Source organism: Cyprinus carpio, chromosome A6 (assembly GCF_018340385.1).
Source record: "Cyprinus carpio isolate SPL01 chromosome A6, ASM1834038v1, whole genome shotgun sequence".
Taxonomy (NCBI): domain Eukaryota; kingdom Metazoa; phylum Chordata; class Actinopteri; order Cypriniformes; family Cyprinidae; genus Cyprinus; species Cyprinus carpio.
In genome coordinates, this window is record NC_056577.1 from 20,959,734 (window position 1) to 21,081,629 (window position 121,896).

The following is a 121,896-nucleotide window of genomic DNA, read 5'->3' on the forward strand; positions in this document are numbered from 1 at the left end:
GGAGGCACTGCCTCCCCACACTCAACTTTCTACAGGTATCTGGCCACAGTTCTCACAGTCTACATGTTTCATCAATTAAGCATAAGAAGGGAAAAGCTAAAATGTTCAAATCTGTACATTCCTTTTTGATTTTGGCCTGATGTGATGTTTAGGTTTCATTCATGAATCAGTTAAAGGCATTTAACACTCATCTCTGGTGCAAAGCCAGCCTACTGTAACCTCTCCATTTGTCATCTCATAGGCAAACAAATATTATTCAGTACTGTACGAAATCTCCTCAGAAACTGTGTCTGGATTGAGGTCAGTGGTAACACACACACACACACACACACACAAACTATTCATTTATCGGATCCTGAGGTCAGCATATTTGATCATCCTTAAAGTGCATGGGTTCACTCAGCCCTATATATATGCAAATCCATCTCATTCTTCTGCTGCAGCTGTAAGCAACAATCTATGAGAGCTATTGATTAACAGTGTGCCTATTCAGAACACATGTGTTTGCTCATGTGCATGTTTGTTTTTACAAGTACTAAAATAGAATTAATACATATATAATTAATCCAGATCATATCCAACTTTGAAATGGATAGTGCAATGTATGTGTGCATATGAATGCATGCAGTGAGGCAGTTGTGGCCTAATGGTTAGTCAAACTGATAACCCAAAGGTTGTGGGTTTGGATCTCAGGTCCAGCAGGAATTGTCGGTGGGGGGGACTGAATAACCAACGCTCTCTTCCACCCTCAATACCACGACTGAGGTGAGACACTTGAGCAAGGCACCAAACCCCCAACTGCTCTCTGGGCAACGCTGCATTTTTTATTTTATATGTTCCTTGTGTGTGTTCACGGTGTGTGTGTTCACTACTCTGTGCACTTGGATAGGTAAAATACAGAGCACAAATTCTGCAAAAAATGGGTCACCATACTTGGCCACAAGTCACTTCACTTTTCACTCACTTAAGGTTTAGATGTATTAATGGCCATGCTGATGCTTGGTGCCCTAGGTATATATAAACATATACATATACATATACATATACATACATATACATATACATATACATATACATATACATATACATATACATATACATATATTCAAAATCCATTTGTCCCATCAGATTGAATGGTTTACAAAAGTCTAGACTACATTTACCAGTGAGGAAGCTTAGAACAATCTAGAAAAAAAGCTGTTGAGGTGATTAAAAACTCTAGGACGAGGGCCAAATTGCTTTTGAATGATTTCAAAACTCTACAAGGATTCCTTTCTTCTCCTGCGTAGATGCACTGTGGATGATATGATTTATTTCTTTGTCCTTTTAATCTGCAGAGATAGAAGAAGTGTGTGGCTTTTGCCAGCTTGCCTCTGCTTGTTTAAGTGTGACCTCCACATAGCGTGACAATAGCCTTGTTATATTTCTCAAGTAAGGGGCCCTCCAGAGGTGTGCCCTCAAGCCTCAGTGTGTGTTTGTGTACATGCATTTGTGCAAGTGTGTGTCTCTGTGTGTGGAGACATGCTTTCTCAGCACTGGAAATTTTATCATGCAGAACCACAAGAAAACAAAGAAACATGCATAAATAAACTCTGTTTCACACACTCCACTGCCACACACATTCATGATGATCGTCTTTTACATCATATGTTGGTTTATGGAGTAAAATTCAAAAAGACATTGTGACTATTATGTCACAGGACAAATTCACCCTTTTTGAGAACTCTAAACTGGAGATCCCTGAGAAAAAAAAGTACTGCAGATATAATATAGGCAACCTAAAGGTGACAGTATGTGAATTATACAGTAAAAGTTCAGGGAGGTTAAAATCGCCCTGCCTCAATCTTTTGAAGTTCATCTTGTGGCAACCAAAGTGTTTTGTTTTGTTTACACTAAATTTTTCCATTCTAGCACAATTAGCCAAGCAACAACTACTTTGAAGACTTTTGAAACAGCAAAGGATTTTTCTAATATATTTGCCATACACTACCAAAAGTAGTTCAAAAGTTTGGGGTCAGACAGAAATACAGTAAAATCAGTAATATTGTGAAATATTATTACAAATAAAATAACTGTCTTGTATTTGAATATATTTTAAACATTATTTACTTCTGTCAACCTTTTCAGCAGCAATTACTCCAGTCTTCAGTGTCACATGATCTTTCAGACTTCACATAGCTCATGAATTTATGACCACAGTGATTGACATGACTGCCCTAAAATAATAATAATAATAATAATAATAATAATAATAATAATACATAAATAAGTACCGTTTGTGCAAATGGTTGTACTTACTGACCTAAACTTTTTAATGGTATAGTGAATGTACATTTATAATGAAGTAATAACAAATTATGCTTTTTATGCAAATAATTTGGTCAAATGTATTGATTTTACAGATGTTTGTTTGTTTGATTGTTTAATAGTGGGCTGAGATAATTAACAAGAAAAATCATAAATGCAATCAACATTTTTATAACCTCCAGCCTGCATGGTCATAGTATAAAGGGGTAAGACATGTGCAGACAGACTAAAATAACCCTACAGCTCCTTTACCTGACTAAGATTGGACATTAGTAACTTTACTGTAATAATAAACAAAGCAAGAGAAGAGTTTGTGTCTGTGTGTGTTGGGGTCAAAGTGCTACTGTAATTAAAATAAAAACACCTAAATAAATAGCACACTTTCACAACAGTGGAGGATCTGATAGATGGAGGAAAGACAGGGGGAGGTGGTTGTTTATGACCAGCTTGTCACATCCCCTTTCTCGGGGACGATCATGAAATTAAGTGGTGAGGAGCGGTGAAGAAGCAGAGGGGCCGTCAGATAACATCACTCACTCCCTGCATCACAATTAGTGCAAATGGTGCATTACAGGGAAATTATCATCAATACGATATTAGCAGATGCTCCCTAAACGAATCAGAGGGAAAACTGCTTATTCCTCTGTCTACCCGGATAACAAGAAGAACAAATGAAGACTTGGAAGAGAGAGAGAGAGGACTGGCACATTCTGAAAGGGAGAGAGGATTCATTTGTTCAGTGCATGGGAATGTTGTACATACAGATTTCTCTGTGTACACTCTCTGTCAATGTCTGCTGCATTAATAGACTTGTGTACCTTTATTACTTTTACTAATGTTGTATACATACAGCATCATTTGTTGTTGTTTTAAAGCTAATGTGTGTAATTTCCGCCCTACTAGTATCACCAATTGAAATTTCTAAAACAATTATTTTCAGATTGTTTTCCCTAAAACTCTTCCCATCTGCCACTGGTCAAGAAGTAAAGTAGCTCAGCCCCAACAAAATCACCCAACTGATTGTCAGGCTTTTTGGTGAAATTAACCATGAATGGCTTAAAGTTGTCTCTGCATAGTAAGCTGGTAAAAGTATGCATTTTATAAAAAAGAATTTGTATGAAAATAATGTATGCGCTTCAGCTTTAAAGGGATAGTTCACCCAAAAAAAAATTAAAATCCTATATACTGTTTTTTTGACCATATAATGGAAATCAGTGATCACCAAAACTGTTTGGTTACCAACATTCTTTAAAATATTTTCTATTCTATTCCACAGAAAGAAGTAAGTCATACCAATCTGACGCGACATAAGGGTGAGTAAATTATGAAAGATATTTCTTATTATTTTTGGACCAGCTGTCCCTTTAAATGCTGTGAGTATGTTACCGTTGCTATAATGTTTATATAAAGCATGATCTTAAACACTTGTAATTATAACTCAGGTTTCTATATTATCATGAAACAGCAGTTATATAAGATGAAGCTTCGGACTCCCCCAAGCAAACACAAGTATCAGTGTGTTTTTCCTCTTAATTGCTTTAACTGCTTGTAATGTTTAAACCGTGGAAAATTAAATCTCCCATATGACAAAGCAAGCACTATTATACAAAGGAAGGGGCCCATTTTGTTAATGGTTCCATGCAAGAATTGGCCATCTTGCCCAATAATGTTCGCCGTACATCTCAGTTCATTTGTTTACCGCCGAGTCAGCAGAATAAAGATGGCAAATAATAACGTGTGGGTCTCTAAATATGGAAAAGAGAGTGAGCGAGAGAGAGTGGGGGAGACAGAAAGGGGGAGGGGATGTGTTTTGACAAAATAAAAGGTATGGTGCAGAAACTTGAAGTCGTCTTGTATTATGGTTTTCAGCCTTTAGTATCAGGCCAATGAACAGAATTACTCTCATTTCGAACCTCCATTTTCTGGTACACAAAACTCTTTTTGAAAGTACTGGAGGCGTGACTCTTGAAAACTTGTAAATATGCAGGCTGAATTTGACTTATACTGCTTTTGGCAAAGAAGTGTGGATTATCTATTTACTGTGTTTATCGTAGCCTTTCAAATAGCTGACTCATCAGTTTTGCTATTGCTGCATATTACATGTCCAGGGATATATATACACGATCTGTATTTTTGCCGGCCCAAATGTCACTAAGCTGATTGGTGGTAATGGAGGGAGTTTATGACAGCTATGTTAATGTATGCTTTTAGTGTATTCCCACGTGGGACACACATTTTTTACATAAAGAAATAAAAATAAAAAGAAATGATTGATAAGGAGATGGGATGTTGTGTGTTGTAGTTTGCTGGATATATAACCTTACCATCAGTGTAGAAGGGAAGGTAATAGCAGGTAGGTGGTGGTCCCGTGGGTGCTGTAGAGTGGTAGCTTTAGACCAGGGATATCAGTTTGTGAGCGTGTATGTGTGTGTGAGTGCGCTCTGAGGCAGGTTGAGGTCTGGCTGGCCGGGAGAGGCCTGTTCATTTCACAGCTGTAGTGGGATTATGTGGAGTCAGGGTGGAGGGGGTAAGCCTGGCCCTTTTATCTCATTCAAACATGCTGCTAATTCAGCAGCACGCGGCTGGCACCGCGACTAGCACGCTAATCACCGCATCACTTTCCCCGCAGTGAATAAACCTCCATTCTAATCCCCAATCAACCACACTGACACCCGTTTACACACCCCCGACACACCAGGAAATGGACAGAGAGAGAGAGAGAGGGGAGCAGAGGAGCAAAGTAGGAAGCAGGATGGGGGTTGTGACCAAAAAAATAAATAAAATAATAATAATAAAAATTTAAGAAGAGAAATAGTTATTCATCCTTTTTTGTACATTTAGGATTAAAAAGAAAATTGTTAAATGTAATCTAAAATCTAATTCTACATCTTAAAATTGTGTTGAAATTTGAAATTTAGATGTTAAAATTAGTTTATAACATTAACATAAGGTCAAGTTGATGTGCCATATTAGATTTTGGTAACACTTTACCAATTTGTTAACATTAGTCACATTAGTTAACATGAATAACAATGAAAAATATGCTACTCATACATTATTAAAATCAAAAGTTGTATCTGCTAATATTAGTATGGACCTGAGCTGACATAAATTAACAATGAATGAACAGTTATGTTTTTATTAACTAACCTTAAGAAAGACTAATAAACTGTAACAAAAATATACAGTAGCTCTTTGTTAGTTAATGCATTAACTAATGTTAACTAATGGAATCTTTTTGTGAAGCTTTTTTATTATTATTTTATATAATAAAAGCTATCATATTTTATTTCCATTTTAGTTATTTATTAATTTTATTTTATTTTTTCTTATTTTATATCTTATTGTGTCATCACTTTCGGGTGTTGTTTATCTCTCATCTGTGCTTTCTTTATGTTTGTCCAGTTATTGAGTCCTTTCATAGCCAGGTAACCACACAGAAATACACGCTGTAATGGAGAAGCAAAGACACAGGAAAAAGTGAAAAGCGGTACAAATATACCACCCACAATTCCCAATGGGTTAGAGAAGATGAGGATGAGGATGCTTTGGTGTTTGTGTGCACTGTACTGTGTAGTGTAATGCTTGAGATTGGTTGGAACCGAATGCAAATGTTTACTGTTTTTAGCAATAGCGGACGTGAGTAAAAAGTAGTCACATTTAGGTTTTTTTTTTGTTGTTGTTGTTTTTTTGGCATCATAATTCAAAGAAAAACAAAGAGGGGCATTACCGCCAACCATGAAGAATGTCATGGTAATATATTAACATCTTAACTAGATAGAAATGTTCTAAAACGAGCCATGGTCGTTTTAAATTATGTGTCTGCAGGGCAGATACAGACGCAGTGTTTTGTCAATGATATGAAAAAGTGATGAGATATTGATATAGCTATCAAAGCTACATTTCAAAACTTGCCATCTCATCAAATGCACATCTATGACATTAAACATAAGCCTCTTAGGAGTGAATATAGAATTACACAGAGAGGGAGGGGAATAGAGAAAGCATCCGTTTCCTACACACACACATCAGCTCAACGAGGAAGAAATTAATTTGACTCTCACAGTTGATTACACAAACAGGTTCAATGGATGATAAGGACAACTATTATTATTAATATTATTATGCTGGTAAACAGAATTTAAGGTAACATGCATCTAAAAAAAATCTACAGTATTGTAAATGATTGAAAATCCATGAAAGCAATGCATGAAAACCAAATAGGTGTAACATGCTTGCCTTTTGCGTACTGTTTACATACTCTACATTACAGTTTACGAGTTCTGTTGTACGAGTGAAGGATGATGTAAAGTCAGCATGAATGATCATAAAGTACAGTCATCCCTGGCAAATAAACCCCCAACAGGGTGATCAAGACCCAAACACGAGGGGTCTTGTTTCACTCTAAAGGGGGATTATATTATGTGGCTTCTCACCATATATGTAAACAAATGGAAATTAAATATTAATTTGAGTTGAAATATTACTTATTCATTAATTGAAAAGCTATTTTTTAATTAATAAGTGATGAGAGACATGAAACTAGATATGTGGGAAATTGGTTGCAACAGGCAATAGAGACAATTATATAGTTTAGCGGTCATATTGGAGTGCTGCAGTATTCCTGACAGCTGTACAATAATAAACAATAATAAGTCATTATAAAGACTTTACATAGCTTTTTGTTGACTCAGTATATGATATATTACCCAAATGTTGATATTTATGAGTTGATGAAATTAAACTTAATTGAATTATTTATTAACTTAATTGGTAAATGACTGATAATAATGTTTTCTACCCCTTCATCTAAAAATCTTTTTTTTTTTTTTTTTTTACATTATGTGATATGATGATGCAATTTCATTCTGGGGACCAATGGCTTTTCTTCATATTGTAATTGATTTAGTCTCCACAATGTAGGCAAAACTTGATTCTCACATACATGCTCACTACTGTGAGGGCTTTTGTGGAATAGGTGACTGGGAATGAAAATAATTGCCATTCCCCTTTGGTTTGTGTATTACAGAACTGAATAATACACCCATATTTCCGAATTTCATCTTTAATTACCCTTGGGGCAGATGCAATACAGGAGAGACACTGGGAAGAAAAAAGAAAGAGAAGAAGGGAGAGAAAATGAGAAACAGAGTGTTTATGCATTTATTGTGATCATATGTGTGTAGAGGATTCAGCTTGTCCCACAGAAGGTTTGGATCTGTCCCATAGGTCCTATTAAGTATTCAGAGACTCTAAGTGTACTTGTGCAAACGTGGATGTGTACGTACTTGTTGATGCAGGTGCATGTCATTTGTTTTTTACACATATATCCATCTATGACAAACACTAATCATAACAATTTTGTCTCATACATTTAAACATTAAAATACATAATTTCTCAGAGTGCTGCTGCAGGGATTCATTTTCATTAACATTGCAAATTAACACACACTAGTTGGAATAGAATCAATGTGACAACAACTCTCTGTGTTAAGTGTGGGCCCTTGGGAGAAAAATTTAAAACAGCGCTATGATTTTATTCTGGCATGAAATCTTCAGTAAAAAAGGGGTTTATGCATAAAAAAGTTGAAAGTATATTGTGAAATACAATGGCTTTATTTTATACACAAAAAGCTGAATGGTAAGGATGTGTAAAGATCTTAATGGAGAACATTATGTTACTCTTTATTATGAACCCACTTTAAAACATTCAGCAGTTTATGAGACACATTACAATTGATTGATAGAGTAATTGATTAAAGTGACATGACATACAGCCAAGTATGGTGACCCATACTCAGAATTTGTGCTCTGCATTTAACCCATCCAAAGTGCACACACACGGCAGTGAACACACACCCGGGGCAGTGGGCAGCCATTTATGCTGCGGTGCCCGGGGAGCAGTTGGGGGTTCGGTGTTTAACCACTAGGCCACGACTTCCCCACTGCAATAACATAATATTCTCAATTTTTTTTGCAGGGAGTGCAGACATCTGCACATGGAAATCTATAGGATTTTTTGTTTGTATACCAGTAAGAACTGTATTAAATTTTGTTTTGTTTTGTTTTGTTTTGCAAGAGCACGTTAATACCAATGCTAGCTCACAGCCAATACGCACATATTTTATGAAGCAGCTAATTTGTACGAATTCATATGACCTCACTCGTACAATTTTGTACAATTTTATACAATTTCTGTGATTTCAAATATATATGAATTGCCATGAGATTGGGTTGGATTATACACACATCTACACTGTGAAAGCAGACTAGCGAGTAGATCAGTTTCCTTATTTTAGACATTTAACTAAAAACCCATAAAAAAAAAAAAAATGATTTCAAGACAATGGAACTGGTAGTGCTAAAATCGTATTTGGGTTTTGGCCTACACAAATGCATAATCCCTGCTGTGCTCCATTGTCAGTCAAATTTTATGCCTTTCAAATCACACACACAAAAAAACTGATTCAGTTAAAGATTCAATTATTATTTTCTTTCATTTTATGTGGTCTGTCTCCTCCTTCTTATATTGTCTCTGTATATTAAGCTAGAATAAAAGAAAAGGTATTTTAAACATGACACACATCACCTTTAATCAGAAATGTATCTATTTTTATGCACTTGTCACCTTTTAAACTTACTCTTACCCGTTCTTTGGGGCACCTGAGGGCTCCAGCTGAACTCCAGGGCAGAGCTGAACATCAGATGACGGAGTCTGTACATTAAAGCATCCGTGAACATCTTCCACAATTCTTTAAACTCAACCTCTTTTTACATCTCCTCCGCTGATCCCAGTGAAACGGTATCATCTCTCCCCTCTCCTCATCCATGCATCTCACAGCTCTCTATCCCTCTTAGCAAAGCTTTCTCAATCTCTCCTCAACTTTTTTGAAGCTCACCTGCCCTACATCTTGTTACTATGAGAAGTGAGAGTGTGATTGTGTACGTAGGTCCCCACGCTCACAGAGTCTTTGCGAATGATCTCGCCGTAAATACAGTCTGAACTTTGAGATGACTGTGGAAATGCAGGAAACCCACGCCTAGGAGAGTTAAAGAGACACAGGAGGAACAAACAAAAAAAAGGGAGGGAGAGAGGAAAGCAAAGAGGGAAAACAGTAGGGTAAGAGTTAAAGTTTGTGGTCAGCAGGACCACGGGCATCATAAATCAGATTTCCCACAATCCCTGTGGAGGAGCCCTGTGCTCGGCCTGCCGCAGACACGCTCAGTGGGGCGCGGCACATCGATTGGCGTCGCCACTGTGATGATGTGTGCTGCGAGGTCTGGGGGTGAGGGGGGATAGCTTGTGTATGTGTGTGTGGAGGTGAGGTCTACTTGCTCATGAAGAAGTCTACCTCAGCACCTGTCCCGAAAAACAGCGAGTTGGACCTGAGCGAATGTGCAGACTCTGGGCCTATTTCCTCTCAGATCAGCATTCACCTTCTGTCTCTCTCACACACACACACACACACATTCTGGAAAAACAAACAATAGCATGCTGACACACACACACACACACACACACACACACACACACACACACACACACACACACACACACACACACACACACTCACACACACAGAGAGAGAGCTATATTTACATATTCATCACAAGCACAGCTGAATAACTGGACAGTTGCTCTTAACTCAAAAAAATGCTTTCTGTCCACTAACAAGCATTGCATGCTCAGATTTTTATTGTCATCTCATGGTTGCTTTCAATGTAAGTTATGAATTGAAAGAATTTTGAAGGTGACTCTTTGTAAACCGTTTGAAGTTACTGAAAGAAACACACAAATCCACATGTTTGGACATGTTTGGGTGTGTACTACAAAAGTTACAGAGCAACAGTTGTTTAAATTTACAACAAATAACAGTTCTAACTTCACGGAATATTTATAGTTAAAACAGAATGAAATTGAAACCCAATCATTCACAAAGTTCTGTCTCTTGCCCTAAATTGATTTTCCACTCCACTCTAAATTAACCATGGTTTTACTACAAATTGTGATATATACAACATGATTTGTAATAATAAAAAAAGTCACAATGTGATTTGTAAGATATAAATTCAGAACTGAGAGAAATAGTCACAATTATATTGAATAAAGTAACAATAATCATTTGAAAGAAGGTTGCAATTGTGAGATATAAAGTAAAAAATTTGAGAAATTAATGTGCAGTTATGCTAAAGATGCAATTATGAAGAATTAAGTCGCAAAAATGTCAATTTTGAGAAATCAAGCTGAATTTGTTAAATGTTGCTTTTCATGATATAAAATCACAGTTGTGAGATAAAGTGCAGATCTAGGCTTTTTTTTTTTCAATCATTGTATATCACAAACTTTTCCACAAAAACTGTAAAATTACCAGACACACAAAAGTAGCTGTATCCAAAACCTTTCACAACATGTCTTCCTCTCTAAAAGTTAAGATTTTACTATGAGTATGGCAATGATTTCCAGCTTGAACTTCTTGTGTGCTGTGGAAAGTTTTGTAACTCTTCCCTTATTGGCAGGCTGCACAGTAAAATGCCTCTCGACACACCTCTCCCTTCTCCCTTTCATAAATTTCATTAAGAGAGAAATCACATTACACTATTTCTCTGGACCTGCTTCCAGGGGTTAACCACTTTGCTTAGCCATGTAAATTCTCAGCTTAGTCAGGGCCATTCTCCACAGCCTGGCTGCTTCGATGCATCCCGTGCCGAATTAAGCGCTATCTATGTAAATTTGTGTGTGAGAGAGTGTATGTGTGTGTGTCCTGGAGATGGACATGGGGTGTGTGGTGTGTGTAAACCTATTCTCCTGGATTACTGAATTTGTGTGCATGTGTGTGTTGGGCTCTTCTCACTATATGCACATAGGATGAACACGTTGTGTTAACCCTATCTGCTGGATTATCCAGATGGTGTGAGTGTGTGAGAGTGAGACAGACTCAAGCACTTGAGAATAGAGAAAAGGAGGTTAAAGGGGAACTTATCGTCTTTGTGCAGAAGATAGACTTCCACAGGCTGGTCTCTCCTTCTGCCCCACCAGTGAAGAACTTGACACTTCCTCTATGAGCAGGTAAACACCAGCCTGAACCTGTAGTCAACAGGCCTCCACAGTAACAAATACACTATAATCACAAGGGAGTCTTTGAGAGTCATTGTCATTGATAAATTCCCATGAAATAATGAAATAAAAGACAGGAAAGCTATAATGTATATTTTCACAACAGCGAGACATGTTTTTATGTTGTCTTCTCAATTATTTCTAACCATAATAAAGAAACAAATATTTATGTTTCTTTATAATTAAGTAAATGTATATAAATATACTATACATATATAATAAATATAAATAATTACATAAAAATATATATTTATATAAATACATTTCTAAATGAATAAATGTTAAAAAAAATAATAATTAGATTTATTTATTTAAAAGATAATTGAATTGCACTTACTATTTTGCATGTCAGGTTAACTGTAAAGCATAAAATAAAAATAAAAGAATGAAATAAAATTCAATATGATTTCTACCTTGCAATTCTTGTAGCCTCAGAGTGATGAAGAGCCCATTGGTTATTTAATGCATTAACTAAAATTAACTAACAATGAGAAAATTATTTCTTACAGTATTTAGTAATCTTTGTTAATGTTAGATAATATAAAATACAGCTGTTCATTGTTCCATAATGTAGTTAACTAATGTAAAAAAATAAAATAAAATGGAGCGTAATTGTAAAGTCTTACCAAATAAAATGCACCCCAAACTATATAAATAAAATGCACACATTTGCCTGTCCAGCAGGAACAACAACTTCAATGGACTTTTAATTGCTGTAATTTCTTCCTATAGTTCAAAGGTCAAAATGACGATCCATGGCAGTGCATAAGCACCTCATGGAGTTCACCATCACTTCATTTATCATAATTTATCTTCCTACTGAAGCGAATAGTCCCGAGGCATCCAGAGTCTAACTGCTACACTCTCTATCTGTACATCCATCCATTTGTTTGCATTGACACTGGTGATTGATAGTTTGCTTGTTTTGTCAATGGCACAGTTTGCTGTAAAACTGGAAGGTCAACCAAAGGTGATTGGGTCAAGAAAGAAGGCAACTTTAGCTAGTTAAAAAGAGCCCTGTCTATTTTAAACTATTGAGTGGACAGGGAGCTGCTCATATCTCAGATCATTTTCCTTCAGCCGTTATGTAGATGTGGAACTGGACCTGTTAGGGGACTGATGGACCAGGGTAAAGTGTGCAAGGCTTCCCTTGTTCTACCAGTAATCCATTTCTGAACCGGTCTGTCCTCTGCACTTGTTCAATCATTTCCTGATTGATTCTGATCTTGATCAATCCTTGGAAAGACAGATGGGCCCTGCTCCACTCTTTAGTCTATACTCTGCCACCACACACACAGACAAACACACACTGCAGCCCTTGTCCCAAACCCTGATCTATACTGTCGCTTCCTCTATGGCTGAAGGCAAATGAGGCAAAGGGTCAAGACATGAGGCATTTATTGATGTAGCACTCCTGTTGTTCACACGCACACGCACGCACACACACACACACACACACACACACACACACACACACACACACACACACACACACACACACACACACACACACACACACACACACACACACACACACACACAAACACACGTTTCACTCTCTTATGGTCACTTCCGGCCAATGTTCTGTCATTAAAGGCAGAATAGGAGGGACCAGAATTTAAGTACAGTGTGAGAGATAACAAAATGTTTTTTTAGTGTATTAACAGTGCAACTTTCAAAAAACACATTTGTCTTTTCAGAAATTAAGCCGCAAAATTATTGCAATTACTGCATAATTATTAATATAGTAATAAATATTCAAAATTCAATAAAATATAATTCACACACTTTTTTTCCATTGTAATACAAAATGTTTTGGTAATACTTTACATTAAGGTCCCATTAGTTAATGTTGCACTATTGCAGTAAGTAACAATGAGCAGCACATTTGCTCTAGTGTTTATGAATCTTTGTCAACACTAGTTAATAAACATACAATTATTGATTGTTAGTTTATGTGTGTGATATATAGCTCAGATTATTCATATAATACAATCAATACAAATTATTAAATAATACAAATAATACTACTTTTTTAACTTTAACTTTTTCTTTAGTTTTTTTATTGCTACCACACACACACACACACACACACACACACACACACACACACACACACACACAAAAGCATGAAGCCTGTGGGTTGTTCTAAACAATGCTAAAATTTAGTGCTGTATTGGCAGCAATGTCTGTGGGTGAGCAGCATAAGTCCTTATAATGCAGGTTTATAATTGTAATAATCATTTAGAATCAAACCTGAGACAAGCCATTTGGTCAACAAAGATAAGAGAGCAAAAACCAAATAAATTACATGAATCACGTATAAATGTTTCTTGATTAATTACTTATCCCCATATTGTCCATTAAGGTACGGTGTGAAAGAGCATGCATGCTGAAATATATAGTCAACTTTAAACTATTCTCAGCTCTTGCTTTTCATCCAGTAGTTTTATAATGCGAAAACGAAAATGCCTAAATATAACAAACCAGCAGCTTGTGTCATGGAAGATGGTTTCCAAACTCTTGCATTTGTGAAGGTGGAAGGGTGACTACAGATGTGTGATTTTATGTCTGGAACAGGTGTGATCCAGCAACAGCTTTCTGTATCCTTTCAGAGGCTGTAAATCCCTTGGTAGGAAAGAGCGGGAGAGAGAGACAGAAAGACTCTTTCCAGACACTCCATGGATGACAAAAGCAGTGGAAATCCCTTCCACTCAAACTAAGAACCGGATGAGAACCAGATCAGGAAGGACCACTGAAGACCAAAGCCTTGGGATTTAAACCAGCAAACCCCCAGACCCAGAAAAAACACCTGTCAATCACGCCCACAGCACTAAAGAGACGATGGATGTGTGCTTGTGTGCATTGATAGGGAAGCCTACAGATGGCACTGGAGAAGGCGTGTTAAGAAATAGTGCGAGTAGTGGATGGGTAACCCCAAAAGAGCTTCTAAAAAGATCCATCAGACTTTTCTCACCAGCTTAAATAAAGAGATACACAGTGTAAGGGGGAGAGAGGGATTTGTATGAAAGAGGAAAAGTCGAAAGTTTTGTTTGTCGATCAAAATTCTGACAACAATTCTGACAACAATTCTGAAAACAAACCAAAAAGCATTGAACAAGATGACAATCAATCAATAAATCAATCAATGTTGTGAGAGGTTCTTTGAGGTCTATAATGCTGGAGTGCTGTACATATCAGACCAGTATTTTGACTCCTTTTATTAGATTTCTGCTTTCCCAGAATTACTTTAAATGTAGTTGGTGTGGGTAGGTGTGTTAGGATAGGACTAATATGACATCATCCTCAAGGTTTTGAGTCAAAAGATCAAAAAGCTAACTTTTTGTAATCGCTTGAATAAGCAAGTGCTAAATGAATAAATAGATGTAAATGCAAGTAAACATAACATGACAAATGAAAATGAAATTGGAAAAAGAAGTAGCCAATGAACTTTGACCTTAAAAAATGGGGTTACCACACCAGTAAACATCCCCTTAAATCAGGAAGTTGAGAATAAAGAGAGAGAGAAAAGAAGGAAGGGTATGAAAGAGGAAATGAACAATTATCTTTTTTAGAAAGAACCTCTTCAAGGACATTGCAAGAAGTAATTTCCTGTAGGTCAGTGTTTTTGTGCTCATACACGTCACTCTATCTTTGTGTTTTCTCTTTATAATGACACTTATTAACATACAGTGAATTAAAGACATTTAATTATGAATGTAATTTCATTGTAAAATTGGTTTTGGTAAATGACAAAATAAGTGTATGTGACTATATGCACTAATACAAAAACAAAATGAACAAACACTCTTACAGTTAGTAAACTAAACTGTAAGAAAATTATTATTATTAGAAAAATATTTTTCTTTCTTTCTTTTTCTATCTCTTTCCATTCCCTAGGTGGCAGTTAGTGCATTTCTCATGTGTTGACATGCAATAGCCAGAGGCTTTAGAAAGCTCTAAAATGCCACTAGTGGGTTCCCACTTACCACTATGAAAAATTAATCTCTCAAGCAAGTCACTTTTGTATGTATGTGTTTTTGGCTTTTTTTTATTTATTTTTTTTTTTTTTCTATAAAATGTTTCCTGTAAGATTTGTTTCTCTAGGAGGATATGGGTCATGAGCTATGTTCTAATCTGTAGTTTACTTGAGTATTGTAATAAGAGCTGTTAAAGCATCTGCGATTTAGGTAACTCATTTTTAATGTCCTGGCCTGCATCAACATGAAATCTCAGTAACAGCTAGTGAGTTAAATGGCGGTACCTGTCAAAAATCAACTCAACTGTCCTCCACTTCTGACAGGTTGTAAATGTCTAGGATGACCACTTTGGGCCATTAAACTCCTATCACAGGCGCTGGGGTGGGGAGGTCCTGGAAGAATGTTCTGGATTTTTTCACATTTATGCAGGTTACTTTGGGGAGAAATCAAAAGGGTGGATTTTCAAGGACAAGGAGCAGAGGGTCTGAAGTATAGCTTCAGGATTTTTATGACACAGTCCTGTCTGCACATTAAAATACACACTTTCACAACTTGTTCACATGCACCTTATACCGACATATATTATGTACCGACATTGTGCTCACATTTTTCCTCTCATTTGCTCATACATAAATGCACATCTACATTCCACGACCCAAACCCATCCCCCCAAACGGCACTGAGGTCCCACTTGACTGGCACTTCTTTCATCAGAAAAGACGGATGCAGCCTATTGAAATACTTACTATCAATTATTTAACCTCACTCTCTCACTCTCTTCAATAACCAGGTTGGCTTTAAGTTTGATGGCCACTGCGTCCACGCTGAGGGCGACCTCGCTTAACGTCATCCCCCCACTTGCCCTCGCTCTTCCACATTTTCATTCATCCATCTCGCTGCCACTCTCTCTCTCTCTCTCTAAAAAAAAGGCCAGGCTGTCAAATGCTTAAAACATGGCAAGTGGTCAAAGTTCAGAACATCTTACTTTACTTCATGTCCTCATCTACACTCATAACATTCACTAACACATCAATAAATTTTTGTGACTTTACTATTTACTACTGTATATAAACCATTTGAAATAAATAGTATAGCAAATAAATTCAATTAAATAATAATTATAAAATATAATATATTTATTACATTTTATAATTAAAAAATAAATAAATTTTAGTTTCTGATATATCATAAAAATTTTAAACCACCTGCATCTGTAACTATTTGCACTTAAATGAAAAAGCCACACGACACACACACACACACGTTTGTTACTTGAAAAAAAAAATTAATTTATTTGATTGATTTTATTTTTTTGTGTGTGTGTGTGTGTGTGTGTGTGTGTGTGTGTGTGTGTGTGTGTGTGTATTTCAGCTTAATCTATTTTCTCATTTACATTTAGCTTTACTTGAGGTATATAAACTTCAAGCTATATAAACAACAAAATTACTAAAACTTTAACAAAAATTTAGATGAAAATTGAACATACAAATATATATATTTGTATGTAAAATATACAAACTGAAGTCGGCGCTATACACTTGCTAGGAACTGTTCTTGGTGGAAGCTTTGCTTTTGTCTGGCTAATAAAAGATTAAAACTCTATTCAAAATTGTGTACAAAAAAAAAAAAAACTAGAACTAGACTTAAAATAAGAGTGGTAAATAATAATAATAATAATAATAATAAAAACTAAACTAAACTGAAACAAACAAATACAATCGAAAAGACACGCTGAATAAATAAGGGTAAATAAAATGGAAATAAAAACTACTTTTAAAATGATAATAAACTGTTTGCAAAAGTGCTGCAACTGTTTAGTTAATATGCCGCTATGGTTGAGACGTCTTGCACTATTCATACACACAAATGCAAAGGCATCAACACACACACACACACACACACACACACAGAGAGAGAGATATTTATGCAGTATTACATGTTGATTCCCACATCTGAATGCATTATGGACTTTAAAATAAGGTTTTTCTGAGGTTTTAAGCACACCCGAATAAATCTTTTTAGATGTCCTGAAATTCAAATTTCACATGATTTCTCCGTCGGCGCTCATGGGCTTGAAAACCTTCAGGAGGAAATATGTATATCACAGGATTAAGCTTTGAGGTCTTCCCCTCCATCATGCTTCTAAACACACACAACCATGCCTGTTGAAGCAGAAGATTATATCCAAATAACAAGAGCATGCTGTCTTGGCTTGCTAAAAGGATTTCAAGCATGTCTGGGATAGTGGTAAAGCTGTGCGGAGTCAGTGACAAGAATTTCTTTTGGAAATTCCCTCTAATAAATGCCATTGTTTTGCCTTTTTTATTGATTAAATTTGATCTGTTTTGTTTCTCAGTCTGGTTCTCACATCACGTCCCATATTGCCTCTCGAATTTACTGTTCAAATAATGAAGTGCTAGACTAATCATGGTACACACACACACACACACACACACACACACACACACACACACACAGATTTGAGCTAGACTATAGTGGACACAGGACAGGATCAGCTGGTGACATTATTAACCAGTAGGGGCTATCAACACTGCTGCTCCCCAGGATTTCTATAAGCCAGAGCATCAGAGCTTGTGTGTCAGGAGGGGCTGTTTGGGAGACATTCTTATGGGTCTTTTAGCTGTGTGGGAGGAATGGCTATTTGCACAATAACTTGATTTGAGTCAATATGACCAGATTTTCTTTATGTGATACGAAGGTCACTTTTAAACATGCCTTTTCATGCCTTCATTATTCGTTCTTGCTGCTTTTCTGTTTATTTTAAACCCACACTTTTTAATCTTAAACTATGAAAATCTACCTTTAAATGTTTGAAACTATATGACTGTTTAAAAAAGAGTGAAATAAACAGTCTACTTCAATATTTATTTCCCCCCCTTTTTTTTTCTCAGATGTGCCAACAACACCACTACAAGGAAAAATTGTGATAAATATATTACCATTTAAAAGTTCTTCAAGAGACAGTGTGTGAGATTATACCAGATAGTAATTTCGGACCATGTGCATTGACTAGTTCTCTTCCCCTCTCCTTCAGTTTGAGTGTGTGAGTGGCATAAGGGTTAGAGGGGGCTAATGTAGAGGGACAGCAATGGCATTCCGAGTCTGCCTGGTGTCACGGAGAATTAGCCCACAGTCACACAAACACTCAGACATGAGCTCTCTCTCACACACACACACACACACACACACACACACACACACACACACACACACACACACACACACACACACACACACACAGAGAGAGAGCCAATGCACACTCACAAGACCAGGTGCAAATGTACCTCTGCACAGGTCAAAGGTCAAGAGGGATTCTCTATCCTTTCCCCTGCAGTTGGATTTCTTGCTGTTTATCACACTATGCTTCAATGCACCATCATTAAACATGTTTTTAACTCCCTGAGGTAACATTATGAGTGTACTCTTAATTCTCACGGATTTCCATTGTGATTGTTTATATACATGTTCTTTGTGCATGCCTGTTATTTTCATAATCACCTGCACCCATTTAATCCATCATAAACAGCTGACCTAAATTGTTGTTGAATTCAGTCAGCTAGGTCTCATAGTGCCTACTGGGCGACTTGAAGTGAACAAAGAGTTTGATGAAGAGGATGTGGAGTCAGATCTCCAAGTTAGTTTATCTCAGGCCTCATTGGACATCTCAGCGTTTTGTTTCTCTTGTCAGCAGGTCTGAGTTGATGGGTTGAGTTTGTAGAGCTGTTGTTTTTAATTTTGCCTTCGTTAGGCCTTGTGTTAATTACCAATCTCATGGTCCACAGCCATGCACTTGGTCTCCGCTCTCTAATGAGACGGAAATGAGACAAACAGCTGGGATTTATGGCTCGCTGGATGCTCACGCCATGAGAAAACTTGAATGTGCAGGACAGAAAAACAAACAATCACACATACGAATCGCACATTGTGATTAATTATGCACAAATAGACGTTAACATGATATGACTGTCCATATGCAAATTAAAAAATGCACAATCCAAAATATTTGTATGAAAGAAACCTAAGCAGATTAATACACAGCTGCGCAAAGAAACACAATAGTGCTTACAGAGCAAAACCCACCCTTATTAATCTTAAACTATGACTATTTAAATACAAAAAGGGGTGAAATAAACAAACCTCTTCAAAAATGTTTTTTTTTTATGATTTATATAACCCCCCCCCCCCCGCCCTTTTTTTTTTTCCTCAGTTGTGCCATCATTTCCACCACCCAAAAAATTTAGATATAAATAAATAAATAAATAAATGTGATATATACACTGCTGTTGAAATTTTAGGGTTCAGTAAATTTTTATTTAATTATTTACTGCAAATAATAATCATAATAATAACGTTTAATTAATGTTCATGTTTCTGCCTGATCTTAAATTTAAAATTAAAGCTAAAATTAATACAATTAAATATTGTCACACTGTTTGCTTAATTTGCTAAATAACAGCATTAATGGAAATGAAACAATTAAAATATATAAAAAAATGATATGATATGATGTGCCCTTAATGTGATTAAAATAATAATAATAATAATAATAATAATAAAATAATAAAAATAATTTTCTTTTATCTGTTTCTTTTCTTTTTCTGTCATATTATATTGTTTGTTTTGGATTGGTTAAATTGATCTGATGTAAAGTTAAAGACATTTATAACGTTAACAAATGCTGTTCTTTTGAACTTTATATTAATCAAAGCATCTTTGGAAAAACAAAATTTATGGCTCTCTGAATGTTCACACAATGAGGGAAGTCTACAGGACAGAAAAACAAACAATAGCACATACAAATCACACATTGTTATTAACATGATATGACTGTCCATATTCAAATAAAAAAAAATGCACAATCTAAAATATTTGTATGAAAGAAACCTAAGCAGATTAATACACAGCTGCACGAAGACACACAAGAGTGCTTACAGACCAAAACCTACTCGATGGCCTGGCATCGAACAGGACTTCTCCTCTCATTTCAGCCTCCTCCCTCACTCATTCTTTCCATCAGCCTCAGGGGAACTCCACAATTAATGACCATGCTGATGACCGCCTCAGCGGGTGTGTGTGTGAAGGGGGTTGGGGTGCGGTCAAAAGGTGTGTGTGTGTGTGTGTATGCGAGTGTGAATCGCTGAGGGAGGCAGCTCATGGCTCAGGTGATTGGGAGGCATGTCTCGGTGGGCTGTGGGTAAAGACCCGACACAGCGCTTTCAGGTTTGTGCTTCAGCACAAAGGGAGCGGTGTTGGCCTTCACCATCAGCAGCTTTAACTGCAGCTCCAGACTCACAGTCCTGCCCTGGTACCGTGGACCTCTCCTGCAGCCTGTTCAGTGCACCAGAGTCCAGCAAACCACACGGCAGCACCGTAGACCCTGTACACACCTGTTATTATGATAGTGTTATTATGATTGTGATCTGATCACAAGTGGTCACCCTCTGACACATTGTTGTTTAAACCTGGTAGTAGCATCTCAGATGTGTCTCATGTGGCTATTTGTGATTATATTTTGAAGGAAGGAGCTTAGATTTCATGATGCATCACCAATAATACCAGTATGTTATTGAGTGTTATAAAAGAGCAAAACATAAATAAAAAAAAAAAAAATAATAAATAAATAAATAAATAAATGTTAATCTTACAGCAAATTATCCTTTGATCAGTATATTAACATGTGTTTGTTTTGTTTTGTTGATTCAGTAGCAGATGACTTTTTAAAAAAATTATCCTGTTATAAATACATAACTGGAAATGTCCTGGAAAAGTCTTTAACATTTATTGGTGAAAAAAAAGTTTTGTTTTGTTTTGTTTTGTTTTGTTGAGATTGATTGATTGATTTTTTATTATTAGTTTGTTTTTATTAAGTACTCTTTAAAAATATTCATACTTAAAATACTCTAAACATACTTTTCACACTCTCACCAATTAATTTAATTTGAAAGAGAGTCAGAAATAACTAATTGCTGTATTCTGGGGTGGATTACAATCTGAAATAAAATCTCACACACTCAAAAAGGAATTTTACAGGTGTTTCTTCAACTATGAGCACTTTATGAATTTTCAGAATTTAAACACTCCCACAAGGTTATTTATTGTGTCTACCAAAAATGTCCACAATTACACTGTACATGCACAATTCTTATAATTTTTTCTTCATTTTTTTTTTTTTTTTGCTTCTACCTCATCTCAAACTGTGTACTGTGTTTAATGGTATAGTAGTCTGTGATGGAAATGGCATTTTAAACATTTTTGATGTAAATGGCATTTTAAACAGTTATTTTGCCTCAAAAAAAAAAAAAAAATACATAAAAAAGCTAAAGCCAAAATTAATACAATTGATATATATTTTCACTGCATAATTAGCAGAATTATAGATTGTGTTTTACACAAAATGGCCAGAAGTCATGTTGATGATCTGTGAATATGTCTGAAGTGAACAAATTTAAAGATGTTGTCCAATGTTAAAATATCATCAGATTACAAACATGTCATCCAAAACAAATGTTAATCTCAATTATAAATGGAGTCACAGGCTGCACCAATAACACAAACCACCAGCCGACCAGATGTGCTTGCAGCAGCACCACAAAGAGCACCTGTATCCTGTCCATCCGTAACTTCTGCTTAAAATCATAAACTGCACTGCGTCTGTCTGCAATCATTGACCTGTCCATCAGTCACTCTGCAGTGGTGTTGCACCTCTGAAGCAGGAATCTGCATCTTTTACTCCTAGGGGGTTTGTTGATTGTATGATGAAGGGAAGAAAGACCGTCAACATAGTTCAAACAAACTGCTTGCGTCTAATTGGCCTGAGGCCTTCTGGTTTGTCTTTGCCTTTACTGTCCTATCTTAAGACAAGGCAAAGAGATCTCTTCACTTTTATCAGGTGCTATCAAAGAAATCATGGACTTCAGCACTTTACACCTTTGATTACATGAGTGTATGTGTGTGCGCTTGTTTGTTTCCCTCCTACAGTGTGATGAGTGGATGTGTATTCAGCTAAATAACCTTGCTGACACAAGGTCTGTCCAGTGAGAGTGAGATGCATTCAGAAGTGGCTACCACAGACCAAAGTTAATGAGACAGGTGTACTCAGAGGATTGATCGAGTTTAAAATATTACCACATCCTGATCCATACCCTTCCATTCTAACCCAGTCTACACAATTGCTGCTCTTCTTACCAGTTTCTTGCCAAATGGAATATGTTAGAGAACCAACATGAAAATACCTGGCCTCTACATTAATTCTTGCAAATGTAGGTTTCTTACATACTCAGATTTCTTCATAATGTTAATAATGCTCATTGATGTCACTCCGGCAGTCGTACAGACAGACACACAGAGTTAATTTTTTAGTGATTCTCCAAGGCGCTCCAGGGCTTCTTGTCCTCTGGCTGTTTCTACAAAGATGACAAGAAATGACAACCAGACAAAGAGAGAGGGGTGATGAGAGAGAAACAGAAGACAACTAGACACAAGGGCATTTAAATATGTTCCATATTTTGTCAGGGAATTTACTCATCACTGACTGAGTAGGTTAAACATATAGCACACATTTACAGCACATAAAGGATACCATGGGGTTAATAGCCCTGTTAAATAAAATGACTGATGATGACACTTTGATGTTATCATTGATATTATCATTACAAAAAATAACAATAATAACAAAATAATAATACATAAATAATAATAATATAAAAAAATCATAAAAGATACTAGTAGATTTCTAATTTTAAGGACATTTCTTTTAACCCTAAAACAAAATGCATTGCATAATTCAAACTATGGGCAGATCCCATGTGGAAAATCAGTCCAGAAATTCCCACACAGTATTTTGTAATCTATCTTTAATTACTTTTCTTAGAGTGTTGTCTCACTCTTTAACACATTAAAAGCAAATGATAAAAAAGAGAAAGTATGTAATACAGTGACTTGCAAAAAAGCACTTTATATTACACCAAGCGCTTTCAAAAGATACTAAGTAGTCAGACTGACTGCCTTCAGGAGTTTAAAGCAAAAATATCTGACATTTTTTAAATTATTCACATCTATGTATCACAAGTGACTTAATCAAATACCATGTTCTGATTATGTTAATAATAGATCAGAAAAACAATCATTATTAGCTGATAGTGATTGTTTTCTCTGTCATCCAGAGTTAAAAGGATTGCGACCTTCCTGTCAGGGCTAATTATAGCTTATAAGCATAATGAATTCATACGGATTGTTCAAAGTGTAACTATTAATATTAATGGATGGCCATTCTTGCTGACAGGCACTTTTCTATCAAATGTTTTATGATGGGTTAAATATGTTTACATATGCTCGCCTCAGGGGCATCATCTGACTGAGCAAATGGATTTTTGAGGACAAAGGTTGAAGTGCTGCATCAGCATATGAAAAACTCAGCAAAAGTATTTGTTTCCGCATTAATTATTCATAAAAAATGCAACAAAAAAAAAATTATGAAATCAATAATATATAATAATTTTCTAGAAGTACGTAAATAACTCCAGAAAAATACTGAACATCTGACACAGTGACCACTTAAGGCTACATCATCTGTCCACTGGTGTAACCTTTGACCCTGTGACACAGATTCCTCTGACCGTTCCTTCACCTCATAACACTGAGCACAAGACAGTTATGTCACTGTACCGGAGAACACGGCCAAGGTTTCAATACACACAAAACCCACTTTACACATGTCAATTCAAGTTTATTATAAAAAGAGAAAGAACCAGGCAGAAAAAAAAGATAGAAATGAAGGACAGGAACAGAAAAGGAAGGAATAAATAATTCACTAAACGACCACTGTGATTCAGTCTCTTTCCATTTCTTTCTCTGGGCAGAGAGTGAGATAGAGAGAGAGAGAGAGAGAGAGAGAGAGGGGGTTGTTAATGAATTGTACTCACAAGTGCATTTGGGAGATGTTGTTGTGCTCATTATTGGAGGCAGAAAAGAAGTTAATTGTTCAGTGGCTTTTGGTGAGTTAATACTCCAGTGTCTGATAATTGAAAATGAACAATGCATTATCATCTACTCTGTCATACAAAAAAAAGTTCTTATAATAAGTTCTTATCCCTACAAAATCTTTTAAAAATGGATTTACAATTGATTTCCTTATAAATACTACTACTACTAATAATAATAATAATAATTTATTTATTATTATTATTGTTGTTGTTATATGTAATATTTTATAATTTTATCTTTATGTAACTCAATGTAAAAAAAAATACATTTTTTACATTTTAATTCCATTTTAAATGTATGTAATGTCTCTATATCATGATAAATGGTCAGACAAGCATACATTTTATACTGTAGAAATACAAGATACAAGTCAAGAAAAATTGCAAATATCAATCAAGCTAAAGGCATCCTCTTTTCTTCTCACATCAAGTTTACACCTTTTTGAAATGTCCCAATCCACACCACAAGGTTTACATTAGACTCCAGAGGGGTGTGAAACACTGCCACGGTAACCGCACACCATCCCTGAATCTCTCGACCCCTGACTGGGTGTTCAAACGGAGTCCCACAACAAGGTCACACCTGTCGTCACACTTGAGCAGGAGTATGTGCATGTACACACAGCAGCTAATGGATTCTTAAACTTACTCAGTGAATATTTCACGCTGTTTGTTGTGTGACTTGCTCAATGACTGCAGAAGGACTTTATATATTTAAAAAGAAAAACAACAACAACAAAAAAAACCTTCCTCATCATATCACTTATTACTGCTTAATCCTGAGTAAATGCAAAAATCTGGAAAACAGGCTGAATTACAAGATAATTAGTGTTATATAAATAATATTACACCAAATATCACTACTACTACTACTACTAATAATAATATTGTTAATATTATTATTACAAACAATAGCAATATAATTAATGGTCACTTTATTTTAAGGTCCAATTCTTGCTATTAACAAACCAATTAACTACAACATATGCCTCAATAAAGTCCTTATTTGCTGTCTATTAATAGTTAGTAATGTAGTTGTTGAGTAGGGGATGTAGAATATGGTGATGCAGATTATGTGCTTTATAAGTACTAATAAACAGCTAATATATTAATAACAGTCATGCTAATAAGCAACTAGTTAATAGTGAGAACTGGTCCCTATACTTAAGTGTTACCAAATTAATTGTATTATTGTTTATATATTTAATATAACAGTTATTGATGTAATAATTACTACTTCTTTTACATAAATAAATTAACCAGTGTTAATTAATCTATGCAAGTGATTCTTCAAAAACTAATGATTTTAAGATTACTGTAAAACTAAACTGTTACTGAATTATAACTGTTTGTTTTGTTTGCCTAAATATGAGGGTATATTCTACATCTCCATCAAGGTTAACTTTAATGCTTTTGTCATAAATCCATCATAACTATATTAATGTCGAGTCCAGCTGTTTTTTGTGTTTGTTTGTTTTTTTCCAGCACCAGAAACATGATCGTCAGATTTTAATAGACCTGATGCTTTTGTTTTGGGGATCTGCCTCACGAAGCAAATCATGTCATATTCCTTTGGTTCACAAACAAAGCTCCTACTTAAAGATCATACACAGTTTCCTCTGACGTGGTCTGTGTGTCTCACTTACCTCCCTTTGTCTCTTTCTTTTTCTCCTTGCAACAAACTTGCTTCTGCTGGACTGCTTGCTCCCACTACTAAGTGTGTGGACATTGATTAAATATTTAAAATTCCAGAGTGGAAGAATGGTCCCTCCCACACGTATACATGGACACACATTAAAATGCTTGTCAGAGGAAACATGAGGTTGTAAAGGGTCCTTCTTTTACACCGCAGCAATTGACAATGTAAGAAAAAAACTTTTTAGCAAAATGTCATGATACAAATGAGCCAGATTAAATGATATCCTCCTGAGAGCCTTTTTTTGTTGTTGTTTTTTTTGTTTTTTGTTTTTTGCTGAAAGAAATTAACACTTTATTTGGAAAGTACACATTAAATTGCTAAAAAAGAAAGCAAAGACATTTAAGATGTTGACATTTATAATTTATAACTCTCTATTCATCAAGGAATCCTGAAAAAAGTATTACATTTTCCATAAAAATTTAACAGCACAATGTTTTCAACATTGATAATAAGATATATTTGTTGAGCACCAAATCAGCACATTAGAATGATTTCTGAAGGATCATGTAACACTAAGGTATGGAGTTATGGCTTCTGAAAATTCAGCTTTGTAATCACAAGAATAAATTACATTTTAGAACATATTTAAATAGAAAATGGTTATTTTAAATTGTCAGAATATTTCACAATATTACTGTTTTTAGGTTAAATAAATGGAGCATTTGCGAGCCTAAGGGGCTTCTTGCAATCTTGCCAATGCAACTTGTGGTAGCAACAGCTAAATCAATGCAAAAAATGAACAAGTGTACGACAACAGCATAACTTGTTGATATTTGTTGTTGCCATGCAGCATGTGAGAGAAACTGTGTCCATCTGTATTGACTTCAGTGGCACAGCTGGTCTTCCAGCCCTCTCACTTTCTCACAGTGACAAGTGAGTACTCACTCCCTGGCGACTGTGGCACGCATGCCTCACTGAAACACAACAGGTCTCACTTGCCACCACCGTACCAGCAAGCTTACACAATCACGCAGTGCTACGTGTAAGTTTAAAATTATACTTTCTTATCCTGTTGAATGAATGAATGCTAAACAGTGCATAAGCAATGCACAGTGGGAATCACCTCTGCAGCCTCTGAATCTCAGCTCATTCATTGTATGGCACAGGTGCCATCGCAGAGAAAGGACAATATTGGTCCACTGTGTGGTGGGCATCTGTTATCCAGACCACCATTCTACTCTGTATTTATCTACCCATCATTTCCTCCCTTCCAGCCATCAATCATCCTTAGCATAAAGCATTTAGATATGTTGTTGTTTTCCACTGATCTATCAATCTGATTACTTGCTTATCTTTAAACCACTCCTTTAAATATTCATGATTTAGATCACAACACCTTTGCAGTCTGATTTTTGGGGAATAATATCTGTCAAAGCTACACTAAAAATCAACATTTTTTATTACTATCTAGCATTGTTCTGTCACGCCAAAGTCTCAGTGTTCCAGAGGGACAGTGAAGATTTATCTGACTCATCAGAGCCACCCAGTTCCCCATCTTCAGGCATGGATACATCGGGTCCAGGGGAATTTTCCCAGACAGGTTTGATGAATATCTGTACTCCAACTCAAACTGTAGACTGGGAGTTTCTCCAAAGTGTGTCTCTTTGGGTGGAAATACAACCATGTATTTAAAGGTGTACAGCCGTGGCCAAAAGTTTTGAGAATGACACAAATATTAATTTTCACAAAGTTTGCTGCCTCAGTTTTTATAATGGCAATTTGCTTATACTCCAGAATGTTATGAAGAGTGAACAGATGAATTGCAATATATTGCAAAGTCCCTCTTCATCATGAAAATGAACTTAATCCCAAAAACATTTGCACTGTATTACAGCCTTGCCACAAAAGGACCAGCTGACATCAGAGTGTTGATGAGGACAAGGCTAGAGATCACTCTGTCATGCTGAGTTAAAATAACAGACTGGAAGCTTTAAAAGGAGAATGGTGCTTGAAATCATTGTTCTTCCTCTGCTAACTGTGGTTACCTGCAAGGAAACATGCAGTTATCATTGCTTCGCACAAAAAGGGATTCACAGGCAAGGATAATGCTGCTAGTATGATTGCACCTAAATCAATCATTTATCGGATCATCAAGAACTTCGAGGAGAGAGTGTGAATAAAGCTTCAGGGCACCCAAGAAAGTCCAGCGAGCGCCAGGACCATCTTCTAAAGTTTATTCAGCTGCTGGATCAGGGCAGCTTGATCAGGAATGGCAGCAGGCAGGTGTGAGTGCATCTGCACGCACAGTGAGGCCATGACTTTTGGAGGATGGACTGGTGTCAAGAAGGGCAGCAAAGAACCCACTTTTCTCCAGGAAAAACATCAGGGACAGACTGATATTCTCCAAAAGGTACAGGGATTGGACTGCTGAGGACTGGGGTAAAGTCATTTTCTCTGATGAATCCCCTTTCTGATTGTTTGGTGCATCCAGAATAAAGCTTGTCCGGAGAAGAAAAGGTGAGCGCTTCAATCAGTCCTGTTTTATGCCAGAAGTAAAGCATCCTGAGACCATTCATGTGTGGGGTTGCTTCTCAGCCAAGGGAGTGGGCTCACTCAAAATTTTGCCTAAGAACACAGCCATAAATAAAGAATGGTACAAAAACATCCTCCGAGAGCAACTTCTCACAACCATCCAAGAACAGTTTGGTGATGAACAATGTCTTTTCCAGCATGCTGGAGCACTTTTCCATAAGGCAAAAGTGATAACTAAGTGGCTCGGGGGACAAAACATTGAAATTTTGGGTCCATAGCCAGGAAACACCCCAGACCTTAATCCCATTGAGAACTTGAGGTCAATCCTCAAGAGGCGGGTGGACAAATTCTGACAAACTCCAAGCATTGATTATGCAAGAATTGGCTGCCATCAGTCAGGATGTGGCCCAGAAGTTGATTGACAGCATGCCAGGGCGAATTGCAGAGTTCTTGAAAAAGAAGGGTCAACACTGCAAATACTGAGTCTTTGCATAACCTTATTGTAATTGTCAATAAAAGCCTTTGACACTTTTGAAATTGTTGTAATTATACTTCAGTATATCATAGTAACATCTGACAAAAAGATCTAAAAACACTGCAGCAGCAGACTTTGTGAAAATTAATATTTGTGTCATTCTCAAAACTTTTGGCCTTTTGGCCCTTCACATTTGGCTTGGCTAATGTCTTCCCCTTGCTTCTGTAATGGAGACTAGTGGGTAGGTGCTGTGCAGGTAAACCTCACTCAATCATTTAGCCTCATTGTTAGTGTGTCCGCCTCCCATGCCGGAGACTTGGGTTCGAAACCCACTCGGAGCAAGAACGAGGTGTGGCAGTGAGGACCCGGGAGAGAGGGGTTACATTGGTGCCTTGACCTTGATGATAGTGAGGTTTAGGGGGTGAGTATAAATCAGGCTAGCGGGTAGGTGCTGTGCAGGTAAACCTCACTCACCTGAGTAACCAGTGCAAGCATCATGGTTATGTTTAGAAAAGAATAAGAATAAGAATAAGAATAAGAATAAGAATAAGAATCAAATGGAAGTAAAATATATATTTAAATATGTCATGACCAATTGGTATTATCTTGCAAAACTTTTGCGTTCCCCAGAGAAACGTGTTTGCTCTCAAAACTTGGTTCCACTTTATTTTGAAGGTCCCTTTAACACATTTTGTGTTGCACCTATATGTCTAATAACTCTAATTAGAGTGTTAGTAAGGTATGCGTAGACTGGTAGAGTTAGGGATAGAATAGTCAGTAGAATGTCTGTTGGGAGACCATCACAATAAAAAGTTAGCAATTATTAAGCAGACAGTCTACTACTTATTGTCAACAGAATGATCAGAAGGGACTATCAAAATAAATTGTTACCCAAAACTTTTGTGATGGAAATAATATGAGGAAACGGAGGAAAAACCATATTTCATTGTTTTTGCGAGCAAGGTTCTCAGAGGAGCACAATAATTATTTATTTTTCCTGGCACCATGTCCCTCCATAGTGCATGGCCTGTTGTGAAAATTACATTTCCTACTGAGTGTCATTTTTTGAAAGAAAATATATATTTTTAATGTTTTGTTTCATGTGAACGTTAATCTATTCTCTAGATCTATTCTCTGTTCTAGATAAGCATTATTAGATAAAGACTGATTATGAACATTTCTTTAAATAACATAAGAAAATAGAGAAAACTGAAAAAAATTTAAGAATATTTAAAACACTATAATGTTATAACTATTAACAAAAGGGATGTACCTGTGACAAAAGGTGAAGACTTGGATGAATTAAGCACTTTCAAGTGATTCCCAGTGTTATAAAATTAAGTCATTAATATTAAGTATAACATTAATATTAATAAAATCTTTATGGATAGCACAACATCACTAATTGATAATACAGTACAAATGATGGTGCAAGGATTAGCTAATATTTGACCTGGTGTGTGAGAGCACCTGCAATTGCTTGTCATCCACCCATAAATGTTAATAAAGGTGATATGCATATTTCAGTAATGTAAACAGAAGCAGGTGAGGCTGGGCTGAAGAGTGATTTATTTATAAGGGTCTGTCTTGTAAGGTGGGGTTTACAGTGGGCCATCCTGTTTGTATATATGCACATGTGCGTGTTCATGCCAGCTTGGGTGCAAGTGTCAGTGTGTTGCTGTCTGAGCGGAGTCTATGTCTTACTTGAGTTGGCTCCCGGGGGCATGCTAAGGGCGATCAACGCTCACAGCTCCACAGTTTACTCAAACACAATCACGCTATGTAAACAGTAAACAAATTCTCTGGGAATGTGTGATTTGATAAGGAAATAGGCAATTTTCTCTTTTCAGAAGAGGCAACAAAATACTTCTTTTCATTGAAAACAGTCCCACAGGACCAGCATACCCTTCTGAATCGTACACAAGGGAACTGTGCAATAATAGTTTGCATGCTTTACATGCTCTATCATGTTGTCATTAATATATTCACCCTTTTAAATTGGCTTCAGACAAGACAGGTAGGTAAATTGTCTGCCCAGATGGATAAGAAATCAATTGTGAAATGAAAAGACAAGTTTGTGTACCTGACAGCTTCCTAAATGCTTGACTTTCAGATGTAGGAGAGAGAATGAAAGGGGAGAGTGAACAAAAAGACAGAAAACAAGCAGAAAAACTAGGATTTGTGAAAAAATAAAAGGATGGATGAGCACGGAGGAGTTCTTGGGGGGAGATACAATGTTAACGGCTTAAATTAGGGTCACCGCAACAGAGCAGGCACCTTTGAATTTTATTTTATTTTTTTATTTTTTTCACCCCCAAAATTTTAATTTTGTAATCATTTGATGGTAACAGTTTGCTGGTAGCCACTGACTTCCATAGTATTCCATAGTATTCCATAGTATTCCATAGTATTTTTCCACACTATGGAAGTCAATGGCCACTGGCTATTCTGTCAAATGGTTACCATCATTTTCAAAAACTTTTGTGTTCAGTAGAAGAAAGAAGCTCGTAACTGTTTAGAACGACTTCATTTTTGGGTGAACTATCCTTTTAATTATTATTATTATTATTTTTTTTTAAGAATTGCAATAATCAGCACAATAATTTGTCACATGCACACAATGACCACTCTTTGTCATAAATTCCTGCAGCTGGTTCAGAGTTGCTGTAGGTCTCTTAACAGCCTCTCTGACCAGTTTCCTCCTGGCTCTTTCATCGTTTGGAGTGACGTCCTGATCCAGGGAGAGTCTATGTTGTACCAAATACCTTTCACTTCTTAATAATAGACTTCACTGTGCTTCTAGGCATTGATAAAGCCTTTGAATTTTTTTATTGTGTCCATTTCCTGACTTGTGCCTGTCCACAACTTTATCCCAGAGATATTTTGACAGTGCCTTGCTACCCATAGTTGATTGTTTGTTTCAGTTGCACAACCAAGGACTTAAAATGCCCCAGGAAGCTAATCAAAATGATCACAGCTGATCATATTTGAAAGTCAAAAAGCTTTTTTTCTGACATGTTATATCATTCACTTGGACATTATAAGTTAAACTGGCTTGTAGACTGTCTACTTAATGTCTGCTAAAACTTTATTTTGATGGTCCCCCAACAGACTTTCTACTGACTATAAGTAACTTTACAACATCTCAGCTTATTCTACTAACACTAAACATAAACCTAAACCAACAATCCACTAATACTCCAATGAGAGTAAGCTATGTAGTTGCAAAGTTACTTATAGTTAAAATGTCTAAAGAGGACTATTGTTATTAAGCATAACCAAAATAATTAAAAGTTTCATGTTGCCATGACTATATTCACCCTTTTAAAATGACCTCAAGACAGGTAAATTCTCTTCCCCAATGGAACAAGAGGGAAAATTAGGATTTATGAAAGAAATAAGGATGGATAAGCATAAAGGAGTTCTTGGGTGGGAGTTCCAAATGTTAATGACTTAAATTAGGGTCACCACAACAGGAAATCGCAGACGACCGGGGTGCCATAATTCATCATAGTAATGATGAGTAGGAATAGGTCGCTCAGTAATGCTGTGTAGGAATAGGATATGCAGGAAAGTCAGCCTTTCTTTCACCATGACCTCATACTGCCAATGTGTCTCACCACAAGACATACTCTCCGCCATTTAGACGAGAGAGATGATTTGTCAGTCTCTCTTGCTCACATGTGCCCGCACGTTACCCAGCAGCTGGTGCTAATACACCTCCTTCTGTCACTATGTGCCAGTTTCTTGTCATTTGTGCGACTATTCATTTCTTACCACAATTCCTGTTTTCTTTCTCCCTCCATCTACAACCGTTCGGTGGGAGTCAAGCTGAGTGTGCAGTCTTTAGCGGAAAACTTTCTGCCCTGTTTTGCTCTCTTCTGTATTATTAGGACTTATAAAGTGGAACAAGGGTAAACTAAGACATGAACTGGAGGACTTTCAAATGAGAGGAGAAACTATACATTTTTTATACTAAACATTGTAATTGATTTGGAGTTTCTTCCATTATATGCATATTTTTTAGCTTGTTAGAGGCACATTCTGTGCTGTATTATGGAGCATTTGGCCATGATATCCTATAAATATGTACGTTCTTAAAAATAGATTGAAGGAGAGAACTTTTCTTTGTTCATTGACAAGACTACTGAAACAAAAACAATTGTGGGTCTTAAAGGTACATAAACACAGACGAATAATGCAGAGCATAACGTGTGGCAGTTTGTCAGGGTGTGTTAGAGAGGACCCTCAGGGCTGCAGTATACAACAGAGACTGCAAACACTGAGACAGGATATCAATCCAAGAGCCTGGATATTGGAGTATTGTCTGTCAGCAGATATCAAGTACACTTAATCAAAGATTAACAAATTAAGAGGAGGCACTTAAGTGAGGTATGTATCAGACACACACACACACACACACACACACACACACACACACACACACACACACACACATAAATTGAATCCAAAAATCGGAGAGAACCAATAAAAATGCTTATAAACATTTGAATTGTTAATGCATTTTTAGGATGGCAATAATCAGCATAACAATTTTTTTTTTAATTAACCAATTATTTTAAAGAATTTAATCATTTCTTATATATATATATTTATTTATTTAGTAAGTTAGAATAAAAGGGATATATATATATATATATATCCCTTTTATTCTAACTTACTAAATAAAGTAAATTGTCTCTATTTTTAGTGATCAGTGACATTACATTAAGTTAAATATAAGGTTTTTGTGTCTATTTGTTGATGAGGGATTTATGGACACTGTAATATTTTTAGATTTGTGGATGGATTTATTTATTTATTTTTGATTAGCACTGAACTATTTCACTATTAAAACTATTAAGATCATTCAATTTGATTTCATAGTGCTGCTATTAAGAGATATCTTCAACTGAAATGTGGGCAATTAAATATTAAGATATTCATGTACCTTTATATAAGTCATAGAATGAATGTACCTTTAGACAAATCTTGGTTCTCTGTCATCAGTTCCTCTCATCTCCTGAATAGGTACAGTTATCTGTTCAGGAAGGGTTAGGAAAAGCACAAAGACTTGCTCAGACTTCACTTCACTTCACTTTTTATCAGGCTGTCGGGTTGAGTCTGCTTGGCAGCGTGTTTTTGTCACACAAAATATGTGGCAAAATTATTTGTGAAAACAGAGCACTGGGTCTCATTACTGTTCATTCAAACTCATTCCAGAACATTATTACACTGTAATGCAACTGGATGTAAGAAAAATAAAAGCTGTGTTACCATGTACCGGTCACTTCCTGGTGTTCTGGACACATTAAGAATTAATGAGCTCCTTGTCGTGTCCTTTCTTTAAAGTGCAGATCCTATGCATGCATTCATACACACCTTATAACCATAAGAAATTATTTATTTATTTATTTATTAACATTTTGAAATTAATTAAAAGATAACTGCATGGATGGCAGAGCTTTTTTCTTCTCTCTGCTGAAGTGCACCACCCAATGGAGAGGCTCATCATCCAAGTGTGGATGGAGAGTATTATATGCGCATCCTTGGTTTAAAGGCAGAGAGAGAGGGAGACTCTTACAGCAGATGAGCGGTGATCCTGGTCCTTGACTCTGTGTGTGCTCATTCAGGGAAAGCGCTCTTGGCTCACTTACTGACGTACACAAGTAATGATAGTGTGAGTGGATTCGGCTGGTCGCTGGCTTCATTCTATCGCTCCCTATTCACATATACATCTCTCCCTTGCTCTCTTTCTAACTAAACTCATTTCACACCTCTTCATTTCATGGTGTTTTTACACTGTGAAACAAAATTCAGATTCTAATTGTTTAAAACATTTTGGTAAATCTTTGTGAGTACTTATTGTACACTTCTAATATAGTCCAAAAATTGGGTTGATTATTGCGAGAAGTGTGAATTTGAACTGAACTGGTCAGGCAACACAGGAAGCTGAACTGGTATTTAATTCAGAATGAAGTGTTGTTTTGCATAGGTCCGTATATATGCTGCTTAATTTTCATTGATGAACAGAAAGTTCATAAAAACAGAATATATTTTAAATATAATTTTTTGGTATGTTTTTAGAGACACTTTGGATCAATTGACCCTAAAACCTTGAACAGTAATGTTTATGAACTTATTGTATATATACATTTTATATTATTAGCCATTATTAAAAGAAACACTCAATGTATCCAGAAATCACTTGCAAATCACACACCAAAAATGCTGTCAGTGTGAAAAAACGCAAATCTGTTGTTGCAGCTGTGCTGATGTTTCTCTTATGTATGTACCACAAAACAAACCTCAGGGTATAAGAAACAGGGAAGATTTTGTGGATGAGGAATCCAAAGTGTGTGTATGTTGGTATGTGGGTTTGATGGTTTTTGGCCAGGCCCAGTAGAGTAATGGAGCAATTGATTGCTGATTGACCCCAACGTCACTAAGGACACTTCTTTCTGTTCAGCCACTGCATTACTTTTATTTACATTATGGCCACACAAACCCAGATCTCCAACCACCACCCACACTATGACATGTAAAAGGAGTACAATGAGAGAATGAGACTAAAGAGTTAGCTTATCATACTCTTTAGCCTGTAGTCGTGACGGCAAGAGTGGCCAAGTAAATTGACCTTTTCTGAGGAACTACAGCTGAGACAGTGAGTGGGGAGAACTGAAAAACACGTGATCAAGGGTGCAAACACAGCAGAGTTGTGTGGAGAACCAAACGGATAGATCTGAGTGAATCAGCAAAAACACAACTTCTTTCTGAAGGTCATCGGAGGTCAATTAGCGCCTGTAAAACAAAGAACAAGGAGTGCAGGACAGGCTGACAGATAAAGGAATCTCAGTCATTTCATAATTCTACTATAATGTGATGACCACACTCTCTCTCCAAAGATGAAGATAAAATAATATAGGCACATTTTTTATATTTTGAAAAGAAACCAGTACCTACAGTTTCCTACTTGATATTACAGTGGCTTTGAGACGTAAGTCAACATTTGAAGTGGACCAAAAAAAAAAAGATATTCAAAGTTGTTCTAAGACAAGAACGGGTATTGTTTTGGTTTTAGGACAAATTTGATGAAAGGTTTTGACCCACTTCAGATGTTGACTACTGTATTACCAACAGTTTATTTGCTTTTTTGCCACTTTTTATTTACAGAGTCCATTGAGAGCATGGTAAATCAAGAGGATAGATAAACAGAGGGGTCTTTATTCAGAGTAGATGCCATATTTATGAATAAAAACAAGACAGGATGTATAGTTCAATATATGATACTGCTGCGTCAATCATTCAGCGGATGCAAATATGTATTCATAAAATATTCCCTTGTAACATTCAAAGAAATGTGTTGTGTAAAATATTTGACAGTGCTATCTATACGTCTATCTCTCACGGTTTCAGTTTACATCCATGCATTAAATATGGTGTCTAATGGTGTCTATCCTGACTAAGGTCTATGGGATTTGAACCCACAATTATCTGAATGAGCACCACCGTTACTTCTCAAACCATTTTTTATTTTATTTTTATTATTATTATTATGGCAACCCCTCAATTTTTCAGCATCCAGACCCCCAGAATATCCAGATTATTGTCATTCAACACCTACACAGAAATATAATTCCCCCCAGGTGAAAGCTTTTATGAAATGACACATTCAGAGCCATGAAATTTCCTTGTGCCTCACAAGAGTAAAAATAATAAAACACTGCCTTTAAAAATGTTTTTTTTTATTTTCTTGCAGGGTTCCAGGACCAATGTTCACTCCAACCCAAAGCCCGAGGGAGTTCCACTAGTACACTGTTTAGCTGTAGGCTGTCAAGGTGGGACGTGACTGACAGGAGCTCTTTCCACACACTAATTGGCAGAGTGGGAAAGTCTGAAAATGCAAATCTTCATAATCAGGCACGGTTCAACATTAGGAGCCATTTGTTTGTCTGTTTGTTTATTTATTTTGTTTATTTTCGGGTGCACGGGAAAAAAAATCGCTTGAGTTGCAGATTTTCTCCCTGTGATAGCATGTTTTTCGCTTTGTCTATTCAGCACACCGCGTGTCAGCGCGAGTGTGCGTGCAGTCGCGCGCGTTTGTGTGTGTGACAGCCGGTTGTGCAGCGGCGAAGGGTCGCTCACTCACCATCTGCAAATTGCTTTTTTTCAGCGGGTCGGTGCTGCGCTGAGCCGCGGCTCCGCTCGCTGTTTGGAGGGAGCCGTTCCGCAGTAATGAGTTTGTCGGCGTTTGGGGATCGCGCACAAGTGTGCGCCCTGGGTCACTAATTCAATCCTGAGAGCGTTCTAAATAATTGTTAATACCTGCTAAGCGTTAATAGAGCTTCATAGGCGATTCATCAAGCTGTCGATTTGTTTTAGGGGTTGTGACATTTTGTGTCTTTGATTTCAAACACGTCCAATAAACGTGGCCAGCGTACAGACCTCTAGGGGGGACTTTTTATTGCAACATATCGAAAATGGCCATTATGAATTCAATTGTTAATTTAGCTTTCCATTTGACAACCAATATAATGCGTGATGACATAGGCCTACAGATTGCTTTTGATTCTTGCTATATTCTTTCAAATAATTTCAGCATATGTGGGCCCACATCTAAAATGAGGTCTATGCATGTGCACACACTATGTACACATTTCCAGAGTGCCCTCCTGAGTGTGTGAAGTGCATTGTGTGTGAGAATGTGCTTCTGCCTCTCTTGTAAACTGAGCCATAGAGACGCTGACTACAGGGGAATCTCATCGGCAATGCAGCCTAGACGCCAAAGAACACACTACCTCTTCCTCTCACTCTCTCTTCCTACTTGCCTCTGTCTCTTCCCCCCTCTTTCATTAAATACACCTTGGCATAGGGCTGCCACCATGCAAGATCAAACTTGTGCCTTTTGGTACCATACATCATTCTTGAACGTAGTGTCACAGAAAAGCATATATTATGGAGACACAAAGCAGGCATTGTCCTTATTCAGACTATTCAAATTCACTTGTACATTAACAGATGTTAATAAATAAATTCAAATAAATATGCACCTGTCATTAAGAAAAAAAAACAGTGTGTGTGTCATTCTGGTACATGGTCGGGATGAAGTGATGGCTGTCACACACATTGTCTCCTCTGACACAGCAGAAATGAGAGGAAGTCAGGAAGAAGAGTGGGGGATGGGTTTGAGGGCACGCTGAGATTCAGCTTCAGTCTGGGACTCTGCCTAAGCTGAACAAGGACAGACAGCATCTCAGTGGCTACCTCATGCTCTAACCAAACATGGCCTGTTGTGTGCATAACACAGAAACATGACAAATGTCATGTTTAGCTACTCAGTGTGTCAACCAGGCTGAATTTCTGTTTGAAAAAGATACATGCAGGGCCTCCCTGTCTTTTACTCTTAGAATTAAAAAAAACAAAAAAAACAAAACAACAACAACAAAAAAAAAACCTTTGTACAGTACCGATGCCTGCACAAAAAGACAGCAGCAAATAAAAATGCTCCCCTGGACTGGTCAAAAAAAGAATGATATAAAAAATATTAAAGTATTAAACCACTTTATATAGAACAACATCCTTTTGTATTTACACATTTCAGAAAAAAAAGTGATTTGAAAAAACAAATCTTTTTAATCAATAACTTAACATTTTAAGAGAGACACATTCATGTATGATTTGTGCAAATATTCTAGACACCGCTTGTCAGAGAACCTTTTTACTTTCTTTAACTTGCCCAATAGATCCACTACACTTTGTCTGTTTATTACCAGGCAAACAAAATGCACAATAAAAAAGCACAATTGGGATGATGAACCCCAGTGTTTCCCCCTTGGTTTACTTTAAATTAGCTAAACTGCATAAAACACACTAGACCAACCAAGTCACACATACAAGAATACAGGTCTCGTTATTTCCAACAAAACCTTCACCTGATGGATTATTCAAATTGTATTAAAAAGGACAAATTATTATAAAAATTTCAAAAGGCACTGCACAGAGAACACGAAAAGGGCATTACTGGTCAAAGTAACTCTGACAGAGAGTTATACTGACATTTTGGTTAAAGGACTGTGTAAAAAAAATGAGAACATTTGGGATTTAATCTTATTAATCTTCATATGCTGGGCAAATTAGCTCATAAGTGGCAGGTATGATGGAGAACAAGTAATGTAACATTACGCCCCCTGAAACATAATGAATGAACTTCAAGTCATGCCAATGAAAATGTTGGACTTTAATATTCAGATTTTTAAAAAATCTCTCACACATTTTAAAGCACTTTCCTTGCTCTTTTCATCAGTGTGAATTAATGGTGGTTCTTTAAGGGAGAGCAGACAGCATATACATGTGTGATGGGTGTTTTGTAGATTTGCATGCAAGTGATGTAAGAGAAAAGAACCTGTATCTCGCCCATACATACATGTATTAAATCTGATATCATCTGAGCCTTTGAAACTTGGTTCTCTCTGACATTCAAAACAGTAATAATAAAAAAAAAAAAAAAAAAAAAAAAAAAAAAAAAAAAATGCCAGAAGCAAAAAAGGATAAGGTGAAACACTAAGGGACTAACCATCCAGTTTAGCCTTTAATACAACAACAAGTGCAGAGGCCGGAACACTTCAACAAAAACTAAAGTTCAGCCACCAACAGGCTGTTGTCATCTTCACACAGAGTACGCGTACCTGCGAGAGGCTGAAACTGCTTGAAAAAAAACCCCGAAATTAGAAGATGAGGACTCACGTTGCATCACCTCAAACTAATCTTGTACAGCCTTGTTCATAGTATTTAGTATTAGAAAGCCGTTCATTCTGATATAATAATAATACACATTGAGGAACATTTGGTGTAATGTAACTGGGAGTAAGGGGAAATTAATAGGAAGTTAGTCAGTGATCATAATACTGTCGCGAAATCTGGATAACCTTAAACAGTCAACTGCGGTTCAAACTATTACAATAAATCAGTTTAATGTTTGCCATTGTGAAAACAATTTACCATAGCCTACTTTTAAGTTTCATTTTATTACTCGGGTAAACTAAACAGTGATCGCGACCTTTTAATTATTATCGATTAAAAGACAAACATATAGTGTCACTCAAAATCATTTTCTTCTAACCGGTCAAAATATGAGACGTTTGCGAGCAATAATAGGAATAATAAGAAAAAGAATACGAGGAATATAAGAATAAAAATCACTCTTTTTTTTCTTGTTTGTGTACCCCACATATCTTTCAACTTTCCTCTAATAAATAATTTCCTTTTAAATGTGTAAACAAAAACGTTTTCATGTGGTAAACGAATGTCACATTGTACCAAGCAATTATGAACTTGTTCATTTTACGATTAAAAATAAAAATCACTATGCCACATTAGTATTAAACCTCAAAATAAATAATTTTTGAAATTAATTTTTACAAATGTAAACAAATATAACAGATTGATCTTTTGAAATACCCGTGTGCCATATGCGCAATGAGGCATTGTTTTTTTTTTTTTTTATATATATATATAATACAAATCGTTAGGCTATTCTTGCCTTATTTTTATTATTTTAATTTCATCTGTCATTTAAGCCTAATAGATGTCATTGTAAAAAAATTAATTTTGTTTTTTGTATAACAATAATAATATAATAATTGTATAATAAATTTTAGCCATGAAAAGTGATTGGAAAACAGGCTGATGCATTTGACAGGAGTTTTTATTAAACATTATGAAAACAAGATTCTGAACAACATTCCATTTCGAAACATTTTGGTTTGGATTTAATGACACGTAAGGACATTTATCATTTCGATAAATATATAGAAATTATAGGCTATGTACAGTTTTGTTTTCTTCCCCCGCCCCCCGTTCTACTTATTTATTTTGTACATAAGACAGCACATATGGTTATGTAACCTTAATCCGCTGTGCCTCAAATTAGACCAATAGACAGAGAGATTGCTTCATAACGAACTGTATCATAATTCATAATTTAACCGAAAAAAACAAACAATGTTAACAGTGGTTTTCAGGTGAGATATCAAGCAGATACTAACCCAGGTAAAGGAACATACTTGGACATCTTAATTTAGAAGTCTGGACAATATCTGTTAGGAAACTAAGCATACAAAGGTAGGGAAAAATTTGAAAACTGACATATGACATTTCACGTGCATTAGATAATCCACTTTGGCAACTTCTTCATTTAGCCTGAACAAGATGGGCTATATTTCAACCTCAAATGCGCATGATTACTTATAGCGAAGTTTGCACACAAGCCCTCTATTAATGTTGAATTATATCCGCATTTAATCTCTTGACATCTACCTGTAGTGTAATTCAGTATGGTCGGAAGCCTATTATCATGACAATGTTTTAATGCAAAACAATAGGCAACTGCTTTATACAGAGTATGCTACAGTTTTATTATGTCACAATAAAAAGTTAAAACAACCATTCTTGCCCTATTAACGACGCTTGTCATATATTTGAAGTTAACAGTTTTATGTCGTTCATCATCCCGGCCATTAAGACATATATAACTTTCTTCAATAGATGATCTTCGTTATTTATATCTAACCAGTTTTCAACATACCTTAATTTCTTTTGATGTACAAAATTCACATAATCAGAGCTTCTGTTAATGAATTCTTTTGAATTTGGTGCATAGAATATTAGCAGCAATTAAAGACATTGTGTTTATATGCACTTTAGATCGACTATGTCCACCGTAACAGCAATTCGATTAAAACAGAGGAAAAGAAATGTTATTTAAATCCCAATTCTTCGAATCGTAGTGCAGTAGGCTTCCTTTGAAAACGTACATATTCAATAGGATGAGAATATCTTTGTTATTTGCATGCTACTACATACAAACATCGTATTAAGACGTTTTAAATAATCAAGCAAAAAGGACTATAAAAAAGAAAGTTAAATTAACACACCATTTTACCTCTACATATGTACAAGTGGGAATAAATAACTCTTGACGTAGTTCAGTTTTTTCCCCTTTGTTCTTATCCTGTACTTTTAAACAATAGAAAATAAACGCAAGGACGGATTTTATGTGATTTCGCAGGTACGCATGAGTTCCTTCACATACACGGTTTGTGTCGAGCAGAAGAAACGAAAAAAGAGAGAGAGAGAGAGAGAAGAGAGAGTGGTTAAGGGCCATGCTTTTCATCCAAGTGCTGTATGAGTAAGAGAGAGAAAGGATCTGGCGCGTTTGGAGTACCGTACATGTCCCGCATGCAGGATTTTGGGGTAATGCAGACTTGATCAATGCTTGAGGGCCCTCAAAGTTCATAAGTCCCCTCAACCTCAGTTCTTGACTGAGAAATGTCAAGAATGTATTGCTATCTCCCTTTCTTGCTTATGTTTTAATATGATTATTGTTCCTTACAAAGTCCCTTCACAGGCTGAAGTTCCGTTTCCAGCATGTTCTCATCGCCATTAAGACTCGTAAATCCTCGTAAAAAACAAAAATAAAAAAAAAAAACTGTAAAGACTGTATGTCTTTAAACACGTCGGACTTTGCAGTTAGCCTATAAAAAATAAAAATTACAGAATCCAAAACTGATAGGTCTTTGAAAGTTATGCGTGATCCCATATTTAGATCGGAGGTCCTATGAAGTAGAAGGGTCCGTGAAGTAGGCCTATCTGTGGAAGATAATCCTAACAGTACACTAACTTTAAGACTTTTATGGTACAGTACTATATGTACACAAATAATGAGCGAAGATTTTAAATATGTCGCTGTTAGGTTAGACTCTACACTCTTAAAAATAAAGGTTCTTAAAAGTTTCTTTTCAGCACTTTAAGTTCAGCAAAGGACTTGACTTGCTTGTCAATAATAATTGTGGCGGTAAAAGTGGGTAGTTCTTTGGAAAAGAAGTGCTGGATGTTATGGGTTCTCGATTTGCACATTGGGTTTTGGGTTCTTTAAAACACCACATAGATGTTTCTCTAGAGTCCTTGAGATTAAAATATTAATTTGTAAAACTTAAAAAGGTTCTCCTATGGCATCAGACCTTTATTTTTAAGAGTGTATTCTCTTAAGTGGACATTGTATTTAAGATAAGAACTGCAAATAAAATTCACTCTGAAAATCATACAAATTAAGGTTTAAAAAAACGAAAACGTCGGTGCGGAAAAAGTCTTTAACAAGAATCACTCTCACATGAAGAATTCCGTGGAAGTGGTTTTTCCATGAGTGCCGTTGGACGGGTCCCGTGTGTTGCCGCCGCCGTTAAAGGTTCGGCTCGCGAGCTTTTCGTACTTCTCCTTGTACAGGTCCCGCTCTTTGATCAGACGCGCCACGTCTTGCTTGAGTTGCTCCACCTGGCTCTGAAGCGTGCACTTTTCGCTCTCGAGTATGTGGCGCTGCTGCACGCGCTTGTAGCGGCACGACTGCGCGTAGCCACGGTTCTTCAGGGTTCGCCGTTTCTGCTTGAGACGGATCACCTCTTCTTTGCTGAAGCCTCTCAGTTGCCGATTGAGCTCGCGCACTGTCATGCTCACCAGCTGCTCGTCTGAGAAGCGGTCCTCGAGGCGCGCGTGCGCGTGGTGGCCGTGGTGATGATGGTGGTGGTGGTGCACCGGATGGTGGTGACCGTTCGTGGCCGTCGAGAGGTCTTCTCCGACGTATTGCTGACCGCGAAATCCTTCGTAGGGTTGGTGGTGATGGTGGTGGTGGTGCGCGTTACCGATAAGCGCTTCCACCGCGTCCTCGGGCGTCAGGTTGAGGGCCTCTGGACTGATGTGATGCTGGTAGTTGGGAATCCAGTAGAGATCTTCCAGCTGCTGCTTGCCCGAGGAGACTTGGTTGTTGTTGTTGTTGCCACCGTTGTTATTGTTGCCACCATTTCCGAGGTTCTGCCCAGCCTGCGATCCGGGACTGGGGGCACAGAAACTGGGCGAGGAAGGCACCGAGGAGCAGGGTGTGCTGATTGGGGTGGAGGATAGCGAGCCCGGGGGCAGGCGGTGGCAATAGCGGTCGGCCTCCGGGGGCTCTTTCTTGACTTCAAACTTCATGAGGTCGAAGTCGTTGACATATTCAATAGCCAGGGGGCTGTTGGGCAAATCTGCGCTCATGGCGAGATCGGTGGCCATGTCAGTCCATGCGACGACACCTGCCCTAACAGCCAAAGCGACACGCGTGGGTTTCACTGGGATTATAATGAATATGACTGATGAAGATGAGTGGCCAGGGTTTAATACATTAGCACGAGCTTCTATTTATAGTGCAGCGAGATATACATATGCCCATGCATGTAAATGTACTTATACACCTGCCAGTTTGCCTCTTGTTGACAACTTATCCCAGGTCAGATTCACGCGTTAATATCATTGGCCAGGGCGGCAGAAACTTGAGATTCGTGAACTCAAAACCACCAACCTGACTTGTCCTCGCTTCACCGTGTTAAAGCTTACATGGAGTTTCAGAGAAATCGTCCTTTGAGTATCAGAGACTTCAAATATCCTTCTTCACCTCCGTGTTTTAAGTTCCGTTTAACTGGAGGCTATAAAGTTTAAGCTTAGGCTACATGGGAAGAAAGCGAGAACTTTCTCAGATGCCGCAGAAAAGTCCGCCACACAGCAAATGCGCGCGCGTCAAGTTGAGAAAACGTCAGACTTTACCTCGAAGTCCAAAGGAATGATGCTGCTGCTTTTTTTTTTTTTTTTTACAGTTACCAGCAAACGCGGACCGCAACAATTTGCGTGACAAATCTCAGTATAAGTTCCTTTGGTGGGACGCTCCGACGCAGCTCGACGATGGATGCGGAATTCTGGCTACTAAATTCACCTCCCTCCGCCGTCACTTTTAAAGTTATATGGACTGCTGTCACCGTTGCTTTTCGTTTACGGCTAGAGCTTCTTTTTGCACTGTTGTCCACCGCTGACACGCAGTATCACTGAGGCACTGAAAGGGACAATGTACCACTTTATAGACATGGAGCGTCCCACCCAGAGAACGGAAAGGACCAATGAGGGGAGGCGTAGCAACGCATCTGTGTGGCGGCTGAGCCGAACGCGCTCAACCGCCCCCTAGCGACGCCCCCAATCCCCCGGCAACCGCACGTGGAAGGTGAGCGCGAGGAAAGGCAATAGCCCTGCTCGTCTTACTTAGAAAATGTTTATTTAGAACAGAGCAAACATTTCTTAAACGTTATATGCATATGCTTCAGGGATAATTTAAAAACACATTTATAAAACGGATTGTACACGTTTGAATTTTCATGTCCAATTTAATTCTATATTTCATAGACATACATTAATTTATTTGTGAATTATCATATAATTAGATTGATTTAAACAGCTACATTTTTACTTCAGAACTAGAAGTCAATCGTATGAGAAATTGCAATAGGCATGCAACGAGAGCAAAATGAATACACAATTAGAGGACAATTATGACACAATAACACAATGTTTGCACTTTTAACACTTTGCTAAGTTATTTTCTCATTTAAAAATGTAAATATGCTTCACTAATCTCAGTGCAACGACAATAAAGAGCAATATTAAACTAACTATGCGTATTTCACGCAGCATCACATTTAATTTCACAACAATCATTTATTAACAATTAATTATTTGTTAAGTTAGTATTTATTAATTAATTTATAAAAGCGTGCTACCGTTTAGAATGATTTAGGAGATATGACATAGGAGAATTATTCTAAAAAATCCCTAGTGTGTTGATTAGATAATTATGTATTAAACTGCATATTTCCTCAATGTGTTGTAACCCCGTGAACAGTCATTCAGTGTATTGATCTAATAGGATAACACACATTCCTCCCCGCTTATGACCTATAGGCAGTGATGAACTCAATAACGCGTGATCCAGCAATAAAATCAATCCACATTTCCGCCGGATAAGGAAAAGTGCGCAATTTGTGCGGGTGAGTTAATTATGATCCGCCTCGCCAGTGCCAGCCACGCTCCGGATTTCTTTAGCAATTAACCTCTAATTGCATCTCGACTCATCTGCGCGGATCGACAAATAATTAAGCCCCACGCAGCGCGCGCCTTCATCACCACAGCATATGTCTTATTCAGAGGAGCCAGTCTCGCGCTGAAGGAAGTACCCAAAGATGAGGGTCAGTCTAACACATGCGAGGCCAGGTCCTTATTGCAGTGTAAGGATACCGAGTAATGAAGATCAGTATAAAAATGTTTGAAATATATCATAGTGCTTTGTTAAAAAATAAAAAAGAAAGAAAGACATGAGGAGGAGAGACACTTAAAGGAATAGTTCACCCAAAAATTACATTTGTTGACATTGTACTCTTTGTACCCTCAGGCCATCCGAGATGTACATGAGTTTTTCTTCATCGGAACAGACTTGAGTAATTTAGCACAACATCTCTTGCTCACTAATGGATCCTCTCCAGTGAATGGGTGCCGTCAGAATGAGAGTCCATACGGCTGATAAATGCACAACACCAGTCCATCAAATAATGTGTTGGGAAGAAAAAGCTGTGAGTTTGTAATAAACAAGTTTTTAACTTCAAACTGTTGCTTTTGGCTAAAATAAGAGTTGTCCATCTATAATATTGCTTTCTCCAGTGAAAAAAGCGGTCTCATCTGAATCAGGAGATTCAGGAGGATATGCAGAGATCAAGCACTGTTTACAAGCCAAAACAGTTTTAAACAAATATGACTAATTTTGATGTGAGAGAACAACAGGGGATGGACTTTCACTGGATTTCGAAGAAGATTTTGGTCAAAAGTGACGGTTTAAATATCAAATGGATTTGTTTTACAAATACGCAGCTTTTCACTTCATAAGACAGGTTAATTGATGGACTGGATTATTGTGATGCTTTTATCAACTCTTATTCTGACGGCACCCATTCACTGCAGATAATCCATTGGTGAAGATGTGATATAATGTTACATTACTCCAAATAGGTTCTGATGAAGAAACACACTCATCTACATCTGGATGGCATGAGGATGAGTACATTTTCAGCAAATTTTCATTTATGGGTGAACTATTCCCTTAATTGCTGTGTTTGACAGGTCTTTACATTCATAAGCAGTGCTCAGTAATCCCTCACTCTGTAATTGGCTCAGATGCTTAATACTTGCCAGTTTATATTAATGTATGTGTATTTTCTAGGCTTCAATATTAATATCAATTATCAAAATAAAATCTGCTGTATAACTTACTTCTTACTACATCTGAGACCTCTTTTAACTTTATGTAACATGCTAAGACTTTCTTTCCAGGTGCCAATGAGTGAAATACAGACACGCTTGAGGCTCAAATCTGTCAACGGAGGGGAAAAAAAGAAAAGCCTAAGAGGACGGCACAAATCATATCAAGGTATTTGAAGATGAAGGTGTGCTAAGTCATTATGGAGGTTTTATCAAATAAGCATGAGTGGACCTCAAAGTCCAAGCTAAGCAGTCCGCTTTGAAAATGCCACATTTAAGAAGATCTGCCATCGTCCATTCAGTGAGCAGAGGTGGGTGGGTGGGTGGGGATGTGGCCGAGGGCTTGAGACATAAATTTTGAAGTCAGGGCTTTCATTGTGCTTTTGCATATTGGGAGTTAGCTGCTGGTGCAATTCTACCGATTTAAGCAAAATGGACATCAGCACGTCCAAGGAGAAAAAGAGTATGATAGTGTGGAAGAGAGAAGGGGGGTTTGGACTAGACATCTGTGAAAATGACTGAGACGGATTTGTCCGGTTAACCCTTCTTTAGCCAAAATAGTTGAGAGGTGCGAGGTGGAGTAGGGGGTTATCGGAAAAAGGTTTGGAAAGGAGGTTTTTGTGGGCCTCAAAATCTCACAAATGCCTGTTTAAAGACTCAGCAGTAATCATTTGACTACATTCAAACTAACATGTTTACAAAGTTCTATGAAGTTCTCAGCGAAAAAGTGAGTTAGAAGGAGCAAGATGACAGAAAAAAAAGCAAGTTAAGCGTTAAAGAGAAAAAGAGACTGATTCCTTCAAGAGAACCAAAAAAAGTTGAAATGGACACAGGAAGAGATTTTTTTAAAAATGTACTAAAACTTGGAGCTTTAAAAATGGCATACAAAAATGGCAAAAAGGTGAACAGAAATAAACCACAAGCAGAAAGACTGGAAAAAGACAGCAGCACGAAAAAGGAAAGGAGTCTTTGCTGAGCTGTAACAAGTTTGTCTTTTTTATGCCTAGGCGATCTATTGAGGTAGAGAAAAATTACATTTGACCTTTCATTCTTTCCTTTTCTCATTCAAGTGAGATTGTCCTCGGAAAAATGTGAATGTGTTTTCCTCCTTTCTCTCTCTCCTCCTTCGTTCTCTTTCACGTGCTTTTACTAAAAATTGAAATATTGATCTTAATTAGAGTTTGCAGAGCTCAGCAGCTCGCGTTGAGCTTTGAGACAAGCGGCAGCAGACATCTGTCTAAGGCACTTACATCCTCGCCGTCAGAGCGAGAGAATGAGAGGGAAGGGGAGGGTGAGAAAAGAAAGAGTGATTGCTACTTGGATTTCTCTTTCTCTTCCCATGCAGATAACAGAAACTGGAGAGTGACCATAGTTAAAGAGCATCATGAATACACATGTATGCATCACACCTCACATACTTTTTTCTGCCCTACTGTACAAATCATCTTAAGGATTATGACTTTACTGTACAAACTCTGAAGTTTTTAAGTTCTATGGTAATTATTTAGGGGTTATTTTGTTTGACAAATACATACACATACATTATATACACACACACACACATATATATATATATATATGCATATGCATATGCATATGTGTGTTGAAGATTATTCTGCATAATGTTGCATCTGAGACTATGAATGAAAAATTCCAATTTATGCACCTTTACAGATGAGAAGCTTATAATAAAAAAGTCCTTTACACTAACTCTTAACTTATGTATTATTTGAACTGTAAAGTTGTTTTAGGGTTTTGTGCATCATGTCTAGGCAACAAAGTTGCAAAATGTAACTTTACACAGGAAAGCTTAGTAAGTGATTAATGAAAGTGAACACTGACTCTTATGTTTTGTATATAACTGTATATATTATTTGAGTAGTAAAGTTATTTAAATTGTGATTTTAGTAGTTATTGTAGGGTTTTAGGGAAGTTGTAAAACTGAACATCAAACTGCAATCATGTTATTATTGTTAAACATATTTATGTCTTGTGGCTGTATACTGTATTTGAAAACATTAGTATTTTCATGTAAATGTTGCTAAAATCATTCTATGTGAATTTTTTCAGTCTCATGTATGACAAGTTAATTTTGTGGTAAACAACATTATGCAGAATATTCTTCAGTTAACTCTTGTGTTAAAACTATCACCTGTAAAGTTGTTTCAATTGTAATTTAATGGTTATTTTAGGGTTTTAGGGATTATGTTTAGGCAAAGTTGTAAAACTGGACATAACTTCACATTGCAAACGTTACAAAGTGAGTCATGTTAACATGACTAAAATCATGTAAACATATGTTGTTTGAGACTTGTGGCTAAATATTTGAACATATTATGATAATCAACATTACGTCACAAATTGATTTGAACCCAGACATTCCTTTAAAATAAAAAGAAAATCTTAGAGAAAGAGCTGCAATGCAAAAAAGACAAATAAGCTAAGAGGGGTTAGGTGATGTATGACAACTTTAGTTGATTTTACAACACCCAAATCAACATGCATTCTTGTGAAGTATTCCTTCCTGCATGAACGATTAAATAGGGGAGAAAGACAGACAGGGAAGTGAGATGAGGGAGTGTTTTCCTTCCCTCCATACCTCTATGTCATTGTAAACGTGGCTCGCATCATGGGCACGGCCTTTATCTCGTTAACACGGCGGCAGGCTTGTCAGTGCCAGCGAGTGTGTCGTGTTCTGCAGCGAGACCCTCGCCACGGTGTATTAATGCCTCCTGTCGTTCCTGCCGGCGACGGTTAACCAGGTTTCCCGTCGTGACCAGCAGTCGTTTGTCACAGAGCACGGAGCACGAGGCCTTGGTTCAGCGGAGCATTAATAGTCTGAATATCTGCAGTCTCCGCACAGTGAGGAGCGTTCAAGGGATTACAGCTCCCATCATCCTCTCTGTACCACTGTTTAACACTCAACATACTAATTATATTACTTAATGGAGAAAAGGGAGAGGAGGTGGAGGCACGTAAGAGGCAGGCTCATCTACGAACGGCTCCTCAATCAAATGCGCATTTTAGGAAAAGACAGGCAGAAGAAAAGGAAAATGACATTGTCAGAAATTAGTTGTGATGGATTTGGTAGAGAGGAAAAAGTGCGAGGAGAAGAAAAATGAGTTTGGAGGAGTGTGAGGGAGGCGTAACGTTTTTTTTTTTAGTTTCCTATAGATTCCTTAAGACTCAATTACAGTGACAGACATGCAGTCATGAGCGATGTCCTTTACATCCACCTGCCTCACAACATGTGTAGAGAAATGCAGATACTTTTCACGTTAAATTATGATATTCAGAAAACAACTTGGGAGTGAAGTGGTTTGTGATGTTATATGGTTTAATAACTGAAAAACTGGTTGAATATGGTTAAAGAACTCAAACTTGCTCATATATGCAAACATGCTCGCAAATAAAGACGCAGTCGTGCAAATCACAAAGCAATTTTATTTAGTAATTTAAATTTTTTGAAAAATACATTTTCACAATACATTTGAAAGGATAAAATATATTTGCATAACAAACCCACTACAGAAATGCCCTTTTAAAAATCCCTGAGAAATACATATTATGTATATTTTGAAACTAACTTCAAGAATGCGAACATCTGCAGTTTTTCAGACCAGTATTTGATTATAATGCATAAATTCAGTTCTGTAATAGTGAACATTTATGAACATATTCTGAGAAATGTTTAATCAATTCTTAGAATTGCATTTCTTGAAACCAAACATATGACTTCACACCAAAAAGTAGCTCTGAACATCTCAAGTAAATATGTCTTTGTAAATCATTTTGTAACAGTTTAGGAGAATTTCTAATTTTGAAAGTAAAAATTAAGTTATAAAATGTTTTATTTTGTATTACCGATTAAAACACCCACCATCAACCCTCCTTTGGCAAGCTTTCTGTCTGGGATGTACATAACAATCGTGGCTTGATATGTAGAGTCTTTCCTGTAATAGAGAGAAGAAAGGAGAGGAAAAATTCCTCAAGGAAACAGTGCAGTGCAAAACTGTAAAACAACAGTGAATTATGAATTGGTTCCAAAGCAGTAACTGAAGCTAAAAGTGAAAGTAGAGGAAACTTTGAATTGTAAAAACAAGACAAACAGACAAGAAATAAATAGCACCTGCTATATAATGGCAGGAGTAGCTATCGCTCTGTTTTTACTGATAGAGGAGTGACACAGGAAAGTGTGATTGTCTTAGGGTGAGTGATAGCACAGAGACGGAGGGAGAAAGAGAAGACGCAGGCAGTGATGCATAGAGTTATGGGCTAATTTATGCAAAGCAGAGAGAAGTTTGTCCGGACGGCCACAATCTCAACACTGAGAGTTAAACTGTCATTAGTTACAATTAACTGCTCTCGGTGTGAATGTGGTTGTACCAGGAGGAGGCAACAGCATAAACTCAACAGGGTTAGGAACCAAAAAAAGTATTAATTAAGTGCTATATATATATATATATATATATATATATATATATATAGATATATAGATAGGTAGATAGATAGATAGATAGATAGATAGATAGAAAACTATGAAGAGTTGAATTTGAGAGCAGCACTTTTTCAGTCTGTGTGCAGCAGATGATTTCAGACAACAGGTTAAGAAAGTGACATGTGAAAAGCCATGGTGGTCTGGTGGGCACCTGTGCTATTTGGAGACACAGGGCTGCCATCAATGATCCCAAAGGGGAACTGATCTGGAACTTGGCATGAGAGAAATAGGAAGTTGGCAGAGGGATGTGTGTGTATGTATAACAAGCATAAATTTGTACAAATACGCAGACATGATGCAGAAATACACACACACCATCACTTATGAAAGCTTTGGAAATACAAGGAAACCCTACATGCATACATGTTTAAGTGTTTACGTATAGAGAGAAGAGAATTAGTGTATGCTATGCTTCAGTATGACCAAAAGACACTGTTAGGGTGTAAAGTCAGAAGTTAATCACAGCAGTTTCTGTTCCGCTGTAACTAATTTAAGAAAGGAAGTATGAAAGCATGAGAAAGGAGAAGACTGAGTGTTCAGATGGAGTCTAAAAAGTTAGAAAAAGTTTCTCAGAACCTTTAAGAGAAGCTGATCATTTCTTGTTGCAAAATGACATGTGTGTGAGTTTGTGAGAGGGAAGTATATCAGGTTTGTCTTTTTTAGTGTGGAGAGAGAAAGACACTGTTCCATAGGGTGCGGTTGGTGTGTGTGTGTGTGTGTGTGTGTGTGTGTGTGTGTGTGTGTGTGAGAGAGAGGATATAGGGGCCCCTCTCCTCTAATCCTCTATCAGTAAGACTGACATGCCAGCTTCAGCGGTGTCTGTCCCTAACAACAAACCTAAATATTAGTAACCCCACAGTAAGTATTATATACCTCATGCAACCCCCCTCTTAAATAATATCAACCCCCTCAATATTATTAACCCCATCACTACGTATTAAGTAACCCAACTATGTACTCCATAAATATGTATTACCTCCTTACTCTTTATATACACAGTGACCCCAAAAAGTATTTGGACTCTTAAGCCACACTTAACAAGCCTATTTTAAATTTATATCAGTATAGTATTGCAATGCATTAGACACAAAAACATCAATCCAAATCAAATTTTGCAAGACCTTATCTTAGAATTAAATTGATTTTTCTGAGCCATATTTTTCTAATTACTCCTATTTTTGGTGTGCATATTAAGTAATTTCCTAATTTTTTCCACAGGCATCCAAGCAGAGTAACAATAAGTGTAGTTGTCATCACATTATGGACATGAAAGTGCCCAAAAACATTTTATCTTATTGTTTAATAACATAATTATCATTTAAAACCCAGCAAAGGTAAGTGTCTTTTTGCTAAATGTTTTGTTATCTTTCTTTAAAGTACCACCTGGTTTTATATTTAACTAATGCAATAACATTTATACATTAAGTGTAGCTTAAGTGTTCATATACTTTGAAGGACCAATGTATGCATCTCATCTACTGTATGTTATAATTATTATTATTATTTTACACTGAAATCGGTTTAATCTGAAGTCCTCTAGACATATAAGTACACACCTTTGGCCTGTGGGCCTGCAGCAGGAGGGAGCTTTGGGGTATCAGGGTTCTCTGACATGTCAGGAGAGCTGGACAAGGAGATGAAGGAAGGCAGCTTCTCAGGACCCGAGCTGGACGGGCCCTCATCTGCCTGTATGGACTCTGTCTGAAGAGTCTGAACATCCTCTGAACTGAAAAGGCAAAACACCAAATATTAAAAGATTTTTAGGAGATTAACAAGATTTTATTAATTTAATTTAATTTTCAAATTAATTTATAAATAATCGGCATGCTTATGGGAGATTTACATGGTTATTCAGGTCACTTCCCTATAATAACATAATTATTAAAATAATCATAACTATAATGATCTTTTTTTTTTTTATTCAACAGTACAGAAAGGAGAAAGAGAATACCAGTCGTGTATCAATAACAATTAAGAATCATAATGTTTTATCAGTTCCTGATCCTTACCTCTTTAAGATGTCTCTAGTACGGGCTTTCTTGGCTGGTCCAAAGCTTGTGTTAGAGCCGGCACGTTTCAAGCTCTGTCTGTGGTGCAACTTGCATTTGGATCCACGTGGACACACGCCGGTACTGGAGAAGTCTGGACACACCAGCGTGTGTTTCTTCTTACACTGTGAAGAGAGCAAAACATTCTTAATGCTTTATTTCTTTATATCCAGATTGACAATGGATGTTTTATGGGTTGGTTATGAACATGTGGGACACTGTCAAGTTAAAATCAGGTAGAGATTTCATGTGTGCCTCACTCAGTAGGAGTGCACTGAAGTTAGCAAAAATGAGTGTTTGTGTGTGATCACACATCAGTAGGTGCATGAATCTGATATGTGAGAGAAGGTGAGCATGTGTTTGTGTGTGTAAGTGAGAGTAGGTGAAAGTGTCTGTGTGCCCGTGTAATTTGGGGCGTAAATTGGTAGTTTCATTCTTTGGGAGACCCGATCCCTCCCACCTGTCAGAGGAGCTAATTATACCCCACTATGGGGTGAGGAGCGCGAGACGTGTGTATAAGTGAGAGAGAGAGACTGGGCGAGTGTGGGGCATGTTGCTCCCGAAATAGAGAGAGAGAGAGAGAGAGAGAGAGAGAGAGAGAGTGTGCATGTATGTGTGTGTGGAAGGGTGGCTAAAGGATCTTGTGTCCGGGAACACTGTGGACTCCCGGTCACCCATTGGGGCAGACTGTCCAGAGACACTTTCCCCAACAGGGATCAGGTCAGAGCCACAAGTGGCCTAAAATTACCAAATTTACAGCTATTAGGAATTATCTTGTGGTGCTTAGAAATAAGATACATAAACCAGACAGATTTTGTTAAATTAAACCCTCAAGGACCATTCACACAGAAAAAATATTTTTGTAATCCAGCTGGCCGACTTTTTTAATTGTTGTACATATGTGTCAGATTGCTGTTTTTTCAGTGTCTAGCACCACAGGCACCACATTTTTAGATTACCAAAATGTTTACCAAGACCTCTAGTAAAGCCTTAAATGAATACTGTGTGCCCTTTAGGAGGTCAAAAGTACAAGCTAGATATGATGCAAACAAGATGAAACAAAACAAAACACAAAAACAAACCAAACTCTCTCTCACAAAACAAAACAAAACAAAACAAAACAAAACAAAACAAAACAAAACAAAACAAAACAAAACAAAACAAAACAAAACAAAACAAAACACAAAAACAAACCAAACTCTCTCTCTCTCACAAAACAAACCAAACCAAACCTAACCAAACAAAAGAAAAAGCAAGAGACAAGGCAGAACAAACACAACCCCCCCCCCCCCCCCCAAAAAAAAAAAAAAAAAAAAAACACAACAACAACAAAAAAAAAACCTTGAAGTTTGTGTCATAGACACTGTAACTAAGCACATAAAGACACGTATAGTGTGGCTATGGAGTCTGTAAGTCCAATATGACACCTTTTGCTATATTTACTGTTACACTAAAAACACTAAATGTATATATTTTATCTATACACACACAGTCTAGTGTAACTGGATTATCGTACCCAATGAATCTGGGTCTCTAATGCCCCCTAAATCATCCTATAGACAACATCATCACTCACCACACTCATGGCTAATTGGCCCAATTTGCTAAATCCCTTGCCACTTGAATTCAGTCGATTCCAATTCCACCCCATTTCAGAAGAGCATTTGGGACCTTTCTTTTTTTAAACACCCATTTGTTTCTTGTTTGACTGATAACATCCATGTCAAGCTTTAATCATTCAAAGGTCCGGCGAAGCCAGATAGAACCAATGTGTAAATTGTGAGAAATTACAAGCGTTGTGAAGTGCGGTAATCTGATCACACTGCATCTGTAATTTTAACTATTCTGATTTCATGTTCACAACAATATAAAAAAATATTAATTGAGTGTCTGACCTTTATTATTATATAATTAAGTTCATGGGGAAAATGTCAAGTTTTTTTTTCCTTTTTTCCTAAAAAGTCCACATTTAATGGGCATTTCTTCCTTTTTATGATATGAGTTTATGTAATTATAGGAGACTGACTGAAAGAGAAGCTAACTGGTAACTGACTAACCAGTCAGCCAATCACAGCACAATATATACACCAGGTATTCCTCATCGTCAGAAAACTGATAAAGTCAGAAAAATGGTTCAGTCACTTTTAAAAATCTTCTACAATGACCTGAATTAAAAAAAAAAAAAAACACCACTGACATTTCTGTATTCATTAACTCAATGTATTTGGCATCACTTTAAAAAAACAACAAGAACACTTAAATTGCCTCTGTTATGTTGGGTCCATATGTCATGGCCAATATGGCGTATTGCATGGGCCCAGGCTGTTTTTCAGTGAAATTTACCTACTATCGCACTGGCATCTCTGGGGCATTTATAATTCAACAACATTGACTGCATCCACCGAGTCTACTCTCAGCCGCCAACAGATTATTTGATGCACATTGACTACTAAGATGGCTAGGGCTGGTTGAATTCACCATTTTAGACTTGTTAGTTATCTGCTATGCTACACCCTGAAATTAGGGTGCAAAATTTTTAATCAGCCTTTCATGAGAAAAAAAGTTTTTGGATATTAGTTATCAAGCTGCTACAGTGACCTCTTCACAGTGACTATTTCCCCCAGTTTGCAAGGTTCATGACATCTTTTTCAGGTCTTTTTTCAAGAGCTTTGTCTAATGTAAATAAAATTTGGATTTTCATATTGCTGTCTGTATATTCTTTTGTTAAGTCTTATTATTTGAAAGTGCTGACATTTTGTTCCACAGCAGTTTATTATTGTGGTAGCACTGACAGATTTACCTGCCTCTTTTATCCCCTTTTGAAGTGGGAGGAGGAGTTTTTGGCCAGGAAAATCCAAAGTCTGGTTTATGAGATCAACTTAAATCAGACCATTATGGTTAGTTCAGCCAAAAGATAATTCATGGTATTCCAAATCATTCTTTCTTCAGCAGAACATACATATATAAAGATGACAGCTATTTCATTTTTGGGAAAGACATTCCTTAACTTAAATAAACAATAAAATAAAAAGAAAATAAATCTTATATTATATATATATATATATATATATATATATATATATATATATATATATATATATATATATATATATATATATATATATATATATATATATATATATATATATATATATTTTCACTGAAAGTTTTTCAAGATACTTTTCATTACTGATAAAAATGATCCAGAATAAAGTCTATACACTTCTACCAACAAGCAAACAGTCCTAATCCCATTCCTTACATTCCCACCTACATTCAATTTCTACAAATTAGTGGAAGCTCCAATATGAAAAGTATGGGTGATATAAATCTTAGATAACTTATAAGTTGATTGGCTATTTGGAATCATATCTAATTAGAAGAAAATCCCACTGATGGGAGATGGACGCAGTACTGAGAAGGCTCATTAATTTTGATGTTCAAGCACGGCTGTGATCTGGGCAAAGAAAACACCAAAGCCTGAGTCCTCCCCAACCACGCTCTCTCATACATTTTAATTTACATAAAAGCAGCAAAACAGAGGGAAAAGAGAAGAGTGTAAGAGGAAAAAAAGAGAAGTGGATGGAACATCTTTATATCAGTGCAAGTTAACAATTTTCCACTTGATTTAAGAAAGGCTGGGAAGTCTCTGGGGCCTATTAGAAGAGCTTTCTACTGGCCACAAAGCAGAAAGAGTCAGCACATTTTACATTACTGAGACAGAAAGCAAGAAAGAGAGAGAGACAGAAAGAATGTATGGTGGTGTGAGCTATGATAAAGAGATGGGAAATGAGAGTAGTGACAGAGTGATAGAGGGATGAGAGGAAGAGAAGGAGAATCAAAAGAAGAGTGATCAGGATGAGGTGTGAATGGATGTGCCCAGCAAACAAAAGAAGAAACAGGACAGAAAAACATGTGAAATGGCAGACAGAAAGAGTGAGCCAGAGAAGGGAAAAAAGAAGAGAAGAGGACGAGAGTGCGCTTTAACCCTTGCTCCGCCGGCGTATCCATTGCTGGCCTCTCGCCTGTACTGCTGTCATCAGCACTTTTTCACGTCCATAATTATGGTGTGCTATCCATCATATCTAAGACAGTGCTTTTGGGATGGCGCAAAATTACAGACCTAAGCACTTCAGCTAATAGAATAAATATTAATATCTCTCTTCTTATATATTCTCATTCTCACCCCAAATATTTAAATGAGCCCTGACAGCGAGAGAATGCATTTGTTACGATGAAGGGAAAGCAAAGAAGAACAAATGGAGGGGAAAAAAAAAAACAGAGCGAGAGACAGACAGAGACAAAGAGAGAAGACGGAAGAAGCAGAAAACACTGCGGAGAAACAATTCATTAGAATGAGACAAATCCTAAGAGGAAGAAACTGATAGGGGTGACAATGAAAGTTTCTGTGTATCCTTGAACAATGAAGGGAGGCATACTGTCAGTTTCAAATAATAAATCACTTTTGTTTTGGCATTTATTAATTATGTTATCCTCTCAAAAGCTTCCTGTTTTAAAATCTATTGTAAAATGGCACCACAGAGGCACTCAGTAATTTTTTTTATTTGTAGATATGGCAGTTTTGGAAACTGTTTGAAAAGTCTTTTGCTGCAAATGTGTCTGATTTTTTTCTTCTTCTTTTTTTGGTGTTTGTGTGTATTTAACAACTTGTGTGGTGTCAGTTTTTTTTAATGTCAATGAACTGAACCTTATTGTAAAGTGTTACTAACTTTTTTAAATAAAGAAACATTACAGAATTCACCATTAATAGAATAGTTCACCCAAAAATAAAAATAAAAATTGCTAAAAATGTACTCACCCTAGCATCTTGTGAAGTGGAAAGTTGTGTTTGTATTAAAAAAAAAAAAAAAAAAATTTAAATTTAAATTGTTGAATACTTTTTTGTTCAGCTGTTTAAACTCTCATTCTGACGGCACCCATTAAATGCAGAGGATCATCTGGTGAGCAAGTGATGTAGTGCTAAATTTCTCCAAATCTGTTCTGATGAAGAAACAAAATCATCTACATATTGGATGGCCTGAGGGTCAGCAAATTTAAATTTTTTGGGTGAAGTATTCCGTTAAGCTAACATATTCTAAAATATACCAAAGAACACAGGTCATACAATGTGATGTATTCAATTTGGATGAAAACAAGAATGTAATAAGTACTACAACATGACAGTGGCTACACCTGTGTCATGCAAGCAAAGGTTTATATGCTTCTGTACGGCTTAATGAGACTGAGGGACAGGTGTGATGGGGGACAATAGAAGCATGTATGTGTGTGGGGCAAAGCTGGGGTGAGGACAGAGGTCACGGATGGGTTAGAAACTGCTAGATTAAGGACCCTTGGTAAACACTTGTTAAATGTGGGTCATGTTGTCCTCTCTTGTTACTGCCCTCAATATGTCACACACACACTCACAAACATGGAGGAAACCAAATGCAAATGTCATAAGCACCATGATGAAGGTTCAGAATAGCATTAGGAACACAGTCAACTTTTCAGAGCACTATTTAAATCTCTTGCAAAAAATCATCACCAATAAATGACATTAATTCATTAAGACCTATAAAACTGTCATCAACTGCAAAGCACTTTAATCCAACAAATGTTATGAATGTCAAACTACATGTACACTAAAATAATGAGGACCTTACAGCATCTATGTGGATGCAAGTAAAAGTGAGATAAATTTAGTTGACAGTGATGACCTGAAAGTTGAACCACACGTGTTATTTGCCAAACGCTATTCGCAGTTGTTCTCTCTCCATAACAGCACCATTTACCACAAATTTTGAAGACATGTGGGTACTTTTCCAGGGTTGAAAAGCTAACTTTTTTTAGTTGTTTAACTATTAAAAATATTGTATGTCCCATATAGCTGGCATTACATCACACAAAGCATTTCAGAGAGTTTTCAAAAAAGAAAAAAAAAGAAAAATGTTGATCAAGGATATTGTCATATATTTATTCCATGACATGTGGCAAATGTTATAACATAGAAGAAACAGTTTAATGTTCAAGATTCAAAAAGTAGTGTGTTTGCATAGAAATAATCAAACTGTCTTACCTTATCTCCCTGAGGGCAGTAGCCTCGGACAAAGTCTTTGCACACATCGGCTTTGCGAGACACATAGACGTGACTGTAAGGACAGCTACTGTTATTACAGATCCCCTTCAGAAAGTATGAGCACACAGGCATCTACAAAGAAAGAAAGACACAGCGACTTAGAGCTAGAAACCAAACTTTATTTAAACCTCGAGTAACCACAAACATTAAACCAATCTCCAGCACTGAACAGAATGAGTGTGAATGAATATGGTTAGTTTGAGAAACCAAAAAACTTATAAAAGGATGAAAGCAGTTACAATACAGATTAGCCTTTAAATTCACTTTCTAACAGATGTGTGTCAATATAAATTAAGTGATGGAAAAAGTAAGTGAGTTACACACATGGCACCTGTATTTTATCACGTATCTATTGAAGTTCCTATCAAAACACGCATTTATCACACATTGTCTAATCAGTAATTATGTGGATCTATCACAGATTAGCACCGATTTGTGAATATAATCTGCATGTATGAATAATCTGAACGTGACTCAGTGCTCTCTGGGCTTCAAATAGAATGTGAGATTCGCACACACAATGAGCGAGAGGGGAGCCGCTGCCCTCTTAAGTGGAATCTCATTTCCATGGGGGTCATATCATTTCTGCTTAATTAACTGCAACAGTAATATTGACCCAAGTGGGGCATCGTACCACCTACATGATGTGTTTATGTGCAGGGGAGGGGAATAGAAGCTAGTAAGCACTCAGGTAAAGGGGTTTGGGGCTTGGGTTGGGGGTCTTGTTTCTCAGTTATTTGGAAGGGGAACTGGATCGTTTTCAATTGCAGGCGTGAACTCAAACCATTCTTCATGGCATATACATGGATGACACAGGGTGCGGGGTTAAATTGAGCCCCAAGGCTGTGGAGGAATAGGAGGAGGGGGGCTTTTGGGGTTGGGACTAGCAGGTGGGTCTGCACTGCGATGAGGAGGCTCTGCTCCTTTAAAACAAGCAGACAGCTGGTCTCTTGGTGGACTGGAGGGGTAGAGGGTGACGACTGTCACAGGTGCAGTGATTCTGTGTTTTTGTATGTGGGGGGCGGGGGGTTGGGGGTAGTATTGGTTGAGTAGGGCCTTGGACAGAATACAAGCAAAAGTCTGAACAAGTGTTACAATATGAAGAGAGGGAGGGAGAGAGTGGAGCAGAGAGAAAGTATGTGTGTTTTACATTAAGTGAACGCTCTCAGAGGGGCTTTTTCTGTCTCAAACAAACAATGGAAACAGGTGCCTCACTGTGAGAAGGAAGTTTGAGGAAAGTTTCAGACAGTGTCTTACTGAACCTGGACTGGCACTTCTATTCCTGTCATTTATACACCTCTTCATTTACCACTCCTGTTGTCATTATAAATCATTTTTATTTCTGTGTTACTTCATATTTTACTAGAAAGACTTTAGGAAGGTCTAATGCCATTTCATGCATTCTGACTTATTTACACAGTTAAATAGTGAATATTTTAGTGAATATATTTAATGTATTGAAATATTTTAGCAAAAAAAAAAAAAAAAAGGTATGATGTATGACGTATTTCTGTGCTAAATACACTCCTTCAGGGGTTCGTATAAGTTTCGGAATATTTTTTTTTTCTCAAGCAAGTTTAACTCCACATAAGTGCTAATTGAGCAGAATCTAGCTAACAGATTTAAATTGCATATTCATTATAGATATTTTATTTTGCCTTTTGAAGATTTTAAGTTTTCAGGTCTGGAAAAGAGTGATTTTCCATGTTTTCCATGATCACGGGAACCCTGAAAAAACCCTGCAAATATAGTGAACCATGTTAAAATAATTTTTGATTATGACAAATATTTAAAATAATGTACACTTACATGAGATACAGATTTCTGCCATATTGAGATGACATGACCAGCTGAATATTAGTGACATCATCTCTGCTATCCTGCTATTGTCAGATACTTTTGATGGCAAAATGCATTGCAGATCAACAATGCATTTTGCAACCAAAAATATCTGAAAATAGTTCTGCAAATACAATATCTAATGGGTTAAATGGGTTAACAAGGTGAGGAGGCAGACTTTGAGACCAAAGAATCATGACCATGCACACGTGTGTGCCTGTCTGAGATGGGTAGGTAAGAAATGAGATCGTAATGTTCACTTCAGGAGAATCTAGCCTAGTATATGATGGGTCACATGGTGCTTCAATACTGATCCCATCTACACCTGTCTCCATGACGGCAATGCCTAGGCAAAGACCTCAAAGTATTTAACGCTGGAATCTAGTCAGATTGCCTCACAGATATTGAGACTGTAACACAGCAACATAACCTGAGAGAGGAAGCTAAGAACCTGACAAAGTATCTTTAATTATCACCCCACAGGCCTGCAAGCCCTGACAGTAACCTGATACTACCACATACGGCCACTCATGACTTATGTAAAGATTCTTATGGCTTTATGCATAAATCCAACTGTCAATACTGCCCTACAAAGATAAAACACAGTAGATGCACATTTTGTTTGAGTTATGACTGAAATTGGGTCACTTAGTTTAAAATCTGCTTATCTCAGATAAATCTGGTTTTAATATGAAGAAAACAATTATAAAAATTGATACCAACTCAATCAAAACTTTGAAGAAGCATTTAGATTTTCTAAACATGCACTAGATTGAAAACATACAAAACTATACAGGTATTCAAGGGCAGGCTTTAAGATGGTTTGGATCCTACCTGTCCGATCGCTACCACTTTGTTTATTTAAATGGGGACTCATCTCATTTATCATCAGTAAAATCTGGAGTGCCACAAGGATCTGTCCTAGGTCCTCTGCTATTTTCAATATACATGTTGCCCCTTAGAAAATATGGGATTAGTTTCCACTGTTATGCTGATGATACTCAACTATATATCTCAACAAGACCAGATGAAACTTCTAAATTATCTAAGCTAACAGAGTGTGTTAAAGATGTGAAAGATTGTTTGACCAATAATTTTTCCTAATAAATACGGATAAGACAGAGATATTACTTATTAGACCAAAAACACAGTACACAGAATCTTTTAGATTATAATTTGCATCTAGACAGATGCACTATTACTACCTCTACAGTCAAAAATCTGGGTGTTATATTAGACAGCAACTTGTCTTTTGAAAATCATATTTCCCTAGTTACAAAAACAGCATTCTTCCATCTTAGAAACACTGCCAAGCCATGAAACATGTTACCTGTTTCTGATGCAGAAAAGCTAGTTCATGCATTCATGACCTCTAGAGTGGACTATTGTAATGCACTGCTAGGTGGTTGTCCTGCATCTTCAATAAACAAACTACAAGTAGTCCAAAATGCAGTCCTTACCAGGTCAAGAAAATTTTACAGTCTTTGAACAGGATGGCTACCTATTAAGTTCCATATCAGTTACAAAATATTATTACTTCTAAGGCCCTTAATGGTTAAGTTCCTCCGTACCTAACTAGCCTTCTACTGCGCTACAATCCATCACGCTCCCTAAGGTCACAAAATGCTGGACTTTTGGTAGTACCTAGGATAGCAAAGTCCACTAAACATTTGGCTCCCAAACTCTGGAATAGCCTTCCTGATAATGTTCGGGGTTCAGACACACTTTCTCTGTTTAAATCTAGATTAAAAACACATCTCTTTGGCAAAGCATTCAGATAATGCATCTCATAATTTTGGACTGCAGTTCTATCTGATCAAATGCACATTATTATTCTTTAGCTTGGGTTAAACTAATTCATTTTACTTGGCTGAAACAGCAGCTACGCTAGTTATGTCTCTATTTGTTTCTCTGTTTTGCCACAGGATTTACACAAGCTTCAGTCTGGATCCAGAACACCTGAAAAGAGATGATGCCGTTAGCATCATCAGAGGACCTCAGATGATGCTAACCCTGAAACAACATACAGAACTACCAGATTTTGCTATAAATTTGATTGCATCATAATAATTGCTGTTAATAGTGTTCATCGTCTGCTTGTTTACGTCTTTAATTGATTTTTCTGAACATTTCTGCCCTATGCACATAAACTGACAGTCATCACTGATAAGCTACTACTAAATATTGTAGAAACTTAATTTTCTGTAAAGTTGCTTTGCAATGATTTGTATCATAAAAAGCACTATACAAATAAACTTGAATTGAATAGATTGTTGACTTTGACACTTTTTTTGCATTGTACATTATCCTGTTCAGTTTTTTTTTTTTTAACACATTTTGTACAAACAACTCATAAGAATGCTTAAATAAAAAAAAAATATATGCTTTTGATGGAAGATCCTTTAAAAGTTATCCTAAAAACGTACCTTTTCTTTGGCTACTTTATGCGAGAAAGGACAAGTCCCATCTGTCTGCTTGCATGTACCTCGGAGAAACCTGGCAACAAATCAAGTTTAATTTGAAGCTGGCTAACAAAGCGTTAGACATATTGTATAATGTGAGAGTGTGTACAGATACTCAGTACCTGGTGCAGACGGCCACTTTGTCAGGGTCATGGATGTAGGGGCAAGTGTCGCCATGGTTACACTTGCCGAATCGGTTATAGTACATGCAGTACTGCTTGGGCTTCTGTTTCTTCTGTTGGGCCTGCCGTATTATAGCTAAACTCTTCTGCACAGCACGACTGATATACATAGAAAAAAAAAGTCACAAACCCAGTAAACAAATTGACGGTCATATGTTTGTCTATCTATTACGATACTAACCCGGCTACGTAACGTGTGGCTGATGTTCTTCCCTGATTACCAGGTGAAGAAACATATGGATTGTACCACTCTCCTGTAGTATAGAAAGAAACAGAAAATTATAGAAGATGACTCATTACACATCAAAAGATCAAAGATCACACACATGTATTTGGTTTGGATTGACAATAAAAAGCAATGTATTATGTCTTTGTGAATGTAATGTAGATATTATAGCTTGAAGTGAGCTGTAAGTCAGTGCTTGTTTGTTCCTCTTGCCTCATCCAAGCTTGTGCACAAGCAAATTTATTTATAACAAGCCAGACTAATAGCATGTAATTAAAGGTCATCACATTCATTGGTAGTGACGGAGGCCAGCAAGTACAACTAATACCAGATACCATATGCTGTTTATTTCTACGTCAGGGTCTGTCAACCACAGCCAAATGGCAATCTGAGAAACAAGTAGATATAAACACTGTACTTTATGCAGCACTGAGTGATACAGCAATAAGGGCAGAGCACAAGGAATTTAGGATCCGAGTGCATGTGAGAAATAGCTTGCTGGTTATGTGGGATGCAATTGTGAAGTCCATGTGAAAAAGTGAATGACAGATTGAGTCTGTGTATATTAACTGTACCAGACTCGTGTGTGGTGAGACTACAGTTTGTTGGGGAGATCATAAATAGATTAAATGTGTGTTTGTGTGGAACTCCCGTCACAGAGCAGGAGCTGATCTTTAATTCCACTTCTGACTAGGGCTTTAGGGTTTAATCTAGGCCATTCACCCTCTCTCTCGTTCGCTCTGTGTCTCTCTCTCAACCTGTAGCCAGTGACAGATGACAGCTTTATTATTTCAGAAGGCGACCTGTAGCCCCCTTCAACTCTCCTGCTGGATGGGTTGATAATCTGGAATGTGTACTTATAGACAACCGATATATACTGACCCTTGAAAGCCTACAAAACCACAATTGTAATAACTCCGGGGCACATATTCATGTAAACAAAAAAAGTGGGCAACACACATTTCAAATCTCCTTTTTGTGTTTTGCAAACTGGTCGAGCAATGTATATTCAAACAGGTAACGATCTCTGCAAAATGGTTACCTGGTCTACAGCTAGTTGCGCAGGTGGTTTGAGTGCGAGAGAGCTTATTGGCCGAGACTCTGTATAGCGCTCCACCTATCCATCTCATGCTTCGCCCGCTCCACTGCCTTTCTGAAGCTGTCCTTAGTCGATTCTGCAGAAGGACTCTGAATAATAAAAAAAATAAAATAATTGCACATAGGCAAAGACAAATTATAGTAACATTTAAACACTAATTATAATCCACATTTTAATCAATCAATTTGCTGGATAAAAAAAAAAAAAAAAAAAAAAAAAAAAAAAAAAAAAAAAAAAACTTTTGAAAGGTAGTGTATAAAATAACTATAACTTTTCAAATAAACGTTATTCCAAAACATCAAGGAAAATGTGACTTCTTAAGATCTGCCTTCTTTAAGAATCTTTGATTAAATCTATCATGTCACATCACATTACTGAATGAGGGCAGCAAGGCATTTATTCTTTTTTCCTTTTACTGTACCTTCTTCAACACCCCTTTCTACTCTTATCCTCACCTTCCCAAACATACCCACACTCTCACGCTCTCTCTCTCTCTCTCTTTCTTTCTCCTGGCTCCTGTGTCCCAGCACTCTGGTAAATTGCTCCTTTAATGGAGGGGACGGGCGTGTGGAAATGGAGAGAATTGAAAAGAGGAGGAAATCATTGAGATAATTGCCAGGGCATGAGGCCAGAGCAGAGAGACTGCCCCCAAACATACTCCTTGATGCTTCCTCTCCCTCTTTAGCACACACACACACATACACACGCACATGTGCAAAGGACACATCTCTCACGACCTTATTTATTAGGAAATGTATGTGCAAAATGAACAGAAGTACATTTAAATGCTTCAAACCTATTAATGATAATTACTTCTAAAAATAACTGAAAGTGTTTTTTCTTGTGTAATAATTCAATAAGACATAATCACTGCTGCACATGGAGAACACTTCCGTCAATGCTACATGCTTATTATCATGCTAAGTATTATAGACCCAATACCATATAGTCTATCCCACTTTTCAAAGTATATATTTAAGACTGATGGTGGGGGAAGTTGTGTGTGAAGGAGTGTATGAGAGTGTGAGAGTAGCTACTCTGTATTAGGAGACATGAACTTTAGTGCAAAACGTTTCAAGAGCCCAACAGCAAATCACGTCCAACATCAATCTACACCCAATACAAGAGCTTCAACTACACAATCTATTGCCTCAGGCCAATATGTCCAACCCCAGCCCACACATATAGCACAGCATCAACATTGAGCCTGAGCACTCCTACACACACAGAAAGTATCACTAGCTTCTATACAAACCCACATCCATAACCAAAAGACCCCATGAACTGCCATGTAATAGTACTCTTAATAGAAATAAGATAGAAATAATCTTCTAATACTGCATAAATGTGCATGCATACACAAACAAACAAATAAATAAATAAATCTTCTTTTATTTTTGGTTACAACAACCTCTACTTTCACTTCTGTTTTGACTTCGACAGAAGTGAGGATTGTGTTCTCTTGTCATGCAGCAAAATGGCTTGGGAACGTCCTTCAGTGTATATATGACTATGGTATTTTTGCCTGTTTTATTGTCCATTTTAGAAATTAGAATAATAATAGCTAACCTCTTCTCAATGAGCTTTCATATTTTCAAAGTTTCATATTTTAAAGGATAATTCACCTAAATATAAAAGTTCTCTTCAATTATTCATCCTTGTGTTTCTTTAGAACCCATAAGACTTTCATATATCTTTGAAACACAGATGAAGATATGTTTAATGAATCCTGTGATTTGTCACTAAACTGACAACCCATTCCACCAAAACTTTGTACAGTAATACAGCTAAGCTTCCGTTTATTATACTTGATGACAGAATATTAATTTTTTTTGGGGTAAATTAATAATTATCCATTTCACTCGGACATATGTCACAAAATAAAATAAAAGATCTGTTGATTTTTCAGTTTTATTGTGAACAAATTCACATAGAAGACCAAACTGCCGAACAACCTGTAATGCATCTATGTCCTTTTAGCTGTAAGAGCATGTGTCGTACATACATCATAACCCACAAAGGTCCACAACGGCTCAGTGACGGCAGCAGTGGGAGCCATAATGAGGTGTAATGGGAGAACAGTTGCTGCCCTCATTGGAGCTCAGGCAGGGCACCCAAGAGCCATAATGGAGCCTAATGTAGCCATGACATGGACATGGAACATGCGAGGCAGTTAACCCCAGTCATACTGAGCCTATGTGACAAATGGATAAAATATATGAAGCTTAAACTCGGAAGCAGAGTACATGTAATAGCATGCAAACGTTCCTCCACTGGGTTTTGTCTAAGAGGAAGTGAGAGGAAAGCTGTAAACACAAGATGCCTTGTGACCTCTTGGGTCTCTCTTTTTAACTCTGGAAAAGATGGAAATAAAAGTAAGACAGGAAGCAAAGAGGAGAGCTCCATCATCCTTAGAGCTCTCAGCCAGTCGTCCTTGACCCTTAAACGGCGATACCTTATCTTCAGCCAACCGGCACTCTTTAAATCACAGGTCACCACAATATACTGTACATGCTTTTAGTTGCTGTTCTGGTATCAGTTATGTTTGTGTTTCCTGTTGCCGCAGTAACTCAGGCTGGAAGGTGAAAGAGCTGATCCAATATCAGAGGCAGAGGGAAACGGCAGTGCTAATACATGGGGTCTAGAGGGACATATCACGTCGTCCCATGTATCACTTGAATGGCAGTAGGGAATTATTTTTATGGGACACACGATGGGTTGTAATTGCACTGTTAGAGTAGGACGTGATTTAGCATTCAGGGGTTCTGACCCTGAGGCTATGATATAAAAAGGTCTTTGTGCTCTTTCTGACGGTCTGCTGGGGAATATGAGAGGAGAAGTTTTTACTGAAATCATTTTGATGAAACTGTGAGAACAGGTGCACTGTAAAAACAAACAAAAAAAATCATATTTTATGAGTTGCAAATACTAAGAAATGTGAATTACTTACTGAACAAAAAACTTTTAACTTTTAAAAAATTTAACAACATTGCTAAAATGTAAAGGGTTGGTGAATTCCCAGCATGCACTGCACCATACATAAAGTATACAGCTATAATATGACTTTTTGCTGACTTTTGTTAAACTTCAGTTGTTGTTTTGTCATTAGTGTTAGTTGTATATACCACACACACACACTGGGTATAGAAAAGAATCAACCCCTGATGATAACATTTTGTTGCTTTTATTTAATAAAGCCATTTGCTGAAAAATCTGTATTGCCTTGAATAATTTCATGTCTGAAATAAAGGAACAATTTTTATAGGACAATTTTTAAGACAATAGCTGAGAACCTAAAAATCAGAATGCATCCATGAATTGAATAATAATAATAAAAGAAAACTTATTTATTCATTTGTGCTTACATTAAGGATGCATGAAATGCAAAGCTGAATATGCTGATGATGACCCATACCTCGAGGGGCCAGAGCGAATCTGTGTTTTTGTCCCTTTAATTCATTCTGTCAAAATAAACGCTTTTACAGCAAACATCTCTGAGGCATCATGATTTTTATCACTCCCACTAGACACAAATCTCTTTTTTGCTAGTATGTGGCATATTTAGGGGGCACGGTAAGCAACCATCAGCAAGTATTAGTGTGGGGGACTAACACCTGTGTCAAGAAAAAAAACATATAAGTGCTGGTGCATGTGATGGTCGGTAAAGAATGCATATCCCGGCCAAAAAATTAGTATGAGTTAAAACCTCTTAATTTAAAAAAAAAAAAAAAAAAAAAAAAAAAAAAAGAAATCTACTCAGAAAAGTTAGCAACATTCACCAGTGACTTTCGATCATAGAAACTATTCTGCATTCTCACATGAGAGCATGTGCATGCATGTATGTGTCTTGTGTTTCGACCGCAGGACGAGCGCAGATGAAGGAGAGAGCGAATCAGCACTCCGGCAGGGTGATTAACGATGTGACTTTTGTTTTGGTGACGGGGAGGAATTCACAGGCCGCACGGGCATTCACAATAATGCTTGTCTTTGTCTATTTGGCTGCAGAGAAAGCATTAGTAAGCTCATCCTGAAGAATAGACAAAAAGAGTTACCCTTGAAATGAGCTAGCTGGTTTCACTTAACCAATTTTCCTTGTGTAAATGAGTTTTTGCTTGTAGCAAAGTAGATAATGAAGGATACTTAAGTGATAACCGTATTAAAGACTATAGAGGGAAACATCTAAAATGTTTGAAAAAAATTGACTGCTCAAGGACAGACAAGTGGGGAAAGATGAAAAAATGAAAAGGGGAGAGGACTGAGAGACAGATGGCATGAGGTCAATTAGACAGTTGTCATCAGGGTGGGAAATTAACACTTGCCACCAGCCAAATGCGGCTATTTTTGCTTATTATACCAGACACGTGGCATGTTTCAAATTGGCCTAAGACAATTTAACAGTCACACAAAGTAGTAACACATTTGATTGCATCTTTAAAATATATGAAATGTACAGTTAATGTGAGGCAAATCTCACTGATTGTTTGGATCTTAAAGGGGGGCTACAATGGTGTTTCACGTATTCAGAGTTGTTCACAGTGTTAAAGAGATGGATTCTCATGCTAAACATTGCCAAAGTTTTAAAAAATAATTTGGACGAATAACTGAGAATTTCTGTGCCGAAAATCTTACTTCGGGGTTGGTACAAGTTTCGGCTGTTTTTTTTTCGAACGTGGATCTAATGACGTAAACGATGGTGGAACTCCTTATATGAGCATTTCTCTCGGAAAAAGTGCGCCCTCGCACACGTCGACCAGAGGAGAGCGAAACCGCGCCCTTCAACGCGCTTCATTGGGAAATCGATGGCAGCGCTGCATAGGATTTGTTTGAGAATGTCTCCAAATAAGTGTTTTTGGATGTGAGGGAAAGTTTACCGTGTTCAGCTTCCCAAAGAACACAGCGTTACACGAACAGTGGATGCAGTTTGTTTTTCCGGGGCAGCAACGGAGTGTAGCAAGTGCGTTTGTGTGGTCTCGTCATTTCAGTGACGAATGTTTTATAAACAATGCCCAGGTCGACGCTGGATTTGCACATCCTTTGCTATTTAAACATGGAGCGTCCCAGTGATAAAAGACCCCAATCATGTAAGTACAACTGCATCAGATTTCTGTCTTTTGTTGGAAATCAGCACATAAGTGAATATATGTTAATGGAAACAACACGAAACATCAGTATTATAGCTCTGCCCACAGCACGCCTCCAGGAGCTCGGCTTTTTCTGGAGAGAATTGGAAAGCTGTATTTTTCTTTTATAAATATGATAAAACTAAAGACTTTTTGGAGATATGAAGGATGCAGTACTACTCTATAGGTACTCAAGATTAACATGAGATTAGGTGAAACTGTGTATGTTATGTACCCTTTAAGTGCCCATCGGAGGTAATGCACACTTTGTGCAGAGCACTGTATGAAAACAACAATTGAACAAACAAAAACCCTCTGCTCTCGCTTTTGTACTATGCTAGCTTAAAATGATACTCTACCCCAAAATGAAAATTTTGGCATTAATCACTTACCCCCATGTTGTTCCAAAGCCGTAAAAGCTCTGTTCGTCTTCGGAACACAATTTAAGATATTTTGGATGAGAACCTGGAGGCTTGAGACTGTCCCATAGACTGCCAAATAAATAACAGTGTCAAGGTCCATAAAAGGTATGAAAGTCATCGTCAGAATACTCCATCTGCCATCAGACGTGCAATCTGGGTTATATGAAGCGACGGGAACACTTTTTGCTAGCGAAGAAAACAAAAATAACGACTTTATTCAATAATTCCTTTGTCAACAGTCTCCTCTGTGTCTCTCCATATCACCGTATGCTGTGTATGCTCTTCTGTGTCATTGGCGCCACAAGGATGCGCTGTTTTATCCTGTTTGCATCCTTGTGGCGCAGATGACACCTTGACACTGTATTTATTTGGCAGTCTATGGGACAGTCTCAAGCCTCCAGGTTTTCATCCAAAATATCTTAAATTGTGTTCCGAAGATGAACGGAGCTTTTACGGGTTTGGAACGACATGGGGGTAAGTGATTAATGACAGAATTTTCATTTTGGGGTGGAGTATCCCTTTAAACTTAGCATAGCGGTACTATAGATGTTTTATGTCTCTGTGGTCAAAGGTCTGTGGCCAGTAAGATTTTTTTTTAAAGAAATTACTACTTCTATTAAAAAAATTCTGCATTAAATTAAAAAAAAAAAAAAGGCAGTAAAGAAAAAAATAAATGCTTTTCCCTCCCTTATTTTATATTTTAAACAAATGTGGTTCTTTTGAACTTTCTATTCATTAAAGAATCCTGAAAAAAAGTGTATTACGGTTTTCATAAAAACATTAATCAGCACAATCAATTTCAACACTGATAGTAATAATTAATAAACAATAAATGTTTCTTGAGTACCAAATTAACATATTACAATGATTAATTAATAATTATTCCAGAGAGTGATCCTAAAAACTAACACTGAAGACTGGAGTAATGGTTGCTGAAAATTCAGATTTGCTATTTATTTTTTTTTAAATAATTTATTAAAATTGAAAACTGTTACGTTAATATTTCAAAATATATATTTTTTATTGTATTTTTTTTTCCAAATAAATGCAGCCTTGGTGAGCATGAGATATTTTACAGACACAAAGAAAACCAACCCCAAACTTTTGAACGGTAGTATATAATTATATAAAATTTATATATACAGTAAAGAAAATAATTAATTAATTTTGATCAGCTCAGCATGAAAAGAGATTTCCTGGACCATTTCATTCCTTGGTAATGCAACTGAAGCAAACAATCAAGTATGGGAGGCAAGACACTGTCAAAAGATCTCCGGGATAAAGTCAGGAGATGGATACAAAAAAAAAAAAAAAAAGATTCAAAGGCTTTATCAAATGCCTAAAAGCACAGTGAAGTCTATTATTAAGAAGTGGAAGGCATTTGGTACAACACAGACCCTCCCTGGATCAGGACGTCTCTCCAAACTGGATGAAAGAGCCAGGAGGAAACTGGTCAGAGAGGCTGTTAAGAGACCTACAGTAACTCTGAAGCAGCTGCAGGAAATTATGACAGAGAGTGGTCATTGTGTGCATGTGACAACAATATCACAAATTCCCCACAAATGTGGCTTGTATGGGAGGGTTGCAAGAAAAAAATCCACTCCTCAAGAAAGTCCACATGCAGTCACGACTGAGCTTTGCCAAAATGCACATAGAAGATTCTGAGGCAGATGAGACTAAAATTTAATTATTTGGCTAAAACATCAAATGATATGTCTGGTGGAAATCCAATACAGCTTACCATCCAAATAACAGCATTCCTCCAGTAAAGCATGGAGGTGGTAATATCCTGTTATGAGGGTGTTTCTCAGCAGCAGGGACTAGAGCACTGGTGTCAGGATAGAAGGAAAATGGATGGGGCAAAATACCGTCAAATTCTTGAGGAAAATCTGCTGCCCTATGCCAGAAAATTTTCAATGGGAAGAAGGTTTACCTTCAAAGATGACAATGACCCAAAGCACAGAGCAAAACTGACCACACAGTGGTTGAAGGAGAAAAAGGTGAATGTCCTTGCATGGCCTAGTCAGAGCCCAGACTTAAACTTAGACTGCAGTCCACAAACGCTCACCATCAAATTTAACAGAACTTGAGCAGTTCTGTAAAGAAGAGTGGGCAAATATCGCAAAGTATAGATGTGCAAAGTTAGCAGAGACAAAAACATATCCCAACAGACTAAAGGCTGTAATTAAAGCAAAAGGTGATTCAACAAAACACTGACACAAGGGGGTGATCCTTTTTCCAACTCAGTTTTTTTTTTTTTTTTTTTTTTTTTTTTTTTTTTCTGACATGTTGGTATTATATCTTTCACTTGGATGTTATAAGTTGCACTGAGTAAATACTGCTGGATAAAACAAAAACAGTGTCTGTCTTCATTTCATGCTGGAAAGCAAAAAAAAAAAAAGTGATTATTTTAAAGGGAGGTGATTCTTTTCTATACCCACTGTATGAATGTTGGTTATCATCTCAAAACTGCATTACCAGTCAAACATTTCTGGGTGTTAATATCTGAACTTTTATGCTCTATTGGTCTACCTTGTCTTTTAGCACTCTCAAATCACCTCTCTTGTTCCTCCTGTTCTCCCTTGTGCTCCCCTCCCTTCTCTTCCAGAATGGGTGAATGAGATGAATGGAGAGATGATGAAGAAGTGAAGAGGAGAGGGGAGCAGTGCTGCAGCATATCCTGTGCTGATCAATACTAGAGCACTAAACCTGATGAGGGCCACGCGGGCCACTCCACCCACACTGAGAGAGCGCAGGACCGCACGTGTGAGAGTGAGTCGACCAGAGATATATAAAAGATTAATAAAAGGTGAATATATATATTTGTTTCACAGACATAAACAGTGGTATTATACAGTGGGGAAAAAGCAGGTATTATAGCACAATAAATATATGAAATGTTAGGGTCACAGAATTAACTGGAAAACTAATCAACATTATGATTACGACTGTTGGATTAAAAGTCTCATTGCTCACATGTAGAAACCGATGTACTGCTGTATAAACAAATAATAGCAACAAATCAATTCAGTTCAATTAATCAAGTATTAAATATTTGAATGTACATTTATTAATTTCAATATTATAATATGAATTAATGTTGATTTTGCTAATATTATATGAATGATTATTAATATAAACAATATTAATAGTAATATTTGTGAATACAATATCAAGAGATATAATTATCACAATCATTTTATTTCAATGTACATTTTAATCATCAGTTTAAATACTATATATGAATTAAAAATTCAAGTAACACTGGAGTAATGGCTACTGAAAATCAAAGGAATAAATGACATTTTAAAAAAATTAAATAGAAAACTGTTATTTTAAATAGTATTAATATTCTGTTCCACCCCACCACCCCCCCTTATTAGAAGAAATATCAATATCAAAATCATTTTATTAATTTAAATAATATATGAATCTTGATATTGATAAAATTAGATGAATCATTATTAATATCAATATTAATAATATCAATTAATTAATATTCATGTTTAAAATATCAAGAGAAATAAGAGATGATCTTAAGAGGTGGCCTGGTGAGCCAAGTCCAAGAAGAACTGAACTGTACTTGCACAATAATAAATGAGAAAATCTAGAAAAGAAAGAACAAAATGGAGAGTGTGGAATGGGAGGAGGGCAGTTTGTATGTGTGTGTGTGTGTGTGCGCACGTGTGCATGTACAGACTAGTGTAATTTATGCCCAGGCGTCCATGCTTTACGGCTTTCTTAATTCAACTCCTGCTACTATTAATGTAGTTAATGTTGAGATTATAACTATTTTCTGGTGGCTGCCGGGGATTTACGAGGGCCTTTCCTCCCCCACACAGTCCCCTCAAACACTCAATCACCAGACACAGCCGCACTGCTGACTACACACTCCCACCGCTCTCCAGCTCGCTGTGCGGGACGCCGGGTCACTGCACGGAAGGGTGAGGGGCTAAAGAGCCCCGCATCTGTCTACTCATGTGTGAGACGAAGAGGGGCTCCGCACTTCTCCTGCTTGAGCTCTTGGGTGGTGGACTGTGATCGGCCATCTGTGTGTGTTTGCTAACTAACCAATACAGAGAGACTCTGTAAGCATGTTGTCCGGCCATTCTTTAGCTCTCAACTGGTACAGTGACAGCATCACAGGTTCAATTCTCATGAATTGCATGCACTGGTAAAAAGCATATCTTGAAAGTCTCTTAAGATAAAATGTAAATGTAATGTCTGCCAAATGTGTAAATATACGAATGTGGCAGATGGCTATACTCTAAAAATAAGCATCACCAACAAATGAATGAACGAAAGAGACATGGATCATTAAAAATCTTCCCTTATCTTCTCTACCCCCCCCATGCTATTTCACTCTCTCTTTCTCATTTCCCTCTCTCTTGTAATATTTCACAGTGCCTCACAGAGGTTCAAATTGAAAATCCCTTGATGAATCAATATTTATTGCAGGCAGCTAAATGAATGGCGGTAAGTCACCACAGCTCAAAGGCTGTCTGAAGCCAAGCACGCGTCTCACAAAATCTGCATTACACAAATGAAGCCCCACAAACACACACTCGCTTATCCATTAAAAACCAAAGAGCACTGCCCTAGCAAATCTAAATTACATGAATGAAGTTAAGTATCACTGACCTGCAGACAAAGTTGCAACAAAATCAGTAACATTTTAGATTACTATGTCTATGTTGCATAATATAAAATATTTTAGTTGGTGACAAATAGTTTATATTTTAGTGTAAAATCTGGATACGTGTACAAAGTGTACAGTATTTTGTAATTGGTTCAGATTTTTTGATCAGTGGATTATCACTATTTTAATCACCTTTTAGAGAGAGAATACACAAACATTTGTACATTTAAAAGTTATTAAAATAAAATGAACTGCAAATAGTCCTTCAGAGTGAAAAATAAATTTCAAAAAGTAAAAATTTTCTAATGTACATTACTTTTGGAAATTAACTGATATGAGGGCATGCTTTCATGATACTTTTTAAAGTAAATAAGCATATATACATATACCCATCTATATATATATATATATATATATATATATATATATATATATATGCGTGTTTGTGTGTGTGTGTGCGTGTGTGTATAGTATATAGTTTCAATAGCTATTCCGCAAAGCAATTAGGCTATACTTTCAGTATTAGGCTATACTTTCAATATTCTTTACTTATTAAGTAAAAAAAAAAAAAAAAAAAAAAAACTGTACAGTACTTAAACAGTATCGAATACTTGTATGCAGGCCACTGAGGTCAAAATGTCAGCATCTCTTCAGTAATGAGCTCAGATGAGAGTCTGACCTGTAGACCTGTTAATCATCTATTTCAAGAGCAGCTGTTACATGTCTGCCAACCAAAATGTTCTCAACTGCCATGTGATGACTACATATAACAGTAGTTTTACTAAACTGGACACAGCATTATGTTTCCTTGCTATGCAAAATTCAATAACATATGTTTAAGTAATATACACACACACACGTATATATATTTGTATGGTTTGATTATCTCTAAGCTTCTGCTCATTGTTCTCTAATGAGAAAGATAAAAACATATGCTAAGATAAACACATATCCTGAATAAACTATTATTAGCTCTCATGAAATGAACAGGGATAACTACATTACTTGATTTAAAACCCATGGATATAAACAGATCAGCACCCCCAACTTCCTCTCACTCCATTAACAAAAAGTTACAGCTGCTTAAGCAGCCAATCAGATATTAAGAGTGATATCATGAACTGAACCTGCTTAAAAGGACAAGGAGGAAGTGTTTTTTTTAAGCGCTATCCACTCAAGGCAGTGTAAAGCAATCCTCACTAAGGTAGAAAAGTCCAGAAAGACAGTAAAAGAGAGCAAGAGAGATAAAAGAGAAGGTTATTTTGTTTAATGTGGCACCATTCTTAACATATAACACCCATAATCCACATGGCTAAGCCAGGCCCACACAGCAGGGGGATTTATGAAGATCATTTTAACTGTAGATAAGAGGGGAAATAAAAAATTTACACCCATACGCATGAGTGCTTCATTTACGCCTTTAAGTGAATAGGATTTCTCACTGGCCTCCTATCAGACTTAAGCTAATGCCATACAGACACAGCAGTGACCCCTCTTCCTTCTCTCTGTCTTTCTAAAAGCATTCACAATCCTGAAGCTTTCCAACATCTCTTAATTTTGCTGTAAAGCCTCATACTGTGTGAACAGAACCACAGTGGAGAACTAGACACCTCATATTGTGCAACAGCCATTCTCTTTCACACACAAACTGCTAGACTGCAAAGACATATCAAATAATATGTTTGTCATTTGAATCTAAGCTTCTGCCTCTTGCATTAACACCATTGTTTCAACATTGTCTGGGGGATCTATGCTAACTGCTAGGCCATGGATTTAACAGAGAAAGCTGTTAACTGTCATTGAAATATAAATATAACCTCCTGTTCATCTGTTTTTACATATCACTTAGGGGTTGTTCACACAGAATGCATTTTTTTATTTTTTCAATTGACCGCACTTCTTTTACATTGTTTATCTATTTAAAATTGTGCTAGAATATATCTTTGACCATTGTGCTTGTGTCTTGCCTATGACACAGTGTTCTAGTTAAAAGCACAACTACTTCTTAAAAAAAAAAAAAAAATCTTTAGTTTTTTTTTTTTTTATTCCACTTACCTGTCACACGTTTTTAAATGCAAAAAACAAGTTTTGTGTGAATTGCCCATTAACCTTAAAAAACAAACCAAAAATGTTGTTATATAAAAAACAATTTCATGACCCCATTAAAAGCTTCTATCTCAGTGACTACCTTCATGTCCACGCGAGCATGTGGGTCATCCCCTAGAACATCTTTATGGTGTAATATTATGGTTCCAGTAATAGATTACCATGACGAGCGGCACCTTCTCTCTGTCATCATCAGCGGTGATGAGGCAGTTAGTTATGGTTCTATGTGGCGTTATTAAGGGCCAGGCGGTTATTTAATGATTTATTAAGCACTGAGACACTGATAAAAACATTGAATGTCAACAGAGAGGTTTTAATCAGTCTGGTAATTGGTTGTGCTGGGCTGAGATTGTGAGCGGATGCACGCACATGTGCAAACGCACAATTTATGATAGAATAAAACCATTGAAATGAGCACTGCTGAAGTGGAGACAAACAGGAAGTGGATTAAGTGCTGGTTATTTCCACTTTGACTAGAAAAGCTCCCATCACTTACCTGGCAGAATGCACTCTCTTGACCCTGTAGGAAAGAGCAGGGTTGTGGTGGATTGTATGCGCTCTGCGTGTGTCAATCTTGTAGCGTGTTTTGATGACCCTATGTGATGCCGGGCTTCGCACTGACAAAGAGAAGGGGCCTGCAAAGGAACAGACAAATCATGGAAGGGAATTAATATTTGACATGTCACTTCACTGATCAATAATGCTTAATCATCTAATGATGCCCACATGAGCTATAACTGAGTCATTAGTTAGTCAGCCTATGGTTTGCATGAACTTTAATTATATAGATACTGTTTATATTTCACACACATGCACACACAAACATGATCAATGGGCACTTTTACACAGTATAAATGTGTTTGGTATCTTGATAACTTGAATTTGCAAAATGGACAATGGAATTTACATAGAAGTTGCAAAAAACCTTTGTTATTTACAGTATGGATAGAGATTCTTTTCATCATTTTGACAGACTGAAAAAATATCTTGTGGTATCAGTGATTCAATCACAATGTGTCTTGGGTGCAATTACCCATGGCTTTTAATGTGGTTAAGTGTTATCGATTGTGGTTTGAAAATCACTGAAAACTTCTGATATTAATGCCAGGTCTAAAGAGAGTCATTGCTAGACATAAAGATACGGCACTGAACACAGACAGAGGGTGTCATCTTAACTGGCTCTGTGAGGTCTGAGTCTTCCTACTCCATGGGACACACACATTTAGACATACACCCACTGCTGCACACAAACTCTTCCTCTGGCAGGTGTGCTCCTTAATAAGCTGCACATGGAAAAATGACTGAATAACAAAGGCTGAATTTTTATCAGCCTAATAAATCATCTCCGTCTCTCCACCCCAACCCTTTCTTTTGCTCTCCCTCTAAGTCTTATTCCTTATATCATTTCACAAATCCATCAGATAGGTGGAGGAAAGGATGAGCAGGAGAGAATAAGTGTGGCTTTTATTTATTTCTTTCTGTATTCATTTATCCATCATGTTGCTTTATGAGTGGCTGGGCTGAAGTGACATGCATGCATGCGGGCTGAGTAAAAGATGGACTCGGCATGGCAGCTTTCGCTCGTTGCCGCTGTACACTAGAGCTAAAAACCTCAAAGATTTATTCCCAGCAGCTACGATTTAGCATGTTAGACAAGCCAACGGGAGAAAGGCATTACTTAAAGATCTTAAGAAAACCATAGAGGGTTAGTGGAGGAAAGAGACAGAGCTGAAAGGCTTTGGCTGAAAGTTTATTTTAATAAACCATTTACAACTGTTTATGAAAAGGTTGTATTTGTAAGCAGATGGTAGTTACGTTTAAACTTACTATAGGTGACAAAGATTTGGCAAAGGGTTAAACCGAAATTGTAACAATGATTTCATTAAAAGGGATTAAAAGAATCATTTAATGCACAGAAAGAAAGAAAGAAAGAAAGAAAGAAAGAAAGAAAGAAAGAAAGAAAGAAAGGTAAAGACAAATGTATTGTTTTGGTAATACACCTTTCCTTGGTCATTTAAACAGCTACTCTTTCCAGGGTGCTTTTAATGGCCATTCCATAATGTTATAAAAGAAACTCACATTTCCTGTCGCAATAGAAAACCTTCCTCCATCTATTTTTCCCTGTCTTCTACCCCAGGGCACTCTTCTCCATTTATCACTGGACCCATACACACACACACACACACTTCAGTATCAGCCGGGGAATTTATCTTCGACAAACATTTACCAATTATCAAATCTCGGCCCAGTATAGCACACAGCGGAGGGATGTGTCCGACCGTAAGACTGTGTGTAATACAGAGGACCCTTTATGAGTGTTTATGTGTGCTTTATGTGATGGAGTGTTTGAGCGGTGGAGTGTATGACCAGACTGCATAAGCGAGGTAGCAAACGCACTTGTGTGTGGGCCTGCGACAAGGGGTCGTGTATGTGAGGTTGCAAGATTAGTTGTCTGGCTCAAAGTCACTTTTTCACACCCCTCTCATCTGTACCGTAGATGTCGGACCTGCCTGCGTCCCAGCGGATGACAAATACAGCTTGTCAGAGAGCTTGTGTCTTACACAGCCAGCCGTATACTACGCACTTCAATGTACTGTTCCACCTTACCTATTGTTTAATGATAGCACCACAGAATTGATGCCACCCGTGTCTCTGTGTGCGTGTGTGCGGCCGGTTTAGTGTAGTACTGCATGCTAGGTACCAAAGCTGAGGCTGTGGTCCCTGTCAGGACATTTTTATTGATGTGTGTACTCGCAAGTGTGTGTATATGTGTGTGGTAAAGGCCTGTCAGTGGCCTATTAGAGGGAAGATTGAGACTCCACTCGGCACAGACTCACTCAACCAACACAACCTGCTGGGCTTTACAATCAGGCCTGGGGACTCATCCATCGCCTGCTGACACACCAGCCCCGCACCCGCGGCTCCTCAGACGGCCGATTATTTACTCAACTCACTTCGGCTTCAGCGCTGCGAGCTCACACCTTTATCTATCCCTCTCTGTCGCACACACAGACTCATTTTTCTGGCAGGTTCCCATGTTATTTTTCTGTCTACCCTCTGGACCTTACGTTGAGGTGCTTGGGTTAACTGAGTGGTGACATTAACGTTAAAAGGGAAAGCTTTTTTTGGAAAACACACCTACACATACAATCCATAAGAGGTCTTGGAAATGATATGATTGTCACCAATTTTAAGGTGGCCAGCTAGTCTAGACGCTTTGTACATGACATACAATAGGACTACACAACTGAATAAGAATAAACAATGGGATAACTATTTAATTAAATGGGCTGAAACAATGATTAAAAAAATGAAGGAAGGAAGAAAGGTAGGAAGGGATGTAGATAGGTAGGAAGAATGGAAAGATGAAAGGCTAAGTATGTAAAGTAGGTAAATACGCAAGAGGAAATGAAAGAAAGGAATGCAGGATGCAATGCAGGAAGGAAAGAAAGAAGGGTAAGTTATGAAGATAGGTTGGAAGGAAGGAAGGAAGGCATAGTAAGGTAGGTGGGTAGACAGATAGGTAGATAGGCAGGAAAAAAGAAGGAAAGGAAGACATGTATACAGAAAGGTAGATCGGAAGGAAGAAAGCAAGGAAGGAAGAAAGGAAAAAAAGGAAAAGTAAAGTAGATAGATAGGTAGGAAGGAAAGAAAAGCAGAAATGTGCAGGGAGATAGATAGCCAGTGAAAGGAAAGGAATAATGTACAAAATGAAAAGAAGGAAAGAAAGGAAAGAGGATAGGAGGGAAGAAAGGTATTTAAAGCAGAAATAAAGTTTTAAAAGGACAGAAAGAAGGATGAAAGGAAGGGAGAAAGGTAGGGAAGGGTCAGACCCGACAGACTTGTGGGCAGCACAGTTGTTCTTCGGCCGACCTAAGTTCAAGCCCTGGCTTGTGGTCTTTTCATTCCCGTCCCCTTCTCTCTTTCCCACTACACTTTCTCTCAACTCTATTTTACTGTCTTGTCCAGATAAAGTCAAAAATGCCAAAAATTCATGTTTAAAAAAGGACATGAAAAAAAAAAAAGCTGGGCTAAGGAAAGAACAAAAGGAAATACAGACATTCAAGTTGCACTCCTTGTCCTAACATGTTCTCTGGAACTGAAATGGAGCTACTTATAGCGTGACAACTGCTACAGTATTTATTTCACACTTTCTGGAATGTTCCCTGCTCTCCTCATCAATGTTATAACAGGGCAGCAGTGACACTCTGCATCCTCTTAGGGATTATCAAGCCGTGTCATCTCGTGTTCTCTGATCCCGTCTCCAAATTTGACAACTAATTCCGTTTAACAGCAGTCCGATTCTTCACCGTTCCATCTATGTCACATCATTAATCTCATTATTGACAGCGAGAGATACCCCTCCTGCTTCTGCAGCAATCCCCCAGGGGCTCATCCTCTGATTCCCAGTGGGACGGCACAGCTGCCATTAAATGCTTCTCCGGTAAACCAGCAACACTTAACACTGCTATCAAACTAGTGTTATGGCAGTGAAGAATGTCATGGGACAGAACAAGTGTAGCAGAAATGGAGTGTGGCATAGCTCTGGATCACTCTCTTGGCAGGAACTGAATCAAAGTGAATTGTGAGTTGTGGACTATTGTCTAATTGTATACTGGATGTCTATCTTTCTCTAAGAAGTTGCGTCATTGATTCTAAGTGCCAGTGCTATGGGCCAGTTGTTTAACGGGCATTTCTGAAACCATAGGTGTAGGCAGTGAAATCATATCATAGTTGACAACAAGCACAAGGCCAAATGGAGACAAGGGGATGCAGTTTAACTTCCCAGTTGGAGGCCCTGCAAAGAAAATACTGTTTATAACAGAATTAGTATACTTTACTCCACTCAGGCCCACAAACAGTCAGTGTGATGTAATTTGCGGCACAGGCCACTGATGTCCTCGTACTCTGGGTCTCAATCACTAACTGTGGGTATGAATGAATTAGTGTGTGAAATCTGCATACGAACATTTTCATGAACAAGTCACGACTGTAGAAACAACTGAAACCACATATGCATAAAGCACATGGTTGGCCTTAAACGTGTTACGATCACATGTTCCTTCATATCATGTGTTTGCGGAAAGTGATGAAAGGCTGGATAAAGGATAAAATAAAGGGTATGTGGAAAGCCCTTATATATAGGTGGTTTGGACCTGCTTTATGCAAATGACAAACTTTGGTAGGCTACACACTGTCACTCATTTAACATACTGCAAATTCATTAACAATGGAACAATGATAGGAACAAATTCACGTACATACACATATGTTGTGAATTATGGGGATTATTTTTTATTTTTTATTTTTTTGCGAGAAGTTCACCTGTGCATATACATAAATATGAATTTGAGACCTCAGTGTGTCAATGAAACCCACTGTCTGCGTGCAACTCTGTTTTAGTGTCCGCAGAAAATTGTGCATGAATATAACAGGCATATGCAAGTTAATTGAGTGTTTGAAAATAAAGGTCCACTAGCTAGTGTGCATGTGGTGAAAGCTTCCATCTCTGTTCACTGTCAAAGGAGTGTACTTTGAATGGGCCTGGAGCTCAACTGTGTGTTAGACAGAACATGGAAAATGAAGTAGCCTACCTGAGTCTTAAGTTTAACTGACATGGTGTGAGAAGTGACTTTAGGTATGCTGTATTTAAAAATGTATAAAGGTAGAAACAAAACTCAAATTTAGACTTTGTCTGGGAGTGTCCTTACATATGTTATGCAAGTAAACAAAGCTGTGTGATATGGTGACATTTGCTCCCTTGAGCCGAGTAGGGGGAATTAAGAGGAACAGTCAGTGTATGACTGGAGGGAGGCCACTGCCCCCCCGACCCAAAATACCAAGATGCCTCTTTTTAATCCTGGCACAAACTACAGAGCTCATCTGAACGTACGTGTCTGCGGCTTTTAGGTGAAGCATGCCAACAAAGATCTTTCCCCACCTCTGAGACCTGTTGTTCAGCCAAGTGTTTGTGCATGTGTTATGGATGGGATGTGACCTTGGGAAGTTTTAAAGTGCAGAAATATAAGAAGAGCCCTCTGAGGCTCAGAGGATCTGCTAATGTAGACAGACACATAGCAAGATGGGCAGCAAGACTGTTGATGTTCTTTGGAGAGATCCGATGAGAGACAGGGTAGAAGAAGAACCTCCTCACCATGAACCAAGGACCAGTGGACGGCTCAGTGGTGCCATACCAGCCAAAATCTGGAAAGGCTCAAGTGTCGCCCACAAGGCCAGGCCTCATCAGTCATTGGTACGATGCTATCGTCACGGAAATCAACTGATGACTTGACCCAAGATGGCCGGGACTAATAAGAGCAACACAATCTGCAGTGAGCATCCCTGACCGATTTAAAAGCCAGAAATGGAGGTTGACAGTCGTAATTCACAAGTCTGCTGTAATTTTACTGTGTGTTAACATTTAAGTTACTTTTGGATTCACGCTAGAAGCCTTTCATAGGCCGTCAACACCACAGAGCCTACATCATGGAAATGTTTCCATATTGCTAGTCCTTTGGCATTTCAGCATTGCTATCTCTCCACATGCATGATGTTGTGTGTCACTGCTGGTTAGAGACCGAACAGGAAATCTTGAATGCGTAATGACACCAGCTTCCTTACATACAGTACTGCTGTTTTCATCAAGTCATGGCATTAAAGACATGAATAAGAGATTAGTTGAAAGCATTATGACCTTGCCCTTAGCCTGTGAGCACTGGACTCCTATCAAAATAAAACTGTGCAATAAACCATACGTTTGACAGGATACTGTGTGTGTGTGTGTGTGTGTATACATTTATTAAAATTGTGTGTATATAAGTATGTGTGTGTGTGTATATATTTTTAAAACATTAACAGATCCAGACAAAGAAAACTATCAACTTGTCATTGACAAACATTAAGTCCCATGAGATTCACAATCCAAGGCAGTGCCTCAGGGTTGTGACTAGGTCAGAAGAAACAAGTGTCAGTTGAGCCAAAGATTCAAAGAGTTACATATTTATGGCATGCGTCTAATGCACAGGAGCCCAGCACAAAATAAAGCACAGGGGATCTGAAACCATGCCCATCATGGCTGAGAGCTGCATATCTTTTGAGAGATGGAGGCATGTTTATGAAAGCATGGAAGCATGAGCATCTAAAAGGCACGCAAAAATAGAGAATACAAATTTAGCAGACAGAAGATTATACTAGATATCCAAGGGTGTGATTACGCCATGCGTTGACAGCAGAACTACATCTATTCACAGAATGAACATGGGTAACATACATGGGTGCATTTGTGTCGTGTACATGTCCTGTGTGGTGACAGAGTGAATAAACAAGACTGATGCATTCTGGGTTAAGTGAGTATGTCCACTGAGAGCAGAAGCCACTCTCACAAACTCTAACATACACTTCACCTGTCAGCCACCTGTCCGCTATCAAGGACACCTAAGAGACTGGACAAAACCTTGGGCGGCATTCTTCTTGCAGAGCATCATTAATCACTGGGTGTGAATAAGTGTGCTGCTAAAAGGAGTTGGTGTTTGGCTGTCCATGCTCAATCAAGTCTGAACATTCGACTGACTAAAAAACTTGGGTTCCACTCACTGAGTGAGACATTGAGCGCGAACAGTCAGTAACCCTGCGCTTGTGAGTGTCAATGGCTCCCTGAGTGACTTATTGAGGTTGTGAAAATGTCATTGTGGTAAACACTCACCTAGTAGGAGGGGCAGAAGCTTGAGATGGTCTTGAGGGCTGAGTTTCAACTAAGCAGGATCGTAAATTATGGCAATTGGACCAAATGAGACCTGTAATCCAATGACACCTGTCCTTCTATAGAGTTCGAAATATTCCCTCCGTGTCACACCGAGTTTGACATCAGTTACATCAAACATCAATGGTTCTCAAAATCACTGATACTTGCTGTGTCTCAAGCCACCATATTTTAATAAAACGGATCCTCACACTAAGCTATCATACTGTTTCAGAAGGGTTGCAACTAACAATTATTTTGGTAATCATTAATCTGCCCATTATTCTTTGTTTAACCCCTTAACTGTCACTCACATTTTTGAACATAGACTTGAAAGTGCACTTTCCAAACTAAATTTGTTATAATTCATGAACAAAAACATTTTATAACATGATATTGATGTACCATTTTTGTGTTAATGCAATTTTAAAATGGGTTTTAAAGGATGAATTTTGAGATTTTAAGTTTTCAGTTGATATATCATTTCTGATTATTTCTAAAGTGTGACAGAGAAAAAAGGGCAACGAAGGAGACTTTTTTTGCAAGGTCAGAACTCCTGTTATGATGTAGATTTTTGAGGGTGCACTCTTGTCATAAATTAATCTATTACTTGTCCTACATAATTTTTAACAAAAAACATTGGTAAAATATCTATTTAGGAGTCTTAGACCTTTCCAACGATATATAGTTTGTTATGATTAGATAAGGATTTAGTGAAGTAAACGTAGGCATCCCGTATACAGGACGGGGTGACAGTTAAGAGTTTAATCTGAAAAAAAAACAAAAAAAACAGATTTTCTTTCCTTTTCACATGTGGTGGGTTCAGAGAAATGTACACTCTGAAAACGAGCAAGGTGAGGGAGTATTTTGACTTAGAAGAAATTGAGTCTTTTAAACAATTAAAGGGTTAGTTCACCCAAAAATGAAAATAAGCCTGTGTTTTACTCACCCTCAAAGCATCCTAGGTGTATGTGACTTTCTTCTTTCAGAAGAATCCAATCAGAGGTATATTAAAAATTTCCTGGCCCCTCCGAGCCTTTTAATTGGGCTAAGCGGGTGTTGGTTGTCAACAGTTCAGAAGACGTGAAATAAAGAGTGCGTGAAAATACAGCCCAATGAGCTGTGTTAATATGAAGCCAATTTTCAGATTTTTTGCAGGTGTCTGACCTGTATTTTGAATTACGCATTGCATTGTGTTTTAGGGTTGAAGGAAATGTTCATAAATTTAACAGAAAATTTGTTTGCATACAGCCAGATACACAACCAAAAATAAAATAAAATATAAAACAAAATTTTTTTATTTTTTTTTACTGTAGTTGACTAGCATTTGCATTTAAACATAAATTAAATTAGTCGTGGCACATATTCCTATTACTGACCAAAACATTTGAATGGCAGGGTGTTTAAAAACGTGAACATATATTCAGGGGGGTCCGGCACCTCATGGCTTTGGTGGCGCGGGAGTGCCTCTACGTACCCTTCTTGGACCCATGAGGACACCAGCATGCATGCACGGGGAAGAGACCAGTCTCCCGAGGAGAGGCGCGTTTGCCATTTAAACAGTGGCGGTGATGAGGCTCCATTCGGTTCAGGTGTGCCTCATCACACGCCGCCAGCCCTGGCTATTTCAGCACTCCTCCTCTTTCACGCACCCACTGCTGTCGGGAGCCTGGCGAAGGACAGCGATTAAGGGACAGGGTGATGATGATAAGAAGGGGTGAGGCAGCCGACTCATCACAATATATATAATTAAAAATAAAGAAAAACAAAAGAATAAACAAATAAATAAAGAATAAATAAACAAATACATACTGTATTATAAATAAATAAGGTGGGGGGGGGGGTGCAATTTTGGACATTGACAACCCACCTCCCCTATAACTTTATAAATTAAATGGTATCAGAATTTTTGTTATGGGGGAAACTATTTCTTTAAATATATGTGTGTAATAACAATATCATGATTATCCTTCAATTCCTCAACATGCTTTTACACAAAAGGTGCAAAAATCTAAATCCACATTCAGCTAATCAAAGGTTAGGGTTCACAAGGGAAAGGTCAGTGGTGGATGCCAGGTTCAGTGATTGCAAAGACCCATCTTCTAGGCCTGGGTGATTAAACGGTATCGATGTTTAACCTGTGGTACACCTTCTTCGATAACGATAGAAAAAGTTCAATATAGGCACATGCTATGAGTGATGCAGACAGCACACACAAACACGAACACATGCTGAATTGAGTGCTGTGCCTGCCTGTGATGAGGAGATTGTGAATAAAAATTGAATTAGTTGAATTTAAAATAAACATTTGCATTTGAATGCAAAAATAGTAAAATCAAATATTAGGTGTGCGTCAGGGAGCATCATCAGTGGTGCACGAGATGCAATGATGATAATGTAAGTGACGTTTTTGCATTTTAATGTTTTGTTAGTCTAGCCCACGAGATGTGCGGTTGCTGCATTATTCAATCAAAATATTAGAGAAATATAGTAGCTCAATGCGTAGAAGATCTTGATTAGGTTAAAACCGAAACCAAGCCATTCACACAGAACACAAATTCAGCGCATTTTTTAGACGGACAAATACGACTGCTGCACTCACGTCTCACACAAGAGGGCTGCATTCCACTCCACTTTTAGACACACACTCATGAACTTCCCTAAGCACTTCCCCTCGAGGGAATCCCCGCTGCCATTTTGAATTGCGTTCCACTTCCCGAAGTGGACGGGAAAGTTTATATGACAGACCCTCGACCCCCTCGAACAAGATTATGACGTCATTGCGTTTCATTTATCCCCACCCCAAACAAGTCTATAATACATAAATAATTTTTTTTTTTTACTTTTATAACAGCCCAGGCATACCTATATACACTGAACAAAATTATAAATGCAACACTTTTGTTTTTGCCCCCATTTTTCATGAGCTGAACTCAAAGATCTAAGACTTTTTCTATGTAAACAAAATGCCTATTTCTCTCAAATATTGTTCACAAATCTGTCTAAATCTGTGTCAGTGAGCACTTCTCCTTTGCCGAGATAATCCATCCACCTCATAGGTGTGGCATATCAAGATGCTGATTAGACAGCATGATTATTGCACAGGTGTGCCTTAGGCTGGCCACAATAAAAGGCCACTCTAAAATGTGCAGTTTTACTGTATTGGGGGGTCCGAAAACTAGTCAGTTTCTGGTGTGACCACCATTTGCCTCACACAGTGTAACACATCTCCTTCGCATAGAGTTGATCAGGTTGTTGATTGTGGCCTGTGGAATGTTGGTCCACTCCTCTTGGCTGTGCGAAGTTGCTGGATATTAGCAGGAACTGGAACACGCTGTCGTATACGCCATGTTTTCTGCTTCCAGGAATTGTGTACAGAACCTTGCAACATGGGGCCATGCATTATCATGCTGCAACATAAGGTGATGGTCGTGGATGAATGGCACAACAATGGGCCTCAGGATCTCGTCACGGTATCTCTGTGCGTTCAAAATGCCATCAATAAAATGCACCTGTGTTCGTTGTCCATTACATACGCCTCCCCATACCATAACCCCACCGTCACCATGGGCCACTCGATCCACAATATTGACATCAGAAAACCGCTCTCCCACACAATGCCATAAATGCTGTCTGCCATCTGCCCTGTACAGTAAAAACCGGGATTCATCCATGAAGACAACACCTCTCCAAAGTGGAGCGTCAGGGAGCACCATCGAATGTGAGCAAAACGCCTTTCGAGACGGCTTATGGTAGAGATATTAAAATTCAATTCATGGGCAACTGCTCTGGTGGACATTCCGAAAGTCAGCATGCCAATTCCACGCTCCCTCAAAACTTGCGACATTTGTGGAATTGTGCTGTGTGATAAAACTGCACATTTTAGAGTGTCCTTTTATTGTGGCCAGCCTAAGGCACACCTGTGCAATAATCATGCTGTCTAATCAGCATCTTAATATCTGTGAGGTGGATGGATTATCTCTGCAAAGGAGAAGTGCTCACTAACACAGATTTAGACAGATTTGTGAACAATATTTGAGAGAAATAAGCCTTTTTTGTACATAGAAAAAGTCTTAGATCTTTGAGTTCAAAACAATCCCAAAAACAAGGCAAAAACAAAACTAGTTGCATTTATAATTTTGTTCAGTTTACATATAGAATGCTGCACCAAACAAATTCGTAAGGGGAAAAATGTAAACAATAAACCAACTGAATAGCTGATTCTAAGTAATCAAGGGCTTAGGATGTTCCAGTTCAGCCCATTGTAAGGGTTCCGCCAGTAGTGGGCACTCATGCAATAAATGAGTAAATGAGACGGAGGGAAGTTTGCGAGTGAAGGGCATAAAAAAACGGACTGGAATACAGCCGAGATGTTTAGAAAGCCATGCAAAATTAAAACAATTTAAACTTTTAGAAAACATGTCGCGAATTTGTGGAGGTTTATTTCTTTTCACTGCATCTCATTTGTTTTAAAGGCAATCTGTGTGAAGGGAGAATTAGTTATTGTATTAAGTAATGCATAAATACATGTTGCTGTTTTGTTCATAATTGTTTATGTAATTTACAAAATTATATTTGATTTATGAGAGTTAATTTAGATGAAATTCATGTTTTTATAGATAGTTATTCCTTGAGTTGACAATTTAATGCGCTGCACTAGTTTGCTCATTGCGCCCTCCTGTGGCCTATTTAATCTGCATATAAAACATTAGAAATTACATATTTGTTTAATTTTTATTTTGTGTTTGACTGGTGAAACAAACAACAACAACAACAATATATATATATTTGTTGGTTGTCTCAAGTTGGGTTAATTTAAAAATACAGTGGTTAAATAAAAAAATAAAAATAATTCTATTGCTCTGTTTTAAAAAAAAGTTATAGAAAAATTCAATATTTATCGATACCGAACGATATGAAACATTATATCGTTGATACATTTTTTAGCTATATCGCCCAGCCCTACCATCTTTACAGACCTTCGAGTGTCAAGCAGGTGTTAAGAGGACAGAAAGTACAAGACACTGTAGTGTCCCTCTCATCTCAAGTCTTTTCACTTCTCTTCATCACTTCACACTCCACCTTCCGCTCTGACTGGCATTGATGCCAGCAGTTGCTGTAAGCTTAATTGATCCCTCTGGGTAAGGCTGGCATGAAAGGCATCTGTTCAGAATATGCAAAGAGGAGAGCACCTAACCGCTGGAGCAGCTGCCCTCAATGTCACCAGGACAACTGCAAGGGCGTTGAAAAAGGGTAAGCCACTGACCTTCAGTTTATTCACACAGCTGGCCTCAAGCGTGTCATTCGGGAGGGGTTACTACCAGATTTCTCACCAGGGCACCTGCCAGGCATAGGATCTGTGCCAGGCAATGACAAATCTACCACATTTTCATAGGGAACAAGAAAGAGTTAGAGTGTCTCGTCACTGTTGTAAGCTTAGAGGCTTCGCTTCAAGTTGGTCATTAATATCCACAAACTCGTTAAGTGGAGAATGCCATGAAAGGGGATCTGGGACATGACAAGTGCCCTGGCAGGGTAGAGAGAGGGACAAATCACTGGTGCTTAAAATAGGCCAGCTGGTATTAACTAACCCTAACCGCACAGCTGCGTTAAGGAACACTATCAGTTTAGACCATAAAAAGGTTTTATTACACATCACACAATCAGTTAACAAGTGTATTTAACATTTTAACTCAATATGCAGCATGAAACAAAATAAATATTTCTATTCGTTATCCCGTCCGATACTCATACCTGCCAAGTTGAGGACTGTTATAAAGAAGATCATAAATTGTTTCTCTCAATGGTTTCTTATAATCTGCGGTTGGTGCTCCGTTTGAAAAGGCCATGACTTATGCAACATTAGATTGGGTGACTGCCGCATGCCATAGGACTTACGATAAGACTGCCTGACTATATTTATTAAACAGCTCAGATATATTAACAAATGCTCTATACACCAAATCAAAACAAATCAATAACACCCAAAAATAACTAAAGAAATTTGGTTTGGTAAAAATTGAGTTTAATGCACAATAAAGAATTAAATAGTAATTGGTGATGATTCTAACAACGAATCGCACACCAGTGGTGTGAGTAAGGGAAAATGCAAAACATTTAACCACTGAAGCCACTAGTGTTTAAGACCGATTGTCCTCTACACACAATCAATACTATGCCATCCGCTGTCCCTAAAAGCGAGACTCTTCCGCCTCAGTGCTTCACACATGGGAACCAGCGTTAATGTTAACATGGGATCTGCTGTCACTTTTTAAACATACAGATGGCCCCAAGATATTGAATAAATGTTTTAGCCAGCCTGACTATCAGTCTGTGTCAGGCAAAAATACACCATACTGCACTGATCAATGGTGTACCGTTCGCCAGCATGATAGCAAATACATACCACTCTACAAATACAACTTACATAAATTGTAACAGATGATTTTCATGAAGATTACTGTGATGATGTCTAAATGCTAGCCAATAAGAAATAATACAAGGTTATTACACACATTACACATTTCTTGCTGAGGTTTGTAAATAAGAAGTGGACAAAGAGTTAATTTCCTTTAAGATGATTAAGAAATCTTCTGGTTTATTACATGTATACGCCATTAAAAGGCAATGACCAGCATTGATTTTATATGTTAATGGTTGATATAATTTATAGGAATTAAGTAAATTCATATGTAATGTGTGACGTGAGTGAAGTTATTAGTGATCTCATTATAATTTTGGAGTCACCCGCCCAACAATAATGAGCAGACAGTAGGAGGAGGAGACAGTATAGAAAGTATATTTGTAAAGCCTGACCACATAAGTGACTATCACTAACCAGAATGGAACCCAAGTTGCTCTACAACCACCATGACAGGAGACAAACTAGCTATTTCCCACAGAGCAACTCACCGGGGACAACAGAAAATGAACTGGCCCTGATCAATATCATTCATCTCTCTCTCTCTCTCTGTACTTTGGTGCTGCTTACAGAGGAAACAAAAACAAATGCACACATATTGTAACATACAACATGATGTGAAAAATCATAGCAACACATGAAATGAATAAATAAACAGGTTGGAGTTTTCTCTTCTTTTAATCTACAAATGTTATAAAATTCCCACTCATAAGATATTACACAATAACAATCTTAAAAAGTGATTGGTTTTCTACAATAAAGGAAGTTCACCCAAAAATTATAATTATGTTATTATCTTCATGTCAGTATTTATTGTGATGTTGCTTCAAATCTGCATGACAGACAGATTATATTTTGAAGAATTTTCGTGCAGATTTTCATGTTTAGGCCTATCATGGTTGGTTCTCCTTTTATATTCCACAGAGAGAGGGTAGAGAGAGAAAAAGACACAGCAGCAAAGAAAAAAAAACCTATTGATGCAGTTTAAGGGTGACATGCGAGTGAGTAATTGACATCATTTCCTTTTTTTTGGGGGGGGGGGGGGGTATTTCTCAATTTTAAATGAAAGCATGTACAGCAGTAAACTTTATTATATGAGAGACACCAATATACATTGTAAAAAAAAAAAAAAAAATTCAAAGTTGTATGTAAAGCAAAATTTTTACTAGAAAATACTAAAGACTTCCTATATCAAAATTTCACATTTAATTCATTGTTACTCATTCTTATTTGTGAAATTTACTAGCAATTTCTGAGTGAAGATTGTTTCTACAATGAAAATATTTTCAGTTTATTTTAAAGGTGACAAAGACTATATAGATCACAATTTCTAAATTCCCATGCATGTATGTGTGCTTCAGTAATGTCTTTCTCTAATTACTGAGACTCTTTATTTGGATGGTGCATAAGTGTGTGTGGGATATGAGAGTGCTGTCAACAGAGAAGAACGCTGTTAGTCCACAGGTGTGGGAAAGACCCTCAGTGCAATTCTCAGCCAAAGACAGGTGTGTTTACGACACACTGTTATCATTCACACTGCCACTCTGGGACATGTTTGTTCCATGTTTCAATAATCAGTGTAAAGAAACTTGTCTGTTAACATTTAAGTAGTAACTCTGGAAGACAAATTTACTAAAGGATACAACAGATGAAGTTTACAATCTTTGTGTGTGTACTACTGACCAAATCATCAAGTGGTTTAAATGATCAATGGGCCCTTGTAAAAGGGCTCCCCCTAGAGGTGATGATCAGTAATGAAAAAAAAAAAAGATCTCAGCAAACATAAGAATATAGTTTTTTCTTAAAAAAAGCCTTGATATAAAATATTTCATACAGTACTTGGTAATACTGGATATAACAGAAATGCACAATACATATGTTCTTATCTAAAAGAGAAGTACCTATGATGAGCTTAATTTCAAAAGAAAAGAAAAGACATAAAAACTGAAAAAAATCAACACCTAAAATGAAGCCAAATGTATTGGGTCATTTAAAGTGCAGCATGGCGACAGTGAGCATAAAAAGAAATGGGCAACTCAGAGACACTCAGAGAAATGAAAGAGGATCTGGAATTGTTTTGGCAGATTTCCCTGACCTAGTGTGTGCCGATGTCTGCATGCTGTGCGGCGAACTGATACAGGTGCAGAAATAGCAACAGGAACCATGCGTAACACTGTCCTGAGACAGGTGCAGTGACTTTGCCAATGGGAATAAAACCAATAGATGAGCTGCATTAGTGGCAAAATCACTCTAGCACTCCAGTTTGCCTTTTAAAAAAAAGGCAATGGAATCCAGACATCCAACTCAAACCTCCATCCCCCTGAACACATGTGCATGGAGTCAGGATTCCAGTGTAAGGCAAAAATGTACACAAACCCAACAGTAACATCAGAACTGACCCTGCTACTAGACTGGACTCAATTACTCTCTTAGCTCAGAGCAAATCTTACTAATTAAATACGCTAAGCATTAATTATGTAGCCTGAGTGGGAGCCTATAAAACTATACCCACCAATCCCAGCCGATCGATAATCCGGGAGTGGAATTAGCAGTTATCTTAAAGTCCTTTAACAACAGTGCAGGCTGACAGACCAACACAAACAATCATCCATAATTAAACGGGACTCTCTCTCTCTCTCTCTCTCTCTCTCTCTCTCTCTCTCTCTCTCTCTCACACACACACACACACACACACACTGGGGTGCATTTAAGTAAACTAGGAATAAACTAATACCATTTTTTGATAACAAGTATGGATGTTATACATTGATTATATTGTTCTCCTCGATAAAACACTCAAATACTGGAGCATCACTAACATTAAATGTGGTTCTCAACTGGATGGCAAAAACATAAGAATATTATATTTTATTTTTGGAAACAGAAAAACATGTATAAAATCCTTTGATCTGTCATTTGGTGTAAGTAACTAACTTTCACAGGTTTCATGATATGCCCACATCTTCACTCAGTAAACAGTCTTATTAATTTTTGGATCCAGATAAATGCTTAAAGCTTTTTTTAAAGGGATGGAGGTTCGAGATATGTCGAGAAAATAAAGAATAACAAGATATTTAGTAGCCAAACTGGTCAATCTTTCTACAAGTCAATCATTTTAAACCGTTAATAACTTTGCAGCTTATAACGTCAAGGTGATAAATTACAAATCTAGTATATTAATTTACAATGTAATATACAGTATTATTTTAATCATATACAATAATTATGATACTGTGTTGAGTTGCCATTTGATGTCCCATGTAAAAATCTGGGTGAAGCCAAACAAGTTGAGAATCACTGCACTGAATGAAAGATTGCAATTAACAAAACTGCTCAAAAGAGTAATAAATCAAAAGAAAAAGAAGCCAAAAATAAAAGATCGGATGAAGAGAAAGTGGAAGAGAAAGTGAAAGAGAAAGCTAGGGGCATTCTGTTGACAACATTCACGTCCCAGATCTCATCTGTCCATCAGTCTGTGAGCTTTGTGTGTTAAACAAGCTCCCACACATTTCCCAGGATAACACACACAGCATGCCTGTGGTTTTAAATTCAGACAGCCACCTGTGAGGATGACTAAGATAGCCTGTTGCAGCAGCCTGTGTGTGTGTGTGTGTGTGTGTGTGTGTGTGTGTCTGTGTGTATGTGTGTGTGTGTGTGTGTGCACGCAGGTTTTATGGAGCTTACTTGGATAGGGGGTGTTGAGCCAGGGAACTTGCATGCCAATCGTGGCCAGGAGTCTCTGAGAGGCCTGAAGATACTTAACTGCTCCCTTGAGAGCAAAATAAAGATTGAGTCCAAGTGAGAGTAAGGGAAGACATAGAAAAGGGATGTGAAGGAGTGAAACTTTGGGCTGTGCCAAAAAAGCCCATCACAAACAAAAAAAGCAGCTTTACGGACAGAAAATGGACAAGGTCAGAGATTAAAAATGGAAGGGAAAGGGGAAGGCGAATGAAGCGATGCCTGCATGGTTTGTTGGCTTACTTCTCAGGCCCAGAATAGAGCGTGAGCTCCAATGTCTGAGCCACTTCGACAGAAAAGGAAAGTTGAGAGTGATTAGGGTCAGGTTTCCCAGTTCACCCTTTCGTCACGGGCTGTGGGCCAGGTGGAGCGGACTGTGGGTTTGGGAGGTATGTGTGTACTCTAGCCCCTGGATGGCCTCTCTGGCCAGCATACAGCTACAGCCAGCCAGTTAATTAGGAGAATTTCATCACTCCATCATAGACAAGGAAAGACAGAGGGAGAGGAAGGGACAGAAATATACCATCAGTCTATGGTCACAGAAGTTGATTCAAGCCCATATGGATGGCGATGAGAGTAACACAAGCTCTGCTTGAACTGAACTGTGGTTGTTTTATTGACATCCTCCTATTGATTGTTTTGATTTTCCTTTTTCTTTTCCACAAGCAGTGTAATTCATATGTGCAGTGAAATGACGCTATTCTAGAATATGCTTAGGGCCACAGGGTCAAGTTTGTTTATTGTAAACAAGTCAATCAACCTCCTCACATGCACTGGATTGAAAGTACAGATTTACAATATTTTGCATATTGGAACACAATATGGGAACACAAACCTATATGCACACTACCAGTCGGCAAGTTTTGGGGTCGGCAACACTTTTTAAACGTTTTTGAAAAAAAATCTTAATCTCACAAAGGCTGCGTTTATATTACTACGTTATTAAAATATATATTTTTTAAATCTATTTTAAAATATAATTTATTCCTGTGATGAAAGCTGAATTTTCAGCAGCAATTGCTTCAGTCTTCAGTGACACAAGAATCTTCACTTAATATTGATGTGGTACATTGTCCCAAAAATAGTAAAAAAAAATTCAGGAATCTTTGATACATAGTACGCAAGTTCTATGCGGCCATGCATTATTATAATTTTTTCTTTCTTGTTTTCTTATTATCACAACTTAATTTTCTTGTGATTTCAACATTACAAGTTGTTTTCTCGTGATCACGACTTAATTTTCTCATGATTTTGACATACAAAAGTGGTTCTTTTAACAATGATTGTTTGATTTTTAAAACACAATGCATCGTTAGTCTACAGTTGCTATAGTAATGAACGTGACAGGGACATTATAGTAAAATGCTTAAAGGTGGGGTAAGTGATTTCTGGTAGGCAATGTTGACATTTGAAATCACCAAAACAAACACACCCCTACCCCAAAAGGGTCTCGGCCCTATTTTGATAGCTCCGCCCCACACATACGTACACAACCCAGGCAACGATTAGTTCTGTAAAACAAAGCAAAACCAATGTTACACCATGTCTACACCCGATGCGACAAAATATGATAGAACTCATTATAATCAGTGATGCTGTCTACGACATTGTTATATATACATATCTATGGTCTACACTGGATGCAACGCAGCACAACACGACAAATCCCAGACTGAAAACTGCTGCTGTTTTCCATTTATGACGTATTGACACAAATTTCAAATGATTTTCAATGGTTGCTTTGTCGCATCCAGTGTACTAGACAGACTTTAGCTGTTGAGGTGCAGACACAGTGTTACTCACCTATCAGATAGAAACAAAGCAACCTCGATCGCAGGCAACAACTGGCTGCTAGAGGCTGGCTGCAAAAGGGAGTCAATCCCATAGACTCCCCATGTTAAAACTTTACAGCAGAAAAAAACGTTTACAGCCTGGTTCATTTTTTTTTTTTATAACTCATCCATTTAAATTATATTAAGCCTTGAAGTTCTGCATAATTAAGGGTGTGGCCACTTGAGTGACAGGTGGATTGCTGCTGCTGACTCTGCCATCGAGCTAGGTGGGCATGGCTCCAGCAACCAGCTCCCACCTTTTTGCCCATTTACGATTATCCAGGAGTGACGCGATGGTGATGATGCCAAGATGCCGACGACCCGCTCTGCCCACTTTGAGCTTCAAAAATGCTCTTCAGAAAACAATGGGTGATGTCATGGACACTAAGTCCGTGTTTTTATACAGTCGATTTTTTATCCGCCATCTCTATCTTTCTGTCGCTCGGCTAATGTCCGTCCAGTGCACTGAACGCTCTCTCCTCCACATCATGAGAAGACACACCCCTTACTACTGATTGGCTACAAGTTAGTTTTGCTACTCGGCCCGAATCAGTTTTCTAAAGCATTTTTGAAAAAATTGCTTACCCCACCTTTAACCTGGCTTTATGAGTTATTTCAGAGTGTTTTTAAAAGACAAAACTCGGTATTAATAAATCGCATGTGATTGTCATGCGCAACTCGTCAGTAAAGCTGGTTCTGTGATTAGTAGTAAATCTCCATCACGTGCTTCCAGATGGAGCGGCATTTACCTCACAGAGCCGTAGTTCACTGACAAGCTACGCAATATCATGTTCATAATCCAGATGAATTGCATTCGATTATAAAAGCGATATTGCGTAGCTTGTCACCGAACTATGGCTATGTGTATTAAATGCCGCTCCATCTGAATGCACGTGATGGAGATTTACTACTAATCACAGAACTGGCTTTATGAGATGCGCATGACAATCGCATGCAATTTATTCATACTATGTACAGACAAGAAGATGAGCCCATAATAAGAACGCATTGCGTTTTATTCTACATTAAAAGACCAAACTCAGTAAACACATAATTAATAAAGCATTCTATGCACAGTCAAGCAAATAAGCCCACAATAAGAACGCAATGCGTTTAACGCGTTAAGCATTTTACCCATAGAAAACAGTTAGGCTGAGTTTGGTCTTTTAAAAACACTCTCTTAACGCATTAAGCAATGTTAAGCATTTTGGAATGCCCCCTTTGAGGCGCAAAGGATCGATAGATAACCGTGTGCTCTATGTCTTGTGGATATTTCAGCAAATGTTGCTTCACATAGAAATGATGTATACAATAAAAATAGCCTGAATAGGCTAATCAAACACTGCTGATTTTGCCCAGAGCTTCGCTACGCTGCTTAGATTAAACTCACTTAATTTTCCTCATTCGTTTGAAATAAAATTATACATAAAAATATATTATAGTATAATATGTATATATTTGTTTGTGATTTTTATTAGTCATGTAGGATAGGCTGTGATATCATGTGGGTTACAAGCCTGGACGCTGCTATGTGTGAGTGTGTGTGGTATAACAAAGAAATGCAGAAAATACAAAAGATTAGGCTACAACACTGTATAACATATTATACACATATGGAAATCACGTTTCTTATTAATATACATTTATTAACAATAAAGATTAAAAATAAAAAAAAGATGCACATTACAAATGGGCTGTACGTCGTTGTAAATGAGAAACAGTGATGAGTCGTGCAGCAGTAACAATAATGATAACAGAAAATTTAAAGCAAAATGATCATATCTATTCAAGCATTTAACATTTATAAGTTAAATTAAATCTCAGTAATGAACGGCAAAAATTATAGATAGCTTATCATGAAGAAAGCCCTCTGTCCCAAACGCATAGAGTAAGCTATGATACAGTATACAACTCCCCAATCGTAGTTCTATACTGCCACCTGTTGGCACAGTTTGAATTAATTGTAAATTAGAACAACTCGTTATGACGAAATCACAAGAAAATAAGTCATGATAACGAGAAAACCACTTTTGTTATGTCGAGATCACAAGAAAATAAGTTGTGATAACGAGAAAACAACTTTTGTTACGTCGAGATCACAACAAAAATAAAGTCCTGATCACGAGAAAACAACTTTTGTAATGTTGAGATCATGAGAAAATTAAGTCATGATCACGAGAGAATGAGAAAATTAAGTCGTAATCACGAGAAAACAAGAAGGGAAAAAAATAATAATGCATGGCCTTAATTAGAACTTCCGTAGGATAGAAAGTTCTAAAGAACAGCATTTATTTGAAATAAAAATACTGTCACTTTTGCTAGATGTAATGTAACCTTGATGAATAAATATATTAACTTTATATAAACATTGTGTAAGAAAACAGAAAAACATTCTCACCTACACATCAACTTTATCTCAAATGTCTTCTGTTAAAAAAAAAAAAAAAAAAAAAAAAACATTTTGCACAATGCTGACAAGAGAGCAGTTGCACGTTTAAAAATAAATAAATAAATAAATAAACCTTCTGCAAATCCATTTGCTCACTAGAGGCACAGAAAAGGACACTTTCAAACGGAGTAAGACTGTACCTGTATGTGGTGTAAATGGCTATACTATGCCTGCAAGACCTGTTATTGACTGCAGTGTATTACAACTCTTCTCGGATATGGTTACTAAAAATGATATGAACATATGTGGGCTCACATAACAGCCAAATATAAAAATGGATATTAATCAGTCTACCTAATTCTTACACTGCATACATCTGTCTTTCAACAGTCATCGGCATATTCTCTCATATTCTATAAATGAACTAGTGATGTTATTACAAATTGCAAAAATTTGAAAAAAATCTTCTTAATAATCTTGACTATGAAATAAGAGGTGAGGAATACACTACCTAATCCGAACAGATTTTAAAACACAAAGCATCATACACTTGCCAACTTTGTAGATGGTTACACATAAATACTGGGCATCATGACAAATAAAAACAATGTGTGTTCTACAATCAGTTCAAAATATCAAACAATTTTTTTATCCTCTGACTGGATGGAATCATAGTCTATGCCCAATATACACTAAACAATTTTCTAAAAAATAGGTCAACTCTGACGGCCAAAAATCTGCAGACTGGCTCTGTCTTTCGACAACTAATGTAGCAGCAGCTCCTTCAGACGGTAAATCGGGGGACAAAATCTGAGCGAACATTGTGCAGATTTTTCCAGCTTTAAGTTACATGTTTAAAGGTGTCATCGGATGGTACATGCACTTTTAGAAGTTTTTTGAACTAAAATGTGTGTTGACTCTATAATGATAAAAATCCACCCAGTGATTTTTTTTTTTTTTAATCTACTAAAATCCTTATCCCTTTCTCAAATCGATCTGATCTCAGATGCCTGTCTCTGTGACGTCACACAGACAGGCCCCTCCCATGATAGTTTGATTGACAGTAGTGTTTCAGCACAGACTGGACTGGCGTCTTAGCTTAGACCCGCCCTGAGTGAGCTGTCATTAGTCCGCCACTGATTCACCACCAGAGTAGATGTAGACAAGAATGTCTCCTAAGCGAACGAGGTGTTTTGTTAAATGTAATAATGAACATAGAAGTCATCATTTACTCCTGACATCTGAGCCGCTGAACACGCAGTGGATTACGTTTGTTTTTGAAGGGAATGCACCCTGATCTACCTAAATGCGTCTAATCTTCGTGCTAATCATTTGTTATCCAGCTACACCAACAGAAAAAGTGAGTATAAGTTTTTTTTTTATGAATCTTTGCAAATCGCTTTTCCTAATAATGTGCTAATTAGCAAGTTTCACGATGAATGCAGCTAAAGTAAACAGTTTCTCTGAGAGCTGCTCGAAAGAGGGGGCCGGGGTCAGCAGAGCTCATTAACATTTAAAGGAAATTGCTACAAAACGGCTTACTCTGAAAAGAGCTGTTTTTGACAGGACAAAAAAGGTGTTTTTTACACTACCATTGATAAATTTTAGCCAAACTATGTCACAGACTTTTCATTAAGACCCTAAAGAATCAACCTGTGCAAAATGGGCATCTGATGACTCCTTTAAATTGTACAGAAGCTAGATTTACAAAAACTATGATATAGTCAGTACTGTAAAAAATTTGGAAAGTGACCAATTTTTCTTGTAAAATTCAACACAGAGTGACAATATACCTAAACAAAACATCATAGGCTATCTTTAAAACCAATTTAAAAAAAAATGGTGAATGATGTGTCTTTTACTGGAAGCACAACAGCCCATAACCACGACTTCTGTGATTTCATCAGCTTTCCTCCAGAGAAAGGAGTGTCTTACTGGTTTAAAGTAAAATCTCTAGGCCCTCTTTCTGCCCCCTCCCAGTTGGAAACCTTTAACCCTAAGAACCTGTCCCACTCCAATCCACTCTAAAAGAAGGCCAAAAAGACTCATTATGGGTGTGTTTGGCTGGCCTTAGACCACAGAGTCTGCTTCCCACGCAATGTCAATTTACTGTGATTATTATGGTAACACTTCACGCCTTGTGGACAGATGAAGGGAGCATGGGAGGGGCTGCTTAGATCAGATTACTGGAAAGGGGAAACTTAAAGGGCTTGGGCAAGAGGTAATATTATAACGTGCCATTTGTAGGAACCTAGCCATGGTCTTAAAACAACTAAGTGAACTTTATGTTGTGCTACATAAGACTGACGCAAAAGCAACAGTGTTCAGTGTCCAAAAAGTACACTTGAATAACAGTTACACAAGGGGAGCAGTGTGCTCTAAAATATTAGGGCTAAAAGTAATAGTTGTAGTAGTAAGTAGTAAGCAAATACTAAAAAAACATAATAATAATAATAATAATTATTATTATTATTATTATTATTATTATTATTATTATTATTATTATTATTCAACTCAATATTAAATTATTATATAATATTATTAAATAAATGCTTTCTATTGTTGTTATTATACATTAAAAGTAATTATTGGATATAATGGCAAATAAATAATGTATCATTTATTAATAATTAACAATATTACATTTATATCAATAATAATAATAATAATAATAATAATAATAATAATAATAACAACAATAATAATATGCATTTATTTTTTGTGATTACTGGTCATTGTAATAGATGTACAGTAATTATTAATCACTACAGAAACTAGATGATGACGTTCACACATGTCAACATTAATTAGTGAAGGAAAGCTATAATTGGAAAGACACAACACCAATAAATCGTAAAGACAAGCATGTTTTTAAGTCCCAAGAAACTGGACACATACCCAAACAATCAATGTGTTGGAGGTGGTAAATGACGTGCATGTTCTTAAATAATTAGCAGGTGTGTCCTGTTTAAGGTTTCTGATTTATTCTGTCCCTTGAGTTACCAGAGACCCCTCAGGATATCAAGAAAACATTTACCTCCAAAACGGGGAAGGAAAGAGTGTAAGTGCAGTGTCCCGTTTCACTGGCGTTTGGATTACACTTTTCATCACTTACACTTCAACTGCTGGCACAAACACTCATCGAATGATCTCACACATAAACCCTTTACCGCACAAACTCAAAACTAGCTCCAATGTGAAAATGTGTGCTTGCAGTTTGACAATAAACACGTTTTCTATTTCTCCTTCTACTTTTACATTTCCATGTGACTAAGTGAAACTAAGTGGCCTCATCTTCATCCACTTAATCTGCAGGTGCTCTCATGCAGTTTACACATAAGCGCAGGGGACGGGTGTGCCTGGCAGGTGGCTGTTAGTTGCGTTGCTGCCTGGGTGTGTCACGCAAGGCCGAGCGGTGAGAAGCTTTAATTATGGCCAGCTGACAGTTTGACAAGGGAGCAGCCAGAGGCCCAGGCGAGAGAGAGGCAAGGCACAAGAGCATTGGATGATGTCTCTCTGTCAGTGGCTGTACACTAATTACACACTGGGAATCCATGTCGAGCACAGGGGTCTTTTCGTTAAAGAGTTTGAGGTTGATCAGTTGTCCTGTAGTTGTATACTGGGTGTTACCATGGTATGCTACAACATTCTGACCAAACAATTTGTAAACAACTATTTATATACAGAAGCTGCCCTGCTAAAAGATTTTCTGTGCTCTATGATGTCAATTGCCAAAATGGCATGGTAAACCAATTCAATTCTTCAGATTGTTTGAATATCCTTAATCAGTCATATTTGTTTATTTTTATAATATTAATATTTGTTATTCATTTTTAATAATAGTTATAACTATTTATTAATATCCACTGTAACTGCATTTTTTTAATCTGTGCATGCCTAAATATAGTAATACTGGATCTATGAGATGCCAATCAGCACACATGAAATATTATTACAATTTAAAAGTAATTGCTGTATAACTTTTGTAATTTATTCATGTGATGAAGCAGTCACAATATCATTCAGAAATCCATCTAATATGCAGATTCAGTGTTCAAAAAATATTTCTTGTATACACACTAAAAATGTATATTAATCTCAGAAATTGTGTTATGTAGCTTGACGCTAATGTTAGTCTCCGCTCTCCCTCTGTTGTAAACAAACAGTGGCATCAGCTCAAGTGGTAGTATGCACCCAGACTATTATGTGATGGGAAGATCGCGCTTCAGACAGTCGTGAATGCGATGAAACGTTTGCCCAGGCTGTGGAGTAAAGGTAATAATGTTGTTAATAATGTTCATTTTCTTACACAAACCGATCGTTAACTTTATAACACTTTAATGTATGGTCAGGAGCTACGGGTATTGATTTGGTCTTGTCTGATTAGTTTTTTTGACACTCAAAAACCGTAGCCATAGACATGCATTGTATGAATTGCCAAGGATAATGGTTTCTCCTAAAAACCTGCTTTACTGTTCTGCTGAAGAAAAAGTCACCTACATCTTAGATGCCCTGAGGGGGGAGTAAATTAACAGCAAATTTTATTTTTTGGGTGAACTATCCCTTTAAGTATACATATAAACAGCCAGTACTACCAATGTGTCCTGAGAGCCAGTACAGCACTTTTTTTCACATCACACTAAATGCAATTTATGTATCAATGGCCTTTATAATTATATTTTTCTACATTAGTTCTCGCAAAAGCTTGTCAAATCTTGAACTGTGGATGACACCTTTTAGGTAAAGTAAAATAAATGGAGCTACAGATGGAGAACATGGTGAAAGTTATTGGCAGTTGTACCAACACCAACCAGACAGAGAGGAACTGACAACAGACAGCTGAGGGACAGACAAGTTGAGATATACTGAACATCCACACACACACACACACAATAGCTGTTAACAGGTGGTGGGTGGTCCTCCCAAAGACAGGCCTGCTGGACACATTATGAACAGGTTGGTGTGTGCGTGCCGGGACCCGTACAGAGCACGAATCTGAGTAGTTGGATGTTTATCCAGTGGACGCTGGTGGAGGGGAGATATTACCCCATTAAAGTGCAAGTTGGCCCATCTGTTTGACATGCAGGGCATGAGAAAGTGATGTGGAATGAGCAGAATGTTCGTCCCACAGACTGAGGGTCGACGGTGTGCGAGTACAAGCGTGACTGACACAGTTGATGAAACCACTGTGGCATTGTGCTATTTAGAGCAGCTATATCTCGGGTGACAGTTGAGAGAAGTTAAGACACTATGCTGGCCCATGTAAATAACTCCTATTTCTTTTACGTTCAGATTCATCCGCCATTCACTTTATATTTGCTTTAATTTGTGCTTAGTCTCCCTATTGGATTTCTCCATTTACACACAGACTTGGTCCAAAAAACAAAAAACGAAACTGTTGTATTCATGCAAATGCAATATAACCGCACATCCATAACTAAAAACACTACACCACAAGGTTTCAAGGGAGGGTTCCCGTTTTGCACCACACGCTAACCTAGGGTCAGGAGGGCATGTGGATCAAGTAAACCAGGGCCAGCCGACACACATTTGTCATAAACAGGGTATATATTACTGGACTGGAGCTGGGATGCTTACTCAATATGGCAGAGGCATATGTAAGAACAGGGGGGGGGGGGGGGGGGGGGGGGGGGGGGGGGGGGGTTTGGGGGTGGAGCCGGGAATGAGATCCGGCAGATGAGGGAGCAGCATTGGTGTGAAAAAAAGTGGCAGAAACTGAAGGAAGTGTGAACTAGTGAGTGATGCAAAAAACAAACTAAAATAAACAAACAAAGCACATAAGGAACGAACGTTTAAGGACAGTAGGAGACTGACGCACTGGCTGTCACCACTAAAATTTACAATGCGTGTTGCCAGTAGGGGGGGTTTAATTAGGTCGGGATAATACAAAATGGTATTCCAGAACTAATGCTTAAAAAATTATTGGCAGTTTTTTTGGCAGTCCATTGCATTTCCTGTACACTCCAACATCCAGCTTTGTATGCACAGTACATACACACACACTCACATACGTGTGTGTGTGTGTAAACACATTTATATATTATGCACGTATGTATGTATGTATGTATGTATGTATGTGTATATATATATATATATATATATATATATATATATATATATATATATATATATATATATATGTATGTATGTATGTATGCGTGTATAAATATATATTTGGAGTCAGTAAGGTTTTTTTTTTTTTTAAAAGAAATTAATACTTTTAAAAATATCTGCCAATATAAAGTGACAAAATACATTTTGTAATGCATGAAGATAAACATTGGGGGAAAAATAGATGATACAGGATGAGCATACACACACCCTTCTTAAAATTACCTTCTTTACACTGCAATTCACAACAAACATAATACATGCTAAACTTAACTGACACCACTGAACAAAATTTGTTGAATGATCTGAACTTCTATAGACAACCTTGCTTGTTGTATAGGGAGCAATGAACACTATGTAGGGAGGACCCTGTGAATTAGGCTGCAGCTATAAATAGATTAAAATAGCTCTGCACAGCTCCTCCAAAACTGTAAAGATTTGGAGGATAAAATGCGAGTTAATGACGTAAATGACCACAGATCATAAAAGCTCTTTTACATAAAAACACAAAACTTACACAACAAAAAAAGGTCAAATCTAAAAGATTAACATTGCAAGCCTATATTTAGCTGCTGTTGACACTTGCGTGTGTGGCCACCGTCTGCATGTGTGTAAACTTTAAGTGAGCTGGAGAGGGACGGCACCATCAGATCAAGTGGAAAATGACAGTGAGATCAGAGCTATGAAAGACCGGACAAGTGATTTATGGGCAAATAAAAAGGTGCAAATATTGTACAGTAATAGGACCCCTAGGGAGGTAGTCAGGGCTAAGGTGTGTATATGGGCGTGTTTGTGGAATTGTGGTAACATGACTATGCGAGTATGCATTTACGAGAAGAGTGACATACCCGACTCTAGCTTAATTGTAAACCTTCCATATCAGTCCCTGAGCAGGTCAGCATGTGCATGCACATGAGCTGAAAAAGATAAATGCTGCCCTCGGATTCACACATTAAAATACCAATCGTTTGCAGAGGAGATGTTAAAACTTTGACCTAACAGTGTGTATTTGTGTGTGTGGAATGGAAGGGGTAGGTTGGAGGTGTATATACAGCATACCAAATAAAGCCATGGCAAGTCTCTCTCAAGTTAATCACTTAAACACATGGGAGAAAGGCTGCCTGCTCAAACACACGAGCGAGAGATCTGAAGCCACAGTCAGTTATGTATATTAAATAACCCATATGAAGATTCTACTTATTCCTAATACTATACTAATACTAATGTCTACCAAAAAAAGGGGCCATTAAAGTTTTTATTTATTATTTCTTTTAAATTGAGTGAATTTTGAATTGTCCTCTGGGCAGCAATTTTGATTTATAAATAATTACGTAAGTACGGTAAATAAATAAATAAACACCAAAAGCAGGAGATATTTCAAATGAGGCAACCCAGCAAAAAGCCATAGCATTTGAAGCAGATGATAAAATGCTTATCATTGCTTGTCATGTCAAACAAAGATGTTTATGTTTTTGAAAGCAGTCTCTTATGCTAACCAGGCTGCATTTATTTGATCAAAAATAGTCAAAAACAATAATACTGTGGAATCAAAATAATTGCTTTCATATATTTTAAACTGTAATTTATTCCTGTGATGGCAAGGCTGATTTTTCAGCAGCCACATGATCCATTAGAAATTATTTTAATGTGATGATTTGGTGCTCCAGAAACATTTCTTATTATTGAAGCTGATAATGGTTGTGCTGCTTATAAGGTTTTGTGGAAAACTGTGATGCTTTTGTTTTCACAGGATTCTTTGATGAATTTGAAAGTTCAAAAGAACAGGTTTATTAAAAATAGAAATATTTTGTAACATTATAAATGTATCTCCTTATATAAGTGTATTTATTAATTTAACTTTTGATCAATTTAACACACACTTGTATCCATTTTATTTATTTAATACATTTTATGTATTTCATTAATTATTTTTAAATAAAATAATTGATTAATTAATAAACACATAATAATCAGCCCCTAATTTTTGAACGGCAATATTTGTCAGTGAATCTTTCACTTACACAACCTATGCACAATCACGTTTGGGTTGTTCAAATTTGTTGACCAATGATGTTGCTGATGAACTTATCAGGCTGTATCCTGTATTTTTTTAATTATTATTTCATGTCCTTTTTAATTATTACTAAGCAAAAATAAATAATTTAATAATAATAAAAATAACAGAAAAAATGAAGATCGTGAAACTACTGCTCATGATTGTGAAAAGCTGGGAAAAAAAAAAAAAACAAGTACGTAGTACAGCATGCAGCCACAGCAAATCATGGGAAGACCTTGTAAGGGTGTAAATGCATCCACAAATATATGAAGCTGCTCTGTACAGAGTGAGGACTAATCAGACCACACTAAATTGCCTTTATTTGTCTATGAACCCTCAAGAGTCCCAAGCCAAAATTCTGCTGAGACGCTTCAGGCGGCTTCATTTCCTCTCTTCTCCTTTTCTCTCTCCCTCTCATCTCCTCACTATTGTGTTCTGTCATTTATCTATTTTATGGGATTATCGAGGCGCTTCTCCCCTGCCTGCAATTCATTACGCTCCTAACTGCTCACTTAGGTTTATGCCCCTTTAAATCCCCCAACAGATAACCAACCAGCCTCGGTAAACAGATAGAGAGGGAGAGAGAGAGAGAGAGAGAGAGAGAGAGAGAGAAAGAGAGACATGTGGTGGGCACTCATCAGAGAAGGAACGCGGCGGTGGCCATGGCAGTGAGGAGAGGCAGTTAGTAGTGTTTTTAACGTGGCTGCCCTCTTTCTCTTCATTAGTAATTCAATTTGCTCTTTATTAGCCACTCTTATCTCCTGCACAGAGTCCCTCTGGCTAACCCCTCCATCACCCGCCCTGTCTTTCCCGCTCGCCCCCTCTCTCTTTACATCCAACCCATAGAAGCATTACCTGGCTGGACCAAGACAAAACTTCCTATTACAAGACCTTGGTAGGAATAATATCGAAGAGACATGGGCAATTTACAGGTATGCAAAAGGAAGACAGCTTTATGGTAATACTGCTATTCTAATGTGCGCAAAAACAGACCGCAAGCGATTACAGTGAGATTGTGGATGGGATGGAGCTGGCTGTAAAAACAGTGATTGCTTTCCATCAGGTTGGGCTTATATTCTCCAGTTCGTTAAAACAATCCAATTTGCAAAGAGATAATTACGCATTAGCTCCTTTTTATCTACTGAGCGAGAGCGCTGGCAGGGTTTGATAGTGTAGCCGTATTCGGCATGCCACTGCTGCAAATTACCCGCTATCGGCACATGTACACCATCATGGCTCGATTGGGCAATTAATTAACTCCTCCTATCCCCAGGGGATACGGGCCATCACACCCAAACCTACTCCCTCTTAAACCAGCAGGCTGCTGGGAACATGCTGCCCTCTATTGGAGGTGTATGGTCATAGCCAATAGACTTTATTCATTATCTTCCATAATTAGGAAATGTCAGACAAAAGAAATACAAAAGACAAAGAAACAGGTAAAATGTGTTAAACAGTATTAAAGTCTACTAAAAGGCAAATTAAAAAGCTACATGAAGCAGAGAAACTGTGCAGCAATATCACATTATATTCTCACAAAATTCCATGCGGGCTTAGTGATGGCTTATAATTTAATGCAGGGGTGTCAAACTCAATTCTTGGAGGGCCGGAGCCCTGCAGAGTTTAGATCCAACCCTAATTAAACACACCTGATCCAACTAATCAAGTCCTTCTGGCTTATTTGAAACCTACATGCTATGTGTGTTGGAGCAGGGTTGGAATAAAACTTGGCAGGGCACCGGCCCTCCAGGAATTGAGTTTGACACCCCTGATCTAATGGCTCTCAAATCACAGTACCATTTCTGATCAGATTATAACATCCAATAGACCTTAGTCAGGGGATTGTGATGTTTAATTTTTGACAGGAATAAAAATGTGGCTGTGAGATATAGAAGTACGGGGTGTCTATCCAATGTTCAATCTAAAGGTTGGAATACACTACAGAAAGAGACTTTAAAACACAAGGCATCAGAATTTTGTAAATGGCTATGGAGGACAAAATAGGCATCTTACACTACGACTGAGGATCACATACTACTACATACTTTCGTGTCATTACAAACACAACAAACTCACACAGAAATGTGAAGAAGTCTATATCTATATAAGAAGTAAGAATAATAAAAGGATAGGCTAAACAAATTATTGTAGTGTGTGTGCACACTTGCAAACAATATCAAGACAATAGACATAAATGTGGGCCATATAGATGGTATATTAAACTATTTAAAAGTACATATCAGAAATAAAACTTAAAAAAAAAAAAAACAGGAAAGTATCTGTGACCGACAGGAAGATTTCCATGATCTCATCTATATTATGATTTTATTTTCATGACAATACCCAGTGTTCTGTTCATCTCTGCTGCAGATTTGTGTTTCCATGGGAACATAAAGCTCATCTCAACCTCTCTCCGAGGAATACAAACACAGCAGCGATAATTAATTTTCCAGAGACTGTTTTCTGTTAATTACTAATTAAACCAATTAGTCACAGAGGGGGTAAAAACAATCAGTTCATTTAAAAAGGCAGAGGTAGAGTTGCATTGTGTTTTGAGAGTTGCAAAGCATTTTGTGAATGTGTAGTCATAGTAACTGACCTGGTGTTGAGGTCCCGGGCGAGGTGGAGGTGAGAGAGAGACGGCGGAGCTTGTGTCTGCCAAATGACACCAGCACTTTGGGCTGCGGTACCCTGGCATTGGTTGGAGTCTTCACCTGAGTGTGTGTCCGTCTACGCAAAGAATACCTGCTCCTTGAAGTCTGCACAATGGGGCTGTATCTTCTCTCTAAGGAGGGACTGCATATAGACATATATAAAACATATGAAAATGCTATAAGAATTTCTTTAAAAAAGTAATAATTATATATATATATATATATATGATGTGTAGTCTGTTACAGAAGTCAATAAAAAGTAAAAGTTTGCTTATTTTGTTCAAATGAAGTGCAAAGTAAATTTAAAGAACAAACTATGTGCTGCCATCTAGAGGACAGTTTAAGAACAATACTGCCACCAGCTGTGACGTTTGCAATCCAAATCCAATCCAAAGACATTCCAGAACATTTCCATGTTTTTTTTTTTATATTTGTGTGTGTGTGTGTGTGTGTTGTCAATTTTAGAATTAAGAATGTCAGTAGTCAAATTATTTAATATGTGTCATGAATACGTTTCAAATTTTCTTGTGTTTAATAATTCCACTAATAAATCATGCATTTCAACATGTCACAGAAGTACTATTATTCATTATCTGTCCTTTTTAACAGGACGATAACTACTCCTGCATGTAGAAAAAGATATCGGTCTACGAATTAGGGTTATATATAAACAGAAATTAGTTAAAAAAATATTTATTAAAAAAAATATAATTTATAAATTTAAAGTTTAGAAAGTAAATAAATTAATAATAACAATGATAAATAACATTGTTAATTACAATGTTGTGATGTCTAACTGATTTTTTTTTTTAGTGTTTTATTTTTCAATTATTTTAAACAAAATAGTATTTTAAGTAAATAACATTTTCATATTAACAATTTATCAGATTTTGGCCATAGCATGATCAAAATTTTTATATTAATGCATGCCTAAAATTAATTCTGACTTCTCACATCCCCTGGCATAATTGTATATATACACATCACAATCTTAACAAAGCAGAAGTCTCACTTGCTAGCAGATCTTCTAATGATCTTGGTTCGGCTTCTGAGTTTAAAAGCACCAGCTGACAGTGGAGTGGTAGTAGGGTTCATATGGGTGGGGTTTGAGTACAGAACAGATCCCTTTTCCCCTTTTTGACCATTCTTGTTAGCTGTCCATCGATAGACTGTGCCCTTATGGGTAGTCTTAGAAGTTGAGCTAGATGCATTTGCTGTTGTGTTTTGTCCAGCCGCCTTCCAGCGATAGCGGCTGGCATGGCCAGCATGGGATGTGGAGGCACCTGTAGCTTTAGACTTTTTTGGTAAAGTTGTGGCACATCTCTTTTCTTTCTTTGGTCCCTCCGGTCCACTTTGAGATGTTCTTACAGGGACTTTAAGAGATTTGGGTGAAAGGGGCTTGCGTGGCGTTTTCGTTGAAGTGTTTGCTTTGCCAGCTGTTGACAAGGAGCAAGAGGAAGACACCCAGGTGTATTTTGAAGTCTTAGGAGCACCAAGGGAAAGATTAGGCTTGCGAGACAACCTCTTATTGCAGCTGGAAACTTGTTTGACAGTGGCTATCCCAGGAGAGCATCCAGAGCTCACTGGCTTAAGTGTGCTTTTTATGTTTACCATCTCTTGGTTTTTCACCCAAGTAAACTGAGATTTCTTATGACACGGTGAGGCTACACGTGTCTGAGTTGAGTCTAGCTTAAGCTGGAGCTTTGAGGGACTCAAGGAAGCCTGAGGCTGAAGGTTAGAAGCAGAAGAAGCCATAGTACAATCTCTATTGGCTGTTGGCATTACAACAGTCCTATTGGATAAGGCGGCGGTTGAAAGGTGTGGTTTGACTTGAACTAGAGCTGGAGGTTTTACAGGTGAAGGTATAGAGGGATAGTTCTTAGCTGATGATGATTTCAAAGTGGGTTTTATCTTCATTTCAGGGTCTGATGTTGAAGCAAAGTCCGTTAGTGCATGGGTAGATGAGCAGCCATGATCATTTTTTCCTGTTGAAGATAAAAGCACAGTCCTTTTTCCACTTGCTTCACTTTTCCTCTCCTTTGAAGTCCCACTTTGGACACTGAGTGAAGACGTTGTAGAGTTATCTGCGGTTTTCTCAGCTGATAACTTTTTTAATAAAATACTGTTGATTCCTACAGTTCCAGCACTATTCCCAGTAGCAGTGGCTCCAGGTGTAGTGATGTGGTGGTGAGGCTGGTTCAGATGGTCCACAGCTGGGTGAGACACATGCCTCCCAACCGTCCTGTCGGTCTTTTTGTTAAGCGAGTATGTTTTCCTCCAGCTGCCAGAAGAATGAGGCACATACGGTTGTGGCAGTGATGAATATGACTGTGTGTAGTGTGAGTCATGACCCTGATTCTGGCCCCGGCCCCTCCTTGAATCATGTCTGGCACGACCCCACTGGGTGGAACTTGAGGGAACGTCACCATGAGTACTTTTATAGTCATTAATGAGGTCTGCAATGTAAAGAATAAGTGTGTAAGGCAATGTTGAGACTTAACTGAACTGAGCAGATTATTTTAAAATTAGTAAAATGGACTTCAGTTAATGCAATATGTGTGTGTGTGTGTGTGTGTGTGTGTGTGTGTGTGTGTGTGTGTGTGTGTGTGTGTGCCCATTTACAATTCCATTTTTAATTCAATTTAAAATATTTAGAATTTTAAATAAGTGAAATATATGATTCCAATAAGTATTCTTATTATAATAAGTAATTATTAATATGAATGATTGTAATATAGTAAAAACTGTACAATCAAATGCAAGGTATCTGTTATCATAAAATATTTTTTTGAAAATATATACACACAAAAATGTGGGACATTTCTGTCCCTTTGGTTGTCACTTTCGCCCAGACACTTCTTCATCTCTGAGCCTGCTCTACAACAAGCAGCAATGAACCAGTACCAACAACGATGAAAAATGAAGACAAACGATCTTATATATGCGATAAGTCAGAAATTACAAACATATAAACATCTCAAAATGAGTGAATATCTTAGCTTAAGTGAACGGTTAGGTCAGCCACGTTGTTACTGAATACTTCATTCACGAGGTAAACGTGACTAATATCGAACGGAGGGTTTTGGGAAAGGCTTAAAATCACTTTGAACCACGCTAGAAGATCGCCATATTCATAAATCAGTCACACTTACTTTGCAATTCCTCTATTTCTCTCTTTAGCGCTTCACGTTCAGCCATCTTCACACCAAAACACAGATGTCATAAACCCGCGACGACGCCTGTGATTACGTGTACAGTCACCATCCAATCAAAACACAGTTCTCAACAGATGATTCTATCGTTTTGTTTTTGAGCTGAACTACGTCTAGTTGTTCTTAACTTTACAGACCGACTGTAACTGTCTCTGGAGAGTAGTTTCATTAAGAGCAACATTATAAACTTCTGATAATCACATCACTGTCTTTATACTAATAACCTTTTAAGTGTTGGAAGAAGACTGACAGTTTTGCATTCTAACGAGATTCGTTTGGGGATACAGAAATCGAAAGTACTACAGACATTGGTAAGGAATTTCGCATAATCAGATCTAATGTTTGCACAATTTAATTGGGAATCATTAAGTTTATAAAATCGCTTCTGAGTAGTAGTTAACTTATTAAAAAAATCGTTTTAATAGCCATATAGTCTACCAGGTCAATATATCAATAAACTAATAACAAACAAAAGTTACTAGCACTAACTTTAACTGTTGGCTTTTTTACAGAGGGTGTGTACGCAGCTCATTCTATCTACCAGCGCAGATGTTTTAAATTGTTTACGTTTGAAGGTGTTTAAATGATCAAGAAGAGGAATATGCTTTATTTAGAGGAAGTGAGCAAGTGACTCCAATGCTTTAGGCCCATGCCCACACTGGAAACACTGGTGTAAACCAGAAAGCCCGACGTACTTCAGTTTTCCAAGTGACATTTTCAAGAAATGGCTTCAGCTGACAACAATATATACTTCATTATAACTGCAAATCCACCTTCACCAAATAGCAACGTAAAAGCTGGTGAAATTTGCTTCATAGATAAACAGCAATTTGATTTATGGCAAAAGAGAAATGACACAAAGATTTTACCTGTAGTTTGTATCGGCACACCATTCGATGTATACCTTAATGAAGTTCTTCTGCAGCAATTAAAGCCCAGATCAGCAGAATTACTGCTGGCTCTTGAATCCAATGAAATGCGACTGTTGGCACTGAAAGATCCTGAGGCTTTAAAGGAGGCTTCAAATCTGACTGAAGGCAGTCGGGTTTACGTAGATTATAAAGGGCAATGGCTCAAAGGTGTGATTCGATACGTTGGTGGTCTTTCACCTTCATCTTGTATGTCTGATCCTATAAGAGGAGTCTTCTTTGGGGTGGAACTGCAGGTGAGTAACCTGTAACCAGTGAGACTGTGTCTGTAGTATCGCTGAAGAGAGAATAGAGGTAGAGTAATACCAACAACCCACTAAGGGTAATATGTTCTTATAATAAGTCTAAAATTCTCTTCTATTCTCAGGAGGGAGATAAAAATAAAGGCCAAAATGATGGTTCCTACCTCCACAAAATATATTTCACATGTCCTAAAAACTCAGGCATTTTTGCCCCTTTTACAAGAATCAAACCAGTGGATCATAAACCATCAGGACCGCCGCTACCAACTCAGTCTTCTCTGTCCATGACATCTACTGAACCTCTCAAAGTTGGAGACAGAGTTACCTTTCTTGGTAAAATAAATGATCACCATGGCATGATTATGGATATAAAGGACAGCCCAGATGGTAAAATGGTTCTCATATCTACTGTAAGTACTGACTTCTTTTTAGAGTGAATAAAATAAACAGCATACAGGTTAGATTTGCTTGTTAGGTTTGCTTTTATATAAATACATAAAAATATTATCTAAAGATAAAAGCAAAACTGGATCGATAGGATAATAGAAACAAGTCCAAAAAAATTATTAATCTCTAAGTATTCATATACTGTAAATACTAGCCCCACAATAAAGTTCTATCTCTAATTAGACTTAGACTTAAATTACATATACTCTAATGAGCCCACAAGGGAAATTGCTATGTCACAACTGCAAAAAAAAAAAAAGGTAAGCTAAATAAATATTATTAAAAATAGCTACAGATATGAGTATTACATATTAAATAAGTAAAGATGTATGTACAGGAAAAAACAAAACAGTATGAAGAGATGATTGTGCAATAGTGAGTTCACCTATTACACAAAGATGAGCTATCGTACAAAGTTATAGTAATGATAATATCCTAAAATGTTCCTTTTCTCAGGATAGGGATGAAGAGGGGAAGCAAGGGGGAGAGATGTTGGTCCCTTTGGATTTTATAATTAAAGAGGAGCCATTAAATAAAGGTAATGTGTTAGTGCAGGTTTATGTACTTATAACACAGAAAAACGTACATATAGTAGCACAACTTGGAAACACTCATGCAAACAATTTATTCTATCCTTTCAATATTGTGTTGTTAGTTTGATGTACGTTGTTTCATAGCATACTTTTTGTTTTGTTTTGTTTTGTTTTTCAGATGAAACTGAAAAAATGGACACTTCTCAGGGCTCCGAGATGGGGGGTGTTACTGATTTTGACGAAATTAATGTTGGCTCTCTAGTGCAGATCCTGGGAAAAAAGCTATCTTATGGAATTGTCCGCTGGGTTGGCTGTTTACCTGATTGCCTTGAGAAGATTGCTGGACTGGAACTGGTATGTTCTCTATATACCAGTTAAATTGTTGTCATCTTTCAAAAATTCCTGTAGTTCTGAAATGACATAAAAACTTTAAGCCAGTTTCACCATTTGTTAAACTAATTTTAAATACTGTAATATATGTATTTTTTTTCTTAGGAGGACAGCAGTGCCGGTGTGACTGATGGAACATATAAAGGAAAACGCTACTTTAACTGTCCTCCTCATTGTGGTTTATTTGTGAAACTATCATCTTGTCGGCCTGATGATCGTTTTTCTGGTGCAAAGAAGCAGCAGTTTAATGGACATTCTGGTAAGACCTGGTGATACAGTTTTTGTGAAATTACAATGTACTGTATCTAAAGTGTGTGTGTCAGGTGTTCAGCAGTGAAATTCTTATCATGGACTGCACTGGTAGATTACATCCACAAATATTACAAATATTATGTTGCCACCTACTGTAGTGGAACTTGTGGAACGTTACATGTGTACCTCATTCTTCTTCTTCTTTGTAACAGATCATAATGGGGCAATTGTATATGAGGAACAAGAGAATGTACCACCTATTAAAACAGAAGATGTGTCAAAGCGATTGATTGGTAAGAGGAAAGGCATTCAGGGTCACTACAACTCCTGTTATATGGACTCTGCCCTGTTCAGGTTAGAACTCATCTTAGACACGGTATACATGGAGATTTTATTTTTACAGCTTACATTTAATCTCTGTAAAAAAAAAAAAAAAAAAAAGTGTAAAATAAAGTATATCTATATATATATATATATATATATATATATATATATATATATATATATATATATATATATATATATATATATATATATATATATATATATATATATATATAGTATATACAGTATAATTAATATATATATTTTTTTTTTATCCAGTGTGTTTTCCTGTTCATCAGTTCTGGATTCTATGCTTTTTAAGTCTACCGAACAAAAAACCATTCAAAGCATTCTTCTAAAGAACATTGTCAACCCTCTCCGCAAGTGAGCTTGTGGCCTGTATTTGGCTTTGTATTTATATAATTTTTAAGTCATTATAAGCAGACATTTCAGTCACCCTTATTGTACATATATACTATATGGGAGACATTGAATAACCTAATTTTCTCTCATTTACAGACAAGGTTTTGTATCAGAGCGCAGTGTGATGAATCTTCGGAAACAATTACAGAAACGGGAACACTGCCCCACTTACACCACAGATGAGAAGGGTACGCTATCTTTTATGTCATAGCCATATTCTGCTAACAATGTCAAGTTTCAAACAGAATATTGAAGGAAAATGTCCAACTTTACATTTCTCTTCAAGTCATCAAAATGCAGATCCAAAATATTACACAGCTGTTTCCACAAATTATTTATATCTCATTATCTATAAAAGAGATCTTGGCTGTTTTATAGAATTGCACAAAGCATAGTGTTTTTCTTGATGTGTGCAGATCCTGAGGAGTTCCTCTCTCTCATCATGCAAGAGATTCTCTCTCTAGATCCACCACTCAAACTCTGGTAGAGAGCTTTTTCATTGATTTTTTTTTTCTTCCTCTCAGTAGGGACATGAGTCCAAAGAATTTAGCTATTCTAGTTTCTTCGTGATTTCACTCTTTATTCTTAGTAATTTGAGGAAGTACCAAAAAATGATTATAAAACTATTATACCATGTAAAGGGATAGTTCACCCAAAAATGAAAATTCGGTCATCATTTACTCACCCTCATGTCATTTAAAACCTGTATGAATTTCCTACTTCTGTTGAACACAAAAGAAGATAGTCTGAAGAATCTTGGTAACCAGATATTTGACTGTAGCCATTTACTTTCATAGTATTTTTTTTTTCAGTGGCTTCTGACAACTGTTTAGTTACCAGCATTCTTCAAAATATCTTCTTTTGTGCTCAACAGAAGAAAGATACTCAAACTCAACTTGGGTGAACTATCCCTTTAACACACACACACACACACACACACACACACACAAGTATATTAACTACACGATGGAAACACTGTCCAAATATTCTAGCATGATGAGCTCTTTGCCAAGGCGGAAGATTGACATTCAAGAACCTGTACCCAAATTGAACATCATGAAAATTATTCTGTTGTATTTTTTTATTTTATTTTTTTTGGTATTATGTCTTGCCATTTTAATAGAATGCCTTCTAGTTAAATCAATTTTTTTTTTTTTTGGAGTTCATGCATTAATATATGTTTATCACTTTATCTGCCTTTAGCAGCCAATCAGGAAGTAGACAAAAAGTGCAAAGCTGTTACTACTACCAAATCTTTATGGATTACAACCACCATTTAGTCCTGCCGACGGTTCAACAGCTACTGGAGCATTCATTTTACAGCAACAGTCTCAAACTAGCAGAGGTATCATTCTTCCTTCTGTTTGTCTGTTTGAGATTCTGCTTTCAGTTCTTCATTTGTACTATTTTGGTTGGACATTCCATGATTGACCTGCAGGTGGTACTGTTTCTCTCTACTTAAATATTTCTGGTGCGATGCAAATGAATTTACTTAAGGTCTTCAACCCTGCTTCTGGGGACCACTGTCCTGCAAAGTTTATTTCCAGTCTGCTTCAACACACCTGGCCTGTGACTTTTCAAGTGATCCTGAAGACCTTGATTAGCTGGCTCAGGTGTGTTCAACTGTGTCAGGTGTGTGATTAGGGTTGGAGCTGAACCAACCCCAGGAGCAAGGGCAAAGACCTATGGAATATACTGTACATCCTGTATGTGTTTTCTTTAATATCTTATTGAAATGGATCCACAATCTTGTATGATTTAGCTGTTGCTCAGAGGATTTATTTTCTTTATGTCTCCAGGTGCCTGCCTGTCTGATTCTTACTATGCCTCGCTCAGGGAAGAGTTTCAAAATGTTTCCAAAAATAATTCCCTCTACAGAACTGGACATCACTGGTCTTCTCACGGATGGTAACTTGTCCTACACATCTATACAAATATTAATGACTTGGGGGTTTCATAGTAATGTGCTTCCTTCTTTCTATGTGTTCTATTAAATCATCTGAGGTGTGTGTTATATATTTACTTGCTCATTAGGTCCTCAGCAGTGTGTGTTGTGTGGTCAGCTAGCAAATGAGGAGTGTGCTGAGTGCTTCAGAGAGACAGTGTTTGGTGATACAGGATTCAAATATTTCTGTTTGAAATGTTCCGCTCAGGTAGGCTGTTAAACATGCATTTATTGGAATATTCTTTAAATATAAATGTATAATCCATAAATGCAGTCTTTTCTTAGGGGTATTTTCATAGGCTTGATTATTATTAAATTATTCGACTGATTATTAAAAGGGATTATGTACAGTAAAGTAAATCATGTATTGTATATATCATAAATCATTAACTTTATATAGTTTGTACATTTAAATCCAACATAATATGTTTAACAGCCTTGGAACTGATTTGTTTGTGTAGGTGCACTCTCACCAGCAGCGTCGATGCCACAACCCCAGCAGCCTGCTTCTTCCTCAGGGCTTCTCCTACTCACAGAGTTCAGGGTCTGATCGCCGCACTCCTCCACAGGAGAAACTCGAGCTGTTTGCTGTGCTGTGTATAGAGACCAGCCACTATGTCTCTTTCGTCAAATACGGACCTCAGGATACTGACTGGATCTTCTTTGATAGTATGGCTGACCGCGTTGGTAAGTAATTGTGTGTGGAATGTGTGCTTGATTTGAGTTCAATACTTTTGGTAGGGTTTGCACATGTAGATCATACACTTACCTGTTTGTAGGTGAAATTGATGGCTATAATATCCCAGAAGTGCGGGCATGTCCTGAGGTTGGCCAGTATCTACATACGCCTCTGGCTCAGCTGGCTAATCAAGTCCCTCGAGAGATGGAAGGTGTGGCGAAGCGACTCTTCTGTGATGGTTACATGTACCTTTATCAGAGCAGGACCATGTCTCTATATCGATGAGTAAATCAACACGTACCATACATGTCTGTGCATATCAATAACTGAACATGTGCAATCTGTTTATCTATGGCTAGGTCTGCTTAGTAATGGATTCTAATAATGTTATTTTCAAGGGAAATCATGAAATGATATGCTTCTGTTCCATATTTGAGCATTTATCAGTCAAAAATTTACACTTTCTGTTGGAATTATTTACTTTCTGTATGGCATTCCCATATTGCATTGCTTGGGTGGGTGGTGCATACTCTTTTAAACATGCTGGATGAAGATGGATATCCTTGATTTAGTGATTTAGACTTGAATTAAACTACTCAAATTGCCAAAGTACCTTTTATGTATATAAGAAATAATAATATTATCATTTTCTAATCTTACTAAAATGGAGAGTTTTTATATTTTCTATTCCACTGCGAATTGCTGAACTGTGAGTAGACCTACTGTAGCTTGCTGCCTAATTCATGTTAATAGAAAAGGGGGTCCAGACATGTTTGTTTACATTTAAAATTGACAAAAAGAAAAAAAAGTTTTTTTTTTCTATAACTATGAAGATCTATGAAGTTGATGACTTGCATAACTTAATTATATTGGTTCTTGAGGTCCATTTATTCTGTATGAAGCTCTCTGGCTACTGAATAATATTGTGAGCAATACTGTATGTAATAACTGCGTCATCAATTATCCGTCAAAGTATTTTGATTATGCTTTCTCTTGAATTTGTTTGTTTTACTGCATTTGATTTAATTCCAATGAAAAAAATCAACCAAAAAATAAATATGTCTTGATAGTAATTACATCCTCTATGTCCTCTTTCTCTCTCCCCCGGTGTGTATTTGTGTGAGAGACTTAGATCTCAGCTCATTACATTCCTTCCCTTACCAAACAGGGATAAACCTGGATGAGACTTTGCATGTTTGTGTTTTTCGTTACATCAATGTAAACTGTAACTGATGGAACAGTTGTTTAGACTGCAAGAGGTGGAAAGGACTCACAACAACACTTCCACTGAAATCTTTTTTTAAGACTGGATAAGTAAAAGTGATTTGGAATTATCTGTGCTGCACTTGGATTTAGCCACTTTAGGTGCCTTAAGCAACAGGCTTCACTGTAAACATTTACACTAAATTATAATATTTATTTTCTTCCCATATTGAGATAAATGACTTCCTGACTTGAATCGTTCTGCTGATTTAAATCACATTTAATAAAAAGTGAATTTAGGCATCACAATTTAATGTGCAGTATGGGAATTTTTATTTGTATAAAAATAAAGTATTACTTGGAGTGAGATGTCA

At 37.3% G+C, this 121,896-nt stretch overlaps 3 protein-coding genes across 4 annotated transcripts; 1 reads left to right on the forward strand and 2 right to left on the reverse strand.

Moving 5' to 3' along the window:
* Positions 1 to 40,736: 40,736 nt before the first annotated feature.
* LOC109054964 (transcription factor MafAa) lies at positions 40,737 to 44,967 on the reverse strand. The gene has a single exon (XM_019072189.2). It carries the CDS (start codon positions 44,147 to 44,149, stop codon positions 43,214 to 43,216), a length of 936 nt encoding a protein of 311 aa, XP_018927734.1. The 5' UTR covers positions 44,150 to 44,967; the 3' UTR covers positions 40,737 to 43,213.
* A 5,663-nt stretch (positions 44,968 to 50,630) lies between these two features.
* Positions 50,631 to 114,253, reverse strand: LOC109054966 (zinc finger CCCH domain-containing protein 3-like). The gene is made up of 12 exons (XM_042758400.1): positions 114,096 to 114,253; positions 111,956 to 113,399; positions 110,889 to 111,085; positions 78,480 to 78,618; positions 65,640 to 65,785; positions 64,553 to 64,625; positions 64,312 to 64,470; positions 64,154 to 64,223; positions 59,829 to 59,960; positions 53,714 to 53,877; positions 53,261 to 53,430; positions 50,631 to 51,159 (listed from the first exon to the last, which is right to left on the reverse strand). Exons 1-12 carry the CDS (start codon positions 114,139 to 114,141, stop codon positions 51,089 to 51,091), a joined length of 2,811 nt encoding a protein of 936 aa, XP_042614334.1. The 5' UTR covers positions 114,142 to 114,253; the 3' UTR covers positions 50,631 to 51,088.
* Positions 114,237 to 121,392, forward strand: LOC109075644 (ubiquitin carboxyl-terminal hydrolase CYLD-like). 2 transcript variants are annotated; one of them, XM_042758401.1, is made up of 15 exons: positions 114,237 to 114,466; positions 114,668 to 115,320; positions 115,452 to 115,736; positions 116,230 to 116,311; positions 116,485 to 116,660; positions 116,802 to 116,955; positions 117,161 to 117,302; positions 117,552 to 117,656; positions 117,792 to 117,883; positions 118,112 to 118,178; positions 118,899 to 119,040; positions 119,495 to 119,603; positions 119,730 to 119,848; positions 120,102 to 120,327; positions 120,420 to 121,392. In XM_042758401.1, the coding sequence occupies exons 2-15, from the start codon at positions 114,880 to 114,882 to the stop codon at positions 120,602 to 120,604; spliced, it is 2,325 nt and encodes a 774-aa protein (XP_042614335.1). In that variant the 5' UTR covers positions 114,237 to 114,466; positions 114,668 to 114,879; the 3' UTR covers positions 120,605 to 121,392. The 2 variants fall into 2 exon arrangements, with proteins under 2 accessions (XP_042614335.1, XP_042614336.1); XM_042758402.1 differs by having other exon boundaries at positions 118,902 to 119,040.
* The last annotated feature ends 504 nt before the right edge of the window (positions 121,393 to 121,896 follow it).

What these genes read in the sequence shown, in the direction of transcription:
- LOC109054964 (XM_019072189.2), bottom strand. Translation starts at nt 44,149, where the DNA reads ATGGCCACCGATCTCGCCATGAGCGCAGATTTGCCCAACAGCCCCCTG.
- LOC109054966 (XM_042758400.1), bottom strand. Translation starts at nt 114,141, where the DNA reads ATGGCTGAACGTGAAGCGCTAAAGAGAGAAATAGAGGAATTGCAAA. An exon ending in CGCAACTAGCTGTAGACCAG is followed by an intron (nt 64,626 to 65,639) that starts GTAACCATTTTG and finishes TCTATACTACAG; the next exon opens with GAGAGTGGTACAATCCATAT. An exon ending in ACTAGAGACATCTTAAAGAG is followed by an intron (nt 53,431 to 53,713) that starts GTAAGGATCAGG and finishes TTGCCTTTTCAG; the next exon opens with TTCAGAGGATGTTCAGACTC.
- LOC109075644 (XM_042758401.1), top strand. Translation starts at nt 114,880, where the DNA reads ATGGCTTCAGCTGACAACAATATATACTTCATTATAACTGCAAATCCA. An exon ending in ACAGTCTCAAACTAGCAGAG is followed by an intron (nt 119,041 to 119,494) that starts GTATCATTCTTC and finishes TTATGTCTCCAG; the next exon opens with GTGCCTGCCTGTCTGATTCT. An exon ending in GTTTGAAATGTTCCGCTCAG is followed by an intron (nt 119,849 to 120,101) that starts GTAGGCTGTTAA and finishes TTGTTTGTGTAG; the next exon opens with GTGCACTCTCACCAGCAGCG.